The sequence below is a fragment of the Capricornis sumatraensis genome, chromosome 20 (assembly GCF_032405125.1).
Source record: "Capricornis sumatraensis isolate serow.1 chromosome 20, serow.2, whole genome shotgun sequence".
In the NCBI taxonomy this organism is placed as follows: Eukaryota; Metazoa; Chordata; class Mammalia; order Artiodactyla; family Bovidae; genus Capricornis; species Capricornis sumatraensis.
The window spans coordinates 24,953,839-25,098,017 of record NC_091088.1 but is presented as its reverse complement, the minus strand read 5'-3'; the positions used below and the strand labels follow the sequence as shown (position 1 = coordinate 25,098,017).

General features: G+C 41.6%; 1 protein-coding gene and 1 pseudogene across 3 annotated transcripts; one reads left to right on the top strand and one right to left on the bottom strand.

Annotated features, from left to right (window-relative positions):
- The first annotated feature begins 47,041 nt into the window (after positions 1 to 47,041).
- On the top strand, positions 47,042 to 48,420 carry LOC138096609 (protein ABHD18-like; annotated as a pseudogene).
- A 35,501-nt stretch (positions 48,421 to 83,921) lies between these two features.
- On the bottom strand, positions 83,922 to 139,510 carry CYLD (CYLD lysine 63 deubiquitinase). Of its 3 annotated transcripts, none has more exons than XM_068992008.1 (17): positions 138,961 to 139,510; positions 137,527 to 137,829; positions 135,244 to 135,353; positions 120,680 to 120,684; positions 110,302 to 110,400; positions 108,476 to 108,592; positions 104,744 to 105,123; positions 103,679 to 103,844; positions 102,531 to 102,672; positions 100,423 to 100,545; positions 97,918 to 98,009; positions 97,036 to 97,102; positions 88,791 to 88,923; positions 87,744 to 87,852; positions 86,548 to 86,666; positions 86,058 to 86,274; positions 83,922 to 84,416 (listed from the first exon to the last, which is right to left on the bottom strand). In XM_068992008.1, exons 1-17 carry the CDS (start codon positions 139,462 to 139,464, stop codon positions 84,232 to 84,234), a joined length of 2,871 nt encoding a protein of 956 aa, XP_068848109.1. In that variant the 5' UTR covers positions 139,465 to 139,510; the 3' UTR covers positions 83,922 to 84,231. The 3 variants fall into 3 exon arrangements, with proteins under 3 accessions (XP_068848109.1, XP_068848110.1, XP_068848108.1); XM_068992009.1 differs by lacking the exon at positions 120,680 to 120,684 and adding an exon at positions 107,457 to 107,458 and having other exon boundaries at positions 104,744 to 105,091; positions 135,248 to 135,353; XM_068992007.1 differs by lacking the exon at positions 120,680 to 120,684 and having other exon boundaries at positions 135,248 to 135,353.
- Positions 139,511 to 144,179: the final 4,669 nt, after the last annotated feature.

The following is a 144,179-nucleotide window of genomic DNA, read 5'->3' as shown; positions in this document are numbered from 1 at the left end:
GCAGACAGTGCCTCACCCCACCCCATCCCTGGGCACTAGCCTCTACACCTGAAGCTGCTTGCTTGCTACAAAGTCCTGTGACTCAGTGTGACGGATGGGGACTCAGCCCCTCACCCCTTGTGTCTCAGATGTGTGCCCCTGATTCCCCCTGACTCCCCAGCCAAAATAAGCTGAGGATCTACGGAGAGAGGAGCCTGGCAGGAGGTCCATGGGGTCACAAAGAGTCAGACATGACATCACAACTAAACAACAACAGCAAAGCCCACAGTGGTAATTTCTTGTTTCCGCATCTTTATTGGCTGTGTTCCCTTCTCAACTCAGCTCTCTCCCCGTGGGTGCTTCCTGGAAGCACTTCTCTAATAACTTCCTCGCTCTGGAATCCTGCTCTCAGGATCTCCTAACCCAGACTAAGACTGCCAGGATTCATCAATGGCCGTGCGTATTCTCTCTCACCCCACACCCAGATTGTCATCACATCAGTCCTTCAAAACATATGGAGAATCAAGCTGACCACTGCCACTGCTTTCCTCTTGGTCTGAGTCAGTCATCTCTGGGACCCTCACAGTCCGTTTTCCCCATACACAGCAACCAAATAAAACCAGTGTAAGGCTAATTCCCGCCTCTGCTCAAAACCCTCCTAGGGCTTCCCATACATTTAGAATAAAACGCCACGACCTTAACCTCATCTGTAAGACTTTATAGGATCTGACTTCTTACCGCTTCTCTGATCTTTCCTTGCAACTCTCTCCCTCTCACTCAGCCTAGTTCATACTCTGGCCTTCTTTTGAGTACGCTAATGTGCTCCTGCCTCAGGGCCTTTGCACTGGCCCTTGTGTTTACTTAAACCACTGTTCCCTGAAATATCTATGTGGCTTCTCCTCTCGCTACATTCAAGTCTCTTCTCAAATTTGACATGATTAATGAGGCCCTTGCTGTCTATCCTCCTTAAGATAGAACTCTTCCTGGGACTTCCCTAGGGGTCCAGTGGCTAAGACACTGTACTCCCAATACAGAGGCCTTGGTTTGTTCCCTGTCAGGGAACTAAATCCTATATGGCCTCAACTAAAGAGCCTGTGTGTGGCAACTAAGATTTGGTGCAACCAAATAAATAAATTTCAAAATAATAATAATAAATAAATATCAAGATAGAAGCTTTACCTATTCATCCTCTTGCCCTACTATCCTGAATATATCCTAAATATTATATATTTATTTGCTAATTTGATTTTGTTTTGTCTTTTTTTTTAACTTAAAAAAACTTTTTATTTTGTATTGATTAACAAACAACGCTGTGATAGTTTCAGGTGAACAGCTAAGGGACGCAGCCATACTTATACATGTATCCGTTCTCCCCTAAACTCCCCTCCCATCATCAGGCTGCCATATAACACTGGGCAGAGTTCCACATGCTATATACAGTACGTCCTCTGGCAGGTGGATTCTTACTCATTTTTAAAAACTTTGTTCAAATTGCACCTTTGTTCAAACTGTCACTGAAGCCTTGGTCCCTGTGGCCCCTTAGACAGGTGGAGGTTGACAGTTTTGTCTTTCCCAACTACAGTGTAATCTGCTTGGTCTGTGCCTGGCATGTTCTCATTATTTAAAACATGTTAGTTAAGGAAGAGAAAAAGACGTTAGGCTGCTTGGGTCCAAATCTCAGCTTTGACATGAACAGCTGTATGACCTTGGGAAAATCATTTTCCCTCCCCATGCCTCAGTTTCTCATCTGTATTATGGGAAGAAATGAGAAACGATGATAATAAAACATATATAATGGGATTATTGTGGAGATAAGGTGAGACAGGGATTCCCTGGTGGCTCAGATAGTAAAGAATCTTCCTGCAGTGTGGGAGACTTGGATTTGATCCCTGGGTTGGGTTGATGCCCTGGAGAAGGGAATGGCTACCCACTCCAGTATTCTGGCCTGGAAAATTCCATGGACTATATGGTCCATGGGGTCACAAAGAGTTGGACACAACTGAGCAACTTTGACTTTCATTTTCAAGGTGAGATAATCCAAGTATAGTGACTGCAGATATTACAGTGCTTAATAAATGGCAACTGTGTTTGCCATTGGGATGATCATAGGGCCTCAGTTTCCCAATCTGTGAAATGGGTCTGTTGCAAGACTTAAATGAGGTGAAGAATGGACATTGCTTGGCACACACTCTTCTATTAAAATTAGTGATTTTTTAAAATAAATACACACACACACACATCCAGTCAATGAAGTGTCATTCATGTCTGCCTTCCCTAAGCAGATTCCCTGAGGACTGGGAATTAGCATGACCATAAGACCGTGAATTCAGTGGCTGAAGAAGGGTGGCTTCTGTTCAGCCACATCCACGCTGGTTGCCTCTAAGCTGATGCCAGCACATTCTTTCTGGGAGTTTTCTCTTCGCGCACACTCTGCAACCCTGGTCTCCACCAGACAGGCAGCCCGGCATCCCTGTTAAAGCCCCACACAGGCACAGAACCCCAGCTGCTCCCCCTCCAGAGCCCAGACCACCAGGCTGAGCAGCCACCGCGCCTCTGTGTGGTGTTGCTCCTTATTAGGCATCATTAGGTACACAGTAATTATAATAATTATGTGCACTGCTTAGGCGACCATCCTCAGTAACAACCACTGCTATTCAGAAGTCATAATTGCTGCATCAAAACTTAAAATGAAGGCTAATTCGATGTCAGCTGCTCCCCCTACCCCAACTCATAGCCCTCAACATAATCTCTATACCCAAAGTGCCCCATGACCCCCGGCCATCCTTGATTAATCTGCAGAACCCCAAACAAAGAATCTGGCCCACAGGAGAGCATGACTCTGCCAGTGGGATTACAAGGAAGCATGAGGAGGCTTGAGGATGACTTTGTGGGGTGTTAAATCATTTCAAAAGAAAAGAATTTGAGGGCAAGAGGTGATTGCAAAGCCTGGGTGGTGGCAGCGGGGGGAAGGAGATGGGGTTTGAATTCAGGTTGTGTCAAAGGCTTCCATGAAGTTGAGCTGGTCACTCCTTCCCCATCAGTGAAGTGGGCAGGGTTGACTTGGGGAAGCACAATGAGGGCTTTCCCTCTAACGATATTTTATAGGGAGGCAACAAATAAAGATATGCAAGCAGAGCTACTTTGAGAAAGGAGAAACAAGAAGGTCTGAGGACCCCCCTGCCCTATGCCATCACACAGCACCTCTGAAATATCTCTGTGAACCCCTAGGTTTCAGGGCATGTCAATGCCCTCTGAAGCACAGGGGGTCACTGGGGAGATTTAAAAACTGCTAATGCCCAGGTCTTACCTGGACATTATACCTGGGCTTCCCTGGTGGCTCAAACAGTAAAGAATTTGCCCGCAATGTGGGAGACCCAGGTTAAATCCCTGGGTCAGGACGACCCCCTGGAGAAGGAAATGGCAACTCACTCCAGTATCCTTGCCTGGAGAATCCCATAGCCAGAGGAGCGTGGTGGGCTACAGTCCATGGGGCTGCAAAGAGTTGGACATGACCAAGTGACTAACACACACTCGGACATTCAAAGGGTCTCAATTCCGCCCAGCCTAGTACAAGCATCTCCTTCCTGGGCCTCAGTTTCCCCATTTTCCAAGTGAAAGTGTTGAATCCAATGGCTTCCACTGGCCTCCCAGTGCTCACTTCCCCGGGGAATCACTCCCAAGCTCAGCATAATGAGACTGCTTAAAGCAGGAGGTAAAGCGTGGCTGTTTGTGTCCCTTTTTTTCTGCCGAATGTTTGTATCCACTTCTGTTATGCAGGCCTGGCCTCAGTGCTATAGAACAAAAAATCCTACGAAGACTACTGAGTATTCCTTGCCCTCCAAGCACTTTAGGAACCAACAGAGAACCATTTACTGAAAATAAAAGGGCAAACAGGAATATACACATACGCATTAGTCATTAGCATTCCCCCAAGGTAAACTATGGTTCTTGTGACTCATATCCAGCATTTCTCCAAGTGGGCTGGGCAGGGCACTAATCCCACGAGAAGATGCTCACTGAAGATCTGGACACATGACAAAACACTACGGAAGAGTCACATACAAAAGAGTCACAATGCAAGTGAGCCGAGTAAGAAGAACCCTGCAATGAAGAACCCCGCAATAAAGAATCCCCTTTCGCTCTTTTTGGCCTATAGTTCTCAGACCTTCTTTGACTAGAGAACTCCACTCAAGGTCATTGGAACTAGTGGTCATCTGAACACAGACAGAAACAAAGATCCAGGCATGGACACCCAATTAATGCAGCCTAAGGAATGGAGGTCTAATTTTAGCAGCTTTGGGCAGAATGTTGGTAAAATTGCCACAAATTTGTCTGACTTTGGCTTCAGGAAAGACAATGTTCTCATGTGATTCTGAAAGAAATGGAGCCAAGCCATGGGTGCATTTCAGGAATTGAGGGGCTGCACAGGTCAGGCCTGTCCATACAAGCCTGGACATGGATCCAGAACATGAGTCAACAAGAAGCATCCAGAGGGGATTCAGACAGAAGCTCCTACGCTGTCCCTATTAGAAGAGATGGGTAGCTGACAGCCCTCACTGGGAGAGGTCAGTTATTCACAGGGAAACTTTCTGTTGCCTTTATAAAATTGCAGGTTTTAAAAAGCACGAATTTTCAGCAAGAAATGGATTAGACATCAGTAGTGGCACAGAGTCGGACACGACTGAAGCAACTTAGCAGCAGCAGCAGCAGCAGTATCTGAAGAGGAGGAATTTCTTGAGACTGCAGTGGTTGCCAAGTACCCCCAAAGTACCTAGATGCCTCAAGTAAACCCTGTAATTCCACCCTAAGTAATCCCTGAGTCTATAGAATCATAGCGGGTTTCACAGAGGCAGTGGCAATGAGGAAAGCTTTGGCAAATGGTGACTGCAAAAAAATCTAGCTGGTGCCTAGGAGGAATCTATTCTCTAGAGTGGAATCTTCTAGAGTGTGATTGCCTTCCTGATCTATGGATAATCCAAAGATCTCATGCAGTTCAGGAAAAGGGCCTAGAATATTCCTCTTTCATCATGAAGCCTTGAATTATAGGGGCTGCCACTGTGTCCTTGAGCCATAAAGGAGCTCTGTGGGGCCAGGAGGAAAAGAGCAGATAATTCTTACATAGTACCCACTACATGCTAAGCACTGCTCTAAGTACTTTACATGTATTATCTCATTTAATCCTCAATATAACCCTATCAGTTGTTACTGCTATCATTCCCATTTTGCAGATGAAACTGAAGCAAGGAGAAATTAGGCAAGTTGCCCCAAGGTCCTCATCATAGCTGGACATGGTAAGGAACACAAGGGTAACAGTGCTCTCTTTTTCTCAACTTTTTCCCTTGGGCACTTCATTAGCCTGAATTCCTCCGGGTTTTCCAGGCAAGGCACTGAGGTAGAGGGGCTGTTTACAAGCTAAGAACCAGAAACTTCTGTTGGGATTCCCTGAAGATCTTTGGCCAACAGAGGTGCTATGCATGTGCAGAACAAGACTCTGCAAGGCTAGTTGAGAGCTAGTGATGAAGGCTGATGGCTAGACATCAGAAGTTACACCATGTAGGGAGTTCTGGCCCAGGGAGAGTGAGAAGGCTCCCACTGAACACCTCAGGCATAAAACTGAGAAACTAGAAAGTCTATGCAATGGAAGAACCACATTCTAAAGTAAGGGCCACGTCCTAAGACTGAAGACAAAAATCAACATAGAAGCAGCATAACAAAATAAAATAAAATAAAATAAAATAAAACCTAACAAAATCAAGAGAATCCACCAGTAGTTTAACCAATTGCCAAAGCAAACATCAACACTACTTAAAAGAAGACAGCGAAATCCAAATTATCTGAAATATCAATGCAATAAGCAGTTCCTACATGTGCAAAAAGCAAAGCAAAACAAACAAAAAGGCACACAGGAAAGTAACCCCAAATTAAGTAGAAAATAGAAACAGATCTGAGCTATTCAGAATTTATAATTGACAGCCAAGAACATTTAAACAGGCATATAGTGTCAAAGAACTTAAAGGAAAAAAAAAACATGGAGAATTAAAAATGGGGACCTTCAAATACAAATCATAAAAGAGAGTCAAATGGAAAGTCTGGAGCTGAAAAGTTCCATAACTGAAATGAAATATTCTCTGGATGGTCTTAAAATCAGAATGGAAGTGGCAGAAGAAAGCCAGGAAACTTGAAGACAGATCAGCAGAAATTACCCAATTTGAAGAACAGAAGCAGCCAAAAAACTTTAAAAAATGAACTGAGCCTCAGCTACTGTAGAACAATATTAAGTAGTCTAAAACAGATGTTATTGGCACTCTAGAAGGATAAGAGAGGAGGAGAGAAATATTTGAAAGAATATTTTCCAAGTTTGAGCAAAAGTACCAGCTGAGAGATCCAAGAAGCTCAGGAGATCCCACCATAAATATAAATATAAAAAAGCCATACGCAGGCAGCTCATAGTCAAAACACTGACAAAGTAAAAGATGTATCTAAAAAGTAGAGAAAAATATAATACATGAAAATAATAATTATATAGCTGATAAGTAATCAGAAGACATGCAGATAAGAAAAAATAGAAGCTATGTCTTTAAGACCTTGAAAGATAAAAACTATCAATCCAGAGTTAATATCTGTCAATCTAGATATTAATATATCTGGCAAAAACATCCTTCAAAAATAAGAGTGCAATAAATATACTTTCAGATAAACAAAAGCATAGAAAATTAATTGTCAGGAGACCTACATTACAAAAAAAGAAATGCTTTAAAAAAGTTTTTTAGGCAGTTCAGTTCAGTTCAGTTCAGTTGCTCAGTCGTGTCCAACTCTTGGCGACCCCATGAATTGCAGCATGCCAGGCCTCCCTGTCCATCACCAACTCCCCGAGTTCACTCATACTCACATCCATCGAGTCAGTGATGCCATCCAGCCATCTCATCGGGGTAATTAAATCAGATGGCAACTCAGACTTTGGGGAAGAAATGAAAGAGTACTGGAAATGGTAAACATGTGAATATCTTTTAAAAGATTCCCTTTTCCTTCTCTTTGGCTTTGTAATAGACAACTGACTATTCAGAGCAAAAATAGTAGCCCTGCTTTGTGAAGTTTATAACTTATGTAGAAGAGAGAAAGGCAATGATGGTGATGATGGTGATGGAGATAGATAGATCTCAGACAGATGTACATAGACAGAGAAACAGGAAAAGAATAGCACAATGAATAGGGAAGAATAAATGAAAATGATAGCGTGTAAGCTTCTTATACTTTAGATGAAGTGGTAGAATATTAACTCTCAGTAGAGTTAAAAAGAAATATATCTGAAAAAAAGAATAGAAGGAAAAATGGAATCAAAAAGTTTCTATATTCCAAAATAGAGAAACACAAAACAGAAAGAAAAAGATCAAATAGAGAATAAATAGTAAGGTGACATGATTTAAACCCAACTGTATTAAGAACATGAAATGGCAATGTTCTAAACACTCCCATTAAAAAGAAAATATTATTATTCTGATTCAGACAAACAAGGTTAACTTTACTCCAACAAAAGAAATATTTAAAATAGTAAGACTAATTAAAAGGGGAGAAAATGTGTACCCTGTAAGCAGTAAAAGTTTGGTGTAGTTACATCAATATTAAAAGAAATAGACTTTGAGACAAAGAGTATTCCAGATAAAAGTAGGTATATTTTTTATTGAAGTATAGTTGATTTACAAAGTTGTGTTAATTGCTGTTGTACAGCAAAGTGATTCATATATGAATATATATGTATATCTTTTCATATTATTTTCCATTATGGTTTATCCATATATATATATGGTTAAATGGATCCGGATATATATAGGTTCCCTGTGCTGTACAATAGAACTTTGTTTTTTAATCCATCCTATTTATATTAAAAACTCACTTTATATCCAAAAGCACAAATAGGTTAAAAGTGAAAGGATGCAGGAAAAATTATGCATGAAAATAATCAAAAGAGAACTGAGGCAGCCTAACTAATATCAGACAAAATGGGCTTTAAGACAACAAATCTCCCAAGAGACAAAGAAGGAACTTACACATTGATAAAAGAGTCAACCCATCAAGAAGCTATTATATATAGCAATTATATACATATACATGCTTAACAGCAGAGTCCCAAAATATGTGAAGACAAACTTGACAAAACTGAAGAGAGAAATAGACAGTTCCACAGTAATAGTTGGAAACTTCAATACCAAACATTCAATAATAGGTAGAACAGCTAGATGGAAGATTGATTAAGAAAGTAGATTTGAACAACACTAAAAGTCAATTCAGTCTTATAGAAGCATACAGAACACTTCATCCAACAACAACAGAATATACATCTTTTAAAGTGTATGCAAAACATTCTCCAGTATAGACCATATGTGCAGCCACAAAAGCAGTCTCAACATATTTTAAAAGGTTTAAATCATACAAAGTAACTCCTTTGGTCACATGTAATTAAATAACAAATAAATAACAGAGGAAAAGTGGAAAATTCAGACATCTTAAAATTAAACAACACACTCTTAAATAACTAATGGATGAAAGAAGAAATAGCAAGGGTAGAAAATATTCTGAAACAAAAAATGAAAAAGTTATGCGATGCAGCAAAAGCAGTGTCAAGGAAAAACTGTAGCTTTAGATGCCTACATTTAAAAAGAAGAAAGATCTCAAATCAAAAACTTAACCTGACACATTCAAGAAGTAGAAAAAGATGAGGAAAATAAACCCAAAGCTAACAAAAGGAAGAAAATGATAAATATTAGAGTCAGTTAAGTAGAATCAAAAATAGAAAAATAGAGACTCAATAAAATCAAAAGTTGGTTCTTTTAGGAGATCAACAAAATTCACAAACTTTTTGCAAATATTCGGGTTTTTACAAATTGAAGGTTTTGGCATTGTCAGATGATGGTTGACATTTTTCAGCATAATTAAAGTATGTACATTGTATACAATATGGCTATTATATACTTAATAAATTACAATACAATGCAAACACAACTTTTAAATGTATTGAGAAACCAAAAAAAAAAAAATTGTGTGACTCACTTTATAGTGATATTCACTTTATTATGGTGATTTGGAACTGAGCCGACAATATCTCTGAGTTATACCTGCAAAGAGAGTTTATCAGTAATCAAAACTTCCCAACAAAGAAAAGTCCAGGACCAGATGGATTCACCGGTGAATTATACCAAACATTTAAAATTAACACCAATCTTCTCAACTCTTCCAAAAATTTGAAGAAGAAGAAACATTTCTGAATGCATTTTATGAGGTCAGCATGACCCTAATACCAAAGCCAATCAAAAATAATACAAGAAAACAACTGACTAATACAACTTATAAATACAGATATGAAAATCCACAACAAAATACTAGCAAACCAAACCCAGCAACATATTTAAAGGATTATGCACCATAACCATGTGAAATTTAACACAAAAACGCAAAGTTGGTTCAATCTTCAAAAAATGATATAATACATTACATTAATAGAATGAAAGAAAAGATATTCATAATAATTCTAATTGATGCAGAAAAAAAAATTGACATAAGCCCACACCCTTTAATGAAACAAACTAAGGGGAAGGGAACTCCCTCAACATGATAGAGACCATTTATGAAAAACCCACAGCCAACGTCATAATCAAAGGTGAAAGTCTGAAAGCTTTCCCACTAACGAACAAGACAAGGATTTTGCTTTCAGTATTTCTATTCAACATTGAAATAGTTCCAGCCAGAGTTACTAGGCAAGATAGCATTTAAAATTGGAAAGAAGACCTAAAACTATCTTTATCTGCAGGTAGAAAACCCAAAGGACTCCACAACAATACAAGAAAATTTTATCCATCAAAGAACACCATCAAAAGAATTTTTTAAAAAAACCTACAAAATGGAAGAAAATATTTATAAATCATATCTCTGATAAGGGTTTGGTAATCCAGTAAGTATTATCTTGTAACTCACTGACCAAAAGATAAACAATCCAATGAAAGTGTGGGCAAAAGACTTGAATAGATATTTTTGTAAAGATATATAAATTACCAATAAGCATATAAAATGAAGCTCAATGTCATTAGTCATCAAGGAAGCTCAAGTCAAAATCACAATTAAATAGTACTTCACACCCACTAGCTTGGTTATAATTAACAACAACAACAAAGGAAACTGGGAAACAAGCGATGGTGATGATCTGGCGGCATCTTCATACATTGCTGGTGGGACTATAAAATGATATAATCACTTCAGAAATCAGTGTGGCAGCTCCTCAGTAAGTTAAACATATTATTAAACCATGTGACCCATAATTTCCATTCCTAAGTATGTGCCTAAAAGAACTGAAAACGAACGTTCAAACAAAAACTCGTCCACAAATGTTCATGGCAGCACTATTTGTGATGGCCTAAAGGTGGAAATGGCCAAATATCTATAAGCTAATGGATGCATAAACCAAACATAGTATATCCACACCATGAGATATTATTTAGCCAAGAAAAATGAAGTACACACTACAATTTAGATGGATTTTTAAAACATTATGCTAAATGAGAGAAGCCCAACACACACACACACACACACACACACACACACACAGTTTTACTGTGTAATTCATTCATATGAAATATCCAGAACAAACAAATCCACAGAGACACAAAACAGATTACCAGTTGCGAGGGCCAGGGAGCAGGAGGGGGTGGGATGTTAAGCTGCTGCAGTCATGTCCAGCTCTTTGCAGCCCATGGACTATAGCCCATCAGGCTCCTCTTCCCATGAAATCTTCCAGGCAAGAATACTGAAGTGGGTTGCCATTTCCTTCTCCAGGGGATCTTCCTCACTCAGGGATCCAGCCTGGGTCTCTTAAAATCTCCCGCATTGGCAAGTGGGTTCTTTACTAGATGCTTAACGTGTAAGAAATTTGAGCACTGAAGAATTGATGTTTCTGAACTGTGGTGTTGGAGAAGATTCTTGAGAGTCCCTTGGACTGCAAAGAGATCAAACCAGTCAATCCTAAAGGAAATCAGTCCTGAATATTCATTGGAAGGATGGATGCTGAAGCTGAAACTCCAATACTTTGGCCACCTGATGCAAAGAACTGACTCACTGGAAAAGACCCTGATGCTGTCAAAGATTGAAAGCAAGAGAAGGGGATGAACGAGGATGAGATGGTTGGAAATTCACACATGACCCCAGGGACAGAGACGCACAGTGGCAGTACTATTCACACTGACACAGGCCACACTAGACATACACCACACCAGGCATCCCAGACATACACCCATCAGACACCCTGATGAGATGAGATGGATAGCATCACCGACTTGATGGACGTGAGTTTGAGAAAGCTCTGGGAGTTGGTGACGTGCAAGGAAGCCTGGCATGCTGCAGTCCATAGAGTCGCAAAGAGTTGGACATGACTGAGCAACTGAATTGAACTGTATATGGGGTTTTCTCAAGGGCGATGAAATGTTCTGAAACTCCGTAGTAGTAATGGTCACAGGACATTGAGTATGTACTCAATGCCACTGAATTATACACTTTAAAATTTAAAATGTTGAATTTTATGCTACGTGTATTTTAACACAATAAAAACAAGATACCACCAAAAAACCCAGACTCAAATGTTACAATAGAAGTGTGCAATGTGTACAATCTCCCTCTTCTAAACTAAAATAATTCACAAAATATTAGCAAATAGAACCCAGCAATATGTAAAAAGATAATACATCATGGCAACAAAGCGCAATTTATCTTTATATGCAGGACTGATTTAATATTTGAAAGGTATACAATATAACTTATCACAGTAACAAAGGAGAAAAATCATTGGACCATCTTAATAGATTCATCAAACACATTTGAAAAAATTCAACACTCATTCAAAAACTTGCTAAATGTCTCTCCCACTCTCATCTCCTGGCTGGGAAAACTGGAGCCCAGGAGGATCCCATGGGGGTCAGCAAATGGAACAAAGGTTGCTCATGATGGTTCACCCTTAGCTTCATTTCGACCCACCCTGGGTGTGGCATCTTCCAGCCAGCCACCATTCCCAGGCCACTGGGCTTCCCAGGAAAGCCGGATGTTCATAGGCACATGGTCAGACTTATATATGCACAAGTCTGTAATGTTCACACACATCTAGACAGTCCCAGAAATTCACACATGACACAGGGACAGAGACGCACAGTGGCAGTACTATTCACACTGACCCAGGCCACACTAGACATACACCACACCAGGCACCCCAGACATACACCCATCAGACACCCTGCCCCACGCACAAATATACTTATGTCTACAGCACAGGCTCACACACAGTGCCCCAGGCAGAGAGAGCTGTTGAGGTTCCTGCTCAGATATGTACACCCACAAACAAAGACATACACACATCAGAGACACACACTGTCCACCACGGCCAGGAGACTCACGCGGGCAACGCAATCACAAGCGCGTGCACTCTCACACAAGCAGACAGACCTGCAGAGACAGCACACCCCCCCCACAGGGTCACACCCATTCTGCCGCAAGAGCACAGATGTATTTACACACTCCGACACCAGCACACGTTGCACGTGTGCTGAGAAACAGCGTGCTCTCCCACGCACGTGCACACACACACACGCAGACGCAGGCGCGCGCCCAGCACACAGGCAGCGTCTCCAGCCCGCGGTTCCCGGGCGGGTGCTGCCACATAGTGGAGACGCGGCAGCCTCCCCGGGGGCCCCCGCCCCCCTCCCCCGCTCCCGGGCAGTCACGTGGATGAAAAGACAAAAATATGGATGGGGCGGGGGAGGCGGGTAGTGAGGAAGGGAAGGGGCAGAAGATGAAATAATAATACTGCTGGGTTTGTTCATTTCGGTGATAATTAGCGGTGCATTCACGCCGCCTCACCGGCCGCTCCCGGCTGATCCCGCGTGATGGATGCCTGGTGGTGCTGAATGCAAATTAGCATAATTTCATTACCGAGGGACCCGTGAAAAGGTTCAATTATAGAGCAATCTCATTAATACCAGGGCTTGTTAAACTAATAGAAAGAGACAGGCCCCGCAGCTCCAAGAGGTAGGCATGTGCTCGGAATGCAATTAATGCTGGAACCCCTAGTACCTGGGCCACGCCTCACCCCCTAGAACCGACCCCTAGTGCCCTGCAGACTTGGGCTCCCAGGGAGACAAGGGGCCCCCGAACTTGGTGGCCCAGAGCTTGATAAATAGACATCCATCGGAGAAGTAAAGCATCCAGGCTGGGTCAGCCTTTCCAAATCTAGCCTGAGCCTACAGATGGGGAGACTGAGGTCCACAGAGTGGTGACCCAAGGTCAGGGACATGGGAGGCAGCATGGCAACAGAGGGGAACATTCAGGAGAGAGAAGGTGACGCTCATCCCCGTTTTAGGCACTGGTCTACATAACAGAGGCTCCCACTCTGACTCAGTTTCTCCATCAGCACTTGGAAACAGAAATGAAGGTCTCCAGAAGGCTTTCTCTTATGAAATTACCTGGCTTCATTATGTCATGAGAAAAAGAGAGGGTTGCTTGGCGTTCCTTCCTGTCCTCATGAATCTTATCAAAGCAAAAGGACCAGCTTCAGCCCTTCCCCCACCAGAGCCAGCCACTTGAGCCCCCAGCATCTCAAGAAGAGGTGTCAGAGCACCACAGACTGAAGCCTCGGACCATTGGAGGAAGCAAAACTCCAGCACCGCTTCCTCCATCCCCACTTCCATCCAACCCCTCCCACCTGCACACCCAGCCTAAAGACCAGAAGGCACAGCTCTCTTTGAGGGAGGAACCACCACTTTCTTCCCCAACACTCAGGACTTGGGGCTAGCACATTCTGCCTTCGGCATCAGAAAGTTTCTAAGGGATGTCATCTTTGCCCCTTTCTTCAATTTCAGCAAAAAGGGGTCATGCTTGACATTCAACTTTGCCCACACTCCCCACCCCCTGCACCCTCAAAAACCCTTCACAGTGACCTCAGGCACAACTAGCTCCCTTCCCAGCCCTGGCATTGTGAACACACCAAGTTGGGTCATATGAATTTGCTGTATTTTTTATCACCTCCGTAATATTTGATTTTTTTTTTCCTGTGATTGTAAGTAAAACAGCACAAGTCCCAAAATACCCCCAAGCTGGAGAATGACTCACACTGTATATTACTGAACACATAAAAATATGCAGTGACTCAGAAGGGCCCAGCAGAAGCGACAACCCCCACAAAAGGCCCCATTGTTCAGATTCTAAAGGTAGAGGAGGGGGGCTCCCCAATCACCAACCCTGGCTCTGGCTGCTGACACTTGTCAAATGCCTGGCAGTCTGCGGTGTGTTTGGATTCTCTCTTTTTCTCATGACATAATGAAGCCAGATAATTTCATAAGAGAAAGCCCCCCTGGAGACCTTCGTTTCTGTTTCAAAATGCTGATTGGGAAAGATGAGGAGGCAACCTCAGAGGCCATCTGGCCATGGGACCCCAAGAAGCTGAATGTCCAAAGGAGGGACTCCTGGTCACGCTGATATCCACCCCCTCTTAGGGGCCCCTAGCAGAGCCTGGGATGGAGGACTGAACGCAAGAGGAAGGACAGAGTGATGGGAAGAGGAACACAGACCCAGGAGCCCAGGTCAGCCGTGAGCGCTGGTCCCCACAGGCACGTGATTGGGCCTTGGAAGGGGCCTGTGGGGCTGCAGGCAAGGCCGGGTCCTGGAGCCTCCTCTGACCAACAAGGGCTTCGGAACTACAGGAGGGGCAGCCAGCCCTGCAGAACCAAGAAACAGAAGGGGAGATAGCATCTTCAAAGTTAGGAAGGTAAGCACTGGAAGCGCTGGAAATTAACACTGGGATGCTGTGTGAGTGGAGTAGGCGTGAGTGTGAGCGTCGTCCTCCCGTGAGCACAGTCCTCATCCATCATAGCAGAAAGTCGATAGATAATGTCTAAAACTGATGAATCAGGAAATAGTGGCAGACGTGCATTATTGAGAGATATGGGCAGTGCTCAGGAGGCCAGGCTGGGAGTGAGCGTGGAGGCTCTGGGAAGAAGGCCTGTGCCACCAGGAAAGGAAGGAGACTAGGCTTTGCATAGGAAGCCGGCCAGCACTGTTTCATTGTTTGAAATATTGTCTTAAATGTCTGTTGTTTATGCTCCTGGCAGTGGCTCTGCTTCATCACCATCTCCCTGAATGGTTTCAGTCACTCCCTGAGCACGTAAGTGAGAGGGGCTGTTGTCTGTGTGTGTGTACGTGTGTGTGCGCACACACGTACACGTTCACACCTGTAAATCACCACTCTACTAGGCAGACATCCACCCAGTCTCTTTCTTATCTGCATCTCAGTCTCTCTTATCTACATATTTGGAAGCCTTTCCTTTCTGATGGTCTGAGGTTTTGTAAGGATGAAGTTTAAAGCCGGAAGACCCAGTTTCATCCCGGTTCTGCCACTTTCTACCTGTGTGACCTTGAACAAGACACTCACCCTCTCTGTGTCAGGTTTTCCTCCTCTCTAAAATAAGCAGGCTAGGGACTTCCCTGGTAGTCCAGTGGTTAAAAAAGAATTCATCTTCCAGTGCGGGGGACACAGATTCCATCCCTAGTCAGGGAACTATGATCTCATATGCCATAGGGCAACTAAGCCCAAGCACTGCAACTAGGGAGCGCAAGCACAGCTAGAGAATCCTGCGCACTGCAGCGAAGAGCCGGCACCCCACAGTGAAGAGCCAGTGAGGCCAAAAATAAATGAATAAGCAGGGTAACTGCAGAGCCGCCACAGGGATCCAGTGAAGGACAGTAGGTATCAAAGTGGCTTGTCAGCTTCACAAATCCAAGGGATTGTGGAAATCTGTGGGGTTGCCGCAGGTGGATCCTCATTCCTTAGGCTCCCTTGACTCAAATGGTATATTGCTGCCTCTGTTCCATTTCCTCCTTCCACTGTGTCTTCCTTTCTCTCATCTCACCCCCTACTTTGAGGGATCATTGGAAAGAAGTAGGCTAAAAGCTTCAACTAGAGTGAAAGACCAGGGGATGGAGAGAAGCAGGATTAGGGAGGGAGATGACCCCGGAGGATGACTGGCGTATGGATGGAGGAGGAAGGGGCACCAAGTGTGACTCTGTGCTAATCGGGACTCTTTGGGCTGAGTCGCAGAATCTAATCCAGTCTGGCTCAGATGAAAAAGATAAGCTGATTGGCTTATTGAACTGGGAGCCTGATGCCATCTTCAGGCATGGCTGGATCCAGAGGTTCTATCCTTTAGAACCTGTGTCTCTCTCCAGGTGTTAGTTCTGTCTCCTCTGTGGCAGTTAAAATAACAAGAAGGCTTGTTCCAAGTGATGGGGAGGATGGTCTTTGTTGAACTAGTTAGTTAGTTCAGTCGCTCAGTCGTGTTTGACTCTTTGCGACCACATGGATCACAGCACGCCAGGCCTCCCTGTCCATCACCATCTCCCGGAGTTCACTCAAACTCATGTCCATCGAGTCGGTGATGCCATCCAGCCGTCTCATCCTCCGTCGTCCACTCTTCCTCCTGCCCCCAATCCCTCCCAGTATCAGAGTCTTTTCCAATGAGTCAGCTCTTCGCATGAGGTGGCCAAAGTACTGGAGCTTCAGTTTCAGCATCATTCCTTCCAAAGAAATCCCAGGGCTGATCTCCTTCAGAATGGACTGGTTGGATCTCCTTGCAGTCCAAGGGACTCTCAAGAGTCTTTTCCAACACCACAGTTCAAAAGCATCAATTCTTCAGCGCTCAGCCTTCTTCACAGTCCAACTCTCGCATCCATACATGACCACTGGAAAAACCATAGCCTTGACTAGACAGACCTTAGTCGGCAAAGTAATGTCTCTGCTTTTCAATATGCTATCTAGGTTGGTCATAACTTTTCTTTCAAGGAGTAAGCGTCTTTTAATTTCATGGCTGCAATCACCATCTGCAGTGATTTTGGAGCCCAAAAATATAAAGTCTGACACTGTTTCCACTGTTTCCCCATCTATTTCCCATGAAGTGATGGGACCAGATGCCATGATCTTCATTTTCTGAATGTTGAGGTTTAAGCCAACTTTTTCACTCTCCTCTTTCACTTTCATTAAGAGGCTCTTTAGTTCTTCTTCACTTTCTGCCATAAGAGTGGTGTCATCTGCATATCTGAGGTTATTGATATTTCTCCCGGCAATCTTGATTCCAGCTCATGCTTCTTCCAGTCCAGCGTTCCTCATGATGTACTCTGCATATAAGTTAAATAAGCAGGGTAACAATATACAGCCTTGACAGACTCCTTTTCCTATTTGGAACCAGTCTGTTGTTCCATGTCCAGTTCTAACTGTTGCTTCCTGACCTGCATACAGGTTTCTCAAGAGGCAGGTCAGGTGGTTTGGTATTCCCGTCTCTTTCATTATTTTCCACAGTTTATTGTGATCCACACAGTCAATGGCTTTGGCATAGTCAGTAAAGCAGAAATAGACGTTTTTCTGGAACTCTCTTGCTTTTTCGATGATCCACAGCTTCTAATTTCACAAGAGCCTTCCTCTCCCAGCACCACTAGCACTTTCCCCCAGAGGAACTCTGATTGGCCCTTCCTGAATCACGTGCCCAGTTCCGGGCCAATTATTATTTCCAGGCAGATGAGATTTCCTGATTAGCTGGCTGGAATCACATGGTCTGCCCTGGGGCAGAAAGGCAGGGCCCTTGATTGGCAGTCCTACCAGAATCACCTGGAAACGGAGAAAGCAGTCCCCGGAAGAGACAAAAGGGGAGAGGGCCATGAGGGACAGATACCTGAAGGCCACTTCCAATGTCAGGGTTCTTAGCCTGGGAATGAGGTGAGGGGAAGACAGGCAAAGGGGTCCCTGATGCTCCAATGGGACTCCTCCCACCAACACCTGATTCTCTGCTGACAAGGGCTGCAGCTCTTGCTGCCCTTGGCCCAGCGGACCGATCATTGGGTGCTCACTATCTGCTGGGCATTTCAGCTACACAATGTCTTTTTTAAATTCTCTTCTTTTATCAGAATATAATTGCTTTACAATGTTGTGTTCATTTGTGCTGTACCGTGAAGTGAATCAACCATATGTGTATATATATATATATCCCCTCCCTCTTGGAGCTCCCATGCACCCCACCCCATCCCACCCATCTAGATCATCACAGAGGGGCCAGTTGAGCTCCCTGTGCTTTATAGCAGGTTCCCACTCATTCCAAATCTCACTTAACACTATTTTGGGGAAATCAAACTTCAGAGAGGCGAAATGACACACCTGGGAGCACACAGTTAAGGAAACAGTGAGTGTGCGTCAAACTCTAAACCCTATGCTTTAACCAACAGGCCCAACTGTGTGTAAGATGTTATATGTATTTACAATTACCTATGTAGTTCGTGGTTGGGGCCAGGAACTCTCCAGAATACTCACTCTACAGGCACCATCCCATTTAATCCTCACGTAATTCCATAAAGTGGATACTTTTGTTACTCCCATTTTACAGATGAAGAAACAGAGGCACAGAGGAATTAAGCAATGTATCCCAATGCCCAGCCAGACTCCTTAGGGGATGCACCTAATTGCCCTCCAAGCCAGTGCTAGCCCAGGCAAGTATTGTGAGTTTTTGCTGAATGGCATTCCCTCTGGCAGCAGAAAGCCCTACTGGATTCAGTACACCAACTGCCCCCAGAGCCCTGACATCAAGTTTTCTGAAGAAATCTCTCTCAGTGCCTCAGCTTCTTCATCCGTAAAGGGGCTCAGACTTGGGGCAAAGACATGTTAATGCATGAGGGTAGGGAAAGGGAGATGAGAGCCATAAAGGAAAATAGAGACACAGTCCCAAAGAAAAACTTACAAAAAGGAGAGAGAACCATGCGGAACCTGGGTGGTTGCACACAGCCCTGCAGCCAACCCCAGGGCACAGTGAGTGGGGCTGGGGTCTCCCAGCTGAGAGGGGAAGGAGGAAACCCCCGGTGGGGTCCCTGCAGCCCAGCTCACTGTGTTTTCCCTGCTAGCCCGCTGCCCAGCTGGCCTTCAGAAGTGGGTCACTGAGGGTATAGATCTCTCCCTAGGACCAAGAAGGGGTGAAGTGGGGGAGGGGTTGCTTGGAAAGAAAGAGACTTCAGCCAGGGGTCTGGAACAGAAAAGCCCACCTTGCCATCCTGCTTACTCTCACAGCTGCCCTAGCTTCCCAGTCCCCACGCCCCAGCCAACCTTGTGGCCCTCCACCACTTCTCCCCAACATTCCACCCCTCCCTGTACCCCTGGACATCTGTCTACTCATCACAGGACGTCTGACCTCCAGGCCTTTGATTCAGCCTGTGCTCTTAAACATAGATCACCCTTCTGACCACCACTGCTGCCCCTAATCCAGTCCATCCCTCAAAGCCTGGCCCAAACTGGAACGCCAGGGACGTACCCATCACTCTTATCCCAGACCCCGCCCAGCAGGCTTTCTCTCCTCCACCTCCCCAAGCCTAGCATCCATCACCGAGTCTGCTTCCTCAGAGATCTGTTCCCCCAAACCCAGTGATTATCTTAGCCTCAGTTTCCACCTAAGTTTCATTTCTGTGTCTATATGCAAATGTAAATAACGATAGTAACTGTATCCTAGGGTGAGTGTGAGGGTTCAAATAAGATGATGCCCTTGAATTGGTTAGAACAGAGCAAGACACTTCATAAGAACTCAAAGAATACCCCTACTATTGCTATTGCTGTTATTTTGACTGTGGTTACGACTACTACTATCTAGGAGGAGACGGTTGGCTATATTTTTCAAAATAGTTGTAGTCCCATGGGCTCCTGAAGAACCTGTCACTTCCTATCAAGGGTTGGAGGGACGAAAGTGATGCTACATGACTGCTAAGTCTAGGATGTAAAAATGATATCGCTTCTGTCTCTTTTAGTCTTTGTCTCTCTTATCTCTGTCCCTTTCTCTGTTTCTCTGTCTATCTCTCTCGTTTCTCATTCCACTCACCCTTGTGGTGCTGTGAGGATGCCCAGGCCATGTGAAGAGACCATATGGGAATGTCCCAGCTGAATGCCCCAGTTACATCTCAGCCAACAGGCAGCATCAACAAGCAGCCATGAGTGTAAATGAGCCTTCAGTTGAGACCAAATCCTAGCAGGAGAATGACTCCCCAAAGATTTCTATGTGCTAGTCCCCAAAGCTTGTGAATATTCTCCATCTCACAGCAAAAGAACTACACATGGAATTAGGGTTGTGGACTTTGGGAGGGAGAGGGAGCAGCCCGGGTTACACAGGTACGCCCCCCATCTAATCACACAGGTCTGTATAAGCAAAGATTCTTTCCCCAGAGGCTGGAGGGACCAACAAGGAGAGACTGGCAGAGGGGGCGCAGCAGAGGAAGAGGGAGGAGCGATTTAAGCAAGGCAAGGATTTAAGCAAGGCCTGCTGTTGCTACCTTTGGAAATGGAGAAAAGGACTACCCTCTAGGAATAGCAGAAGGGAAAGGCTACCCACTCCAGTATTCTGGCCTAGAGAATTCCATGGACTGTATATAGTCCATAGGGTCACAAAGAGTCAGACAGGACTGAACGACTTTCACTGCACTTCACCAGGATTTCAGGCTGCCTCTAGAAGCTGAAACATCCATCCCAGTAAAGAAACGGGGACTTAAGTCCAACAATCACAAGGAACTGAATTCTGCCAACCACATGTATGAGCAAGAAGATGGATTCTCCCCTAGAGGCTCTTAAGGAGCACAGACAGCCCTGTCGTCCCCTTGATTTCAGCCTTGGGACACTCTAATCAGAGACTTTGCTGTCCCCACCAGAATTCTGACTGATAAGGTAAGAAAATCAGTTGGTGTGGTTTTAAGCCTCTGCATTTGGGATAATTTGTTGTGGCAGCAGCAGAAAATAAAGCAACTTTGAAGATCTCCTTCTGAGGCTGGAGCAGAGGCAAACATCCCCATTCCTATGAGCGAAGGCTCGTTCTGCGCCAGTGTTGGAGGACAGGCTGTTACCACCCAGCCCCAGTAACTGACACAGCGTCTGCCCCCCACCCTCCCCAGAGGAGGAGTCTGCTCTCTTCTTCGAACTCCCCAAGCCGTGGTTTCTTCATCTGAATCATGAGAATAGTAATAATAAAGAGGCAACTGGCATATGCTGCCATAAAAATGTACCATGCTGTGTTTCTAAGTGCACGTTTGGTAACCAATTTACATTGTATAACACCATTGTTGCGAAATTAAAACCTATGGACGTCACAATGAGATGTCTCATCACACCCAGTAGAATAGCTATTATCCAAAAAACAAAACCAGAAGATGGGTGAGCAAGGATGTGGAGAAATTGGAACCCTTGGGCATCACTGGTGAGGATGTAAAATGGTGTAGACACTGTGGGAAATGATATGGCAGCTCCTCAAAAAAATTAAACATAGAACCACCAACTGATTCACCAATTCCACCTCTAGGTATATACCCAAGAGAACTGAAAGAGGAATTTGAATAGATGTTTGTAGACCTATGTTCATAGCAGCATTATTTAGAATAGCTAAAACCTGGAAGCAGCCCAAGCGTCCATTGGTAAATGAATAGATAAGCAGGATGTGGTCTGTGCATACAGTGGAATATTACCCAACCTTAAAAAGAAGGAAACTCTGACACATGTTACAATGCGACTGAACTTCAGACAGTATGTTAAGTGAACTAAGCTAGTCACAAAACTACAAATACTGTATGATTCCATGTAAATGAATCACGAACTCCCTGTAATAAATATAATATAGTAGGAATGTGTGTGCATGCATGCTAAGTCGCTTCACTTGTGTCTGACTCTTTGCAACCCCATGGACCGTAGCCTGCCAGGCTCCTCCGTCCATGGGATTCTCCAGGCAATAATGGAATGGGTTGCCATGCCCTGTTCCAGGGGATCTTCCCAACCCAGGGATCGAACCCAAAGAATAATATTAGTCAAATTCATAGAGACAGGAAGTAGGATGGTGGTTGCCAGGGGGGAGAGCAAAGGGGCATGTGGCATTACTATGTAATGGAATGGATACAAGAGTTTCTGTTTGGGATGATGAAAAAGTTCTGGAAATGGAATGATGGTGATAGTTACACCACAGTGTAAAAGGATTTAATGTTACTGAACTGTACACTCAAATTTGGTTAAAACAGCAAATTTTATGTTAGATATATTCTACCAAAAATTTTTTTTAAACTTTATGTGTGTATGTTTGTACCTGTATTATCTGTGGATGTTCAGTCGTGTCCAGCTCTTTGCAATCCCATGGACTGTAGCCCACCAGGCTCCTCTGTCTGTGGAATTTTCCCGGTAAGAATACGGGAGTGGGTTGCCATTTCCTTCTCCAGGGGATCTTCCTGACCCAGGGATCGAACCCATGTCTCTTACATTGGCAGGTAGATTCTTTACTGTCTAAGCCACAAGGGAAGCCCCACCTGTATTATGGAACGCCTAAAAGGATACATTCTATATCATCAAGGACGGGAGCAAACTGTGGGAGCATAGGATGGGAAGCATGTATTTCATCTTTTACTTAATACACCTACATAGTGCTTAACCAAATTATATAAGGAATGAGTTAAGCCTGCAATAATAATACAAACAAATATGCATTTTTATTTTTAAAAAATGTTTATTTATTTATTTGGCTGTGTTGGGTCTTAGTTGCAGCATGCAGGATCTTAGTTCCTGAACCAAGAATGGAACTCTGGGCCCCCTGAATTATATACATTTTTTTAATGGTGCCAGCAACACCCACTTAAAAGGCATGATGTGAGGATTAATATCCTTGCTGTAGGAAAGGCATCTACCTACCCGGGGCCTGCTTTGGAGTTCTCGCTAGAGGAACATAAAACCCTCTCCCTTCCTTTTCCCAGTCCTGAGCCTTTTCTCATTTCTAGGGTTGGGCCTAGAATTGAAGGATCCGAGCCCAGAACAGCTTTGTGCCCTAGAATTGAAGGACCCGAGCCCAGAGCAGCCAAGACTAAGGAAGGGTCCACCCCAAGAGGCTTACCCACAGCCTGGTGAGCTGCCCAATCGTGAGGCTGGGAAACTGTCTCCACCTCGGGAATGAGCAGGAGGGTTGAGTCTTGAACACTGGGAGGAAAAACATGATCCTTTATGGGTGGCCATATCATTAAGTGCAACAATTGCTGCCTTCTGGATCATTCTCAGGGACCACCCTCTGGGTACCTGTTTTCTGTTAGAGTCAGAATCTCCTTCTAGGCCTGCACAGACTCAAGCTTGCTACATAGCTGTGTGCCCAGCAGTTGTGAGCATAGGCTCCAGAGCAGGGTAGTGGGGGAGGCAAAGGGGTGAGGATTTGGAAGCCAGCTCTGCCACTTTCCCGTAGTATCTTAAGATACTACTTGACCACACTGTACCTCTGATTCCTTACCTATAAATTGGAAATAACGATGGTACCACATCACAGAATGTTTCAGAGTCAGTGAATAATTTATGTATGGTTCTATGGAAACTGATAAATAGCAAGTCCTGAATAAATACTTACAGAATGAATTATACTATCTTTGAATTGGTCCCAACAGGCTGAAATGGTTTGGTGGCTCCTGACAGTTTTACGTAACAAACCCAGAAGTACACTATTGCACTGGTCTTTTGAGCCACTCCAAAAATAAATATTGGTGATTTTCTGAAGTCTAAAACCCCAAAGCGCTTAAAGAAAAGTAATTTTTGTCATCAAAATATTCTGAAGATATAAAAATTAAAACTTTGCTTTTTGGCATCAGATAACAAATAGATGGGGAAACAGTGGAAACAGTGACAGACTTTATTTTGGGGGGCTCTAAAATCACTGCAGATGGTGACTGCAGCCATGAAATTAAAAGACACTTCTTGGAAGAAAAGTTATGACCAACCTAGAGAGCATATTAAAAAGCAGAGACATTACTTTGCCAACAAAGGTCCGTTTAGTCCAAGCTATGGTTTTTCCAGTAGTCATGTATGGGGAGTTGGACTATAAAGAAAGCTGAGCACCAAAGAATTGATGCTTTGAACTGTGGTGCTGGAGAAGACTCTTGAGAGTCCCTTGGACTGCAAGGAGATCAAATCAGTCAATCCTAAAGGCAATCAACCTTGAATATTCATTGGAAGGACTGATGTTGAAGCTGAAACTCCAATACTTTGGCCACCTGATGGGAAGAACTGAGTCATTGGAAAAGACCCTGATACTGGGAAAGATTGAAGGTGGGAGAAGAAGGGGAGGACAGAGGATGAGATGGTTGGATGGCATCACCGCCTCAATGGACATGAGTTTGAGTAAACTCCAGGAGTTGGTGATAGACAGGGAAGCCTGGCATGCTGCAGTCCATAGGGTGGCAAAGAGTCAGACATGACTGAGCAACTGAACTGAATTGAACTGAACAGAACAAACAAAATCAACTTACACAAGTAATAGATTTGGGGAAATACTTGCAACATAGAAAATTGAAGGTTAATATTTATAATATGCCAATGAGGTGTTAAAAATAGAAGGAATTAAATTTTAAATTGGGATAAGTACATGAATAAGCAAATCAGAACAAGCAGAACAAGTCCAAAATGTCAATAAACAACATATGTGATATGAATCACCAGTCCAGGTTCGATGTATGAGACAGGGTGCTCAGGGCTGGTGCACTGGGATGACCCAGAGGGATGGGATGGGGAGGGAGGTGGGAGGCGGGCTCAGGACAGGGAACACGTGTACACCCATGGCGGATTCAAGTCAATGTATGGCAAAACCAATACAATATTGTAAAGTAAAATAAATAAACAGAAAAAAATGTAAAGATTCAAACTCTGGGCTATGTAAATTGAAATAATAAGAGGATACTATTTTTAAACCAATAGTTTGGATTATATATTTTAAGTTATATGACATCTACTGCCAGGAAGTTGTGATAAACTGGGTTCTCTAGTTCAAATCTAGAAAATGAGAATTATTTCAGCTTTATGAGAATTATTTCCAGAAACAGTCATTAACATGTAAAAATACATATATTCTTTGACCTGGCACTCTCTTTCTAAGAAATATATCTTACAAAATAAAAACATTGATACCTAATACATGTGCCTGTCACACAGCTCTTCACCATGACGAGATGCAAGCCGCTCATCAAATCATTCATGGATAGATATATTCATATTACACAGCCACAAAAAAGAATGGATTAGAGCAATGGCAAAATTCGAAGGATTTCTTGAAGACGCTGAAGAGTAAGAAAAACAAAAAGCAGGAAAATATGTATAAAAATAATCCCATTTCTGGTAAAAATAAACAAAAACTCCAAATTGATGCAGTTATGTAAATATTTGGGCTTATGAAATAAAAATTATTAAAAACATAGCTGCAAAAAAGTATGTGCTATTATTGGATACATATTTACACATGGGAAAGTACAAAAATGCTCTGTCTAGAAGATTAACCATGAAAATAGTGAGGATCATGGTCTCTGGGGAGGAGGGAGGGGGTGGTTAACTGATAAATAGTTTTATTTGTAATACCTTGTTTCTTTAATGAAAAGCACACTGTCAGCAAATATGAGAAATGGTTAATAGCTGAGTCGTAGGAGTAGGGATGTTTGTCACATTATTCTTTAAAATAAAAATAAGAAAGGGAAATAAATCTAATTATACATTCTGTCTCAGTTGATTCAGTTTGGTGTGACAGAATACCATGAACTGGGTGACTTATAAACAGTACGAATTTATTTCTTACAGTTTGGGAAGCTGGAAGTCCAAGCTCAAAGCACCAGCAGATTCAGTCTGGTAAAAGCCCACTTCCTAGTCCACTGACCGCTGTGCTTTCACTGTGATCCCACGTGGCAGAAGGGCAGGAGAGTTCTCTGGGGCCTCTTTTATGGGGCACGATTTGCATTTATAGGGGCTCCACTCTCATGACCTCATCACTTCCCAAAGGCCTCACCTCCTAAACTCAGTACCTTGGAAGCTAAGCTTTCCGTATATAAATTTGCAGGGGGGCATAAACATTCAGCTCATTCCACATTCGTTATATAACGAGAAAGGATCAAAAGCATCTGTTACGGAGTCTACAGATTTACCCCATATCGTGTCCCCATCCATACAATGAGTAATAATACTCGTAATAGGGTGCTGAGAAGTTCAAATGAAAGAATACTCACAAAAGGGCCCAGCACTCAGCCAGCGTCAGTGAGCCCTATCTCCTTGGGCACTTGTGTACAGATTGGCAAAATACTTTGGTGCCCCTCCCGGGGGCTGATAATCTGGCCCAGGCATGGGCCCCTTGATGGCCAATCTGAACTCTTGGGCATTTCCAGAAGCCAGGGGCAGAAGGAACACCACAAGAAAGGAAAACTACAGATAATATATCTTATGAACATAAATCTGAAAGTCTTCAAGAAAAACACTGGCAAACTAAATATTGCAACATATAAAAAGAGTTATATGTTGGAGTTATCACAGGAATGCAAGTTTGGTTCAGCATCTGAAAATTAACTAATGTAATAAATCATATCAATAAAATAAAAAACAAAAATCACATGATCATCTCAATTGACATAAAATATGCTTTTGCCCATCTGAATAGAGAGTTCCAAAGAATAGCAAGGAGAGATAAAAAAGCCTTCCTAAGTGAACAGTGCAAAGAAATAGAGGAAAACAAGGAATGGGAAAGACTAGAGAGCTCTTCAAGAAAATTAGAAATACCAAGGGAACATTTCATGCAAAGATGGGCACAATAAAGGACAGAAATGGTATGGACCTAACAGAAGCAGAAGAGATTAAGAAGAAGTGGCAAGAATACACAGAAAAACTATATAAAAAAGATCTTCATGACCCAGATAACCACGATGGTGTGGTCACTCACCTAGAGCCAGACATCTTGGAGTGCAAAGTCAAGTGGGCCTTAGGAAGCATCACTATGAGCAAAGCTAGTGGAGGTGATGAAATTCCAGCTAAGCTCTTTCAAATCCTAAAAGATGATGCTGTGAAAGTGCTGCACTCAATATGCCAGCAAATTTGGGAAACTCAGCAGTGGCCACAGGACTTGAAAAGGTCAGTTTTCATTCCAATCCCAAAGAAAGGCAATGCCAAAGAATGCTCAAACTACCGCACAATCGCACTCATCTCACACTCTAGTCAAGTAATGCTCAAAATTCTCCAAGCCAGTACATGAACTGAGAACTCCCAGATGTTCAAGTTGGATTTGAAAAGGCAGAGGAACCAGAGATCAAATTGCCAACATCCCCTGGATCATAGAAAAAGCAAGAGAGTTCCAGAAAAACATCTACTTCTGCTTCATTGGCTATGCTAAAGCCTTTAACTGTGTGGATTACAACAAACTATGAAAAATTCTTTAAGAGATGGGAATACCAGATCACCTTACCTGCCTCCTGAGAAACCTGAATGCAGGTCAAGAAGCAACAGTTAGAACTGGACATGGAACAATGGACTGGTTCCAAATTGGGAAAGGAGTACCTCAAGCCTATATATTGTCACCCTGCTTATATAATTTATATGCAGAGTATATCATGTAAAATGCCAAGCTGGATGAAACACAAGCCAGAACCAAGATTGTGAGGGGAAATATCAATGATCTTATCAGATAGGCAGATGATACCACCCTTATGGCAGAAAATAAAGAGGAACTAAAGAGCCTCTCGATGAAGGTGAATGAGAATGAAAAAGCTGGCTTAAAGCTCAACATTCAAAAAACTAAGATCTGGTCACATCATTTCATGGCAAACAGAGGGGAAAGAATGGAAACAATGACAGACTTTATTTTTTTGGGTTCCAAAATCACTGCAAATGATGACTGCAGCCATGAAATTAAAAGACGCTTGCTCCTTGAAAGAAAAGCTATGACAAACCTAGACAGCGTATTAAAAAAGCAGAGACATTACTTTGCTGACAAAGGTCCATCTAGCCAAAGTTATGGTTTTTCTAATAGTCATGTGCGGGTGTGAGAGTTGGATCATAAAGAAGGCTGAGCACCAAAGAACTGAAGCTTTTTAACTATGGTATTAAAGAAAACTCTTGAGAGTCCCTTGGACTGCTTTGACTAGACTCAAACTCAATCGTAAAGGAAATCAATCCTGAATATTCATTGGAAGGACTGATGTTGAAGCTGAAATTCCAATACTTTGGCCACCTGATGCGAAGAGCTGACTCATTAGAAAAGACCCTAATGCTGGGAAAGATTGAAGGCAAGAGGAGAAGGGGATGACATAGGACGAGATAGTTGGATGGCATCACTGACTCAGACATGAGTTTGAGCAAGATCCAGGAGATGATGAAGGACAGGGATGCCTGGCGTGCTACAGTCTGTGGGGTTGCAAAGAGTCAGACACGACTGAGCGACTGAACAGCATGCTTTTGACAAACTCCCACAGCTTTTCATGGTAGAAAGACCCAACAAACAGGTAATAGACGGGAACTTCCTCAACCTGTTTAAGGGCATCTACAAAAGGCCCACTGTTTAACATCATATTTAACTGTAAAAGATTGGATGCATTGTAAGATCAAGAATAAGGTAAGGATGTGTGTTCTCACTACTTCTATTCAATGTTGTACTACAGGCTCTAGCAAAGGCAACTAGGCAAGTAAAAGAAATAAAAGGCATTCAGATTGAAAAGGAAGAAGTAAAAACTATCTCTATTCACTGATGACATCATCTCATACTTAAAAAATCCTAAGGAATCCACTAAAAACTACTAGAAATAATAAAAGAGTTCATTAGGTTGCAGGACATAAGATCAACGTATAAATATCAATTGTCTTACCATATACTTGCAATAAAAAATCCAAAGTGAAAATTCTTAACAAACCATATTAACAATTGCATTAAAATGAGTAAAATCATTAGGAATAAGTTAACCAAAGAAGTGCAAGACTTGGACACTGAAAGCTGTAAAACGTTGTTGAAAGACATTTTAAAAGATCTAAATAATTGGGAAAACAGCCTATGTTTATGGTTTGCAAGACTTAACATTGTTAAGACAGCAGTCTGTCAACCTGATCTGCAGATTGAGTACAATCCCCATCAGAATCCCAGATGACTTCTTTATGGAAATTAACAAACTGATTCTAAAATGTATAGAGAATTTCAAAGGACCTTGGTGGATAGTAAAAAAAAAAAATCTTGAGCCAAGAAGAACAAAATGGGAAGACTCATATCCCCTGATTTCAAAACCTAGTACAAAGCTACAGTAATCAAGACCATCATGGTACTGGCACACAGATAGACATGTAAGTCAATGGGCTAGAACTGGGAGTCCAGAAATAAACCATCACATCTACAATCAACTGATATTTAACATGGGTGCCAAGACCACCCACCATCTTTTCAACAGATAGACACGTAAGTCAATGGGCTAGAACTGAGAGTCCAGAAATAAACCATCACATCTACAATCAACTGATATTTAACATGGGTGCCAAGACCATCCACCATCTTTTCAACAGATAGACACGTAAGTCAATGGGCTAGAACTGAGAGTCCAGAAATAAACCAACACATCTACAATCAACTGATATTTAACATGGGTGCCAAGACCATCCACCATCTTTTCAACAAATGGTGCTAGAACAACTGGACAGTCACAGGAAAAAAGAATGAAGTTAGACCCTTACCTATCACTATATATAATAATTAGTTCAAAATGGATCAAAATCTTAATGTAAGGGCAAAACTATCAATACAAAATTCAGAAGAAAACCAGGGGTAAATACTCACGACCTTGAATTTGGCGATTCCTGCTCTTTTTCACTCTTTCCTCTCTTGTGCCTCTGTACAATGCATGGCATGGGGTAAGTACCAAGAGAATTATCATTGAATGAATAGCATGTCTCCTCCATGAGCAAGAGGAATAAATAGAATCCATAGTGTGCACACCTTGCCTTACATGCAACTTGCATGTCTGATTTCAGACAGTCTTCACAAAAGCCCCTAAGATAGAGGCTCCCATTAGACCCATTTTACAGATAAGAATGCTGAGGATCAGAGGAGTTCAGCAGCTTGCCCTGAGTCACACAGCTTTGACAGCTGGAATTTAACTCCAGGCTATCTGGCTCTAGAGCCCGTGCTCACCATCATCATACTCTAGCACCCCTCACAAAAATATGAGTCTGCACAGCCTGTGTAGATGCTTGTCCTCTGAGCAAAGAGAGGAGATTGGGGTTCTGATCCCAGGCTGAATGTACAAGGAAGTACATTCTCTTCTGTAAGAGGAAGTCCTATCTCTTCCTTGGACCTCAGTTTCCCCATCCCAACAGGGAGCAGGATGGACTGGGCGGTCTCAGGAGGCCTTTCCAACTCAGACCTTCTGTGAAGTGGACATGAGCCCACATGAGCCTTCAGGGCCACAAAGATATCTGTTAGCAGCACTGTTTCTGGTGGCTCAGTGGTAAAGAATCTGTCTGGCAAGCAGGAGACGTGAGCTCAATCCCTGGGTCAGGAAGATCCTCTGGAGAAAGAAATAGCAACCCACTCCAGTATCCTTGCCTGAGAAACCCCATGGACAAAGGAGTTTGGCAGGCTGCAGTCCAGGGAGTCCTAAGAGGAGCAAAGATTAGTGGCAGGAGGGCCCATGGGGAAGGAAGAGGTACAGACTGGGTGGGGGTTTGGGCAAACAGACCCTCTGGGCACAGGAGGAAATTAAGGCAGTCTGTTTGGAGTACAGTTTTGCAGCGTGTATCAAAAATGCAATTCCCCTTCTCGAATCTAGTGATTCCCCTTCTAAGTCTCCATCCTACCAGAATGCTCTCACCCACCCACCAAGACACACCCAAGCATCCGTGATCTCAACAGGCTGAAAACAGATGGAAGGTCCCTCCATGCAGAAAGTGGTTGAATCCATCACAGACGTCGCTCCTCTGAAACCCTCTGCAGCACTTCACAAGACGGGGTGGGTGGTATGTTCTGACATGAAAAGAAGATCCTCGAAATATTGCTGAGGGGAAAAAAAGCAAGAGCAATATATTTAATATAATCACACGAGTGCTGGAAGAAAAACCAAGATGTGAATGGGTATTGATATAAATGCAGAGAGAAAGATCTGGAAGAATGGATCCTCTGGTGCAGAGAGCAGGCTGGGACAGGGTGTTGGCAAACACTTTCCCTTGATGCCCTCCATACTATCCCTGTACTGTATGAATTTCTTACTGTGAGGATGTATTCATATTTTCCTGCATCACTTTTAAAACAAACTAAATGATGTGAAGAAGGCTGAGTGCTGAAGAATTGATGCTTTTGAGCTGTGGTGTTGGAGAAGACTCTTGAGGGTCCCTTGGACTGCAAGGAGATCCAACCAGTCCATTCTAAAGGAGATCAGCCCTGGGATTTCTTTGGAAGGAATGATGCTAAAGCTGAAACTCCAGTACTCTGGCCACCTCATGCGAAGAGTTGACTCATTGGAAAAGACTCTGATGCTGGGAGGGATTGGGGGCAGGAGGAGAAGGGGACGACAGAGGATGAGATGGCTGGATGGCATCACTGACTCAATGGATGTGTCTGAGTGAACTCCGGGAGATGGTGACGGACAGGGAGGCCTGGCGTGCTGCGATTCATGGGGTCGCAAAGAGTCGGACACGACTGAGCGACTGAACTGAACTGAACTGAAATTGCCAAAGAGAAAACAAAGCAAGAAGTGGGAGCATGGCTGGTGCCGCTTCTTTTTCTCCATGGCATTTTTTCTCACTTAGAACGTGCTGTGTGGAACTTTTTCTTGCCTTAGTTACTGTCTGTCCCCCCAGGAGAATGTCAGCCTCCTGTGGGCTGGAACTTCTGCCTAGGATAAATCCAGGTATATATCAGGCACTTAAATAGTATTTGATGAATGAATGAATGGTCTTTCTATTCAATCTTCAATAGAACTGAAACCAAGAAACCCAGCCGCACACCCAGCAGTGATGTGGACTGAACAAGGTCCCTTCTGAAAATAGCTTTCTCTCTTCATCCTCCCTTTTCCCTTTCCCCAGACTCCAAGACCCAGTGCAGATGCTCCTTCCAGAAGCCTTGTCCTCTCATCCAATGATTTATTCCACAATCAGTCACTGAGCATCTGCTCCAGGCCAGGCCCTGAGCTGAGTGTTGGGGACACAGCCGTTTGCCTGGGACACAAAGAGACCTCCTGGGTCACCCAGCACAGAGCAGGAGGTAACAGCCCAGCACCCCCAAGACACATATCCTGGTTGCAGCTACTCATTTTTATCCATATGGGGTAATTCTAGTGAAAAGATAAAAGTCCATTTCTCCATAATAACAAGTCCCAAGCTAAAAAGCCAGCTGCTAATGCTGGGGTGGAAACGAAGACCAAGAAGCAGTTTAAGAAAGCGAAGCATGGGGTAAGTCAACAGGCACAAAGTTACATGAATCTAGGCAGGAAGCAGTGCTGAGTCCACCCTTGCTTCAAGTGAAAACAGGAAATAGCCAATCGCAAGACTCTTTGGGTGAAGGGCTCCGAAGATGGGGAAACAGCTCATCAAATGAGAAAGAAAACGAGGCAGTTTAAAGTGGCAGCACTTATTTTAGTACCATTATTCAATCATTTGGTGGCTGAGCAGTCATTGAAATGACTCTGTGATATTTCTTTTTTTGGGGGGGGGCATGCCTAATGTTGTGCTCATATGATGCACCCTTCCTGAAGACATAGGGGGTGAGAGGGAAGAGCCCACAGAACAGATGTTCATAGCAGTGCTGGCTGAAACGGCAAAGAATTGGAGAATGTTTAAATGTCAAAAAAGCAAAAGCCCCTCTAAACCATTGGAGGTTCATCCACTCCATGGAATATATGCAAGCTCTAGAATATAGGTCTTATAAACTTGTGGAAAGTGCCCTCCTGATAGTACTCTATATGGAGCAAAAAGCAGGAGGCTTTTTTCCTATCTGGAAAAAAAGGCTGTCTGGCTGAAAGAGTAACTTTAAAAACCATACATTCACAAGGACAAATGAGAGCACTTAAAATGTGAGAGACTGTAAATGAATTTTGTCCTTTATTTTTTGGCTGATGTGACATTATTGTTTTGCGATTAGAAATGCTGAAATCAAAACAAAGCCAGTTAAAGGCTACTTATAACTCAGATTTAAACACTCACACACATAACACTGAGTGGAACGTGTCTGACTGGTCCTGAGCTGAGATTTTTGGACCTTGGAGACGGAAGGATATGGAGCCAGTGCTTGAGAAACTCCCAGTTGGAGATGGGAAGGGAGAGCATCGTAACATAGCAGCAAGGCTCTGAGTGAGATGGGCACAAGAAACAATAATGTCAGTATTAAGAATAATGATGGGGATGACATCTAACATCCATGTCGTACTGTATTAGTCAGGATAAACTAGCGTATGCTGCAGTAACGAACAAGCCCACAATCTCAGTGGCCAAGGTCTATTGCTTATTCATGCTTGTTCATTGCAAGTTGGCTTGTTCATTGCAGAAGGAAGAGATGCTGCTTATTCTAGTTTGTAAAAGACCTGGGCAAGTGAAGCAGCTTCCATCCATTCAAAATTTGCCAGTCACTGTGCCAGAGAGAAAGAGTTCAGGGGAGTCTTGCACCAGCAGTTGAATACTCTGGCCCAGGAAGTGACACCCATCTTTCCTGCAAATAGTTCATTGGCCGCAGCTACTTCTGTGCACCCAACTTCAAGGGGACAAGAAGTATAATTCTACCAAGCTTCCACAAGGCAAGGGCCAGAAATCTTTGCTAAACTATTTTTAACTGCCATCAACATGATTTCAGGTGCTGTCCAAATGCATGACATGTTTTGGCACTTTTAATTCAGATAACAAGCATAAGAGATAGGGACTGTTATCTCCATTATGAAATAGAGGAAAGTGAAGCCCAAGAGAGGTGAAGTAATGTACTCAAGGTCACAGTGGACGTGTTCGAACTGGACTTTGAGCCCAGGACCCTGGCTCCGGAACTGGGCCTCTTAGCTACATTACTCTACTGACTGAACTCTAAGGAAGAATAGCTCTTGGGGGCCTGGGGCCAGAAGGTGGTCTGGGGGAGTGATGTTTGAGCTGATGATCAAAAAGCCTGACCATTGCCAGCACGCCACAGCCTTGAAGGATGCTCTCACACGATATCAGGTATCCAGCTTCTTGCCCAAAGTGCATAACCTGAATAGAATCAGGAGGAAACAATCAGACCCAAATGGAGGGGTGTTCTACAAAGCAGCTGTCCCGAAAGCCTCAGCCTCACTGTTGTGAAAGACAAAAGGGGCAGGGAGGGTGGGGGCAGAGGCGCTGTCTGGATTCAGGGAGACACACACGTGAATGCAAGCCTTGCTTCTCGGCTGGATATTATCTATGGACACAGTGAACGTTGAATAGGGGACAGTGCCAGATAACACTATGGTGTCAGTGTTAACTTTCCTAAATGTGATTATTATACTTGGACATGTAAAGAAAGTGCCTGTGTTCAGATATCCCCTGAAATATGGAGTCGCGTGAAGGGTCCTAACCTGTACTTTCTCTCACAGGAGGCAGCAATAATCATAAGGGTGTTGCAGGCAGGGGCACCCCTTCCAGGGCCAGAGCGTGGGCTCTTGTCTACTTGAAAACGAATTGTCCGAGGAGACCCATGCGCTGACCAAGCAAGAGACTTGATTGGGAAGGCGCGCCAGGCAGAGAGCAGGAGGGTAAGGGAAACCAGGAGGACTGCTCTACCAAGTGGCTCCCAGTCTTGGGTCTTATGGTGATGGGATTAGTTTCCGGGGTGTCTCTGGACAATCATTCTGACTCAGCGTCCTTCCTGGAGACACACCCATCACTCAGCCAAGATGGCTGCCAGCGAGGAGGATTCTGGGAGGCTCATAGGACATGTGCACTGGTGTCTCCTGTCTCCTTTTGAGCTTTCCGGAATTCTTGGGGCTTGTTAGTTCTGTGCTCCTTACCAGGACCTCCTGTTATAAAATAACTCACACAAACGGCTACTGTGGTACCTGGTCAGGGTGGGAGTTTCAATCAGAACTTCCTCTAACAAGAATACTATACACCGATAGAAGGAGAGAGAAAGCAAAGGTAGCAACATGTTAGCAACCGGTAAACACAGGTGGCAGTAAACAGGCATTCACTGGACATTCTTGCAGCTTTATACGGAAATTTCCACTTCAAAAGAACCCCAGTGCCATCTGCCTTCTGTCCTATTCTTGCTCTATGTGTGCGTGTGCGTGTGTGTGTGCTATTCACCCTCTGGTTGGTGACACGGGCCCTCCTTACCCACTGGTTGCCCCTTTGAGGACTGACTCAGTCTGTCCCAGTCTGTCTGAGCAGGTGCTGAGGGGTGTGGCCACCAAGCTCTGACCTTGTGACTTGTCACAGTGAAAGGAGGAGTTGCAAAAATCACATGGCCAGGATGGTGGAGAAAGGGGGCCAGTGTTGCAAGTAATTGATCCAAAAGTGTGCAAGCCCTGCCTCTGTCCTTATGTGTGTGTGAAGCAGTGGGCTTGTATGAAGTACACGTGCATGAGAACTGCACAAAGTGTTTGTGCTGTATGGCAGGCTTCCCACACTCTGAGACCGTTCATGCCACCCTTCTGTCTTCCCAAACCCCTCTTGGAGACAGAGCCCGTGACTGGTGGCAGCTCTACCCGGAAACTCCTTGCAAAGTCCCTGCCCAGACCCAGCGCTTAGCCTGGTTGTACAATGATTAACCTCCTGTTACCCTGCTTGTCCTGGTGGCTCAGTGGTAAAGAACCCTCCCGCAATGCAGAAGACATAGGTTTGATCCCTGGGTCAGGAAGATCCCCTAGAGAAGGAAATGGCTACCCACTCCAGTATTCTTGCCTGTGAAATCCTGTGGACAGAGGAACCTGGTGGGCTATGGCCCATGGGATCACAGAAGAGTCGGATACAACTTAGCAACTAAACAACAACAGCCCTGCCTGCAGGATTGGCTCCATAATTTCTGGGGCCTGAGAAAAATGCAAACACAGAGTCCCTTACCCCAAGATTATTAAAAAAATTTAAGACAGCAACAGCAGAGCATTAAAACCGAGCATGGAGCCCTGCTAAGCGTGGGTCCTGCACAGGTCACACGTTTGTGATCCTGGCCCTGCCTGCCAAGCCTCCTCTTCTGATCTGACCCTGGCTATCCCACCAGGTAGCCTCTGCTGGGTCCACCTCCATCCATTCATGCAATACAAGTTTCTTGAGTGTCCACTACACCCCCAGGGACTGTTCTACGTGCTGAGGATGCAGCAGTGAACAGACTGGTCCATGCCTTTATGGAGCTTACATTCTAGAGCAAGAGACAAACAAATAAGATAAATAAATATGTTCTACATTAGACATTGAGCAGGGCTATGGTGAGAAGGGCTTCCCATGGGGCTCAATGGTAAGGTATGCACCTGCCAAGCAGGAGACATGGGTTCTATCCCTGGGTCAGGAAGATCCCCTGGAGGAGGGAATGGCAACCCACTCCAGTATTTTTGCCTGGAGAATTCCATGGACAGAGGAGCCTGGCGAGTTACAGTCCATGGGGTCGCTAAAAGTCTGACATGAACTAACGCACCTTCCTTCCCTACCATTTCTTCCTGGATCACCTCCCAAAGAATCACTTGCCCCCAAACCCTTCCCTGAGATATGCCTCTGGGAGGCCCTTCACTAAGAGGGAAGGACCACAGGACCCGGGTGAGAGCAGAAGGTGGTTGGGAAAGCCAGGACATCACAGATGGTGAGAAGGGGTCAGACAAACGGGCTGTGGGTCTGTAGACTCAAAGCACCTGTCTTCATTCACCCCTGCTTGTGTGTCTTGGTGGTGGTGGTTTAGTCGCTGAGTTGTGTCCTACTCTTGCCTCCCCGTGGACTGCAGCCCGCCAGGCTCCTCTGTCCATGGGAGTCTCCAGGCAAGAATACAGGAGTGGGTTGCCATTTCCTTCTCTAAAGGATCTTCCAGACCCAGGAATCGAACCTGGGTCTCCCGCACTGCAGGCCTGACGCGGGAGTTGGGAGGGTCTCCGCCTCCTGGACCAGGAAGCAGGACGAGGGCCTGGACACAGGCCCTCGGTGCCCAGCCGCCAGTCCGTGTCCTGAGGGGCGGAGGGGCTGCGGCTGGGGGAGTTAATGAGGTCCCAGGCTGCAGCGCACCCCGCTGAAAATGACAAACGAACAGCATTAGAGGCCGTTCCCACAATTACTATCAGTTGGCTGTAATATAAATATGCAAATTCCCTGGGCTTGAACTTTAACACCCTCTGTAGAGACCATTCATCTCTTTAAAGTATTAATTTAAGTTGTAAAAGGGCCCATACATCACCGCGTGTCATTTTGAAAACAAATATTAATCAATTTTACCCTCGGAATTGCGGGCGGTGGAGGCGGCCCCCCGTTACTGCGGCACCAGGCGGCGGCGGGGAGAGATTTACATATTCATCCGAGCTTAAGGAAGCCGGCGATAATGCAAGAACAACCCCCGAAACTTGGGCTTCCAGACCTTATCTGCGCGCCCCGCCGCCCGGCGCTGCTTGGGCATTCGCGGCACCGCCCCGCCATGCAAATGAGCCCCGAGCTATCTGATAACCTTGAACGCCGGACCGCAAGCACGCGGGGCCGCTCCCGCTTCTCTCCTCCCAGAAACGACAAAGTATTGGGAAAAGGTTGGGTTCGCCCGCCCTCCCCAAGCAGTGGAGGAACTACTCTGGCTTGTGCGGTGCTGATTAGAACTGGTAAGGGCGCGAAGTTTTCCCTTCCGGCAGTCTTAGAACTAGAAACAGTAGGAGGGGCTGTTTCTAGTTCTAAGAAACAGAACTTCGGCACTGCCTTCAGCAGTGGGCAGTATCTCATGGGTGGGCTTCTTCTGGGGACAGAAAAGGCCTGTGGAATCCTGGAGTCCTGGGTTTCAGCACTGATTCTGTGTGTCCACGCTGTAGAAACTTGCATGGGTTGATTTGGCATCTCTGAGCCGCAGTTACATCATCTGAAAATTGAACCCGGATGGCTGCTAAAGATACCAACTCACAGAGTGGCTGTCAAGATTAGAAATTATCTCTCAGAAGCACCTAGCACAGGAATGGATATATAGTCAGCGCTCAAATTGCATTATCAACAAGTATTATTATCCTCAATTATTGTCACCTCCCCATCAGCCCCTGCTTCCACTTGCCTTGGAAGTGGGTGTAGAGGGACAGGAGCCCCCTCATCCCCAACTTCCACAGTCTAAGATCTCCGGCCACCTGCCTGAATATCAGCCACTTCTTTATCAAAAAAGACAGGGCCTCCACAAACTCCCTTGAGTGAAATGCCGGGCCTGGTGAAAAGATACCGACCCCTACCTCCCCCAAGGCTCTGACCCACCTCGGCTTCCCCAAGGAGATAGCGCTGTTCCTCCAGGCAACCTCCTGAGGCGGGGGCTTGCGGGCACGTAAGGACCCCCATCAGCTCGAGGCTGCCGCTGTTCCCCGGCCCAGCCAGAAGAGGGCGCATCACACCTGGACAGGTGTAGGAAAGGGAACCTACACTTGTCCCCTCTTCCCTTTCCAAGGTGTCCCTCAGTGGCCTGCACACGTGTGTGGGCACCGACTGCATCGCGTGAGTTTACACGCACATTCTGGCACAAGGGACATCCAATGTGTGATCCACCTCCATATCACACCCCAGAAAATCCCACCTCCCTTCACCCGCCCACCTACAAGGCTCGAACTCACTGGGTGGAACTCTGCACAGCCCAAGTATTCTCTAGGGAATGTTATATTGACCAGTAAGTATTTTCCACCGCCCTCTGGGAATGTTGCTTATCAGCCAACATCAGACATTCTCTGGGGGAGCTGAAGATGCTGGCTCAGGTAAGGAAGAGGACAAGCTCCCTACCCTCTCCCCTCTGCAACAGATGCTTATTGCATCACTTCTAAGCCAGGGCAGGATTCGGGCTCACTCAGGGATTCAATGAAACTCCCACCTCACAGGTGTATCTGAACCACTCCAAGCATGTAACACACATGGATGTTGAGTCACACGTAAGCACGTGCACATTTACACGCTGAGCCATGCGTGTGCATGTGTATATTGAACCACACACACATATGTGCATTTGCACATGTATGTGTTGGCCCACATGTAAGTGTGCCCACATTTGTGTTGGAGGCTTCCCTGGTGGCTCAAACACTAAAGGATCTGCCTGCAATGCAGGAGACCCAGGTTCAATCCCTGGTTCGGGAAGATCCCCTGGAGAAGGAAACGGCAGCCCACTCCAGTGTTCTTGCCTGGAGAATCCCATGGACAGAGGAGCCTGGCACGTGCCAGTCCATGGCGTCACCTAGAGTTGGACACGCCTGAGACCGAGTCTCAGTCTCACGACTTTCACATGTAAGCACTGAGTCTGCATGTTCTTGGGTGTGTGTTGAAGCACAGGGATGTGAATGGACATGGGCACATTGGTCTGTGAGAGTAGGTCCAAAGAATGACAATCAGAGATAATGACAGGAAAAAATTAAGCACAGTCAGAAGCCAAAAAATAAAAAGAAATTCTTGTTCAAAACACTCTACATTCAAATTTTGAATTCACCACCCATCCATCCCACAAATATTTATAAGGATCTAGTAAATTTCAGGTAAACATCCACTCAGGATTTCCAAGGCTGTGTTATGAGGAGCAGAGCAGGGAGCTGGAGTTTTCATCAAACCTGAGGAGGAGTTCTAGGCTAGAAACAAAAGTATGTTTTGATAAAGTCAGGAAATCACAAGCACATCCTTTAACCTCTGCCCTGAAACTTCGAAATTAACCTGGTTATTCCCTGTTACTTAAGGAAATCTCAGGATTTTGGAAGACAGTGATAATACTGAGGTGGAAAATTCCAGAAAAGAGGTTTTGTTTTATTGTTTAAGGACAACATAGGTTTTTTTGTTTTTGTTTCTCTAAATGCAACATTGAAATAAGTCGTCCTCTGCCAGGAAATCTATCTTCAGACACAAGCCATATTTCCACCCAGGCCCAGCGTCCCTTGTCAGTAGACCTCCAAGTTCCTGGGAGTGAATTACCTGATAAGCTGGACAGCAGGGATAGTGACCTTGGACAAGTTACTTATGGAGCTTCCACTTCCTCACCTGTAAAACAGGGATAGCATCAGTACCTGTCTCACAGCATTGTTGTAAGGATAAAACCTGCCTCAAACAGATCCTGGTACGTGACAAGGACTCAACAATATTAATGTCAACTGTCATTCATCACCATCATCATCCTTAATCAGAACCAGCAGATATTTTATTTAATCAATGGAGTGGGGTTTCTCAATTTATTTCAATTCAGCACCAACACTAAAAGTTAAAACGGTTGACCTAAAAATTCAGAATTCCAGGGATTTCTCTGGTGGCCCAGTGGTTAAGACTCAATGCTTCCACTGACTGCAGGGGGCACTTACTTGTTCAGTCCCTGGTCAGAGAACTAAGGTCCTGCATGCCACAGGTTGTGGCCAAAAAATGAATTCAGAATTCCAGTTCCTCTGTAAAAATCTAAACCTCTAGGTCTGACAGGCTAGCATTCACCCCGGCAATATACAAGCTGCTGGTGACTGAGTTGTGGCAGTGCCCTCCAGCCTGCCACAGTCCCCTCCCGGCCCACTTGCTCATCTCCACTGCTGCCTGGCACCAGTGTGAACCAGAGTATAAGAGCCCCAACGTCCTGCTCACTTCCCATGTACTGAAGATGGGAAGACCAAGGCCACAGCAGGGCCCCAGAAGGCAAGGGCACCCACCCAACCCCTGGCCAAGAACCCTTTCCACCCTCCCCTCCTAAATTTCCTGGACCACAAAACCAGAGGGAGACTGAAATCTCAGCTCGGGTTTTTCCAAGCTCTAAGAGACAGATTCCCTCCATTCCTCAGAATAATGAGATTTCCAAAGATGGATGGGGCCATGAGTTTAGGGTGGAGCTGGGGTTGTTACAGGAGTATGTGGCTTGTCTGGACTTTAATGTTTTTGCCTGTCTTGCGCATTCTTTTGCATCTAACGTATTACCAATATTAAGGCAAAGTCAATCTATTAGACAATTACACGAGGGACCCCAGCTGCTACCATGAAACCAATGAAGTTATGACAGCAGGGCCCGGGAGGAATCAAAGCTGAGTAAAACCTGTCGAGGTTGCTGACAAATGATGATAAAGTGATCGCTCGTGCCAGCGCTCAATGGAAATTGACAAGGTGAACCTCCTCACCTAATGAACAGATGCAACCCTTGCTTTCGAGGAAATGCACGGCAAGTTTAATCTCCATGAGCATCAAAAGAAATTTGCTCCCACGTTTAGAAAGGACACAGACACGTGGGTGGGAGGCATGGCCTTCGTAGAAGGGACCCCAGTGTGTGATGTCGGGGTAGCAGCAGAGATGCTGGGGGCTTCCCCGTATGCAGTATCCCCCATGCACCTGCCTAAAAATTAGGCCACTGCCCACCTGTCCTGCTCCCAGAACAGACACTCGGGCTCAGATGGCACCTACGTCACAGGGACCCGAACTGCTCAGAGAGCGATTGTCTCCATGACTCCTATTAAATGTACTCAGTTCTGGATTCTTATAAAGTAATGTCAGTTACAGAACAATACCAGCCTGCCAGACAAGACACATTAGAGGAACAAGGCGGATGGTGAGGGGGTGGGGGGAGACACCCCCCACCACCAACCCTCGGAATACAATGCACCAGCTGCACATTAATAAATATGTAATGTTTGATTAGAAATATGTATAGTATTTTTCCCTCCCCAAATGCCGGTTCGCCCTCAGGCGGAAGACGGGATCTGGCCCACTCTGACGGGTTTCTTTCTTGCTTGCTTTGAAAATACAAACTCAAATGTTTTCCTGTCCCAGCTGTTTCCCATTGTTGCTGTTTATCAGCTTGAAGGATGAACAGTGGAATAAAAAAAACAGGCTTGCATTTCAAATGTGCCAGTCAGTCACTCCATTGTTCAAAGAAGAAAGCTTAATTGTCTGTGCTGGCAAACTTATTTTTGGTGAATGTCCAGGTTTTAAGAAAAGCTATTCAGCTGTGCAATTTGTTTAATACATGCAGAGAAAAGCATATAAAATCACACGTTTTCTGGAAAAAAAATGAAATACGGGGAAAAGAGGAATTTTGGGGAAAGAACAAGTCATACATTGAAGTTTTCCAACTTGCCTGCACTGGGCACAGTTTCGTTCTTCTAGGGAAGTCTTAGTGACCTAAACCCCACCTTCCCCGCCAATTACACCAACTTCTGTTTGAACACTTTCTGCTTTCTAGGAGTGAATGAGGTACAGACACAGCCCGCAAGCTCCTGACTCATCTAGAAAGTTGATTCTGGAGCCCTCTCCAGATAAAACTTCGGTGAGAAAAGATTTCTATGGATAAGGTTGCGTGCGTGCATGCTAAGTCACTTCAGTTGTGTCCAACTCTTTGAGACCCTATGGACTGTAGCCTGCCAGGCTCTTCTGTGCATGGGGAGTCTCCAGGCAAGAATACTAGAGCGAGTTGCCATGCCCTCCTTCAAGGGATCTTCCCAACTGAGGGATCAAACCTGTGTCTCCTGTAGTTCCTGCACGCAGGCAGATTGTTTACCACTGAGCCACCAGGGAAGCCCATGGATAAGGTCACTTATGCCCAAAGCAGATGAAGCCCTGTCACTACAGCTCAGCCAGACCCTGTCCAGCGGGCACACAGGCACCCCCTCTACCGGCTGGCAGAATCTATAGCTGCCTGTGGAGAGAACCCACCCTGTCTCAAACAGAAATGCCATTTACAAGCAGCACGGTCTTCTGCTTGGGTGGAAATTTCTCAGCTTATCTTCCAGAGGAACCTGGCCCTGAGAGGCTTTCACATTAAAGATGGATGCCAGGGATAGGAGAGTGATTAGAGCATCAGAATCGGCAGGAAGACCTTCTGCGTCCCTTCCAGACCCAGTGTCTAAGAAACTGCTTCAAAGGTGTAGATGACTGATGTGTGAATGGAGGATGGAAGACTTGATGGAGTTGAGGGGGTACCAAGGAATTGGGGGAAAGGGCCTCAAAGTAGGCGGAAATAAGAGCCAGTGTCACAACTTAGCCAGAGGGTGGCAGTATTACCCATCTCACTCTTTCTCTTCCCAAATTTGACCTCAGCAATGTTTTTTTTATTCTAGAAAGGTATGTGCCAAACCAGAAGAGGTAAGAGATGCAGGTTCAATCCCTGGCTGTGGAAGATTCCCTGGAGGAGGGCATGGCAACCCACTCCAGTATTCTTGCCTGGAGAATATCATGGACAGAGGAGCCTGGTGGGCTACAGTCCATGGGTCACAAAGAGCTGGACATGACTGAAGCAGCTTAGCACACTTGCATAGTATAGACATAAGTATCATTACAGCCCAATTCAGTACAATGTCCCCAGAATTTCTGAACATGCCATTTTTATGCCCGGTGTCACTCACAGCCACCCCATGAGGTCAGTGTCACCATGACCTCTGAAGAAAAAGAAGGGCTCCAAAGGGAGGCAGTGTTCCCAGGGTCTCACAGCTTACAAGAAGTCACAGGAGGATTTGAACCCAGATCTTCTGGGTCCTGGACCTCCTGGGTCTGCAAAGAAAGTCACAGGTGGAAAAGATCAACCAGATCCCACTCAAGTTCTCCTGCCCTGCCTCCTGAGAAACCTGTACGCAGGTCAGGAAGCAACAGTTAGAACTGGACATGGACCAACAGACTGGTTCCAAATAGGAAAAGGAGTACCTCAAGGCTGTATATTGTCACCCTGCTTATTTAACTCATATGCAGAGTACATCACAAGAAACACTGGGCTGGAGGAAACACAAGCTGGAATCAAGATTGCCGGGAGAAATATCAGTAACCTCAGATATGTAGATGACACCACCCTTATTGCAGAAAGTGAAGAAGAACTAAAGAGCCTCTTGATGAAAGTGAAAGAGGAGAGTGAAAAAGTTGGCTTAAAGCTCAACATTCAGAAAATGAAGATCATGGCATCTGGTCCCATCACTTCATGGGAAATAGATGAGGAAACAGTGGAAACAGTGTCAGACTTTATTTTTCTGGGCTCCAAAATCACTGCAGATGGTGATTGCAGCCATGAAATTAAAAGACACTTGCTCCTTGGAAGAAAAGTTATGACCAACCTAGACAGCATATTAAAAAGCAGAGACATTACTTTGTCAACAAAGGTCCATCTAGTCAAGGCTATGGTTTTTCCAGTGCTCAGGTATGGATGTGAGAGTTGGACTATAAAGAAAGCTGAGTGCTGAAGAATTGCTGCTTTTGAACTGTGGTGTTTTAGAATACTCTTGGGAGTCCCTTGAACTGCAAAGAGATCCAACCAGTCCATCCTAAAGGAGATCAGTCCTGGGTGTTCATTGGAAGGACTGATGTTGAAGCTGAAACTCCAATATTTTGGCCACCTGATGGGAAGAGCTGACTCATTTGAAAAGACCCTGATGCTGGGAAAGATTGAGGGCAGGAGGAGAAGGGGACGACAGAGGATGAGATGGTTGGATGGCATCACCGACTCAATGGACATGAGTTTGGGAAAACTCTGGGAGTTGGTGATGGACAGCGAGGCCTGGCATGCTGCAGTTCATGGGGTCACAAAGAGTCAGACACAACTGACCAACTGAACTGAACTGAACCCAAGTTCTCCAGCTTCCAAACCAGCACCCCATTCAGAGTGGCTAAGGACTGGCTGGGGGCAGTGCCTGTGGGCTGCCCCTCTTATCCAAGGGCTGGCTTCCAGTGCAACACAGGAAGCCTATTTCCCTGTCTGGCCCCCTCTTATGCTCCCCACAGTGATGATTCATTTCTCTCCAGAAACCCTTGGCTCCTCTCTGCAACCATCTCTCTCTCCCCGTGATAACCTCACATCTTGGCTCTTACAAAATACAGAAGGAGTCAACGAGAATACGGCTCATCTTCTACCATCAAACCTGCAGGCACACCTACACCTCTGCCTGCCCTTGACCCATGCTGCCTGTCTGAAATCAACCCCGACCTTTGAGTTCAGCCCCTCAAGGTGCCCAGGGGACTGCACTGCATCAGTCATCACTGCTTCCCTGCATCTTCACCTTTCCCTGCTCTGTTGCCACCATGAAAGCATATCTCAGGGTCTTCTGAGTTAAGAAAAATGAGCACACGAAACAACAAGATCCGGGAGACACATCAAGCTTTCCTGTCTCCCTGCCCTCCTGCCTCTAATCCCTGAAAAGTCATATTTTAGAAAGATGGTGATGATAACCCTGTAGGCAAGACAGCAAAAGAGACACAGATGTATAGAACAGTCTTTTGGACTCTGTGGGAGAGGGAGAGGGTGGGATGATTTGGGGGAATGACATGGAAACATGTATAATATCATATAAGAAACGAATCGCCAGTCCAGGTTCGATACAGGATCCTTGGGGCTGGTGCACAGGGATGACCCTGAGGGATGGTAGGGGGAGGGAGGTGGGAGGGGGGTTCAGGATGGGGAACACGTGTACTCCTGTGGCAGATTCATGTTGATGTGTGGCAGAACCAATACAATATTGTAAAGTAATTAGCCTCCAATTAAAATAAATAAATTTAAATTAAAATAAAAAAATAGAATAAAATAATAAAAAGAAAGAGTGGGGCTTCCCTGGTGGCTCATTGGTAAAGAATCTACCTGACGATGCAGGAGACACTGGTTCGATCCCTGATCCAGGAGGACCCCACATGACGCCAAGCAGCTAAGCCCCAGTGCCACAACCATAGAGCCCGCGCTCTAGAGCCTGGGATCCGCAACCACTGAAGCTCGAGTGCTCTCGAGCTGGTGCCCTGCCGTGGAAGAAGCCTCCGCAATGAGAAGCTCTCACACCACAGCTAGAGAGCAGCCTCCACTTGCCTCAGCCAGAGAAATACCTGTGCAACAAAGACCCAGCTCAGCCAATAATTGCCTAATTAATTAAACTATAAAAAAGAAAAAGGAAGAGCGAGTCCATCACTAGGTTGGACAAACGAGAACATGTCTACAATTCCAGAAGACGAGAGGCAGAGCGTGTAGGAGTGGGCAAATCCGCAGTGAAAAGCACCATAGCCAGAGCCGCTGAGGCAGGGGACGAGAGACCCAAAGGAGCCTCGGGTTCAGAGGAGACAAGCGCCGAAAGCCAGGGGCGGAGAGATCAGGAGAGAAGTTAGTAGACTTAGCACGCTCGGAACCTGCATTGGAGCCAGTGGAGCCCACCTGTCCCTGTACAGTATCAGGGACTGCACGCGCAGAAGGTGAACCGACTTCCACAGCCAGTCTCACCCTCTGATCTGCCCAGGGGAGGTACAGTCACCTTCACTCAGGAGCTAGAGACGTTTCACCAAACCTAAAGCATCTTGTCCTGACAAAAGTGCAATCCCAGAAACCCTCCAGTTCATTCACAATGAAAACCAAAAGATAAAATAGCTGAGACTAAACCTACCAAGAAATGTTCAGGACCTATGAGAAGAAAACTATAAAAATTTACTGTGGGACGTAAAAGGAGACCTAAATAAGTGGAAAGGCACAACCATGGACTGGATGGGAACACTCAATACTGTAAAGATGTCAGGCCTCCTCCATTTAAACTGTAAATTCACTACCATCCCAATCACTACCCCTACAGGAATTTTTATGGAACTGGATGAGCCCAAACTGAACTTCATTTGAAAGAGAAAACGCAAGAGAATAACCAGGAAAAGCCTGAAAAGGAAACCAAATTGTTTGGGCATTTGTTCTACCAAATATGAAAACAGACCATGAAGTATTCAAAAGAGCATGAAGCAGATGGGATTAGACAAACCAAAGAAAGAGAATAGAAAGTCTAGAAATGTACACATGAATATAGAGAAAATCAGAAAGATGATGGAGTTTTCAAATGAATGAGATATGATATCTGGTTCTTCATTTGAAGGAGGAAAAAAGTCAGATCCCTACCTCACATCATGTATAAAAGTAAACTCCTACCAGATTAAGACACGAAAGACAAATACAGAAAAGCATTAGGCAATACCACGTGTTGTATTTGATGTGAATTAGAATGACCCAATTCTAATTCAAAACTGAGTACCTCTCACTTCTCAGTTCCTGGGGAGACTGTTGTCACTGCCTTTGGGGCTCAGGAGGACGGCGAGTCCCAGGAGCCTAGGGAGCCGCGGGGCTGGGAGTCTCAGCCAGCTGGACGGCAGGCGTCCGCCAAGCGGCCACTGAATGTTTGTTTGCTACTGATGGGTGTGAGCAAGTTAGATTTTCTATACCAGAGACTACTCCTTACAAAACTTTTTATCAGAAGATGGGGAAGGCCAGAGGATCTCAGAAGACTCTTTGAATTCAGAAAGATTATTGGAAGTCGAGAAAGATGTCAGAATCTGGTTTCGAGAGATTATCCAGTGTACATTGATAAGATTGAAGAGCAACCAGATTGTAAGATCCTAGATGGAGACTTTGTTTCCCCCATGGCCCATTATGTGCCTGATATCATGCCAACTGAATCTGTTACTGCTAGGTTCCAATTTATTGTGCCTAAAGAGTGGAACAGCAAATACAGACTTGTATGCATTCATCTTGCTGGAACAGGAGATCATCATTACTGGAGACGACAAACACTAATGGCTCGTCCTATGATTAAAGAAGCCCGAATGGCCTCTTTGCTGTTAGAAAACTCTTATTATGGCTGCAGGAAACCCAAGGACCAGATAAGGTCCAGCTTAAAAAACGTGTCTGACCTTTTTGTGATGGGAGGAGCTCTTGTTTTAGACTCTGCAGCGCTCTTGCACTGGCTAGAGAGGGAGGGTTGTGGACCTCTAGGAATGACCAGAATATCCATGGGAGGACTCATGGCTTCCTTAGCAGTATCCAACTGGCCTAAGCCCATGCCATTGATTCCATGTCTGTCTTGGTCCACAGCATCTGGGGTCTTCACTACAGGCGTGCTAAGTAAATCAATTAATTGGAGGGAACTAGAAAAGCAATATTATACACAGACAGTTTATGAAGAAGAAATTATTCACATGCTTGAATACTGTGGAAACGGTTCTTTTAAAATGGGACAAGAGTTCGAGAAATGCTTCCCTAGCAGTGCAGACAAACTAACTAACCTTGATCTGGTTTCTAGAACTTTAAATTTAGATGTGATGGACCAAGTTGTGTCCCCCAAACCCACTGAGTGCCATAAATCTGGTAAAACATCTATCAGTGCCATATCAGAAGGACTCTTGTTACAAGATGCCTCCAAGATGGACTGCTTCAGTCACACACTTTCAACCAACAAAAGTAGCTACACAAGCTGCAGTCCTCAGTTATGCCACCTACTCAGTAAAGAACAAAGGAGAAACAATCTTCAGAAAGAATCTTTAATATTTATGAAAGAAGTTACGGATGAATGTACTCATGTAGCAAATTTCTCAGTTCCAGTTGACCCAAGCCTCATCATAGAAGATCCCTATATTCCACAACAGGAGTTCAAAGTCTACAAGAAATTTGGCCTGGTTGTGAAATCCGATATCTAGAAGGGGCTCATATCCGTGCTTATCTTTTTAAACAAGGACTCTTCAGGTGAGCCATCTATGATGCATTTGAACGCTTCCTCCATAAATACACCAACTAATGGGATCACTGTATGTAGCCAGTGGAGCCATCATGTTTCTTACGAAAGGAGCTTCATCCTTTGACGATGTGAAGAACAAGCAGACAGCACTAGACACTCTGCTGCTGCTGCTGCTAAGTCCCTTCAGTCCTGTCCGACTCTGTGCGACCCCATAGATAGCAGCCCACCAAGCTCCCCTGTCCCTGGGATTCTCCAGGCAAGAACACTGGAGTGGGTTGCCATTTCCTTCTCCAATACGATACACTCTACCTGCTGTCAACTGAGCCTGGGATTCAGTATTACGAATCAGTCAACTATTATCTTTAAATACATTTGAATACAGACACAACTGAGCGACTTCAATTTCACTTTCATGCATGGGAGAAGGAAATGGCAACCCACTCCAGTGTTCTTGCCTGGAAAACCCTAGGGTCAGGGGAGCCTGGTGGGCTGCCGTCTCTGGGGTCACACAGAGTCTGACATGACTGAAGTGACTTAGCAGCAGTAGCAGCAGAATGACCCAATGGACTGTAGCCCGTCAGGCTCCTCTGTCCATGGGATTCTCCAGGCAAGAATACTGGGAGTGGGTTGCCATGCCCTCCTACAGAGCATCTTCCTGACCCAGGGATCAAACCCGTGTCTCTTACGTCTCCTGCATTGGCAGGCAGGCTCTTTACCACATTGTTTACCACAGAATGATGTCATTTTGAAATCGTGTAATATAAAAAATTCTACACACAAAATTTGAAATTGCCCTCATGTGAAACAATTGTATGGTCAGGCCACTCAAGATGTCTGTTCTCTTGCTCTCTGTATACCCCCTGCTCGGCCAGGCCCTGCTTCACTCACAGAATTCTCTAATCCTCTTAATTATAGGGCTTCATCAGTAACTGCCTATGTGCTTGCCCCTGCCCCAGCCTCTAGTTTCCATGGTAACTGATGAGCCAACCTGACGTCAGATCCCCCTATAAATGGGGAATATAAATACTACCCCTTCTCCCCAGGGGTAGTAAAGATTGCTGCCACGTTCTGCCTGCTGTCTGCTGTGCATGGTAGGGCGTGGCTCTAGGACAGGAGTCCTGCTTCAGACACCCTGTTAAATAAACTTTTGCTGCCTCTGTCCCTGTTTCTGGACTCTCTTTGGTCTACAGACTGGGCATTTACAAACCCTGCAGGTCTGTGGGGTGCAGCCCAAAAACTAATCAGAAATGGTGGAATCTCAAAACTAGGGCAAAGTAAACTGAAACTACACTTACATGAGTACAACGTGGTGCAGCCTCTTCAGCAAGTGGAAAAAAGGACCCGCTGTCCTTTGTCATTACTGTTGCAACCTGAGCAGTGGTTCTCCAGTCACAACTTCCAACAGTAAGTTTGATGACTAATGCCACATGCCTTATGGCCACCCCCTCCCAAAAAACCAGAACCAATATAATAGCAAATCTGATAAAGATTTTTTTTAATTACTGCAAAAAATTATATAGTTTAATCTCTTAACGAAATCCTTCAAGCATTTATTAGGGTGGTAGCGCTATGTTTGTAGCTAAAATACCCCCAACATACATACACATAAACATAGAAAACTCCGGCGTAGAGAACAGAGGCAATAAAAGTATTCTGAGGACCAAACAATTACTATGATGTGCTAGTAACTTAGGAGTGTGTGCTCTGTAAACTATGGGAAATATTGCTGGAAAAAAATTCACTATCGTGATAGAGTTGCACTCCAGAAGACAGTACATCCACCTCACAAAACAATTCATCTTGAATGATGCTAACTCTGAATTAGCTGAGCTCTCTGGGATGCTTTGGTGTTCTCCCAGAGCCCCTTTCTGGACCCCAGCTGTTATGAAGTAGGCTGGGAATGGCCCCCAGCAGCCCATTTTCTGGAGAATTGTCCTCAGCTGATGGCGGGTCCTTTGCCCCGGAAGTTAAACCGCAGCATGCAGCAAAGGCAGCCCATAGCCCTGAGGAGGGACAGCTGCAGTGTGGTTTATTCCCACCATCACCGTGTCTCAGACAAGGCTGAGTGTTCTGAGGGTACCTCCTCGTGCAGCTCTTTCTCTCAGCTTCTCCTACTTGATCCCCTCCCCTACAGGATTTTCCAGAAGAGAACCCTCTCTGTTAATCCTGTGCTCCTGAGTTCTCATCTCAGGCTCTGCTTCTAGGGAACCTGAACTAACAGAATTGGGACTGAGTCGTCCTTGGAAACAGACTTAGAGAATGCAATTCTAAATTTGCTAGCCAACTAGCATGACAACCCCACTGGGAGTCTTCAATCGTCTGGGACATGTAGTATCAGCAGTTACCAAGGCGCCCACCTGCGGGGCTTCTGGGGCCTGGGATCCATGTGGATGGCGTGTGCACTGCCTCATGCGAGAGTTCTGAGGTTGGAGTGGTATGGGGGTAAAATGGACTTAGACTGCGGGACTGGGAGCTAATTGATGAACACCATCAATGCCTTCCAGGAAAAACCAGGCTCAGGGGGACCAGTCGCAAGGTGGAGCACACCATGAGAGACCGAGAGCCCTCGTGACAGCATCACAGGCAGAAGGAGCTGACCACCAGTAACCAAACCGCAGAGAAATCTCAACTGCCGACCTAAGCAAGATTTCTGCACCGAGTCGGGACCCTGATGAGGACGGCGTAGGACTCTGAAACTTGGGCGCGCGTCATCGGGATACATGCACCAGAAAACTCTGAAGCCTCTGAGTCTGCAGAAATGGCCCACTCCCTGGATAGCGATGAGGAGATTATGGGAAAAGCCTCTCTTAAATGGGGCTTGTAAGACAGTGCTGGTCCTCTTCACAGTCTGCTACCACCTCCTTCACTGACCACCAGAAAACTTCTAGAGTCGGATCTGAGCATGAGTCAACTGCGCCAAGCCTGCAAAGGGCCCGTGGGGTTGAAAAGCTAAAGGAGCTGCAGGAGCCCATGAACAGGTCCCTGCAGGACTGGCAGAGGGTGCCCAGGAATGGGTCCGGGGGATGCTGGTCACAATGCTGGGAGGAACACACAGAAGATAAAGCTGGATATAGAGGGAATGTTTGTTGATAAGTGAACTCTCTCCTTTGACACAGGAAATGGGACTTACCATTAAAGTATCAGAAAGCTCAGCAAGAGACTTCCCTGGTGGTCCAGTGGTTAAGAATCTGCCTGCCAATGCAGAGGACGCAGGTTCGATCCCTGGTCTGGGAAGATCCCACATGCCTGGGAGCCACTAAAGCCCGGGGGTCACAACTGCTAGAGCTCTAGCGCCCACAAGCCGCAGCTGCTGAAAGCCCGTGCCCCTAGAACCAGTGCTTCGCAGCAAGAGAAGCCACCACAAAGAGAAGCCTGCAGCGACAAAGAGTAGCCCCAGCTTCTGCCCACGGCATCTAGAGAAAGCTGGCAGGCAGCAACAAAGACCCAGCACAGCCAATAAATAAATAAATACAAATTTAAAATTTTCTTAAAAGCTCAGAAAAACTGATGGCTCGCACTAAATGAAGTAGAGATGCCAGAACTCTCTTTCCAGATGGTGGGAGAAAAACTCAACCAAGGCATAGCTGAAATGCAGTTCCTGGGTCAAACGGGGTGTATTTACCAGGGCAGCTTACCACAGTGTCACGCACATGGCTTGCACTCTCTGCTCTAGCAGAATATCTCCTTCATCATCACCCTTTCCACAGGACGTTAGTTTCCTGGGGCTGCCCTAACAATCTGTCACAAAGTTGGTGGCTTGAAAGGATAGAACCTTGTTCACTCACAGTCCTGGGGGAGAGAGGTCTGAAATCGAGGTGTTAGCAGGGCTGTGCTCACTTTGAGAGCTTCAGGGAGGAAGCCTTCCTCGCCTCTTCCAGTTTCTGGTAGCTGCCAGCAATCCTTGGCTTGCAGGCACATCACCTCAGCCGCTGCCACCACCTTCACATCACCTTCTCCCTAATGTGTCTTCCCTTCTTATCTCAGGACACTTATCTTTGGATTTAGGGCCCACCCTAAACCAAAATGATCCTATCTTGAAACTTTAATTGTATCTGCAAAGATCCTTATTCCAAGTGAGGTCATGTACCTAGGTTCCAAGTGAATGTATCTTTTGGGCAGGGGCAGAAAGGGACCACCATTCAACCCATGACACCTACCTATCACAAATGAGGATGCCTATACATCCAGTGGAAAACAGCACATATTTTGATTCTGGCCCTGGAAAATGGTAGCTCTGATTTCTGTCATCAGTTCAGTTCAGTTCAGTCACTTATTCATGTCCGATCTTTGCAACCCCATGGACTGCAGCATGCCAGGACTCCCTGTCCATCACCAACTCCCAGAGTTCACTCAAACTCATGTCCACTGAGTCGGTGATGCCATCCAACCATCTCATCCTCTGTCATCCCCTTCTCCTCCTGCCTTCAATCTTTCCCAGCATCAAGGTCTTTTCAAATGAAATCAGCTCTTTGCATCAGGTGGCCAAAGTATTGGAGTTTCAGCTTCAACATCAGTCCTTCCAGTGACTATTTAGGACTGATTTCCTTTAGGATGTACTGGCTGGATCTCTTGCAGTCTAAGGGACTCTCAAGGGTTTTCTCCAATACCACAGTTCAAAAGCATCAATTCTTCAGTGCTCAGCATTCTTTATAGTCCAACTCTCACATCCATACATTACCACTGGAAAAACCATAGCCGTGACTAGATGGACCTTTGTTGACAAAGGAATGTCTCTGCTTTTTTATATGCTGTCTAGGTTGGTCATAACTTTTCTTCCAAGGAGTAAGCATCTTTTAATTTCATGGCTGCAGTCACCATCTGCAGTGATTTTGGAGCCCCCCCCAAAATAAATTCTGCCACTGTTTCATTGTTTCCCCATCTATTTGCCATGAAGTAATGGGACCAGATGCCATGATCCTCGTTTTCTGAATGTTGAGCTTTAAGCCAACTTTTTCATGCTCCTCTTTCACTTTCATCAAGAGATATAAAATGAAGGACCTAGAATCACCAAAACAGCCTTGAAAAAGAAAAGCAAGCCTGGAGGAATCATGGTCATTTCAGACTTACTACAAAGCTATCTACTATAATCAAGATGACATAGTATTTGCATAATGATATCAGATAGATCAGTGGAACAGAATTAAGAGTCCAGAAATAGACCCACACAAAATAATCAATTTACTTTTGACAAAGGATCAGAGGTAATGAAATAGGGAAATAATAGTATTTTCAAATTTCACGCTTGTGTGCTAAGTTGCTTTAGTCAGGTCCAACTTTTTGTGACCCTATGGACTGTAGCCTGCCAGGCTTCTCTGTCCATGGGGCTTCTCCAGGCAAGAATACTGGAGTGGGTTGCCATGCCCTCCTCCAGGGGATCTTCCCGACCCAGGGATTGAACCCACATCTCTGCATTAGCACGTAGGTTCTTTACCACTAGTGCCATCTGGGAAGCCCATTTTCAACATATGATACCTGAAACGTAGACATCCATCTCAAAAGCAAAGATCCTTGACTATTATGTTGTACCATATACAAAAATGTAACTTGAAATGGATCATAAACCTAGATGTAAAAGATGAACACATAAGAATTCTGGAAGAAAATATAGGAGAAACATTTTTGACCTGGGTTAAGACAAATACTTTTTAGATAGAAAAGAAAAAGCTCAAACTGTAAAAGAAACAGATTTCATCAAAATTTAAAACTCTGCTCTACAAAAGATAGTGCTAAGAAAATGTAAAGTCATGCCACAAATGGAGAGCAAATAATTGTAAAATACTTATTTGATTAAAGTATACAATCTCAGTGAGGCTGCTGCTGCTGCTGCTGCTGCTGCTAAGTCACTTCAGTTGTGTCCGACTCTGTGCGACCTGATAGACGGCAGCCCACCAGGCTCCCCTGTCCCCGGGATTCTCCAGGCAAGAACCCTGGAGTGGGTTGCCATTTCGTTCTCCAATGCATGAAGGTGAAAAGTGAAAGTGAAGTCGCTCAGTCATGTCCAACCCTCAGCGACCCCATGGACTGCAGCCTTCCAGGCTCCTCCATCCATGGGATTTTCCAGGCAAGAGTACTGGAGTGGGGTGCCATTGCCTTCTCCGCGGTGAAGGCTATATCACCCTAAAGGGGGCAAAATTTGTTCTCAGGGGACTAAAAACCTTTTAAATATCATAATGTTGTCCCTCCAAAGAGCAATGGGGCATAAACAGATATGCAGTATATCCTTGGCATTAAATTTCATGGGGTCGGGGTGCAGGCGTGAGGGGAAAATGTCCAAAAAGACTCCAGGGTTGGGAGAAGGGTAATATTCAAAAATATATATTGAAAAATGCTGGATAAAATGTTTCTATCTAGAATACATAAAAAGTCTCTTCCAAATCAGTTATAAGATATATAATCCATTTTTTTAATTGGGCAAAAATCAGAACTACGTCAAGAAGGTATATGGATAGCAAATAAGCCATGAAAAGATGTTCAACATAATTACTCATTGTACACATGCATGGGAAAGTCATGTCTGACTCTTTACCACCAGGCTCCTTTGTTCCTGAAATTTTCCAGGCAAGAATACTGGAGTGGGTTGTCATTTACTCCTCAAGGGGATCTTCCCGACTCAGGGATTGAACCTGTGTGTGCTGTGGCCCCTGATTTGGCAGGGGGATTCTTTACCCCAAGTCACCCGGGAAGCCTTATTAGTCATTAAAGAAATTCAAATTAAAACCACAACGAGATACTAATACATCAGCATAAGAATAACTAAATTTTTTAAAAAAGATTAAAAATCCAAGTGATGGTGAAAATGGGACACAGCCAGAATTCTCTTGGAAGACATTTTGCCAGTCTTTGATAAAATCATAACATATACTCACCTTAGGATCCAGCAGTTCCACTTCTAGGTGGAAATAATTTATTTGAGCACAAGGCCCTACATTCCAGTGTTGTGGCTGCATTATTTATGTGAGACTAAACTAGAAACAACCAAATATCTATTAGCCAGTGAATAGATGTGATGCAATACTGCTTATCAAGAAAAAGAATGAATCACTAATACGGGCAACAATACAAATGAATCTCAAAAGCATCATGGTAGGTGAAAGAAGCCAGACCCATTTTCATTTATCTGATATTCAAGAAAAGGCAAAACTATAAGAACAGAAATAACTCAGTGATTGCCAGCGACTAGGGGGTCAGAAGGAAAATGACTAAAAGGAACATAAAGGAAGTTTTTTGATCCAGAAAACATTCTATATCCTGATTGTGCCTATGGCATGACTGTGTATATTGTCAAAACTCATCGAACTGTGCACTTTTTAAAGTGATTTTTTACTCTATGTAAATTACACCTCAATAAAACTGACAAAAATAAAACATTTAAGGAGTTCCAACTGCTTGCCAAGCATTGAGCAGACACTCTTCTCACAAAGCTTATGGTCACTTAGCGATTTACTCTGCAGGGTCCCAAGCCCAGCACTGGACTCAGCAGCTGGGAGAGGGCGAGGAATGCAGAAACCAGCTCAGCGCAGCTGTCCCTCCAGGCACCTCTCCTAAGCCTCCCTCCACACTGTACAATTTAGCGACTGTTGGCCACAGCTGAAAGGCTGCTCTGTCTGCCTGGTTCCCCAGCGTGTGGTCCCCAGACCAGCAGGCTCAGCATTGCCTGTTGGGGACCAAGGGGGGCTGGGGGGAGCGATGTTAGAAATGCAGGATCTCACACCCCAGCCTGGACTTCCTGATGGCTCAGCAGATAAAGAATCTGCCTGCAAAGCAGGAGACGCAGGTTCAATCCCTGGGTCAGGAAGATCCCTGCAGGAGGAAAATGGCCACCCATTCCAGTATTCTTGCCTGGAAAATCCCATGGACAGGGGAGCCTGGTAGGCTACAGTAGTCACAAATAGACATGACTGAGCCACAGACGTACACACATACCTGCACATACCCCAGCTCAGGGCTGCAGAGTCAGAACCTGCATTTCCACCAGACTCCAGATCATTCCTGTGCCTATAAACACTTGAGAAGCCTCAAGTCTGATCACAGATTGAGTTGGATGGTGACGACTGTGTATATTCTCCCACACATGTATGCCCAAGTTGCTGTAATAAGCATTAAATATTATTCAACCCATGAAATTTGAGCAGGAAAAATTTTTTCAAGTAATGTGAATGTATCTAATTTGAAGATTCCACGACAGTAGTTTGCTTTAAACATTGTTGTAGAAATAGGTGTGTAGGTAAGGCAATTGTAAAAAATGAAGATAAGATATCAGAGAAATCTAGGTTTTCATATTCAGATCGCTCCACAAGTGTCTTTAAGCCTCTCTGCACTGACTGTTCATGATAACCAAGACAAGGGAGCAGCCTAAATGTTCATTAACAGATGAATGGATAAAGAAGACATGGCACACATCCAATGGAATATTACTCAGTCGTAAAAAGGAATGAATAATAACACTTGCAGCCACAGAGATGCAACTAGAGACTATAACAATAAGCGAAAAATCAAAGACAAATATCGTATGGTATCACTTATACGTGGAACCTAAAGTGAAAGTGAAGTCGCTCAGTCGTGTCCGACTCTTTGCGACCCGTGGACTGTAGCCCGCTGAGCTCCTCCGTCCGTGGGATTCTCCAGGCAAGAATACTAGAGTGGGTTGCCATTTCCTTCTCCAGTGGAATCTAAAACATGACACAAATGAGCATATTTACAAGACAACAGTCTCACAGAAATAGAGAGCAGACTTAACGCTTGCCAAAGGGGAGGGCACTGGGGGAGGGATGGAGTGGGAGGTTGGGATTAGCAGATGTAAGCAATTGTCTATAGGGCAGATAAACGACGAGGTCCGACTGCATGGCACAGGGAATGATATTCAATATTCTGTGATAAACTACAACGGAAAAGGTATGAAAAAGAATACAGACGTACGTGTGACCGAATCACTTTGCTGTACAGCAGAAGTTAACGCAACATTGTAAGTCAACTATACTTCAATTTTTAAAAAGTCTCTCTGCACCTTTAGAAACTGAAATCGAAAATAGCCAATTCATCACGAATGCCATTTACAAAAGACAGTGCTGAGCTGTAACCACTGTAGGATTTACCGCTCCCAGCCCTTCCTAAAGGATTTTATAGTAGAATTTCAGGGTCTGTGGTGACTCAGAGGAACTATCTATCTGTGGTCAGGTACATTCCAAGCAAAGGGAACAAAATTGAACCAAGCAGAATGAAGGCCTAAGTCAGAAATGATACTTTGTATGGCTGCTCCTGCTGCTGCTAAGTTGCTTCAGTCGTGTCCAACTCTGTGAGGCCCCATAGACGGCAGCCCACCAGGCTCCCCCGTCCCTGGGATTCTCCAGGCAAGAACACTGGAGTGGGTTGCCATTTCCTTCTCCAATGCATGAAAGTGAAATGTGAAAGTGAAGTCTCTCAGTCATGCCCAACTCTTCACGACCCCCATGGACTGCAGCCCACCAGGCTCCTCCGTCCACGGGATTTTCCCGGCAAGAGTGCTGGAGTGGGGGGCCATCACAGCCCAAGCTAATTAACATACTCAGGCTCCATGCTCAAGTCGCTTAGTCTTATCCCACTCTTTGTGAACCCATGGACTGTAGCCTTCCAGGCTCCTCTGTCCATGGGATTTCCCAGTTAAGAATACTGGAGTGGGTTGCCATTTCCCTTCTCCAGGGCATCTTCCAACCCAGGGATTGAACCCAGGTCACCTTCATTGGCCAGCTCATTCTTTACCACTGAGTCACCAGGAACGCCCTGACTAACACACTACCTATCCTTAAAAAAAGGGAAAATAATCTTCCATCTTTCAGGGTCCTGCTGCTGCTGCTGCTAAGTCGCTTCAGTCATGTCCAACTCTGTGTGACCCCAGAGACAGCAGCCCACCAGCCTCCCCATCCCTGGGATTCTCCAGGAAAGAACACCGGAGTGGGTTGCCATTGCCATCTCCTTCGTGCCATCTCCATCTCCACACCCTTATTAGCAAAATGATTAACAATATTAACTATGGGGTCAAATACATCTTGTTATGAGGTTTCTGCTCCAATCTTACTAATTACAAATGTGAACAAGAGACAGTCAAGTAGTTAATTTCTGGGACCCAGTTTCCTCAACTGTAAAATGATATTAATCATACCTGGCTCATAGAATGATGACGTATACAAAATGAGAATTATGTGTAAAGCATTATTAATAGGGCAAAGACTTACCCAGTTACTGCTTCTTCACTGGACAGGAATCGGAGTTTCCCCTTGTCTGAAATGCCCAACCCTTTAAACTTGAACTGTGGGAGTCAGAAGCCATCACCATCTTCTTTATCCATTTAGCTGCTGATGGACATTTAGGCTGCTTACGTGTCTTGGTTATCATGAACAGGTGTGGTGAGACTTAAAGACACCTGTGGAACAATCTGAATACACAAACCTAGATTTCTATGATATTTTCTCCTCATTTTTTATAGTTGTCTAACCTACAACTATTTCCACAACAATGTTTAAAGCAAAGGCAAATCCTTCAGCTGGCAGAGGACCCAAGGAGCCAGAATCACCATTAACACCTCAACAACATCGGATTACCTGGCAACCCACCAAAGCCCAAGGAGGGTGGGAAACCAGTGTGGGGAGAGGGCTATTTAGGCTGGAAGAGTTCTGGTTAAGACTCAAGAGCAAACTTGCCCACTCCACACAGCATACCCCCTCCCCACTCACAGAGTTTGATAGTCATGTGTTCAACCGTCACACAATTGACACTCAGTCACTCAGGAATTCATTCATTCATTCATTTACTCATGCATTCATCCTGAAAAATATCTATTAAGGAGCCAGACCCTGTCCCAGATATCAGGTATACTGTCTTGATCTGTCTGAGCCTCTGTTTTCCCATCTGTAAAATGGGCTGTTGGCAAAATTCGTTGTGTGTCCATGAAGGGTCCTGTATGGTGATTGGCTCAGAAAATGCCACTTCTGTGCTCCCTTCTCTTCCTGTTAAGTACTTTAGTACACTAGGCTCTGAGATTTCCTTTTCCTTAAAATGAGACTGGTGTTCGTCTTTCCTGGGAGATAGGACAGGCGTGTGGACCCTGGCAACCACTCTCTTTATGCCAAGGGTTGCAAACTCAATTATCTCTGGTGACCAGGCCTTGGGGAATGTGACCAGTTTGGGGCAGAGCACAGAGCTTGTCCTAGGTGCTCAGCTCCAGCCCTTGGTTGCCCTTCCACTTAAATATGCCAGAGTTCCCAGTTTTTCAAGAAAAGCTGGAGGTCCAGATAACATGCGAAAGTTTCCATTTTTTTGGAACACAGGCAGCTTTTCACATTCATTTTCAAACACGCAGACTTTGAGTTTACCACCTCTACACAGCAAAGAAAAGGCTACAGTTCATGGTTGCCATCAAATCCTTTCGCCAGGGGAGTTTCCCGAGACACAGACCAACTTCATCCTTAAAGACCAGCCCATCCCCACCCCACCTGGGCCCACAGTCCACGCCCAGCAGAGCCTCCTCAGTTCTCAGATACATGCTCGTATATCCACTGCCGCTGCCCAGACCCTCTCTCCCAGTAAGGAGATGTCAGAGCCCACTCTTTCTGCCTCTGGAGAATGTCGACCAAAGAGCCCTTTCTCTGTTGGAGACACAGATCAGTACAGGGCTGTGGGTGCTGCCGTGGGCAGGGGCCACCGTAACAAGCGGGATTCTCTCCCCTGTGGCCCCGCTGCCCTGCCAGCTGCCCACCGGCCTGGCAGCTGCTCTCCCAGCTATGCTCGCACCCACCTCGGCCACCTCTGCTCAGAGCGACACACGTGTCCCTCCGATGACAGAGGTGAGCGGCGTGGAAGGACTCGGAGTTCATAAAGAAAAGCTTTTCCCCTTGACGACCACTTGGCAACTGGCCAGGCTTTCCAGACTGCCTGGAAGGAGTGTATTACATTATCAAACACTAGAAAGTGGTTTCTTTCTTGCCATATTCCAATCTCTAAAAACAGAAAGAGAGTGGGGTTGGCGGGGGAGGGAAATTCCTTCTTGGTCCAGTGGCTGAGACTCCAAGCTCCCAATTCAGGGGGCCCAGATCGATCCCTGGTCAGGGAACTAGCTCCTACATGCCACAACAAAATATCCCACGTGCCGCAACTAAGAACAGATGCAGCCAAATAAATAAATATTTAAAATAACTAAATAATGTTTTTTTAAAAAGGAAGAAGAAAAAGCTACAGACTGGAAACCACCCTAATGCTAGCTAATGATGGCACAGACAGACAGCAGAGCACTCTGCAGCTGTGTGGGAAAATCAGGAGGCCCATTAGGTAGTTCCACGAAGAAGGGAACGCAAGGGACCACGTTCAGAGTGTGTCCCATTTACGACCCCAAAGTGGTGATGTTTGCTGATGCATGTGCTGCCCGTGTTGACGCATGACAAGATACTTCTGGAAGGAGATAAGAAACTGGCAAAAATGCTCAACTCTGGGGAAGGGGATTGGCAGCAAGGAGGCACAGGAGAAGGGAAGCTTGTCTTTCACTTTTATACTGTTTGGCATCTTTTTAGCATTATGGTGGGCTTCCCAGGTGGCTCACTGATAAGGAATCTGTCTGCCAGTGCAGGAGATGCAGGAGACATGGGTTAGATCCCTGGGTCGGGAAGGTCCCCTGGAGGAGGAAATGGCAACCCACTCCAGTATTCTTGCTGGGAAAATCTCATGGATAGAGGCGCCTGGAAAGCTATAGTCCATAGGGTCACAAAGAGTCAGACATGACTGAACATGCATGAAGCTTAACCTTATGGTTATATTAGTGATTCTTTTAAACAAAGTTTTCATTTGAAAATATTTTTAGATTGACAGATTTGCAAAGAAGACACAGTTCCCCTTAAGGTCCACGTAACTATGGTACATTCGTCCAAGCTAAAAGACTGCCAGTGGGACCATCTCATAGACTTTATTTAGATTCCACTGATCTTTAGAGAAATGTCCTCTTTCTGATCCAGGCTCCCATCCAAGGTCCCTGTCACATTAGGCATCACGTCTCCTTAGATTCAGTGTGTGACAATTTCTCAGACTTACCTTGTCTTCATGAATGGGAGCGTTTTTGAAGAATTGTGGTCGGCTATCCTGTCCAGCGGTCCTCAGTTTGGGTTTCCTCTGTTTCCTCATGGTCAGTCTGGGTTGTCGGTATGCGGGACAAATGGCCTGGAGGTGACATGCCCTACTTGTCACACTGCATCAGGTTCCGTGATACGACGTTTACCCCTGGTGAGGTCAGCCTTGGTCAGCTGGTCAGTCTGTCTGCCAGTGCCCCCGCTAGCACGGTTGTTCTTTCCTATTCATACTCTGTTCTTCTGATGGGAGTCCCGGAGTCCAGCACACATGCAGGGAGAGGAGACGCTCCACTCCAGAGCTGCCAGCAGCCACACATGTTATTTGGCATTTTCTCAGAGACTTGTCCCTTTACCCCATGTTTTAATGTAGTCAGTCATTTATTTGTATCACTGTGGATTCATGTATATTTATTTCATTTGGGGGATTATAATACAATACTGCAGCTATTTATTTTGTCATCCAAATTATTCCAGTTTGGGTTACATTTGTTTTTTAATGGTTTTTGATGATAAAAACTCATAGTCATTTTAAGAGTCTGTGATCAAGGATAAGGTTGCGTGAGATCATGAGAAATTATTCCCAGGTCTCAATCTTCCTTGGCAGAGGGGGAAGTCCTGGGCAAGCATGACGAGTTCGGGCCCCAGAGTGAGACCAGGGTTCAAATCCCAGCTCTGACACTTAGGAGCTGTGCAGCTTCTGGCAGGGGGTTAACCTCTCTGTGCCTTAGGTGAAATACCCCAAGACTGGGATGATTGTGCTATATAATGTTTCCTAATTTTGTGAAGATCAATTACAACAGGGTCTGGGAAGCATTCAGAATGTTGCTTGACACCAGTGAAGCAGGCAATAACCATCAGCTGTGGTTGCCATTGGCTCAGTGTGGGGTGCTGGAGGGGTCAGGGTTGGGGTCCCTGTGTACTCCCCCCACCGCCACACCAGGAGTCCAGGTCATCAACAGCAGTGGGCAGAGGGCCAACCAGATGCAGTGGGAGGGGAAAGGCCTGGCAGAGAAGGAAGGGTCAGAGGCAGGAGACCTGACTTCCAGTGTAGCCCACCTCCGGCTCTGCTGCTGGGGACAAGCTGTGTCGCCCCTCTAGGCCTGAGTTTTCTCATCTTTGGGGAAGGACCTCGTGAAGCTGGACTGCCTTTCTCAGTGGAAGATACCCAACAGCTTTAGAAACTGCCGAGTTCAGGGGACCTGATGAACTTGCATGCTGTTGAATCTCCAAGCTGTCTCCCCAGGCAGGGATCCAATTGATGCTTTTCCTAGCCTGGGCACCTTAGCCTTTTCAAAGCAGTCCTCTTTCAGGCTTCAGCAGGCTTGAAAGACCCCAGTTTGCCTGCCTCCTCTGCCCTGCCCCCAGGGTCCCAAGCAGCAGCTAAAGTGCAAGATCTCCATTGCCCACACTGAATTCCCTTGACCTGCCTGACCAGGGTGACAGAGGCAGGGCTGCCTTCCAGGCCCTTCCTCTGAGTGCTGCGTGGCTGGAAACCCATTTCACAGCCCTGGAAACTGAGGCCAGAGTGAACTGCCCGCATCAGCATGATGAATACATTTCCAACCAAGGACCTGCCGCAGGTCTAGACCTTCCCCAGGAATTCTGCCCTGCCCATCATCTCACCACCGTCATCATCACTCTGGGCTTGGAAAGTAGCAGGAGGCCACTGGAATGAACCACCACTTTTCTCCACATCTGTTCCTGTCTTGATCTTGTTCCCTCGGGAGTTAGCCTAGAGCATCCGCCCAGCCCCCTCCAGGAGTCCAAACCCTTCTTCAAGGCCCTCCACACTCCCTCCTACAGGAAGCCCTCCTGACCAGATGAAAATTCCAGCAAGGACCCTGGATACTCTTGGACTTGAGTTTGAATTCTGGTTCCATATTGCTTAGCTGAGACACCTTGGGTGAATTACCTGCTTTGTGAAACGGAGGTACCACTGCCCACCTTGTGGGAATATCCCCAAAACTAGCTGAATGTATATAAAGCATTTGGCTTTGGTAAGTGTTCAGAAAGTGGTAGACAGTACTCCCCTCTCCTTCCAGCAGAACTTACAGGCTAGTGCGACCTCGTCCTGCATCATCCATCCCTCCATTCATTCAGCAAGTCCTCCTGGAGTTCCTGTTCTGGGTGAGAATCTGGGAACCCACTGCAAAATAATACTATGGTTCCCACAGAGCTTGCAAGGAATCTTGCTACCATCAGTGTCATGTGATATAAAATGACAGCTGGGGCAGGTACCTTGTTGTCCCAAGAACCCATACTTGGGGGACTTGGTGGAGCCTGGTGGCTGGGGGGGGACGGGGCAGGATCAAGTGAAGTCTCTCCCACTTAAGTGAAACCTGAGGGGTGAGTAGGTGAAGAGCAGGCCAAGGGCCAGCCTCCCAGCTCCTGGAGGAAGTCCAAGGGCCTGAGAGAGGGAGCTGGAGGGGCCCAAGTGCCAGTGAGCCAGGTGAATTCCCAGAGTGGGTGACTGAGGCAGCTGGGGAGCCCTGTGCTCAGGCTGGGGAAAGGGAAGCCGTGAGGTGGTGAGTCGCCGCTTACCGTCCAGAACATTCTACCCCTGTCCACCCCAGCTGCCAGAGGGGCGTCCCCCTGCTCCCTATTCATTACCTGACATAACTAATTGCCTGGTGACATTTCCCATATTATAGACAAGTGTGAATTATGGGCCCAGCTGTTCCCCTGCTCGTCACCGAGAATCGGTTGATAAATATGTTTATTCGAGGTCAGCCCGGCCTCATCCATTAGAAATATTGTTTTTCTAAACATTACATTGATTTAATTTAACTCTAATCAATTTAAAATGGTTCTGACAATTAACAAAAGCTTCAAATATGACCTTAAAGTAATAGGATTCATTAGCTATGTTTAGGATTAAACTTACCCTAATAGAGCAATTTTTCTTCCGAGGGTATTTGGTGAGCGACTAGTGGTCAGTCAAAATGAAATCAATTATTATAAATTATACAGTTAAACTTGATTATGTATCCGCTGCTAATTTGTATAAATAAGGGTCTCTGACAATGGGAGTAATTTATTAATAACTATCTCTACCCCAACCCGGTATCACACTTCATGTAACAGCTGCCGGGGCATCTGTAACCCATGAAGTATTATTTTCCAGGCTGCTCTCGATGTATGCTAATTAAACCCATAATTAATTGGAACAGTTATAGTTAAGACACAATGCTGGTGCCCTTTGCCCTACTATTCATGACAGTCAACTCGTTCAAAAGACAATCTGATCAAAAATTCATATGCTAGCTTGGGCGCCCCAAAGGAAGGCGATCTTCCTACAAAGGGTGCTTGTGATATGACAGCTGGTGTGCTGGGGAGGGGAGAGACGCAGGCAGTCAGAAACTCGGTCCCCAGAGCTTGGGCTTCCCACCCCGCTACCGCCAGCCAACGCCCCGCGCAGAGGGAATGGAGACTCGGAGTGGCAGAATAGAGGGTCTGGAGTAGGCTGTCTTAGCCAGAGCTAACGAATTGGTGGCCAGATTTTTAACAAATTTGGGAAATCTCACTTCTCTTGGAAATTCCCAACTTTGAGAAAAATCGGAATTCTCCGGGCCTGCTTCTCCGATCCCCTTTATCACCTCAACACTTCTTTCACTACCTGTCTGGTCCCTGTAGGCAGTGCACTTGACTGCCAAGGTCTGGGAGAGCTCCCCCATTCTACAGGTGAAAAAACTGAAGCCCAGAGGGATAGGTCATCACGGAGCACGTGGTGGCCAGGCTCCCAGCAGGCTGGGTGTGGCTGGTTTCACACGCATCTAGGCGGGCCCGGGGCCCGAGGTCAGGTGGACCTGTCCCTGAGTGGGCCCTCTCCCTGCTATAGACTAGATGCGCCAACACCGCCATGTTGGATATTTGCAATGGGAAACCACAGGACAAGTCCCGCTAATCCCAGATTCTTCTGGTGGAGCTGGGGAAGGGTGGGGGAAATTCTTCCTAACCCTGACATTTGAGGGGACCAGAAGAGAAAAGTTCTGACAACTAAAACAGCATGTGTACAAAAGAACAGTCAGCTTGGAGATGCCTGTGAAAATAACCTCACGTGAACCATCCAACCCTCCAGGGGACGTAACGTGCTTCCCATTGGGTCCTCCTGGGAGGGACAATGAGAGGGCAGGGACAAGAAGCCTGTCGCCCTCTGGTCACCCGCCTACTGGAGCCAACAGATGAGAACAAAGCTGGCTAAGTCCCAGGATTCTTGGGTGTGCCTGAGGAGGGGGCCCCTTGACAATAAGAGAGGAAAAAGCTCTGAGGCCCAGCCTTCCTCTGCACTCAGGCAGGTGAGAAGAGCATTCCCGTAGGGAAAGTCTTGAATTCTTCCTGCGCCAACCTGAGGCAGGCAGTGGTAGGTGGGTGAGGAGTGAGAGGAAGCAATAAGGCAGGTCTCAGGCCTCAGAGGCCTTGTTGGTGGGGAAACTGAGAAGCCTCACACAACAACCCAGGAGCTAGAGGTGAGCATCTGAGGCCGCTCCTGTCAGAAGGTCAGCCTTCGGACCAACCCACTCCCTGAGCAGAGCTTTCCTGGTGGTTTAGATGGTAAAGAACCTGCCTGCAATGCAGGAGACCCAGGTTCAATCCCTGGGTTGGGAAGATCCTCTGGAGAAGGAAACGGCCATCCACTCCAGTATTCTTACCTAGATAATTTCATAGACAGGTCATGGTGTCACAAAGAGTCGGACATGACTGAGTGACTCACACACACACACACACACACACACACACTCCCTGCAAGTTGGGGAAGGCCCAGCATGCATGGCAGGAACGAGCCCACATCCCCCAAGGTCTGCAGGGCTGGGGACCCAGCACAACCCCCACTCAGCTGCTCCCCACAACTCAGCTCAGCTCAGCAGACAGTGGGCAGACAGTGGCCTACCCAGGGGGTAGGAGGAGGACTGGCCCAGACCTGGGGTCCAACCCAGCTCTGTCCTAATTCATCACATGACCCTGGGCATGCCCTTTCTTTGAAGGCTTCAGGGCATCCAGCTACAAAATGAAGGGTCTGATCCATTCTTCATCACACCAGTGACCCAGGTGGTCCCTGTGTCCAGCAGACTGCAGGAAAGGCCTGCTTGCAGACTTGACCCTGTGACTACTGCTGCTAAGTTGCTTCAGTCGTGTCCAACTCTGTGCGGCTCCATTGATGGCAGCCCACCAGGCTCCCCCGTCCCTGGGATTCTCCAGGCAAGAACACTGGACTGGGTTGCCATTTCCTTCTCTAGTGCATGAAAGTGAAAAGTGAAAGTGAAGTCACTCGGTCGTGTCTGACTCTTAGTGACCCCATGGACTGCAGTCTTCCAAGTTCCTCCATCCATGGGATTTCCCAGGCAAGAGCACTGGAGTGGGGTGCCATCGCCTTCTCCCTGAACTTGTGGAGGGTTTTCTTATTCTACATTAGGCCTGAGTTTCAAAAAGAAGCACAGTGCACATACACACACACACACACACACACTTCTTTTGAGCTGGAGGTGACTATTAAAGTTACTGAACTTTAATGAAAAAATGTTTGTCAAAACTCATCCAAGTGTTTACTGAAAGTTTTGTATGTAAATTAGACTTCGGTGAAAGTGATTTTAAGAGCAAACTAAGGCACGTAAAAAAAATTTTCAGCTTATTTGAGCATTGGAATCAGCATCAAACCAAAAGGGGTTAGAAGCTGAGAACAGGATTCTACAGAGAAGCCAAGGAAGCAAAGAAAAGATTTGATTGGTGACAGCATCACAGGTGCCTTGTTTGGGAAAGCCAAGCTCATTGGCTATTTTTGATTGGTTGTCCTTGTTGACTGTTTGTGATTGGTGGTCCTTGTTGGTTGTTTGTGATTGGTCGTCCTTGGTGTTCATCTTCTGACTTAGAGCTCACCACTCTGGTTTAGATTTGTTTAGGTGCCAAGGCAGAAGAGCCGCCCCAGACCAATGGCCCCCTTGTTTAATTACATTTACTCTGGTTTTATAAATAAAACAAGGAGGGAGTAGAAATCAAAACTGCTTTGGAAACAGTCTGAAGTTCAGCTCGCACCTCTCTTATAAACCAGCAGGCCTGTTCCTAGGTGTTCCCAGGAGAAGGGCTTGGCACACACCAAAAACATGCTCAAGAGGCTCACAGAAGCATTATTCACAACTTCCCCAAATTGGAAGCAACCCAAACATCCCTGAGCAAGAGAACCAATAAACAAATTATGGTGTATTTACACAAAGAGCCCTACAGGGCCATGACAGAACCACGGATACATGGAAATGGGTGAAAATCACAGGCGCTACACTGAGTGTACAGGATCCTGCCTCCCTTTAGGTGGAGCCCCAAACCCGGCAAAACGAATCAGGGTGACAGAAGTTAAAACAGTGATTGTTGCTGGGCAAGTGGGCAGGAACTTCCTGGGAGGAGCAAAGGGGCCGAACGCTAGAAAACCCGGGAGGTTGACCCGACGCCTGTAGGGACACTTGAAATCCATGGAACCCTGCACAGAAGACATGTGCTTAAACAAGATGCATCTCAATAAGAAAGAAGAAAAAAGGCCACAGCCAGATGCGGTCATCCCCATGGTGGGCAGGGTATCCTCAGCCTCCCTCCATCATCAGATCCTCGAATAAATCCTATATCTCAGCGCCGTGCCCCCAAGCACCCCTCTGTGGCGGGGACGATGGTATCCTCTCTGCAGGCAGGCCAGAGCAGGACTCCAGACACTGGGCCACACCTGCCTCCGAAGCCAGGCAGCCCTGAATTCAAGTCCCACTGGCTCTGTCTGGGCCTCAGTTTCCTCATTTGGGAACTAGGGGTAAGATTCTTGTAAGAATGGCAGAGTACCGATAGGAAGCACCTAACCCAGGACCTGATGCCCACCAGATGGGGAAACTGAGACTCAGGGAGCAGACAGACTCGTCTCGATGGGGGTGTCCAGACTCCGTGGCTGCAGAGCTCTGTGGCGGCTCCACCTCCAGCCCCAACTGCCCCCAGCCTGTTCTGCCACCAACAAGGACACGTCCAGTCCTTGTGGTTCTTTCCCGCCCACCACTGCCCTTTGTGTTGGCCCAAACGACCCTATCTCAGCCTCCCCCAGCCTCCCCAGCCTTACTGGTCCAAACCCCCTGTTCAGGAGGCTGGAAGGGGCGTGGCTTTGGGGGGCGGGGCTCCCTTGTTCCCTCCCCCTTCTCCAACTTGAGCAGGCAGCAGGCTCTGCGGAGGGACCCAGCCCGCTGGCACTTGCTCCTGCAGGCCCTGGGAGAAGCCAGCTTATATTTTCAGGAGCACCACAGTAGACGTCTGCTTTAACCTGTTGCTGCTAAGTTGCGTCAGTCGTTTCCGACTCTGTGCGAACCCCTAGATAGCAGCCCACCAGGCTCCACCGTCCCTGGAATTCTCCAGGCAAGAACACTGGAGTGGGTTGCCATTTCCTTCTCCAATGCATGAAAGTGAAAAGTGAAAGTGAAGTCGTTCAGTCGTGTCCGACTCTTAGCGACCCCATGGACTGTAGCCCACCAGGCTCCTCCATCCATGTGATTTTCCAGGCAAGAGTACTGGAGTGGGTTGCCGTTGCCTTCTCCACTCCTACCAAATCCCCAGCTCCTCGGGCCTCAGATTCTCCACGGATGAAGCGAACCTCTCCATCCTATGCGTTTAGGGAATGAAGATGAAGGCTGTGAGTGTCCTGGCAACAGCACGAAGGACAACACCAAGCGGAGAATGGAGTGAAAAGGGCGGGGCCCGGTTTCAGCCAAGCCTGCTTATGCCAAGCCAACCTGAACACTGTTTTCTTCCTTGGCCACCTAATGCCTGAGTGGCTGCCTCGGTGTCCCCATTGTGATCCTCCCAGTTCCTTGTCTTCCCTTTAAGATCCCCTCGCCCAGAATGGTCCTCCTGGTCTGGGAATAGCTTCTGTTTTGATCCGGTCATTGGCCTGTTGCTGCCTCACACTCTGTGGGGTCCTAATGCCTTCGGACTTCCATGGCCCCTCCAGCCTCCCTTCCCATTCCCCAAGAGCAGTCTTTTCTCTCCAGGACTGCCAGAAGAGAACTTGAAAACTGGTGGACACACAAGTATCTTCATCACGCTACATGCGTGTTCTCAGTCATGTCCAACTTTTTGCAACCCTATGGACTGTATGTAGCCCACCAGCCTCCTCTGTCCGTAGAATTTTACAGGCAAGAATACAGAAGCTGGTTGCCATTTCCTACTCCAGAGGATCTTCCCAACCCAGAAATCAAACTCATGTCTCCTGCATGTCTCTGGCATTGCAGGCAGATTCTTTACCACTGAGCCAATAACTTCCATAATCACCACCCAAGCTCCCAAATGCCCCAGCAGTATCTGATTGACAGCTCACAGACCTTCTCACTCCTATATCTCCTGATATGTGGCCCTTCCCAGCCACCTCCCTGCGTATCCTGTCATTCAGTCAAACACGGGTTTTGATGTGTATGATACTTATAGAAAGAAAAAGATGAAAATGTCAGAATCTTTTGTGGTCACAGTAATCTCTGCAGTCAGTATATTCACTGCTAACAAACTTTTCAGTACATTTATACAGACTTTTGTATGAACAAAATTAGATCTATTACAAAACATGTTTCATCATCTACTTTTTTCTCCTATTACATTGTGGAATTTGGCTCATGTCATTAAAATAAAATGTTCCAGAAGTATCATCAACGACTGCCAAATACTCCAAACATCTATACCAGAAATTGATCAGAGCCCTACACACTTAAGCGTCTCAAGTGAAGCCACGCTATAAGCAGAGCATTTGTGGTCTTACAGCGAATCTTGGGCATCCTGGTGATCACATCCTGAGAAAAATGGCAGAGCAATAACATTGCCAGGTAGAAGGAAAACATTCAGGCTTTTGAAAAATTGCGCACGTGGATGGACCCCCCACATGACTCACAACCTGTGTGTAACTGTTCAGAGCCAGGGAACTGAAGAGGAAATAAAGCAAGAGAAGTCACTGGGCTGAGGAGAGATTTGTGCGTGCAGCAGGCCTAGACATCCTTAGATGTGAGTGTGGGGGTGGGGCATGGAAAGTGGCGGAGCCCCTGAGTGCCAGAGGACAGCAGAGACTATGTTGAGGAATGGAGAAGCAGGCCAGAGAAAGGCAACCAGGGAGGGGGCGAGCCTCGGGTCTGGAATCTTTCCAACACAGCCCTGGGCTTTCTGTGAAGTGACCCCGCTGGGGAACAGCAGGCCCAGGTTGTAGGCCTGCACCTGAGTGAGGGAGTGTGGACCGGTCTTATCCCACCTGGCAAGCAGAGCTGGGGAGAAGGTGGGTGCGAGCTGGGGAGACGGGACTTGCGGCAGCATGCCGCGAGTTGGTCCAGGCCTTTGGGTCTGTGCCCACTAAACCCACACGACAAACTGAGTGAAGGAAGGAGCCGCAATTTTGCAAGCGATTCCCCCTCTCGCTCACACAAAAAGCAGTTTATGCAAGACGTCACCTAAATGCAAACCCTTTCTGGATTTTGCTGGGAAAAAAAGGTCTTTTCCACAGAGGCAGGATCTAGGGTGGCGTTTCTCAAACACACACAAAGCGAGTGCAAGACTCATTTAGTGGGGCGGAGGGGGAGGTGTTCAGAGTGCGCTGCCAGGGCTGCCCGCTGAGACGTGATCCTGTAGTTCTGTGCCGGCCCTCTGCACCTGCATTCTTAAGGCCCCGGATGACTCCGATGCAGTGGTCCACAAACCACTCTTGGGAAACACCGATGAGAGTGTGGTTGATTTTCATGCTGAGACCCTGACAACTTCCACTGTCGCAAAGTTAGTTCAGTAGCTGTGCAGCTCACCCTGAGAGTCTTTCCTCTGCACTCCGGACCCCCTGAGAAGAATGTTTCTAACACAGAGACGGAGAAGGCAATGGCACCCCACTCCAGTACACTTGCGGGGGAAATCCCATGCGCGGAGGAGCCTGGTAGGCTGCGGTCCGTGGGGTCGCTAAGAATCGGACACGACCGAGCGACTTCCCTTTCACTTTTCACTTTCATGCATTGGAGAAGGAAATGGCAACCCACTCCAGTGTTCTTGCCTAGAGAATTCCAGGGACGGGGGAGCCTGGTGGGCTGCTGTCTATGGGGTCGCACAGAGTCGGATACAACTGAAGCGACGCAGCAGCAGCAGCAGCAGCGGCAACAACAAAAAGAGAAACACACATACCAGTCTAGGGGCTGGACATCAGGACCCTATGATTTACTTACTTTCTTCCCATTAAGCTAGGGATTGATTGGTAGGCTATTTCTTGGCAGGTCCCCTAGAGAAGCGCTCACACCAGACCTTACGTCGTTCCCCCAGCAGATGGCACTAACTCATTTAACTCGTTTGTAAAAGGAGACTGAACGCTCAACACAGATGGAGAGGCAGAGTAAAGGAAAGACCGAGACAGAGGACAGTCACAAGAAGAAACATCACAGAGAGCTTAGACCTGCCTGGGTGTAATTTGTAGCCTTGACTAACTGACACATTTGTTTAAACAAACAAATAAAAAATCACCTGCTGCTTCCCAAACCTGGAAGCTGGCTGCGGGGTTTTCAGTTCAGTCGCTCAGTCGTGTCCGACTCTTTGCGACCCCATGAATTGCAGCACGCCAGGCCTCCCTGTCCATCACCAACTCCCGGAGTTCACCCAAACTCTTGTTAGCTGGGAGTTAAGACCTAGGACGGTCACATAACCTACTATGACCACAAGATGGCGGTGCTGCGCCAGGAGGACCAGAGGCATAGGAACAGTTAAATCTTAAAAGGCAGTAAAGAGACTGGAGAATATGTCGTGAAAATAAGATCGTGGAGGGCAAAGAGAGGAAGAGACATGTTGGTTAGATTGCAACTTGTCTCTCAAGTTCTCTATTATGATAATCATCACTACAGCTGCTGCTACCAGCGGCTGCCGTTTACTGAGGGGTTACTGCGTACCAGGCTGTGATAGGCAGTCTGAATGTATACAGTTTCGAGTTCATCAAGCCTTATGAGGGAAGTTTCACGATGTCTCCACTTCTGAGAGGAAGCATTATGTGGGGAACCAGAAGCCGAGACCTCTTGTATTTTCTCAAAAGAGACGAAGACACTGATCTGATTCTGGCCACATCAACAATAGTGAATGACATGGCTTCTATACATAAAAAGCTGTAGAAAGTTCCTTCTTTCATTGAGCAAATAGCTGAGTACCTACTCGTGCCATGCCCTGTTCAAGGTGCTAAGGAAAGAGAACTGAAGGAACTGAAGGAAAAACCCTGCTTCTAGTGCAAAAACAGACCTTGATAAACCACTAGGTCCCAGGAGAGGTGCCTCAGGGGCAAAAAGTGCCTGCAAGGGCATTTTAGAGGATGTTGGTGCTGAGCTGGACCTGGGTTCCACTGGCCCACAGAACCAGTCCTTCAATTTTCAGGAATTCCATGAGTCAATTCTTTTTTTTTTTTTTAATTTATTTTTTAATTGAAGGATAGTTGATTTACAGAATTTTATTTCCTGTCAAACATCAAGATGAATCAGCCATAGGGATATAAATATCCCCTCTCTCTTGAACTTCCCTCCCATTTCGCTCCCCATACCACCTCTCTAGGTTGATACAGAGCCCCTGTTTGAGTTCCCTGAGTCATACAGCAAATTCCCATTGGCTATGTGTTTTACATATGGTATTGTAAGTTTCCATGTTACTCTCCGCATACATATCACCCTCTCCTAAAACACCCATTATTAGTGTTAAATTATATAAACTTACAATTAAGTTATATTTTAAAGTTACCATTAAGTCTTATTTAAAACTCATTCCTTCCTAATTATTTTGCATGTAACAGTTATCTATTGATAAACACACTTCTTCCCTAAAGGACCAGATAGTAAATATTTCAGACTCTACAAGGCATACAGGGCCTATCATAACTACTGAACTCTGCCACTGGAGCATGAACACAGCCATAAGTATGTCATATGAATGGGCATGACTGTCTTGAAATAAAATGTTATCAGAAAAAGGCGATGGGAACTTCCCTGGTGGCTCAGCGGTGAGAGTCTGCCTGCCAATGCAGGAGACATGGGTCCGATCCTTCATCCAGGAAGATCCCACCTGCAGCTAACCACCTGAGCCACAACTATTGAGCCTGTTCTCTGGAGCCTGGAAGCCACAACTACTGAGTCCATATGCTGCAACTGCTGACGTCCAAGTACCCTAGAGACCCTGCTCCGCAACAAGAGAAGCCACAGCATTGAGAAGCCAGCACACCACACAGCTAGGGAGCAGCCTCCACTTGTAGCAACTAGAGAACAGCCCGAGCAGCCACAGAGACCTAGCACAGCCAGGAAAAAGTACAGGCAAGGAGCTGGGTTTGGTCGCCCCCACCATACTCAGCGGTATGAACTGAGGTCTGCGCTCAGCTATTTCTGTCTACACGGTGGAAGCGCTATGTACTTGGGTGCTAATCCCAGCTGCATCTCTTCTAAGCACCACCTTCAGGGATGTCACTGGCAGCTTGCAGTCAGCCACACTGAGAGTATTTACACCTCAAAATTGGCAAACACTACAGATCCAGGCTTTCTTTCTCCCTAGAGAGCTGGCTGTTAAACACTTACCAGCACACCAGAGGCCAATGTGGTCTGAGGAGGCCTCTCTGGGGACGTGACCTCTTGCACAGGAACCTGAAACGGGACTTAAGTCTTTCCTGCGGCTGCCTATCCCACCCCCCAGGGGTAACATACAGGGCGTAGCTTGGAAGTAGATCTCAGCAAAACAGTCTACATTTCACAGAGGCCAGAAAGAATAAAACACACACTTGTTTAAAATACAGAGATTCCATTACTCAACTATAAAAAAGAACACATTTGAATCAGTTCTGGTGGATGAACCTAGAGCCTATTATACAGACTGAAGTAAGTCAGAAAGAGAATGCAAATACTGTATATTAATACATATACATGGAATCTAGAAAGAAAGTACTGATAATTCTATTTGCGGGGCAGCAAGGAGGCACAGATATAAAGAACAGGTGAGGGAGGGAGAGGGTGGGATAGTTTGAGGGAGTAGTATTGAGCGTATACATTACCATATGTAAAATAGATGGCCCGTGGGAATTTGCTGTATGATGCAGGGAACCCTGAGGTGTTCTCTGTGACAACCTAGAGGGATGGGATGGGGAGGGAGGTGGGAAGGAGGTTTAACGGGGAAATGACATATATACCTACGGCTGCTTCATGTTAGTGTATGGCAGAAACTCCCACACATCGTAAAGTTCAGTTCAGTTCAGCCGCTCAGTCGTGTCTGACTCTTTGCCACCCTATGGACTGCAGCACACCAGGCCTCCCAACTCCTGGAGTTTACTCAAACTCAAGTCCATTGAGTTGGTGATGTCATCGAACCATCTCATCCTCTGTTGTCCCCTTCTCCTCCCACCTTCAATCCCTACCAGCATCCGGGTCTTTTCAAATGAGTCAGTTCTTTGTATCAGGTGACCAAAGTACTGGAGTTCCAGATTAAGCATCAGTGCTTCCAATGAACACCCAGGGCTGATCTCCTTCAGGATGGACTGGTTGGATCTCCTTGCAGTCCAAGGGACTCTCAAGAGTCTTCTCCAACACCACAGTTCAAAACCATCAATTCTTCAGTGCTCAGCTTTCTTTATAGTCCAACTCTCACATCCATACATGACTACTGGAAAAACCATAGCCTTGACTAGATGGACCTTTGCTGACAAAGTAACATCTCTGCTTTTGAATATGCTATCTAGGTTGGCCATAACTTTCCTTCCAAGGAGTAAGCATCTTTTAATTTCATGGCTGTAATCACCATCTGCAGTGATTTTGGAGCCCCCAAAAAGAAAGTCTGCCACTGTTTCCACTGTTTCCCCATCTATTTGCCATAAAGTGATGGGACTGGATGCCATGATCTTAGTTTTCTAAATGTTGAGCTTTAAGCCAACTTTTTCACTTTCATCAAGAGGCTCTCTATTTCCTCTTCACTTTCTGCCATAAGGGTGGTGTCATCTGCATATCTGAGATTATTGATATTTCTCCCAGAAATCTTGATTCTAGCTTGTGCTTCCTCCAGCCCAGTGTTTCTCATGATGTACTCTGCATATAAGTTAAATAAGCAGGGTGACAATATATAGCATTGACATACTCCTTTTCCTATTTGGAACCAGTCTGTTGTTCCATGTCCAGTTTTACCTGTTGCTTCTTGACCTACACACAGATTTTTCAGGAGGCAGGTCAGCTGGTCTGGTATTTCCATTTCTTTAAGAATTTTCTACAGTTTGTTGTGATCTACACAGAAAAAGGCTTTAGCGTAGTCAATCATGCAGAAGTAGATGATTTTCTGGAACTCTCTTGCTTTTTCGGAGATCCAGCGGATGTTGGCAATTTGATATCTGGTTCCTCTGCCTTTTCTAAATCCAGCTTGAACATTTGGAAGTTCACAGTTCACGTACTGTTGAAGTGTGGCTTGGAGAATTTTGAGCATTACTTTGCTAGCATGTGCTGCTGCCGCCGCTGCTGCTGCTAAGTCACTTCAATCATGTCTGATTCTGTGTGACCCCATAGACGGCAGCCCACCAGGCTCTCCCATTCCTGGGATTCTTCAGGCAAGAACACTGGAGTGAGTTGCCATTTCCTTCTCCAATGCATGAAAGGGAAAAGTGAAAGTGAAGTCACTCAGTCATGTCTGACTCTTAGCGACCCCATAAACTGCAGCCTACCAGGTTCCTCCATCCATGGGATTTTCCAGGCAAGAGTACTGGAGTGGGGTGCCATTGCTTTCTCCGTGCTAGCATGTGAGATGAGTGCAATTGTGTGGTAGTTTAAGCATTCTTTGGCATTGCCTTTCTTTGGGATTGTAAAGTTATTATCCTCCAATTAAAAATTATATTTAAACAAATGAAATATAGAAATTCCAATATCAATAACCCCATCAAGGCACACTTTATGGAGCAGCCTCGCCTGTCTGTCTTCAAGTGTGTAGGACACACAGCCAAGAAGCCATACATCATGGCCCAAGGCCTGGCCTCATTTATTCCACAGGCTGGGGAGACTGTGCCTGCCTCAAATGGGACCTGCAAGGTTTGACCTCGGAGGTCACATTCAGTGTCTCACAAGTAGGGTGGATGGCAGAGAGGAACTCGGGAGTCCTCCCTGGGGAAGTCAGTTTCCATCCAACTCTTAAAACCTGAGTTCAACCTCAAATTGCTTTGGAAAATGCAGTATTTGAAACAAACCTGAGACCTATTTCTAAGGGAGTAGTTTGATGCATAGAATTGAGGGTTTTCATAAACTCCTAGGCAAGGGGTAAAGCAGTTGGACCCACCCTGCAAATTTCAGTGGCGCTTTTGAGATGGAGGTCACTGCTGGGTGAATTACTCCATGTTTATGATGTCCAGTTCAATATTCACACACTGAATTACTTCAGTTAGATCTCAGACTACTCCCCCTTCCAATAAAATCCATCCGTTCAAAAGTGGCAACTCACACAGACCTGACTGTCCACAGTGTGAAGGCAGTACCCACCCCAGTTCAGTTCAGTTACTCAGTCGTGTCCGACTCTTGCGACCCCGTGAATCGCAGCACACCAGGCCTCCCTGTCCATCACCAACTCCTGGAGTTCACTCAGACTCACGTCCATCGAGTCAGTGATGCCATCCAGCCATCTCATCCTCTGTCGTCCCCTTCTCCTCCTGCCCCAATCCCTCCCAGCTTCAGAGTCTTTTCCAATGAGTCAACTCCTCACATGAGGTGGCCAAAGTACTGAAGTTTCAGCTTTAGCATCATTTCTTCCAAAGATATCCCAGGGCTGATCTCCTTCAGAATGGACTGGTTGGATCTCCTTGCAGTCCAAGGGACTCTCAAGAGTCTTCTCCAACACCACAGTTCAAACGCATCAATTCTTTGGCGCTCAGCCTTCTTCACAGTCCAACTCTCACATCCATACATGACTACTGGAAAATAGTACCCACCCCACCCCCCCAAAAAAAACTGATTCCCTTTCCAAGAACTCAGCCTCCTACCTAATCAGACTGGTGGGTTTTCTTTTTTATGACATTTACACTTATAGACACCTTGGAATACTTCCTGAGCAGAACGGCATCTTCCTTATGCCTCTTGAAGGATATCTTCGTTCAAGCCCTCTTCAGGTATAGTGAGGTTCACCCTGTTTCCAAATCCTTTCTCTGGCCTCCAGAATATGTCCCACGTAGAGTCCCAAGGCTCTCCCTCAACAGTCTAGGTCAGGAGCTTTGGAACAGATTTCCTCCTTCCTCTTTGGAGCTTTTCCACGTCCATAATCCCCTTTATCAGAGCAGAGGTTTCATTGGAGAATGACAAGTGGGTTATGTTTCCTCAGAAACCTCCACTGGCCCTGACAAGTGGCTGCAGGTCCCAGCGGCATGTTGGACTAACATAAGGAGCTGTGAGAAAGACCATGTGCCTGGTGGTGGTGTCACTGACTAGGACCCTGTGGAAACTTCCTGGGACAGCCCCCTCCCCATTTCCTCTGCTTTAGCTCCTCTATGAAGTACTCAGATAACAGTATCTGATGCAGACTTTGAGTTTTTCAGATGCTAAAACCACTGCCAAGTGAAAAAAATTCACTGCTTGATGCTCATGAGCACATAGCCCCCAGACCTTCTGGTGCCTAAGGACTGATGATTGTAATCCTCCCTGTCACCCAATCAGAGAATTGTACATGAACTGATCGCACACCCTGTGACCTGCCCCTACCTTACATGGCTTTTTAAACTGCTTTGCTGAAACACTTCCAGGAGTTTGGGGTTTTGTGGGAGCACCTGCCACCCATTCTCCTTGCATGGCCCTGCAATGAACTTTTTTCTGCTCCAAACTCCTGTGTTTCGGTTTGTTTGGCCTCACTGTGCATCAGGCACAGGAACTTGGGTTCAGGAGCACCATCTGCAGATCCTAATGGCTTGGGTGGGCACATGCTTGAGGCATCTGAAAAGCCTCGATCCATGAATGAATTCAGTGTGCAGCCAGAACCGAGAAATGCTGCTGTAGGCCACGCATCTCCTCCTCAGGAAGATGAGGGACAATTGGCCTCAGCAAGTCAGGAAAGGAGCAGGGACCAGGTCCCAGGAGAAGAGGCCTAGAGAGGCAATGGTCCTCTGCCAGCCTGTCAGCCCGCCTCCAACAAGGTCTGGTCTTGATTGCCCACACCCACAGGTGGGCACAAGTATATGAACGATCACTGTGGCACTAACACACCCACAGAGAATTAGAAAGGATGGGATCTATGAAAAAGCATGCCAACCCTTGAGTATGAACAAAGGAAAATCAGAATGATGTTCAAATGGCCAAGTTTCATTATCACCAATACGTCATTTGGCTGTGGGTTTCTAAGTAGGAAAGTTCTTGAATGTATTGTATTAATACAAATATTGCCAGCTGGGACCATTCTAGCTTTCCTGCCTTGGCATAACAAGGGACTGAAACTCTACAAGCAGTAATTCCTGAAGAAAACTTATTATATCAGTTACTTAATATAGCATCATGTAATCATCTCTCTGGATTATACAGAAAAGTAGTGTTTTTAATTGTCTCCTTGGCAGCTGTGAGGGATCAAGACATACTATTCTATAGTCAACAGCTTTGGCCCAGTTTAAGAGATGAACAACTCTTGGTTGGATTAGAGACTGGCAGAACTGAGCTTTAATTAGGATCAGAGCTTGGTGGTGCCAAGTTATTTCAAGAAACTACACAAAATCATGATGCCAGGAGGGAACCCAGAGACCACTGGCACATCTCCCAGGAAAAGTCTGTTTTCTAAAACAAGCACAATGATGACAGAGATTTGATGAAGACACAGGTGTGCCTGGTACTGCATTTTCCTAAAGCAATGTTCCTCTATTCCAGTCTTCCCATAACCCAAAACCCTTCCCCAAAGAAATCAAGGAGAAACAACCATAAAAATTTAATTTTAATGATACAGAAATAGTATATAGTACATTTCTTTCCACAGCAGCACTTCAATCATCTCTAAAAAATTTAACAAAATTAAGGCTAAATCAGAGCAATCTGATAATAAAGGGATATTTTATGTGGTTTTACTTTTAAAGAATGTCTTCATAAATATAGAATGTTCATCAGGCAAAAAAAAAAAAAATGAACAAGATACCAAATATGGGAAATGCAGTATAAAATGTGCTCCTTTATACCAGTTTCCTAACCACCATGACTCCCCCGGGAAGTTCCAAACAGGACTTTTTTCTTTTAATGAATGTTTATGACAGGATACTAATACTTTCTGGAGTACTACAGGCCATTTTAAAAAATGAAACCAAGAACAGTTGAGTCTCCCACACAATCTCTTGAAAAAATAAAAAGCGGAAGTGGACAGGGTTTTAAAGTGCAAGAGAATCACATCTGAGTCTGTGCAGCTCCAAAGGAGGATGCCTCTGGACCTGGCCTTTCCCCGCAACCTGTGTTAGAAGACTTTCAAACACAGTAAACAAAAATGGCATCACTGACAAGACAGCAGGAAAGCAAATGGATTTCTTGAATGACCTGCTCCAAATACTGACATTTATTGTGAGCAGGAAGAAGGAATGTCTTTCTTTTCCCTCTTTTCATTATCCTTGGCCATATGTGCTGGTTAGTTTTTTACCACCACTTTCAAACTCAAGAGAGACCCTTCAGCTGTTTCAGGATTTAGACTAAGATGAAGAGTCTTTTTTTCCCCCTCTTCTTCCTCCAATAAAGCTTCTGAAAGGAAACTAGACAATGCAACGCTGACTTGCTGCAAGAAGCCTGGCTCTATGAAGTCCCAGTCTCCGAGCAGTGACACAGCCTGCGAGGCAGAGAACCCACCTTTACAGCCCCCAGCGGGTACCACACCTGCTCTCAGGATGGCCTTCCATCCTCCACCCTCTCTCTCTTGCATCTTAGTATTCACATGAATATTTCCATCTTAATATGCTCTCCTCCTTCTCCACCCTCACCTGCCTTGGGGAATTCAAGTATTATTTTCATCGAAGAATTGTGGGTGTGTTAACATCACCATCCCCCTAGAAAAGGCAGTCTTATTCTTCACTATGAACCCACAGTCCCCCTACTTGAACAAGGACATTTTACTTTATGACAAAAAAAATCTTCCCATATTAGGGTTAAAATTTTCATCATAAAGTAGCAGCTAGTTAAGTCTACTTTTTTTTTCTTTAACTTTGCATAACAATTTAATTTTTCCATTTCTTTGGTTTCCAGAGCCTCAATTTCCCCTACAGAAATTAAATAAAGGGTAAATGTCCAGGTAAGTAACATCCTCTTCAGTCTCAAGAGGGTTCCTAAGATGGCTAAAACCTCTAGGAAACAGTAGGCTGAGGCATTCATTGATCCTAAAATGCATTTCTTATATGAATTCACATGTAAAAACAGAGAAACAATATGACAAATATACAATTACCCACATGTATGTGGAGTAATTAATACAACATTCTATGACCACACAACCACATAAAGAAAAGGTATTTTCAAGATCTTTCAGTTCAGTGTTTTCCAAATCTGGCTGATGATCACTCTCAGGGTCACCTGTGGTGGGGCGGGTGGGGGGGGATGGACATTTTGGGTCTAGGAAATAGGGTCTACCGTTTGTGAAGTCAGATCCAGCAGGCATGGCCAAGGATCCAGAAATTTGTCTTTCTTTCCTGTAAGATTCAATAGTCCCACCCCCTTGCCATACAGAGGAAGACACTGAGGCCCAGAGAAGTCAAGACGTTGCCCAAGACTAATAAAGCAAGAAACAGAGAAAGGGCTGGACCAGTTCTTGTCCCCTCGTCCACCACTTCTGTCACACCTCACTGCCTCCCAGAGCCCCCCAACTCGGCGCCCTTACACTTAGGCTAAGAAGCCTTTAGGAGACATTCTGTTGTTGGAAGCAGGTGGTAATCTGCTCGAGGACAGGTGCCATGTCTCATGTTCCTTTTGACACAATCTTAGGTAACAAGCGTCTAAGAAATACTTGTTGGCAGGCAGTCCCCTCAGCTAAGGCCTAATTCTGTCTTCTCTCACACCTCTGTCTATAATCATCGACACAGATGCAAGGTCATCTAGCTGGATATCGAGATCCATCAGAAGACAACAGTAACATCTCTGAATTTATGAAGGTGCCATGTTCACACAACAGGAATTTGAATGACAATGCATAAGATAATTACGTCTTTCCCTTGTTCCTGAATTATGTGAATTAGGTGAAAAGAAAAAAAAAAGTGAATCCATGGGATAGAAAGAAGCTATTTACCTACAACTTTTGGCAAATATGAATTACAAAAATCCTAAACTACTCTAAGGAAATTATCCTCAGCAATTGTAACAATTTTACGTTATTGAGTTTTGTTTCTGTCTCTCTTGGTTTGCAATGTGTATTTCCAGTTTTACAAAACATTCTTTTGTGGTTGGAGTCAAACTCCTTCATAAAGCTGATAGCAATGAGCTGAACACATTATGAAATGGGTGCCCTCCCTCCCCCCCCCCATATATATAAATTCTCACACACAAACACACACGTGTGTATTCAATGGAGGTGGGGGAACATGACTTGTTTTATAAATAAGATGATTTTACTATATTGCCATCTTGATTGTACATAGGATATGGAAGAAAGGATAACAGAAACATTTAAAAGACCAATAGAAAAATATGAAACAAAATTTAAGGCTAAAAATTAAGTAAGTCGACAGGCACATGAGTCACTGGTGCCACACAGCCCAGCCCTGCCTGTGCCCGCCTGACACACAGGGCTCTGCGGGAGCAGCAACAAGAAAGGACTGCTGATGGGGTGTTGGGGGCGGTGCTGGAGAGGGGACACCAGGGCCTGGAAGGACCCTTACCTCTAGAGGAACCATCATAGTGGGCCCTGCATCCCTTTACTGGGTGCTCCCTCCCCAGCTAATATTAAAAGAACAGGAAGCTCTACTTGAGAAACTGTCCTAGAAATGGTTTATGGAAGAGGTCCCTCCCACTAGAAAGTGCCTCCACACCCTACCCACGGGAAATAAGCGTACAACCCCACAAGTCCTCTTCAAGTCTTCTGCCACGAGAAGCTGAGCAGAACTAACCTTCAACTTGTGTTTTAATTTTTACAGGAAAGGAACTGTCTTCTCTTAATTTTAACTGTTAAATCCAGTCTTACCTAGATATAGAGTCCTAATCATTTCTCTAGAGAGCCTTTTAAAATCACATTGATAAGCTCCTACATCCATGTATTCATCCAACACATACTGATTAAGGGGTGACTGGACTTGTGGAAAGTCAGGGCTAGAGGAACCTTAGGCATCTTGCCCCCCAGGCTCCTCACTAACCCCAGGGTGATGGGGTGGGGCTGATCCCAATCTCTCTGGACCTAGTATCCAGATCACCAGTCACCCAGGTACTGAGCAAAACTTCATGCAAAAGTTAAGTACTTTTTTCATTAAAAGTGAAAAAAAGTATGACAAAATTTTCTGTACATTATGATTCATAACAATGAATCCTAGCTAATAAATACTAGGAAAATGGAATGACAAAACCAAAGGGTAAATGAGACTTTAAAAAGAAATAATTGCAGGGTTTGCAAAGATTCTTTCCCTTCTTTTGGACATTCAGTGTTTTATGAAGTCATATGCTAGACACACATGACAACCTCTGCCTTTCCATGCAATTAGGAAGTCATTCCACAAAGACACCATCGCCACACAACACGTCCCACAGCACTGACACGGACAACCTATGCTGCTAGTGTACAACAGATACACACTACAGGTATTAGCTACGAAAACATCCATTTTCTACTTATTGAATCAGGAGGAAGGCAAAGCTGCTGCTAACATTTCAATAAAATATCTGGTTCGTAACTGTCATTATCTCAAGGGATATCAGGCTGAACTTAATGCGGGGACTGATCTAAGTTCTAGACGGTCTTATCTAAGATAGTAGAGGTTGAGACAGCCAATACATCTCTTCAGAGAAATTTCAATGAGTGATTCTATATGACCAATTCATTTTCCTATTAACCTTATATTTGTATAGGAATATATTTATCACCCAAACTCTTTAATAAAATTTACTGTACCCCACTGCATAATAGAGTCTTTAAAAAAGAAAAGAAAGCTGTTAGCTGACAGTTCCTACTATGAATGGAGAGCTTCAATTGCTGTATATGTGAATACCCCAGGAAAACTACATCAAAAATGGACATTTCATGACAAAAATCACTCATTTATCTCAAAACCAGAACAAATAGAAAACACCATTGAGGAAATTTAAATACTTTTGTGACCACTACCACAGAAACACAGAAACTCAGATTGCAGACATGCAGGAATCGGCACTAGAAAGAGAAGAATTAACAAATCAAACTCAAAACAACTTTAATCACTGGATTGAAAGTAGACTCAATAAAACCAAAGTATATCCTCCTCAAGGCAACAATTAGCTACAAAGGAAAAATGATTTCATAATCTTGGTCCATAAAGAAGACACATTTATTTACATTCTCAATGGACTAAAAGAGGTTTTAAACTGTCACAATTAAAATTTTATGCTTCCAAAAATATCTTATGATCAATGCACTTAACTTAAAGCTTCAGGTATTAATAACTTCATTTAGACTTCTTAAAAAACCAACACAAACATACTTTCTAGAGTGCAAAATGCTTATTAAATACTTTAGTAACACAAAAGCAATTTATTTTTAAACGCAGGAATCCTGCGTTGAAGGATCATCACCACAAAGACATCCATTGCCGGCAATGGACGCTGAACAGAACTGCCAGCTCAAGTGAGATGCAACGTGAAAACTGGGTGTCTGATTTCTGCACCCGTCCAGATGACCCTGTTTATTTGTACAGACTCATGGTTGGACTCTGGTACATGCACATATATGCATCACAGAGAAGTCTTCGTGCACAGCCTTGGATTCTTCTGGAGTCCAAGGAATGCAGATCATCGAGAGACATTTTCAAGTACTCTCCTACTTCTGGGCATGGGGTAACTTGAGGAATGTTGAAGCCATTCTGACCACCTAGAGAGAAAAGGAAGAGCCGTATTGAGGGCAGTGAAGTTATAAACACTTTCGCTGCCCTGCCCCACCAAAGTAACTTTAAAATCCTGTAATTTAGTTAACGCTAATTTCCAGGATCAGAAAAACCTCATTTTACTTCTGATTTCTAGAAGTCCTCTGTTTAATTCTTGACAGTCTCACTTCTTGATTTCTGAAAGGATTCTGGGACCAACAGTGAATATAATTGGTCAAAAGATATATATCCTGAGCAAAGTCCAAAATCTACTTCCCAGGTTTCTCGGTGCATTCAGTCAAGCAATAATGTCACCTACACATGTGCACACACATTCAACTCTTCACATTCCCAAACCCCTTCCTGGACACAAGCACCCCTGTTTGCTTTACCATAAGCCTGGCCAGTTTAGAGCAGATCTAGTAGCTTAAAGTACATCTAGTAAAATGAATACTATTTTATTCCCCTAAGTTTAAAAAACCTATTTGTGTAACTCTATCAAGGTTCTGTTTCACGTTTCATTAGACAGCATGAGGATATAAGGCATGGTTTTAGGGACCCCAGGAAAGGTTCTTCTGCTTTAGCCTCCCAATGGCTTTTCTAAAAATATCTGAACACCTGTGCTTTTGAATTTCATGCTTAAATGCAAATTTTAACTGGGCTAGGGACATATTTACAGATGGAGCTGTGCTATATCAAATGTCTGAATGCTGAGAAAATGTTGAGAACCCATGAGGCAGAGCTTGGGCATCTGATCAAGAGGCAGCCACAAGGGGATGTCCTAGGTCACTAGGGGACCACACCAGAAGACTTGGGTCCTGGAGTGTGAGAGTGGCTAAAGGAAAAACGGGGTATGGAAGAACTGGAGGGATATGGAAGTCATATTCCCACAACTTTGCCTAGGGCTGATCCTAATCTGTAAACTCCATACAGGCAGGAGTACAGCTGTTTTGACAACTGCTTCATTTTTGAAACCTACTAGAGCCCTGGGCACTTCACATGCACTCATTAGGTATTTGTTAAATAATGACTAAACATCCTAGAAAGCAGCCTAGAAGGTGCAGTATATTCCCCAGTTCAGGAAGAAAGACATTATACATAGAATAAGCTTATTTTTCCAAAGAAGACATTTACTTCTATTCTTAGCTTTGTCATTTAGAAGACACATGGTTTAGTATATAAAAGAACATAAGCACTGAATTTAGAAAGACTGAATTAAATACATGCTCTGAGACCTTAGGCACCTTAAATCTCAGCTTTAGTAAGACAAAAACAGGAACCACTCCCATTTTGCAAGGATTTAGGTAAATGACCTAAAGTCCCTTCCAGAGAGCTTGGCACAGAAGTACTTAAGAAATGATGACTACAGTACAGAAAATGAGAGGAGCTCAAAAGTCAAGGACAACAAAGTAGAAATAAAAACTCTCAGCCTTAAAGGAAAAAAATCTGATTCTTTTTTTTTTTTTAAAGACTCTATGCATGTCAAACTATCACAACAATACTATTCCTTAGTTTCGTAGCAAGGCTGCTAATGCATCACCAAGATAATCCTGAACACTGTTTTGTTACTCAGAACAGGCTAGCCCACTACAACTATCCCACTACAAACTCAAATATAGCCACATGTGGAAGAAAGGTCTGTAAAGTACCATCCCGATCAGCCATGCTGTCGAAGAATAGCCAGGCAGAGTCGTCTTTCCCGTACTTCACAAAAGCGACATAGTGGCTTGTTTCTATGCAGAGGACAGCAAATAACTCCATCTTCTGGCAGGGGATGCAGCCGTGTCTCCAGTCCCAGTCAGGCAGATCTTTAGGAAGTGACACTGGGTTGTATTTATGATTCAGCCTCTTGGGATGAAGGTGGACCTATAGCAGAACATGAAAAGAAAGCCATTAAGGAGCCAAACTCAATGTTTGAAGGGAATGGACTTCACTTACTCTAATGGAATATGTCCCTATAAATGGCAACTGAGTACCCCATGGAAATCCATCAAATAAAGAGAAGAAGCATACCCCTTAATTATGAATTTTTTTAAGTTAATTATGATTTTGAAAACTTTTCAAAACCTGAAATCTGGTTCAACTACAAATGATTTATTATTTATTAAGAGAATATCCATTAAGTGAAGTCAAACTTACTTGAGCATTGCAGGTTTTACAAAACTGCTTGATTTTGCCAGCTGAGATGTCAGGGTCATCATAGCATTCTCTACACTCATACATCGCAAGCCCTCCACATATCCGGCACTGCCTGGGGGCTGGAAAGGGTGGGGTGTGGGGGAGTTAAGGGGTCTTTTACAATGCATTCTTTTATTTTAAAAGATTAAAAAGAAAAATTAAGTTTTAAAAAGGATAATGCTCATGGACTAAATAAAGTCTATCCCTCCCCATAAAGTATAAATTGGATTTCCTAGGATTCAGAACATTTTTAAAGACATTTTCTCTGACCAAATGACTTAAAAAAAAAAACACTCTAGAGTGTTCCTCCTGATTATAAAACTTCTACTGATGAATGTGCTAAGACACAAGAGAACATACAGAAGAAAAGTGAAAGCATCTACAATTTCAGTTAGCAAGAGATAACCACTCTTGTAATTTCTCTTATAACTTTATATCTGCATACTTAACATAACTCAGTGTGTGTGTGTGTGTGTGTGTGTGTGTGTGTAGCTCCTCTTGTAGACAATATCAACATACTTTTTCACTTAACATTACATCATGACCACTTTCATATAAAACTGGTCTTCAAAAACATGAATTTGAATAGCAGTACTTATGCTGTACAGATACACTGTAATTCACTTAACTACTCTCCTTTAGTTAACATATAGAGTGCTTCTAATTTCTTATTCATAAATATATTTGCATATGAAATCTTGATTTACATGTCTGATTTTTTTCAGAACAAATTTCTAGTGTAATATTTCCAAGCTCTTCAGACAGCAAACTGTCTTTAAGAAAACTTGTATCCTGTTAGACTCATTCCGGAGAAGACAATGGCACCCCACTCCAGTACTCTTGCCTGGAAAATCCCATGGACGGAGGAGCCTGGTAGGCTGCAGTCCAAGGAGTCGCTAAGAGTCGGACACAGCTAAGTGACTTCACTTTCACTTTTCACCTTCATGCATTGGAAAAGGAAATGGAAACCCACTCCAGTGTTCTTGCCTGGAGAATCCCAGGGACGGGAGAGCCTGGTGAGCTGCCGTCTATGGGGTCGCACAGAGTCAGACACGAGTGAAGCAACTTAGCAGCAGTTAGCAGACTCATATTCACAATTAATGTGAATGACCTGATAGACTATTGTTGAAAAACAAACTAAAAAATCTTATACTTACTGTCTTCAAGTAAATCTGTTATATTTAGTTCCAGAGAAGGAAAAATTTTTTTAAATAGTTTAAAGTCTTTTCCAAATCGAGGCATCTGAATAATCAGACATGATGGTGCCTTAAAAAAAAAAAAAGGATATATATAATTTTAGAATCAAACCACTGATAAATTTCCCTGAAATTCCCCCAAAACAGTCATGGTTGTCAAACCAAGAAGTGGTTCCACCATAACATGGATGGCCTGTAAAATGGGATCAGCATGTGAACACAGTATGAAGGCAGAGCACCAAACAGCCACAAGCCTCAAGTAGTCCAAGATGTATGGACACGTGGACACACAGGTCCGGCAGTTCAACCACCTGGGGTCTCAAAGAATATGATGACTGTGCAGAGTAACATTCTACTTTGGGTTTATATTTTTCAAAAGGTTTCAGAAAAATTGTTTTTGCAAGTATAATTAAGAAATTCATCACTGAAGGACACTATTCCTTATATTTCAACAAATAAATAATGGTAGCTATTAAGGTTTTATCAGAACAACCCTTTAAAAATGGATACAATGAAAATGAGCCACAGTGTGTGCTACTAAGATCATGAAGATGGTCAGTAAAAGAAAAGTAAATTATATTACTTATTCATTTACAGTAAGTGAGTTTGTCTTTCATTGACAGAGGAAAAGTAAACCTTCCTTTGGATGATATGCTTGAGCAAACTATTAAACTGGATAAAATGTGAAATTGGGTGAAATGACAACAGAAACCCTCACAATCTTTTTTGCTCTACGCTACTTAAATGTTTTCAAGTTACAAATCAGATTGATATTTTCTTTGGCACCAAAAATCTAAAAAGTTCAATCTTAGTATTGTCTACTAAGTTCAATTTAAAATATTTTCTACAAGGACAAAGTTGAAGCATGGCATAATTTTTAAATTTGTGTTAACAGTTTGTGTTTATAACTGTTCTCAGTGTGTTCAAAGTAAATAGTTATTGAAGTAATGGTTTTCTTAAGAAGCCTAAGGACTTGAATATAAAATATAGTAAGTAATTATCACATACCTCAGCAAATTTCAGGTTACTGTTGATAAAAGACCATTCTAATAACTGCTGAATTGTAGGAACTCCAACTTTCTCATTTTTTTCCATAAAAATTTGATAGAAGTAACAATCTTGTACTTTTTGACCTGCTGATCTAAAAATATGCAGGAAAAAGCCAGATAATTTACTTATGAAATGCATCAGAAAGTGAAGCGGTTCTAGGGGCATTTGAGAACACAAAAACTATTGAGAACAGAAATCTGCAACTCTGACAGTCAGAACAACAGGGATAAAGGCAATCATTTAGATAAAATAATTAAATGTACTTGTGCATAAGAACTTACAAATTATTTATTTTAGTTTTCATACTGAAAGTTTCCTTAGTGATTAGGAGAAAAATAATGTAATAACATCTGCAATCAAAAAGCACTTGTGAATAATGATAACCAGAAGCTAATATCATTGGTTCAACTTTACTGTTCAAAGCTAGAAAACAGTAAATTGCATTTAATGCCTTTAACAGGAAAGTCAGTTCATACATGGCTGAATGGGACAAACCCTTAGAGACCTTCCAGATGGTCTAAAGACCTTCTAGACCTTTAGAAATTTTTAATTTCTAAAATGAAGGCCCTGAGATCAGGTGAAGGATCATCCTTCCCAGCAAGTCAAAAGCAGAGCCAGGTGTAAAACCCAGGTAAAACAACTGCTCACTATTCTCTGCACTATTAGATGGTCACTCATTTATTCAACAAGCACCAAGTTAGGACCCACTGTATGCAAATCTCAGTGTTACCTTACATATTTTCCCTTCTAAATATTTTTACTAGAATGCATGAAAATTCAAGACTAACTGTACCAAAAGAATCAATAATCTTTAAATTTACTATTACCCTTTTTAGCAGAATTTCTGGCCATAGAATCAGGTAGTTTATAATCAGATTTATAAGTAGATTTCAAGATTTTTAGGGAAAAATATTAACATACACACTAATCTCAGAAACCCTGTTTCCCAAAGCAACTTATACCCTGAAATAAAGACAACTTATTTGGTAACAAAGTAGAAATTCTTGAGAAACCACGACAAAAAAAAAAAAAAAAAAAAGATAACCAAAAAATCTGAAGGTTATGCTGTACCAATATTTTAATCTATTATTGATGACAATAAAATGCCAGCATTTTTCTGTGAGAGTCAAAAAGCATTAAAAAGAATCAACAGGTAACAGAAAAAATAAGACTGGAAACAAAGAAAGCAGAAGTAGTAGAGGTGAGCAGTTACAAAACTCAGAAATATCAATAGTAATAAACGAGAGGGATGGTGGTTGGAGGGAGCACAGAGAGGCAAACATGAGATGGGAATCAAAAATGAGGATGTAATACCAACAGCTTTGTGATATTTGGACAGAAAACGAGAGGGGGAGGGGAGCGGCAACCACGCACACATCATAACTGAAGTTCTAGAAGATTAATAATATCCTAGGGTGATTAGCTCATCACTGAGAAACACATATATAAGAATTAGAGCAAAATTGATGGTATTGTACAAAACCACACACCTTACATTTCTGTTTATCACCACCCTCCCAAAAAAAACTAAGAGCAGAAGGATACAAACGTTGCATTAACTTTAAAAGAAAACAGATGTCTAGGGAGGAGATAAAAGTATTCACAGGTTTGTAGGTCTATCTTTGCAACACAGACCATAGTGGGTAGTTGACTCAAATTTTTTACAGATTCTGGATTATCTAGTAATATGGAATATAACATATTCATGTAATAAGAATTCCCAGTTCGGAAGTTGCTGTATAATACAGGGAGCTCAACCTGATGTTCTGTGATGACCAAGAGGGGTGGGTGGTGGTGGAGGGGAGTGGGAGGGAGGCTCAAGAAGAAGAGGATATATGTATACATATAGCTGATTATATAGGACGATCCCCTGGAGGAGGACATGGTAACCCACTCCAGTATTCTTGCCTGGAGAATCCCACGGACAGAGGAGCCTGGTGGGCTACAGTCCATAGGATCACAAAGAGTCAGACATGACTGAGCAACTTAGGGCACACACGCAGTTGATTCACGCTGTATGGCGGAAACCAACACAACACTGTAAAGCAATTATACTTCAATCAAACATTTAAAAAATAAAAGAAGAATCCCCAGTTCTATGGTCCTATAGTAAGAGGTATTCAATAGTACAACCTGAAGATTCCCTTATATCTGCTTCCTGATGCTGATTTTTTCCATTATTTTTCCTGGAGTGCTTCACCTCTATCCACTAGATTCTCCCCTTGGTGGCTATAACTTCAGTTTCACTCTAGCATCCCCCACACAATTAGTCATTGCTACTGTTTTTAAGTATGAAAGCTTGATATACCTACCTTTACCAATTTCTTGCTTGACTTCCTTGTTTCTTGCATAACATTCCCTTATTCTAAATTTGGTTTTATGTTACTAAAGTATACCTTGTAATAAGTCTCTGACTGGTAATTTAGTCCTGTTTCTTTCTGCTCAGGAATTTTGTGCATCTTTTTTCTTAGAATTTAAGTGTGTCAAAAGTTCTGTAAAATCTTCAGTTATTATCTCTCAAACTGTTGCTGCTTCCCTAATCTCTAGTGATTCCTCTGAGAACTACAATTGGAATTTGTCTTTCATGTCTCTTTTCTTTGTTTTTATCCTTTACTTGTTATAACTCTGTCCCTTTGGGCTACATTCTAGGTAAGTTCTTCAGATCTATCTTTAAATGAGCAATTCTCTCTTTAGTTGTGCACACTGCCTTCAGTGAGGTATCCTCTCCCAGCCATATCTATATGGCTATACTATTATTGTATTTAGTTCTTTCTATTCAGTTTCTAATTGTGTACCAGTATCACACTGCTTTAATGTCTGTTGTGCTATCTTTATAGCTTATAATAGAATTGTTTTTTAAAAACACTACAATGTTTTCACATCTTATAGAGATTTCTAAAATTGTTTTACAGCATTCCAAAGGGGGGGGAAAGTTAAGATCTTGATTATGTACAAATTATTTTATAAAAATGAACATGTTAAACTTATTTAATCTTTCTACTTAAATATAATCTTTCTCATTAATTAATCAAATCACTTTTTAGCTCTGGACAACTTTTTAAAAAATTTATCTCAATAAAATTGATTTCTTAGAATTTTATACTTTCATGAAGCATGGAATTATCCCTTCTTCATATTTGCTAGTGATAAACAAATACAATTGATTTCTCCATGATTTTATTCTACATGGCCAAATTACAAATTTTTGTATTAATACTACAATTTCTTCAATTCTCTAGGATTTTCTAGGTATACATATGTGCATGCTAAGTCACTTCAGTCATGTCCTACTCCTGTGACCTTATGGACTCTAGTCAGCCAGGCTCCTCTGTCCATGAGATTCTCCAGGCAAGAATACTGGAGTGGGTTGCCATGTCCCCCTCCAGGGAATCTTCCCAACCCAAGGATCAAATCTGCATCTCTTATATCTTCTGCATTGGCAGGCAAGTTCTTTACCACTAGTCCCACCTGGAAAGCCCAGGTATACATATAGTTATCACCATATTTGAAGAGATGATAAATATATTCTGTCTTATTTCATTAGCCAGAACTTCCAAAACATTATCAAATTATAACTGCAGTATTGTCCATCAATCCTTCCTTCCTTTCTTTTTACTCATTAACTCAACATTGGCATCAAAGAAAATCACTTGAGACACTGAGATGAGTAAGAATCCTTGTCTGTGTTAGCTTTTAAGGAAGTGCAACCTCAAAAATGAAAGAATGATCTCAGCTGTTTCCAAGGCAAACTATTTAACATCATCATTTTAATCCAAGTCTATGCCCTAAGCAGTAATGCCAAAGAAGCTGAAGTCAAACGGTTCTATGAAGACCTACAAGACCTTCTAGAACTAACGCCAAAAAAAGATGTCCTTTTCATCATAGGCAATTGGAATGCAAAAGGAGAAAGTCAAGAGATAGCTTAGAGTTAACAGGCGAGTTTGGCATTAGGGTACAAGATGAAGCAGGGCAAAGGCTAACAGAGTTTTGTCAAGAGAACACACTAGTTATAGCAAACACCCTTTGCCAACAACACAAGAGACGACTCTACACATGGATATCACCAGATGGTCAATACCGAAATCAGACTGATTAAATTCTTTGCAGCCGAAGATGGAGAAGCTCTATGCTGTCAGCAAAAACAAGACCTGGAGCTGACTATGGCTCCGATCACCAGCTCCTTATTGCAAAATTCAGGCTTAAACTGAAGAAAAGTAGGGTAAACCACTAGGCCATTCAAGTATGACCTAAGTCAAATCCATTATGACTATATAGTGGAGGTGATGATTCAAGGGATTAGATCTGGTAAACAGAGTGCCTGAAGACCTGTGGACAGAAGTTCGTAACACTGTACAAGAAGTGGTGACCAAAACCATCCTAAAGAACTATACAAAAAGGTCTTAATGACCTGGACAACCAAGATGGTGTGATGACTCACCTATAGCCAGACATCTGGAGTGTGGAATCATGTGGGTCTTAGGTAGTGTTTGTACAATCAAAGCTAATAGAGGTGATGGATTCCAGCTGAGCTATTTCAAATCCCAAAGGATGATGCTGTTAAAGCGCTGCACTCAATATGCCAGCAAATTTGGAAAATTCACCAGTGGCCACAGGACTGGAAAAGGTCAGTTTTCATTCCGGTCCCTGCTGGGAGCCAGCATGGGAGATCCCACCCATGACAAGGTCATGCGGACAGGCCTGATGGGCAAGGGGAGTCAGGCTTCAGGGGTTCCCCTGGGTTTTCCTGAGCATCTACCCCGAAACCAAAATCTGTCTGTTAACTGTCTGCTATACTATACTCTTCTGACATTACCACCTTTTCTCTGGAAAGAGTTAATTCAGAGCTCCAGTTAACAGTCTCCTGCATATAAAAAGAATGTCTCGGCTTAAAACCCCTTTGATGGCTTTCTAATCTATCTGACCGGTCTGCTTTAAACTTGTGGATTGTTTACAGCCCCCAACAATGAGAGGCACGAAGCTTAAAACATCTTAAAGATATAGAGCCTTTTGGAGCTAAGAATTAGTTTTGTGAAGAGTTTGTTGAGTTAATGTTTGCCACCAGGCCTCCATATCCTTTATCTTTTAGGCACCTGGGAGGATATTAATCAATGTAAACGGATGCAGAAATAGGAATACAGTAGTTTTGATATTAGCAATACTAGACTTTTGAGTTAATTTTCTCTTTGTTATAAATCACTGTACTCCTTTTACTTGTTATAAATTGTTGTATTCTTGCTATGTAATAATGTAACTTTATTTAGTGCTTTCTGAGAGTGGCACCAGACTTTGGGAAGAACAACAAAAATAAGTCTTCTGGTTGACAAACCCTTATCAGAAAAGGGCTGTAAAATGTTAATTGGCCTTTTGGCCAGAAGATGATGTAAATCACCTAAAACTTGTGTATACAACTAGGTATGCAGAGAGAAAGCCTGGTCTCGATAAGAGTGAGGGCTGCTGATGCTGCATAATTTTATATTATCCATTGATCTCTATGTACAAAAAAAGGTATAAAAGGCCTTTCCAGACAATAGAGGTGGGGCCAGTCATTGGAAAGACTGGTTTACCCCATGTCTTCTTTTCTTACTCTATTTTCTGGCTGAATTCCCATCTGGGGCGTGGAGGCTCGCCATGTCTACTTACTTGCCCCAGCTTCTAAGATCTCTGAGAGAGGGAGCCCAAGGCGGGGCACCCTCCGATATTCAAACGGGCGCCAGTGGCCTAACGTAGATGGTGCAAATCTCTTGTCCTGAGATTTTATTGGTTCTCCATGTAAACCAAATTATTCAGCCTCTTTTCTCCACTAAATTTTCCTACTACAGTATTTCTTCCTAATCTCTCTTTATATTTCTAATTAAATAAATAAGTTTTCCTCACCTACACCATCTCCCGTTCGAATTCCCTGGATCCACCAGGGCAGGACCCCAGGAAGTCCCAAAGAAAGGCAATGCCAAAAAACATTCAAACTACTGTACAACTGCACTCATTTCATATCTGGTAAGGTTATACTCAAAATCCTTCAAGCAGTTTCAACAGTATGTGAACCAAGAACTTCAACATGTACAAGCTGGATTTAGAAAAGGCAGAAGCATCAGAGATCAAAATGCCAACATTTGTCGGTTCATAGAGAAAGCAAGGGAATTCCAGAAAAACATTTATGTTTGCTCATTGACCATGCTAAAGCTTGTGACTATGTGGATCACAACAAACTGAAAAATTCTCAAACAGATGGATATTCCAGACCACTTTACCCATCTCCTGAGAAACTTGTATGCAGGTCAAGAAGCAATAGTTAGAACTGAATATGGAACAACTGACTGGTTCAAAATAGAGAAAGGAGTACGACAAGGCTGTATATTGTCCCCTACTTATTTAACTTATATGCAGAGTACATTATGTGAAATACTGAGCTGGATGAATCACAAGTTGGAATCAAGATTGTCAGGAGAAGTATCAACAACCTCAGTTCAGTTCAGTCGCTCAGTAGTGTCTGATTCTGCAACCCCAGGGACTGTAGCATGCCAGGCCTCCCTGTCCATCACCAACTCCTGGAGCTTACTCAAATTCATGTCCATTGAGTAGGTGATGCCATCCAACCATCTCATCCTCTGTTGCCCCCTTTTCCTCCTGCCTCCAATCTTTCCCAGCATCAAGGTATTTTTAAATGAATCAGTTCTCTTCATCAGGTGGCCAAAGTATTGGAGTTTCAGCTTCAGCGTAAGTCCTTCCAAAGAACAGTCAAGACTGATTTCCTTTAGGATGGACTGGTTGGATCTCCTTGCAGTCCAAGGGACTCTCAAGAGACTTCTCCAACACCACAGTTCAAAAGCATCAATCAACAACCTCAGATATGCAGGTAATACCAATCTATTGACAGAAAGTAATGAGGAACTAAAGACTCTTTTGATGAAGGTGAAACAGGAGAGTGAAAAAGCTGGCTTAAAACTCAATATTCAAAAAACTAAGATCATGGCATCTAATCCCATCACTTCATAGCAAACCGACGGGAAAATGTGGAAGCTGTTACAGATTTTCTTTTCTTGGGCTCTAAAACCACTGAAGATGGTGACTGCAACCATGAAATTAAAAGATACTTGTTCCCTGAAGGAAAGCTATGACAAACCTAGACAGTGTAATGAAAAGCAGAGACATCACTTTGCTGACAGTGGTCCAAATAAAGTTATGGTTTTTCCAATAGTCATGTACAGATGTGAAATCTGGACCACAAAGAAAGCTGAGTGCTGAGGAATTGATGCTTTTGAGATGATTTTGAACTGTGGTGCTGAGAAGACTCCTAAAGAGTCCCCTGGACAGCAAAGAGATCAAAACAGTCAATTCTAAAGGAAATCAACCCTGAATATTCACTGGAAGGACTGATGCTGAAGCTGAAACTCCAATATTTTGACCACCTGATGAGAAGAGCCGAGTCACTGGAAAAGACCCTGAGGCTGGGAAAGACTGAGGCAAAAGGAGAAGCGGGCAGCAGAGAGATGGTTAGACAGCACCACCAACTCAAAGGATGTGAATTTGAACATACTCCAGGAGATAGTGGGGGACAGGGAAGCCTAGTGTGCTGCAGTTATGGGGTTGCAGAGTCAGACATGACTTAGCAACTGAACAAGAACAACAAAATAGCATATTAGCAAGATTCTTCAACAAAATAACCCACACTAAAATGTAAAAAGGTCCAGCATTCAACCTGGAAAATTCATTCACTTAGACTATCTCATGAAGAACTTCACTGCATGAAATTCAAGACTTTCATTCAAGATGACAGGGAAAAGATCAAGCTATAAAATTGGAAATAAAAGAGCTAATTTAAAGCTAAATTAATTGAGTGGTGTAGCCAGAAACAGTGCTCCCATCATGTCTGACTGAATTCAAATAAGATTCTCTTTAAAGGATTCATTAATTTAAATTACAAATATATTTATATACAGTATTATAAGAAAATGACTTACAATAGTATTTATTACTGGGGTTAAAATTAAAAGCATAAATTTATATTGGATTTGATCTTCCAGTTAAGTATGATACTATGGAGAAGACTGATTTAAATTAATTTGCAGTGTAGGAACCTAAATATTAGGATCATTAAACAAACACAATATTAAGTAATCACTAAGAAAATCAATTCTACTGAATGATGGCAGTGGAAATGAGGATTGTCTTTTTTTCCAATGCTTATGTAACAATTTAAAATTACCTGATTTTTAACAGTGGTTCTACTCTTAAAATATGATGAAACAGGATATTCAGGAATTCTTCAGGATCTAGGAGAAGATAAAAAATCAAATAAATCACAGACAAAATTTTTAAACATTCTATTTTTATTTAAAACAGTCATATTCCTATATAGAATTCAATTTCATAATCAATATTATTTCAATGAAAAGAATAGTTCTCAAGTTTTCCTAACAAAAAAAAATACAAAGGATATTTAAATGTTATGAGAAAGTATTATGTGCCAAGTTTGTTATAACTTTATTGCATTTTAAATAATAATTCATATATAGGGAAATAATTTTAATTTGGGGGGAAAGAACTTAACCTTAAGTATGACCTTATTTTTTCTGTTATTTAAATAATTATCAAGACTGTAAATATTAAAGTTGGTTACAATATACTGTTAACACATTCAAAGTCAGGAGTTGAACCTCTGAGGAAATTCATTAGCTAATGAAGAGATTAAACATTGTCTCTGACCATAATCTTAAATCCTAATCAGTCATTTGTAGCTCACCTAATAACAAGGAAAGCAAAGTGGGAATTGTGGGAAATTCAGCGCAACTCTTCACCACAGTAAAGAAAACACCTCCGAGTATCATTGCTGGATGGAAATTCTCCTTATGTATTCATAATATACTAAAACCAGTCAGCTTCTTAAAGGGGTTCATTATTTCACATATCACTCATTTTAGAAGAGAGAAAGTATTTATAAAAAGGGAAGAAAATTGTACATCACAAAGGAAAAATTATATTTTAAAATAAAACCCCCAAAACTACACAGATATAACATTTCAGCCAATAATTTCGCATTTATGCCTTCAAGTTATTTTTAAAGCAAATCCTATAAATCAAAAGTCACCTTTTTCTTCAGAGGTAAATCCTGATGCAGCCTCAACTTTTTCAAGTATCTTCCTCAGTTTCATAATCTTTGTTGCACATACATATCCATATCTGTTAGTAAAAAACTATTAATTCTAGCATACATATTAAATTAATATAATATTTTACTGAAGTATATAGTTGGTTTACAATGAGCATAACACATTTCAATAATCATGTTATTTCTTATATAAATCTAGTGTCATAAATCAATATGCTTATAAGTATTTTTTAAAATACAATTATAAGCTGCTTCTTGAGGTTTAAAAATTTTGAAATAACTATTATACAGTAAAAAAAGAAAAAAATAATTTTAATTTATGATGACTGTTTTCTCTATGTCCTTAAGGAATTAAAACATTTACTTTACAAAATAGAATATACAATTTTGAGAGAAAGCCCTTTTAATACTAAAGGATGAAATAGCTACCAAGGGAAATGGAAAAGGGCAGTCATAAGAAAGTGAAATTCTAAAATCTGCAGTCAAACCAATTATCATAATTACATTTTCTCTCATCTTTGTCTGAATACAGGAAACTCAATCTTTGACAAAATTCTAATTCTAAAAATGGCTTCAGAAGACACCTTAGAGGCCACCATGGGCTTAATAAAGGCAAGTCAGTACCAGATAATCTTATAACCATTTTTCCTATCTACTATTTACTCACTCATTAGCTCTTTGCAGCCAACATATATTGAACAACCACCACTTACACAGTAATCTAAACTTCTGGTCACCAGGAATACAAATATGAGTAAGGTAAAAAAAAACAGGGTATCTGCCTGTGAGAAGCTTGCAATGGAGAAGGCACAGATTCAGTCCCATGTAAAACTAGTCAGCTATAACCTAGATATGACTGCTGTAGACAAAAAGAATCTTGATCAAGACAGGGCATTTGACAAGTTTCTTGCTGTGGACAGGGTGACAAAGTCTGATTAACCATGATTCTTAATGGGTTGGACAACAATATTCGAAGAATGTTTATTAATGGATTTATGGTGTTTTAGTGAGAGACTGAATTGAACTGAACTGAGAAGGAAATAAGGAAATAAGGAAGTGGTCACATGCCTTAGTTTTGTATTTAATTTGTCTTGTTCTAGTATCAATCACTGGGGGGAGGAATAGATAGTATTTTAAAAATTTGTATTTATACAAATATAATATAAAATAATTGATGTAAAAATCAAGACTCATAATTATCTTAAGTGAAAACTATAGTTTTTTCATCATTAATAGAATTTAAGGTAAAGAAAAGATACAAGTGGAAAAATTATTCACCTATAAATATACTTTCCTAGTCATGTTATATAATAGGTCTTTCTGAATGCTCATTATATTTCAGTGTTCTGCATTTTGCAATCTTATATCAAGATATTTATTAATTTCCACTGTTAAGAAAAATATGTCACAAAATTTAAGTTTAGTTTAATATGGACTTTACATAGCTTTCTCTCTGTGTTCCTGAAAGAATGGATTTATTTTGTGATCTACAGCCCTGACTCTTCATAGTTTAAATTTTATAATGTGACATCATCCCACATTCCTCCTACCACTTTCAAAAGCTCTTACCAGATGTCTTGTACTTCTACCACTACAAATTGCTCTCTGTGGCCAAAGAAAGACATATTTTAAATTCTTTAACTAGGAAATGACCAAAATCATCACCTTTTTAAGGGAGGTGGAGGGAGACCCAAATATCTTCCTTTAACCAAGAAATATGTCAGTAAAATATATCTCATCTATTTCTAATACAAAACTATTAAATATTCACTACTGCATAAATAAAAAATTTCCCTTGCTGCTATTCATTCAGATAAAATTAAGTTTAAGAAGCCAGATCATACCAAGTAGGCTAATAAGCATGATTGTGCTCAGTCATTCAGTTGTGTCTGACTCTGTGCAATCCCATGGACTATAGCCCACCAGGCTCCTCTGTCAGTGGAGATTCTCCAGACAAGAATACTGGAGTGGGTTGCCATGCCCTCCTTCAGGGGACCTTCCCAACCCAGAGATCAAACCCATGTCTCCTGCATTGCAGTCAGATTCTTTACCGTCTGAGCCACCAGGAAAGCCCAGGAATGCTGGAGTGGAAAGCCTATCCCTTCAGGGGATCTTCCCAACCCAGGAATTGAACCAGGGTCTCCTATATTACAGATAGATTCTTCACCAGCTGAGCTATCAGGGAACATTTTAGGAACTGCGTTGGAGAAGGTAGAAGTCCCAAGTACCTTATATCAGCTTTTCTGAGTGTATGCTACCAAATGGTTTCAACATTTCATGGCATGCCCTATGCCCCACTCTTTGGTCAGATGTTAAAGTAGTACAAGGGCCAAAAGTTTTCTTAAAAGTTAATACTTCACCAAGAGAAGTAATTCTCTCCCATTTCTCATTAAATGAAAGCAGAGAATAAGTTAATTACTGTACCAAGAAGCAGCCAATAAGACACCATCTAAAGGGAAAAATAATTACATATCTTTTACTTACATTCTCAGAGGATTAACGATTTCCGTCCTCAGGAGTTCTTGAGTTTCACTATAGTATTCTACATCATTCTTTTCTTTAGGTCTAAGTAACACAGTATCCAGAACGGAACTGAAAGCAAATAAGCTGAAAAATAAAAAAGAATACTTTCCCTCATGCTGGAAGTACACTCGTTTTTGAGAAACACATACTAAAAAGAATATGAAGAGAAAAATCACAAGAGAGAACACATAACATACAAATCAGTGTTTTTCATTAATACAGGCAACCAAAACCCCTGTCAGGTTTCCTATGGCTCACTCATTAGGGCCTAGAAATCCTCCCATGATAAGGAGAATACTAATATCAAGAAGGTAAACTACAGTGCTTCCCTGGTGGTCCAGTAGTTCAGAATCCACCTTGTGGTGCAGGGGATGCCGGTCTGACCCGTGGTCTAGGAGGATCCCATATGCGGTGGAATAACTAAGCCACTCTGCTAGAACTCTTGAGCCTGTATTCTAGAGCCCTCAAGCCAATGCTACTGAGCACACACACTGCAACTACAGAAGCCTGTGCATCTAGAGTCTGCACTCCACAACAAGAGAAGCCACCACAATGAGAAACCCATGCACTGCAATGAACCCCTGCTTGTCACAACTAGAGAAAGCCTGCATGCAGCAACAAAGACCCACTACAGCCAAAATACAAAATAAATAAGTAAATCTTTAATAAAGAAATACTGCTGCTTAGTTTATTTTAAAACAAGAGAGAGAGAAAAAGAAGGTAAACTGTTGATTGACAGTGTTAAAGGATAAAAATATACCTATTGGGAAAAAGTTCTTTGCAAAAACTGAAAGAAAGCCTACAGATCTGAGTTAACAAATAGACAACAGAGAAGAAAGTCTGGAAACTAACCTCCCAAGGTAAAAACATTGCCAATATGCAACCCATTCTAGATATACTTCTTTCTCATCACACCCTCTTGCAGAGACCTAAATTACTTTAAATGTCAAAATCAATTGGGACTAACAGCAGTTACATGCTAACATCAAAGAAAAAAGAAAATTTGGCTAACACAGTTTTATCAGAAAATCTGAAGAATATTACATCAATTCTTGCTTTTGTCAACACTTCAGAGAGACTGAAAATATTCTGCCCCCAAAATGGCCCTCCACTTATTCTTCTTCCTGCCTTTGAAATTTTAACATCTTATTAACTTCCTACTTCTTACAACATGGCTGTACCAAGCTGGCAGGTTATGCTCAATTTAACTAACACTATACTTGGTTCAATCTTCAGAGCATAAAAATTTTTGCCATGTTAAAATGTTCAACTTTGGAATAAACTACATATACAAGGGCAACCGCTTCTACTGAAAATAATTCTTTAAAGCAGATTTATGATTGCCTCTACCTAGTAAAACAAACACCCAAATCAGTCAATGACTTATGGCAAGTCCTGTTATTTGATTTGTGCACAAAGATCCTGTACTTATTCTCTTCAGTCCTTTGCTTTCCCACATACACTCAGAATATCTGTTCCACCTGTAACACCACCATCTCCTCTTATCCATCATTCAGTGCATGACTTCTTGTACTCATTTTTTGGATACAGGCACAGAAGACAATACTCAGTAGTTTCCCAGGAGCATATCAGTTCAGTTCAGTTCAGTTCAGTTCAGTTCAGTTCAGTTCAGTCGCTCAGTCATGTCCGACTCTTTGCGACCCCATGAATCGCAGCACGCCAGGCCTCCCTGTCCATTACCATCTCCCGGAGTTCACTCAAACTCACGTCCATCGAGTCGGTGATGCCATCCAGCCATCTCATCCTCTGTCGTCCCCTTTTCCTCCTGCCCCCAATCCCTCCCCACATCAGGGTCTTTTCCAATGACTCAACTCTTCACATGAGGTGGCCAAAGTACTGGAGTTTCGGCTTTAGCATCATCCCTTCCAAAGAACACACAGGGCTGATCTCCTCCTCCCTTTCTTTCCTGAACCCGAGCCCCCAGTTTCTCCATTCAGAGCCAGTTGGCAGTTCCTCCAGCCCTCTCCCTCCTTCTACCTCCCTCTCTCACACACACACATACCTGCCCCCATGGCATTACATTCCTAGCACATTAATTTTAAACTTACCAGAATAAGGTCGAGTCTAAGTAACAAGAATTGTAATGACCCTGGATACCTTTCTTCTTTCCAATCATTATCTCTAAACCTTCTTTTTCCATTTTTGGTGGAGTATTTTCTTCTACTACCTCACTTAAGTACCCTCCAAATGCTGCAAAGATAAAAATGAAAACAACTCTTTTAAGCTAATCTAGTATATATTCCCATACATATTTCCTCACTTAAAAATATCTTTTTGTATTTTGACACACAATTTATTACCCAATTTAAAACTAAGTTAAAGGTAGGTTTTGGTTAATTGTTATTCAGCCTGGCTTATAAAAAATGCTAACATTCATTTTCAACCTTACTTCTTCCACAATTTAAAAAACAGTTTATAGAGTATCGAGCAATGTAAAAAAGCATCTTTGTCAAGCAAACTATTTTGTTTCCCAAATATTTTGTCTGAAGATGTTTCATTTTTCAAGTTGGAAAAGAAAACAAAAAGTTTTAAAGCACTATTTCTACTGTAAGAAAAACATGTTTTTCATAAAAATAATTTTCCTATTTTTACCTGTTTAACCCTCAAGATGCTTCACCATGACGATACAAAACTGGAAAGGGTCAGTATCAGGAAACTGCCACCTACTATAAGTGATGAGAGGATCAGCCCTTCATCAAGCAATTAAAACTACTTCTTCTAATAATGCTGACTTCTTGATAAGATATGATTATTGAGGTACTTAGACAATACACTGAAAGTCATTCTTGATAAGATATGCTGACTAACGTACTTGAACAATACAAAGAGATGAAAATCAGTGCCATACAAAAAAGGCCACATTTCCATCTCTACCTCCTGAGTTGTTGAAAATTAAATGTTGTTGAAAATTAAATGTCTGTAAGAAACAGAAAGGGAAAAATAAATCCCACTATTTCTCAATTTTTAAGGTCTCAAGCACAGTTTCCTGGCTATTACTTTTTTTTTAAATGGCCCCTCTTAGAATAAATGTAACTTTCTTATGGACCAAATAATCATTTTTTTCCCCTGACTTAAAAGCCTGATGAACACTGGCAAGAAAGAAAGAAACACTGTTACTACTATCTACTGCAAAATGACATGAGATTAGAACTAGAGTCATTTCAGATTGGTAAATAAATGAAAGGCAGGCAAATACCTAAAGAATTACAGCGTTCGATCTGATTGGAAACTGGCTGCAGGGACGCAAACCTCGAGTCGGGTCTGCAGCTCTTCAGTTTAACAAACAGCGCCTTCTTAAGGGCACAGGTGAAATAGCGAGTGCCCCTGAATGTTCCATCTGTACAACCCGCACATTCATCTTCCTGAAAAAAAAAAAGCAGCTTAGACATGCATTATTCTGCATCTTGCAAAGACGTATACAAAGAACTAAGACCTGTTTACCTTAGGGTTAACTAAGTTAACCTTTTCTTAGAAGTCCCTTGTCACACCTGTCCTGAGAACTTCATCAGAAAAAGGGGGTTGACTAATTAGTGTTTCAGCCCACGACTAACAATTTGAGAAATTAATGCCTTATTCCAGCATAAAATCCTCAATGTATTTCCCTTTTGAATACATGCTTAAACCTTCCCTGGTTCACTGACTTTTCTGCACCATTTCCAAAAGCATTAAAACTAGTAGGGAGAGAAGGGCAAACAAAGCTATTTATTTTAACCACTCAAAAAGAAAAATCAGCATTCCCTAGCCTGCAAACCAACAAATTAAAAAATAAGAAACATTTTAAAATAAAACCTAAGTGTACTCAAATTCTCTTTCCTGATTATGAAACATCAAGCAATAGTCTAATTTCCAAAATCTTTCCCACAATGAAAGATTTCAAAATGTCACTTAAAATGGTGATTAATCTTAAAGTCAATGATATAAACATTGGAAATGATTGTAGAAGGAAGGTTAAGAAAAAAAAGAAAAAGAAAAACTGATAAAAATTTGCTTTCCTTACCGTATTCTGTTTAATATAATGAGCCTAAACACATTAGCCTTAACATCTATTTTCATTCCTTGAACATACATCAAACTAACATCATGAACAAGAGGATCATATGCTTAACTGGTGGCAAAGGAAGTCAGGCAATTCGTAATAAAATTTTTCTCTAGTGATGGCTTTTTGACAAATAAAATATTTCACCAAAAAAATAGAATAAGGAAAATTCTGTACAAAACCCCAGATGGAAAAGAAATATAATTTTTAGGTCAAATTAATTACCAGTTCCAGTCCAGCTAGTACTTCATTGAGGCCTGGTGGCTGACCAATCCAGCGGATTACCCCATAGAAAGGAGGATTCTCCTTGACCTCAGCCAACGAGCCCACTTCCAGGCCATGTGAGTTACCAGAAGATACGGCCAAGGGTGGACTCTCCTGCACAGGGGCATTGTTTAGCTCGCCCATCACAGATTGAACTGACAGAGAGAGTGGACTGTGGCTAATACTTCCATTGGTGTTGGGCATCTTTGTCAGACTAAACGGTAAAGAATGAAATCTGTTCTCGCTGGAGAGTGAGTTCATGGAAGGAGGCTGCAGTGGTGGTGAAGCGTGTCCAAAGTCTGGAGGAATCTCCGTAAGCGATTTTGCAGGGTCTTCAGCAACTATAAAAAATTATTCTTAATTAGATAAATGTATTCAAGAATAATGTACATACAAAAGTCCAACTGCCCACCAGACCTCTTCTAGTATGATTCTCATAAGCACTGCAAACTTACTGTCTCCAAGTCAGCACTCTTGATTCTCCTTCCCCACTTCCAAATTTTTCTGCCTCAGTGAATGGCTCCCAATTACTCAAACCAAAAAAATATAGCATTGATTGGAACTGTATAAGTTACATTCTTTGTTCAAAATACAATCAAGTTACAAAAAACTAATATAAAAAAGAGAGCAAAAAATTTAAGAAAGATGCTTCTAACTAATGAATCAAAGAAGAAATAATAAAGTAAGTTTTTAAAATAAAGGAAAAAAAGGAAGAGAAAAAATGAACACTGGTGGAATACAACTAAAGTAATACTTATAAATGAAATGTATAAACTTGGTAGTTTATTTCAGCAGAAAGGTAAGGTAATTTTAATAAACTCAGCATAGAACTTAAGAAGTTAGAAAAACAACAGAATAACCTCCCAAAAAGTAGTCAAGGAGAAAGAATAAACACAAAAACAGGAATCAGTGAATTAAAAGACCAAATTCAAAAGCTGCTTCATTAAAACAACTAACATAATTGCCAAGCAGGCACTGCCAATCAGTGTTGAAAGAACAAATGTCTCAATAAACAGTGCTGAGATAATCAGTTATCTATATTTTTTTAATTAAATTGAAACTCCTCTGTCATACTCTACAAAAAAACCATTTCCAAATGGCTTAAAGACATCAAATACAAAACTACAAATTTTGGAAGAGAATAAAGAAGAATGGTCTTTGTGACTTTAGGGTAGAGAAAAATATCTTAAACGTGAGTATACAAAATCATAAAGGAAAAGTCTGACAAGTATGACCACAATAATACTTGTGGCTACTTGTTCACTAAAAAGCATTGTAGCAAGAATAAAAATAAGAGCCACAAATAAGGAGAAAATATTTGTAATCCTTATTTCTGACAAAGGATTAGTATTTGAAAAGGGTCTATAAATCAAGTTTTTAAGAAAGACCAGAAAAAAATTTCTCTTTCCAAAAGAGACTCATAAAGGCAACTCATAGAAAAAGAAACATAAATCACCAACAAATCAATGAAAAGATTTTTGTCCTCATTAGGAAACACAATAAAAGAAAGTCAAAACCAACATGAGATATCACTTCAAAAGGCAAAGATCTTAGAACATTAACTTTGGTGAGAATGACAAGTAAATGATACCCTTACACAAAGCTGATGTGAGTGTGAACTGGCATAACTATGCTGGGAAACACTTTGGCACTATTTAGTAAAGGAGAGATGTGCATATTCCATGCACATATAGTAGGAACATGTTCCTACTCCTATGTTCCACTCCTAGGAACATACTCTAGACATGGATAACAATGTTAACAGCAGAGTTGTCAATAATAGCAAGAAAATAAAATTAATCCAAAAGTCCATCAATGGCTGAATAGATAATTACATTGTGGTATATTTAAATATTTCACAGCAATGAAATGGAATGGAATGATATACAACAATGAAAATTAATAAATCATAATCACATACTACAATTTGGATGACTCTTAAGAACATAATGTTGAGGAAGACAGTAACATGATATCCATGCAGTCTGATTCCTTGCATATAAAACTCAAAACCATGTAAAACTAACAGTATGCTATTTAGATAGACAAACTCATAAAGAGATCATGAAAACCAAGAGAACGATAAATACTAAATTAAAGATGATGGTAGCTCAGAGGAGAGTGCAGGGGGTGACACTAGGAAGAGATGCCAAGGGGATTTCAAAGGGAATGATAATGTGTTCTTTTTCTTAAAGTGAGTAGTGACTACAAGGGTATTTACTATACTTAACACTTTAACTCATTTAAGATTCTTTACTCATGATATTTGATCTATTTTAAAGTTATTCTTTTCTTTTCCAAACTCTCAACCCTCCAAGCCCAACACTCAGTTCCATAAAGCAAAGTCTTGTTTCTGTCTCCAAAATATATCCCCAATGTGTCCAACACTCTTACCCTCTACCATCATCCCATAGTCGAGGCCACCATCATCCCTCACACTGCAGCCAGTGACACCTGGTCTCTCCGCCCTCTATTTGCCAATCTAATTACCACACAACAACTAGTGAGATCTTTTTAAAATTTAAAGATCTTACGTGATCTTGTGTCATTCCCCTGTTTAAAACCTTCAATGGCTTTCCAGTATTCTTTCAATAAATACTAAGCTTCTCACCAATACTTATTAGGTTCTAGATGATCTGGCTCCTACCTGCCTCTCTAGATTCGTTTCATACACCTCTTCTTGCTTACCCTGCTGCAGTCACTCTGGCCTGCCCCTACTTCCTGTTCCGCAGATATAAAAATTTCTCACTTCAGGTTCTTTGCTATTTCCTCTGCCTAGAATGCTCTTCTCAAGCTCTTTCTCTGGTAGGTTCATTCATACCATCCAGATCTCACATAAGTATCATTTCCTCAAAGAACCTTTTCCAAACCACCCTCTGGGAGCCGGCTTCCTACCAGCTGCTATCACCTTGTGTGTCTCCTTCATGGCACATGTCACAGTTGATTATTATCTTATGTGTCTATACATTTATTGTCTATCATACCAACTAGAATATAAGCTGCCTATAGCCGGGAACTTTGTTAGTCTTTTCCATGGCTGGATTCACAGCCACTAAGAAAATACTCAGTATTTGTTTTTTTGTTTTTTTTTTAAATAAATGAATCAAATGTTGCAGAGAATAGCTTTTAAACTATATAAGCAAAACAATGATAGAAACAATGTTCTTTTACAACTAAATTATTTCTATTTTCTAATTTAAGGATGCATCATATGCTTTTATTATGCTCATCAAGATTGAAATTCTACATCTGTTTCTGGAACACGGAAAGCATTCAATAAATATTTGTTGAACAGATGCACAACAACAACAACAAAAAAAGAATAAACCAGAAGAAAGTGATGTCCTGGAACCAAGGGAAAGTAGGGTTTTTTAAAAGCAGTGTTTAAGGATATCAAGAGAGCAAGAAGTCTTTAAACAATTCAATTGATTTTAGAGATCTTCTACCTTAAACAGATGAATGAAGTGAAAAAAACAAGCTGCTGATACATTTTCTAAATATTGCAATAACCTTTATAGCAGTGTCATTCAAACTGTCTACAATATTTTAATTCAGCACTATCAATAAAGAAAGTTTTATGGTCTACTCATTTTGTTCCCGAAAACTACATATATTGATGAAAAGCTATTTTTTTCTCTGGTAAGTTAAAAGGACAGAATCATTATAAAAAAAAAAACTAAAATTACAGATTACCTTCATCAATGTACCATGAATTTTTTGATTTGGATTGTGGTTGTGAGTCAACAGAAGACCCATTTAAGGTATAAAATAATTCAGATCTGTTTCTAGTTCCAGGGTCTGAGGTAGATCCTATGGAACAAGAAAAATTTCTTTTAAAAATAGAGCCAATATGATGTGAAAGTTTTTCCATAAGAGAAATTAATATGCATATGGTGTCACAATTATAGAACCAACAGATATATGCAAACACAATATATTTTATTTGTGTCTTCAGCTTTGAAAAATTTGATAACCATTTTTGCAACATCAAAAAGATTGTTCAGTGCAAGAGACAATATAAGAGTAGACAATATAAAAGAAAAGCCTACCTTTAAAAAAAAAACCTACTTAAAAAAAATCACCTCATGTACTATGGCTTTTTTCCAAATGTCAAAAATCATGATTCCCCAGTTTCATCTGACAAATCTCTTCGTTCACAAATTTAACCTCTTACTCTAAAACAGCTGCCCTCAAAAGTTCTTCAAATGTATATAAATCAATTTTACTTATTAAGTTTAAAAGATTTAAAGTTTAACTATTTTGGAATTGTTAGTCAACAAATTCCTTGCTGGGTTTCTTCATGTCTCTGGAAAAGTGAAGCAGTATTATTTTTTATGCACTAGACTTATTAAATGTAAGAAAACATTAGCGTAGCTATATTACAGATAGAGCAAGACATTCCCCTGTCCTAGTACTAAGAGGACATGCTATAGTTGAGAGCAGTGGTGTCTTTAGAACCCATATACATCTGATTTCTTTTTCAATTTAAAGCAGATAACTCTATACTTCATTCCTATAACTAAAATCTGCGGCAACAAAAGTAGCACACATGTCTTAAAATCTTTAGGCTATTTATATTTAAGTGAGAGCAGCAAGTTGAACTACCTATCTAGATTCATAGGTTAACATAAAAAATACTACAGCCTATGTATTTTATTTAATTCAAAGTCTCTCAGGGTCCAATGCCACATAAAATATTTCTTACAGTACAATTTCTTTTTAATGAACTGAAACCAAGGGAAAAATAATCTTTTCCTAATCTATATCTGGGTTTAGAACAGTTCTTGCCACCTTTTAAATGAGCTGTTTGGCTTATATAACTATCACCTAATAAATCTATGACCTATGTGGAAGCGAAACGAAAAACAACTAAGAACTCTACATGTACTGTGAGGGAGTTTCTGGGAGAAAGACAAAAATTTTGCTTAGCAGTTTGGAATTTAACTTGTGCCACTTCTATTAGCAAAGTTCACATAATCTCTAGTATACTTTATCCTATATAACACTACCCATAAAAGATTATTTTGTACAGTGCAACTATAAACTATATATAGGGGCTTCCCTGGTGGCTCAAACAGTAAAGAACCACCTGCAATGCAGGAGACCGGGGTTTGATCCCTGGGTCAGAAAGATCCCCTGGAGAAGGGAATGTACTCTTGCCTGAAGAATTCCATGTACAGAGAAACCTGGAGGGCTACAGTCCATAAGGGCTGCAAAGAGTCAGACACGACTAAGTGACTGAGTCACACATAAGCTATATATACAAATGTTGCAAGTAGGAGATTCCAAAAATCAGCTTATATGGACCAGAAAAAGACACAGGTCCTCACAGGAAAATTTTCATTAATTAAAAAAGGTTGGGAAGTCTTGGCTTAAGCAACACCATCTATAAACTTGTTTAGTAAACTACTAAAAATATCTGAAAGAAGAAAATATAAGGAGTAATACTTTTCAACATTTTTTAATCTATGGCAAATCAAAAATCATATAAATAAGAACTGTATTTTATTAACCCGTACCTGTAGCCTTTGGTTTATTATGACTGAATGAACCTTTGTCCCCAACACCTCTTGACATAAATGCAAGTTTGGGAGGCCTCCTTTCCTGTGTCACGCTCTCTGAAACAGTAAACATATTTTTTTAAAAAGATAAAAGGAAATTCTTATAAAAGAGAAACAATCAAGCAAACAATGACAGTAATAACAACAATCCCTTTCCAACAAAAAAGTAGCACTTTCATAGTAGTCTTACAAATTCATTAAGGCTATAGAAAGTAGAAAGCCTCTTGATGAAAGTGAAAGAGAAGAGTGAAAAGCTGGCTTAAAACTCAACATTCAAAAAACTAAAATCATGGCATCCGGTCTCATCACTTCATGACAAACAGATGGGGAAACAATGGATACAGTTATTTTCCTTGGGCTCCAAAATCACTGCATATGGTGACTGAAGCCATGAAATTAAAAGATACTTGCTCCTTGGAAGAAAAGCTATGACAAACCTAGACAGTGTATTAAAAAGCAGAGACATCACTTTGTCAACAAAGGTCCATATGGTCAAAGCTATAGGTTCTTCTAGTCGTCATGTATGGATGTGAGAATTTGACCATAAAGAAGACTGCTGCTGCTGCTGCTAAGTCACTTCAGTCGTGTCCGACTCTGTGCGACCCCACAGACGGCAGCCCATCAGGCTCCCCCATCCCTGGGATTTTCCAGGCAAGAATACTGGAATGGGTTGCCACTTCCTTCTCCAAAAGAAGGCTGAGTGCTGAAGAATTGATGCCTTCGAACTGTGGTGTTGGAGAGGACTCTTGAGAGTCTCTTGGACAGCAAGGAGATCCAACCAGTCCATCCTAAAGGAAATCAACCCTGAATATTCACTGGAAGGTTTGATGCTGAAGCTCCAATACTTTGGCCACCTGATGTGAGGAGCTGACTCACTGAAAAAGACTCTGATGGCTGGAAGAGTGAACACCAGAGGAGAAGGGGGCAACAAGAGGATGAGATGGTTGGATGGCATCACCCACTCAGTGGACGTGAGTCTGAGCAAACTCTGAAGGATAGTGAAGCACAAGGAAGCCTGGCATGGTGCAGTCCACGAGGTCACAAAGAGTCAGACACAACTGAGCAAATGAACAACAAACAACAAATTCTGATTTGTCACATTTATATTAATGATCCAAAATAAAAGCCATTTACTTTAAATAAATTTTAAGAGATTATCATCTCAGAAAAAGGTAAGTATGAAAAGGTAAAGTGAGGAATAAATTTGGCAGACAATTTTGAGAGATTAATATAATCTTGATTAAAAGATATTAGAAGAGATAAAACAATATGTTCACAAAATGGCATGTATAAAATGTTCATAGGAGTCTTATTCATAATGACCTAAAACTGGAACAATGCATTCTGCAGAAGAATAGATAAACTAGTCTGTTCACACAGTGGGATGTTACACAGCAATAAAAAAGAATACACAACATGGACATTGCGTTGAGAAAAGAAATGAAGCCAAAAGTACCCATTTTATATATGTATGTATGTATGTGTGTGTGTGTGTGTATACATGCATGTATACACACATACACACAGTAGGACTGCATTCAGAGTGATAAAATTAGTAGCCTGCCTATCACTCTTGTTGATTTATCAGAAAAAGAAAAAATCCCTTGGGGGAAACTTGGGTTGAAAATCATAACAAATAACTAGTGAACAATAACAACCAAAGCACAAGAAATGTGTGCAAATTTGAATGACCCACTAAATTGAGAAAAACAGCTTAACTGATGTACTGCTTAACATCAGCAGCCACAAGAGCATAATTTAAACCCAAATGAGAATTTAATATAGACAGAAAAGTCTACTGAAGAAAATTTAAGTTTACTTGGGTAGAATGAAGAACTATAAAACCCAATTACCAAACATATTAACAAACACCATACACAGCAACTATATAAAAATTTTCTTAAGGTAAGATTACTTATCAAAATAAATATTTTCCTTATACTTTAAATAATTTTTTACAAAAAATGTTCTTGAAACCCTGGAAGGTCCATAAGATAACATCAGAGTTGCATGCTAGATCTAGTGCTTCAAAATAACCTTTCGGGCTCTATTTGTCTCATATGAGAGGAGTCCTGCCTGTGCAGACAATATTCAGGATGATTCAGACTGACAATTTCTACAGAAGGCCACTTAGCAATAACTATCAAATATAAAGTACATATACCCTTGGATCCAGACAAGTTTACTTCCAGGAAGTTTTCTTTTTTGAAGATTTTATGAATATTTTTATGTAAATCTAAATATAACATATCCCATTTAAATACTCAGATAAGCATATTGGCAGCACAGAAGTACTACAGATGACATGATACTGACAGACAAAACATGAAAGAACAGAATTAGTATCCGAAACAATCTGAAAATGTTGGAAGACTGGATAGCTGGATAGCTCTAATGACATGAAGTCAAACAGGGACAAATGTAAAGTCCTGTCATCTATCCCCCAAAGTAAAAAAACAAGTATAGAATCAGAAGCAAAAGTAAATCTGAAAAAAACTGGGGATTTAAGCTAAGCATAAGTTCAGGAATCATTAACTCATTAGTTTATAGGACATTCATTCAGTTAAGAAATACTACCAACTCCAGGCAAGGAAGGCACTATGGTTATGTCTGAAAATATAATTCAAACTATGACAGGGCTGTCCCCAAATCTTTCCTGCATAAGTTCTGTTCTATTGCAGCGATTAGTCCACATACAGATGATGATATTTTGTTCACCTCTAGCTGTCCAAGTGTGACGGAGGCTATCTTCAATTTAGGCTGGAGAACAGAAGATGTAGGTGTCAAAGACATTCATCTTTGAATATCTGAAGGTTGTTATAAGGAAAGAGAGCTGGATTTGTCCTAACTTCATCCCCAGTTAGAACTAGAATTCACCAGGGAAATTGTAGGAAGACAGATGTAGCATGTATCATACAAGGAGTGACTTTTTCACACTGAGACCTGTCTAAAATGAAAAACTCTAATTCCCTCTAGGACAAAGTGACTCTTCTATCAAGTGAACACATAGCTTCCTAAGATGATATGAATGATGAGTTGTCTTATAGCTATAGTGGATACATGCAATCTGATACATATATGTGATATACATACGACATTATTCACTGAAGCACTATTTATATAAGCAAAAGACTGAAAACAGCATTAAAGCCCATCAGGAGGGGACTGGTTAAAAAATTATGATACATTTATAAAATGAAATACAATGCAATAATTTAAGCAAAATATTAAGCATGCAATTGATACACTAATATGAAATCATCCCTAAATTCTACTGTTAGCTCTTTTTTCTTAAGGTGCAATTTGCTCTTCTGGAAAGATAAGTAGATGGACTTTTTTCTATTTCTCCTGATAAGTACAACTAAAAACTCTGGATGTAACATATAAAACAAAACTGAGAAGACTCTGAAAGGCGAAGAAGAGAAGGCAGATAGATCAGCTAGGCAGCACAGGACCTAAGAAATGACACGAGATTTCCTTGGGTTTTCTTATTGTCTCATACATCTCAGACTTAGAGCTGAAGAAGCCAGCAACCTGGAAATGCCAACAGGCACAGACCAAAAAAAAAAAAAAAAAAAACCAAAAACCAACAAAGATGTACTCCCATTAGTCAAAGAATAAGAAAAGACAAATCCTAGTAAGACAGAAACTTATAGACAGTAATCACTGCACTGCAGCCAAATACAGTGGCCCCACCCACTCCAACAAAGGCCAAGTGAGGAATCTGGACTTCTGCCTCTACCTGACTATAAGAAGAAGACATGTGTAACCTGAAACAGCAAAAACAAACATTAAATATGATCTGCTACTGCTACTGCTGCCAAGTCACTTCAGTCGTGTCCGACTCTGTGTGACCCCAGAGACAGCAGCCCACCAGGCTCCGCCTGGGATTCTCCAGACAAGAACACTGGAGTGGGCTGCCATTTCCTTCTCCAATGCATGAAAGTGAAAAGTGAAAGTAAAGTCGCTCAGTCATGCCCAATCTTAGCGACCCCATGGACTGCAGCCTACCAGGCTCCTCCGTTCATGGGATTTTCCAGGCAAGAGTACTGGAGTGGGGTGCCATTGCCTTCTCTGAAATATGATCTAGGCACTCAGAATATAATACCCAACTGTCCAAGTTTCGACTAAAAATCATTCAATATATCAAGAAACAGGAAGATGCCAAGAAGAATTTGAAAAGAGTGTCGATAAAACCCTACACTGAGATGACAGATGATCATCTGACAAAGATCTGTAAAGCAATCATGATATAAATGCTTCAATAAGAAATTACAAACACACTCGGGGGAAAAAATGAAAAACAGAAACCTCTTTATATAAAGACAAAGAGAAAGGAATATTACCATACCACTAAGCAAAGTCATCAAACCACAAAGGAAGAGAGCAAGAGAAGAAGGGAACAGGGAAGAAATTAAAATAACAGCCAGAAACATCAGACCTCACAGAAATCAAAATCTTTTGCTTTGTGAAAGACTCTACTAAGAGGATGAAGAGATAAGCTACAGACTGGGGAAAAATATAATTGCAAACCACATATCCAACAAAGAACTAGTATCTAGAATATATAAAGTAGTCTCAAAATTCAACAGTGAAAAAGCAAAAATCCAATGAAAACATGGACAAGAGATGAAAACACAATTCACTAAAGATACATAGATGGCAACTGATACAGGAAAGTAGATAATCAACAATCATAAGCCATTCAATTAAAACCACAGTGAGATATGATTACACACATCTCAGAATAGCTAAAATAAAAAATAGTGACAACACCAAACACTCATGAAAAACTGGATAACTCATAGATTGTTGGATGTGAAATGGTACAGGCATGCTGGGGAAAAAAAAAAAAACATGCAAATACCACACGACCAGTAGTTGCACACCTGGACATCATACAAGAGAAATGAAGACTTTATGTTTATTGTGTTCCCTCTATACAAGTATTTATAAGCATTATTTATAACTGCTAATAACTGGAAACAAATCAGATATTCTTCAATAGGAAAACTGTTAAACAAACAGTGGCATAGCCATAACATGGAATATAATTCAGCAATAAAAGTCGGTGATACCCACAACATGGCTGAATCTCTAGAAAATTATGCTGAGTGAAAAAAGCCAATCTCAAAAGGTTAATACTGTACAACTCTATTTATGTAATATTCTTGGAATTTACAGAACTGTAGAAATGAAGAACAAATTAGCGGATGCCAGAATTAAGGAGAGGATGGAGACGAGAGACAGAGTGACAATAAAATAGCAACATAAAGGATCCTTGTGGTAATGAGAATGCTCTGTATCTTGACTACATCAGTGTCAACACCCTGGTTGTGATCTCTAATTCTATAAAATGTTACCTTTGGGGAAAACTGGGTAAGGGGTACACAAGATCCTTCTGTATTATGTCTTAAAACTGCATGTAAATCTGTAATAATCTGAAATGCAAATCTATAATAATCTGAAATATTTTCAAATCATTTATCTGACAAAGGGCTTATATTCTGATGTATAAGAATTCTCAAAACCCCAAAATTAAATAAACAAGAAATTGGTCAAAGATTTGCACAGGTATTCTACCAAGGAAGATAAATGACAAACAAGTGCCACTACACGACTATTAGAATAGCTAAAATTTATAAAACTGGCCATACCAAGTGCTGGCAAGGACATACCAAAGCTGGAATTCTCATACACTGCTGCTAGGCATATAAAATAGTACAACCACTTCAGAAAGAAGGTTTGGCAGGTTGCTGTTGTTTCGTTTTATTTTTAAAGTTAAACAATCACCTAGGATAGTATCAGCCATTCCACATCTGGATATTTACCCAAGAAAAATGTATGCCTATGTCCATACAAAGACTTACATGTGAATTTTCATAGCAGCATTATTTACAATAGCCACAAACTATAAACAAGCCAAATATCCATCAACAAGTGAATGAAGAAACAAATTGGTATATCCTTATGCTATCAGGGAAAACATATCATCTTTCCTTTTGCTCTCACTCTCACAACAATTTTGACCCTTTTGGCCACCAAATATATGAGGAGTTTCCCCACACTAAGGTGTGACACCAGCTGGCTGTTCTACAATTCAATCTGGTTCTGACACGATCCACCTGCTGCTTACTCAGTTATGTCCAACTCTTTGCAACCCTATGAACTGTAGCCAGCCAGGTTCCTCTGTCCATAGGGATCCTTCAGGCAAGAATACTGGAGTGGGCTGCCATGCCCTCCTCCAGCATATCTTCCCAGGTCTCCCACATTGCAGGCAGATTCTTTATGTTAGTAGCAAATCCCACAAGTTAAGGACTAAATCCCAGAAGACTGCCCCCAATTCAGACACATTGCAAGTAACACATTGTCCCCAGTAATACTGACCCACTAGCTATAAATCAGGGTTCCCATAACCCCTTCCCTGAGTTCAACAATTTACTAGAATGGGTCACAGAACTCAGGAAAATACATTCACCAGTTTATTAAAAAGAATCTAATGAATGATATGGCTTCCCAGGTAGCTCAGCTGGTAAAGAATCCACCTGCAATGCAGGAGACCCCAGTTCAATTCCTGAGTCAGGAAGATCCCCTGGAGAAGGGATAGGTTATCCACTCGAGTAATCTTGGGCTTCCCTGGTGGCTCAGTCCACCAGGAAAGAATCCACCTACAATGTAGGAGACCTGGGTTCAATCCCTGGGTTGGGAAACACATTCATCAGTTTATTATAAAGGGTATAATAAATGATATAGGTAAACAGCCAGATGAAGATACACACAGACAAAAAATAGGGAAGAGGCAGAAAGCTGCCATGCCCTCTTTAGGCATGCCACCCTCCCAGACCTCTATGGGTTCAGTAACCGACAAGCTCTCAAAACCTCATAGTATGGGGATGCTTGCAGAGACTTCATCAGATAGGCACGCCTGATTGTTTACTCAGTTTCCAGCTCATCTCCCCTCTCCAGAGGATGGGGTTCCAGCTGAAAGTTCTAAACACAGCTTCATCTCTGCAGTGACCAGTCCCCCTTCTAGAAGCCCACCAAAAATCACTTCATAAGAACAAAAGACACTTCTATCACCCAGGAAATTCCAAAGGATTTTAGAAGCTCTGTGTCAGACACTCCTACCACTCAGGAAATTACAGGAGCTTTAGGAGCTCTGTGTAAGGAACCTGGGTCAAAGATCAAACATTAGCAAGAATCAGGGACCCAGAAAAATATATACATACTATTTTACATCATAGAATGGAATACTTCTCAGCAACAAGAAAGACATATGGATGAGTCAATAATTGCACTGAATGAAATAAGTCAGACCAAAAAAAAAAAAAAAGAGAGAGAGAGAGAGAACATCCTGAATTCTCCATCATATAAAATTCTAGGAAATGTGACAAATGCATACCAACAGAAAACAGATCCTATGATTACATGAATTTTGGAGGAGGGAACAGGCAGAGGAGGGAGGAAGCAAAGGGGTACCTTGGGGTGATGGACATGCTCACTATCTTGATTGTGGTAAAGGTCTCACAGGTCCAGACATAGAAAAAACATATCAAACTATATACTTAAAGTATGTGCACTTTATGTCAATTAAAACTCATTAAATTTGTTAAGATAATAAAAACAAGGTACCCAAAATGCATAAAATATGCAAATACTGAACAACAAAGAAACAAATTAACCAAGAAGGATACAGAAGAAAAATAGGTAGTTGGGGACCAATGTTAAGAGAAAAAAGTTTCATACACCCTTTGAAAATTCTGTGCAAATGTGAATGTACTACATAATCTAAAAAATAAAACTAGCTTTACATTCCCAACCCCCAAAACTAAAGAAGACAACACAGACTGGACTAAAAAAAGCGGAAATTTAGGGGAAGCTCTAATTGATATTGATTAGCACTAACTGACTGATACACTTAGAACCGGACATAGAAAAACAGACTGGTTCCAAACAGGGAAAAGAGTACATCAAGGCTGTATACTGTCACCCTGCTTATTTAACTTATATGCAGAGTGCATCATGCAAAATGCCGGACTGGATAAGCACAAGCTGGAATCAAGACTGTCAAGGGAAATATCAATAACCTCAGATACGCAGATGACACCACTGTTATGGCAGAAAGCAAAGAAGAACTAAAGAGCCTCTTGATGAAAGTAAAAGAGGAGAGTGAAAAAGCTGGCTTAAAACTCAACATTTAAAAAACTAAGATCATGGCATCTGATCCCATCACTTCATGGCAAACAATGGAAACAGTGACAGACTTCATTTTGGGGGGCTCCAAAATCACTGCAGATGGTGACTTCAGCCATGAAATTAAAAGACACTTGCTTGTTGGAAAAAAATACTATGACCAACCTAGACAGCATATTAAAAAGCAGTCATTACCTTGCCAACAAAGGTCAATCTAGTCAAAACTACTGATTTTCCCAGTAGTCATGTATGGATGTGAGAGTTGGACTATAAAGAAAGCTATAAAGAAAGACTATAAAGAGTACCAAAGAAATTGATGCTTTTGAACTGCAGTGTTGGAGAAGACTCTTGAGAGTCCCTTGGACTGCAAGGAGATTCAACCAGTCCATCCTAAATGAAATCAGTCCTGAATATTCACTGGAAGGACTGGTGTTGAAGCTGAAACTCCAATACTTTGGCCCCTGATGTGAAGAACTAACTCACTGGAAAAGACCCTGATGCTGGGAAAGACTGATGCCAAGAGGAGAAAGGGGATAACAGAGGATGAGATGGTTGGATGGCAGCACCAACTCTATGGACATGAGTTTGAGCAAGCTCTGGGAGTTGGTGAAGGACAGGGAAGCCTGGCATGCTGCAGTCCATGGAGTCGCAAAGAGTCGGACATGACTGAGCAGCTAGACTGAACTGAACTAATTGATATGCTTTATCACAACAGATTTAAGAACCTGAATATAAAGTCAAATTAGATATGTTAGAGGTTTTTAACATTTAAAACAATAACAGAGAGAGGAAAAGCTCTACAAGTTGAAGATGCCTGCATTTTTAGTCAAAGATATTTTTTCAGAAGCCTACTGTAACAAGCAATTGAATAGGATGAGTTCTTTCCCAATCTCATAAACTGTAAAACTGCTTCCAAAAACTTTTTTTAAGGCTGAAAATAACTTTGTCCTACAACTGAAGGTAATTGGACAAGAAAAAAATAAGGAACTAAATGAGACATTATAACTGTTTTTTTCTCTCTAAAGAAATGGGTGTTAACGATGACATGAAATACAGATGAAGACCTATTTAAATAAATGAAACTAATTCTCATTTAGCCAACTTTGCTTTTTAAAGTCTATTCGCAGGCTTTATTTTGTTGGCAAAAAAGTATAATTGGTGTATTATGTAATAAAAGCTGGTATCATTCTTAATTATCTTCTATTCAGGGTTCATGAAAACCAAGCTTTAAAAGGGGAAAAAAGCATTATTTGCCTTGCTTGTCACTGCTCTGAGAGCCAGTAACAATGACAATGATAGCCACTGATCTGTAAGATTAGAGTTTGCCTGACAAGTGATTTCCAAGAGATTTATGTAAGCAATTTTGATTATTTTAATCCTACATCACTAATTAAATAAAATATAATTGTAAATGCTTTTGAAGATAAATACTACTAAAGATTAGTTCTTTGTCAGCTTATACATAATTCCATCACATGAAAAATAGAAATGGTAGCTTTTTCTTTTCTTCTTAAGTGTTACTATAGAACCCAAGTTCATTTACATTTCAAACCAAATCGAGATATGGAAAAGGTATACAGAAAGAATGCTCTAGAGTTTAAAAAAAAGGGGGTGGGGGCATTTCTAATCTTTATTCTACAGCAAACAGAAAAACACAATCAATTATACATAAGGTAATGTCATATTTCAGGTACTTTTTCTTCCTTAAATTATAATACTAAACTAATGATTTCCCCAGCCTCCCAACTTACTTGATTTACTGGATTATATTTAGTTGTAAAACGTAAAATTCAAAGAAATTCAATAAAGTAGGTAAAAAGGATGGTTATACTAATATGATTTTGAGCTCTCAAATGTAATCTTTGGAAATTAAAAGAAAAAAAGGAAGAAAGAAAGAAAGAGAAAACCTATGGAGATATTGGATTTGGTAAGACAAGTTTAAATTACATTTATCCATGTGGTTCTGGAACAACAATATTAGCAGAGAATTGGTTATCCCTGTACGAATAAACAATGAAAGAAAATTGATTTTACAAGGGATTCCCCTTAGCTATTCAGAAAGCTAACATTATAAAATCAGCATCATTCAATGAATTTCTTTAGGACAGGGTTTCTCATCCTGAGCAAAGCTGACTTTTTGGACCAGACCTTTTTTGTGAGGATCAGAGGTGCTGCTCTCTGCATCGTAGGATGTTTGGCAGCGTCTCTGTCCCTGCCCTCTAGATTCAAGCAGCATTCCTACTCCAGATGTGACGACCATACATGCCTCCAGACAGAGCAAAATGTCTTCTGGAGGTGAAGGCTCTGTACTAACGCTAAAAGTAAAACAAAAATCTTTAAAAATTACTTAATATACTGGGGGTTGGGGGGAGGGGAAGAAGGAACCCATGACAGTCTAAAAAGAAAAAAACTGCAATGGATACTAATCCATAGATGATTCTGATGTTGGAACTGGCAGAAAGGAATCTTAAACAAGCTATTAAAACCATGAAAAATATGCTTACAGTGAAGGAGAAGACAGGACTATCTCATCAGAGAACTAAAACAAGGAACTGGATGGAAAAGCCTTAAAATACTTTTAAAAACTTAAAAATACAAGTGTCTCAATAAATAATGTATTGAATATGCTAGAAAACAATGGGGATAAAAGAAGGGGAACTGAATAAAACTGAAGGTAGAACAGAGGGACTAAAATTTGAAAAAAAATTAACAGAAACTCAAGCATAAGGGTCGGTATCAAAAATTATGACATATATCTAACTGAAGGTACAGAAAGGAAGAGGAGAGAAAGGAACAGAAAAAAACATTTGAAGGAAAAATGGCTAGATGTTTTCTACTTTGTTAAAAAATATAAATTTACAAATCTAAGAAGTTTAGCAAATGCCAACCAGATGCTAGGCACATCACAGTTAAATACTGTAAACCAAATATAAAGTCTTCAGAATACCCAGAGAAAAATAAAATACTATATTACATACAGAGGCACAATGATTCAAGCTATTGATGATTTTCATCAGAAACTGTGGAGGCTAGAAAATCAAATTTAAACCAGAATTCTATATATACCCAAAATATCCTTCAATATGAAGGCAAGATAAACAATTCTCAGACAAAAGAAAATTAAGAAAAATTCATTTCTAGAAAACTTCACTTCAACAAACACCACAAAGAAGTTCCTCAGGATGAATGAAAATGACAAACAGATACACATCTTTAACTCTTTAAAATATAAGTGATTATTTCAACAAAAACTGTTTCCTGAGCATTTTTTAAGTACATAGATATAATGTACATGATTAGTAACACAAAGAGTAAGAAGTAACTAGATTTACATTGTTACAAGGTTTCTACATCTTATATAAGTATATATAAGTGACACAATATTACCTGTAACTAGACTTAAACATTAAGAATATATATTATAATCCTTGGAGAAACCACTAAAAGCAATATGACAATGAAGTATAGCTTATAGGCCAATAGATTAAATCATATAATTCTTAAAATTTTTCAAATAATCTACTAAAAAGGTAGAAAATTACTATAAGAAGAATGAAAAATAGGGGGACAAATAGAAAACAGATAATAAAATATTACTGGGTTTTGAAACCCATAACAACAATAATTACTTTAAGTGTTAATAGAGTAACCACAACAATGAAAAGACAGAGATCATCAGACTGGATTTTTTAAAAAATGACAGGCATAAATACCAACCAAGTGGGATAGAGTGGGAAAATGAAGTAAAGAAGGTGGGGAGGGGGAACATCTTGATCCAAAAAAAACATGTTAGGGATAGGGCAGATAAAGTAGGACCAACACAAAACACACAAGACAGTAGAAATAAATCCAGTTGTCATGATGATAAATATTAATAGATTAAAATCTTCAGTTAAAATATAAAAACGGTCAAACTATATTAAGGAATCAACTATACGTGGTAATAAGAGACATATCAAAAAAAGAAACATATCTGGAAAATACTCACCAAAAGAAAACCTATCTATATCACACAAAACAGAATTTAAGTAAAAAAAAAAAAAAAAAACTTACTAGAGATGGAAATAGTCACCACATAATGAGAAATAGCTCAAATTACCTGGAAGGTATAAAAATTCTAAATTCTAGGTACCTACAAATCCTCAACTTGTATGCAGCTAATAACAATTTCAAAACTAAAGCAAACACTCAGAATTAAGAGGAAATTAACAAATCCATCATCATATTTAGACGTTTTAACACCCCTTGTTCTGTAACTGTTAGACTTCACAATTAAAAACTCAGTAATGAAACATAAAATTTGAATGGCATAATAAATTAGCTTGACCTAAGGGACACATAAAATATGCATGAAATACATTCAACTACAATTGAAGAAAACACATTCTTTTCAAGTACACAGAGAACATTTCTGAAGCTTGGGATCATGTACCAGTCCATAAAGTCAGCCTCAACAAATGCCAAAGTATTGGTATCATATTCTCTTACCATATGCAATCAAATTGAAAATGAATAACAATGAAAATAAAAAGCAAGACATTCGAAAATTTTTAAAGTACATTTTAAAAGAGTTCATGAATTACATTAAAAAATCATGAAGGAAATTACAAAATACTTCAAATTTAATGGTAACAAGATAACTACATATCAAATTTTATGGAATCTATCGCCTTAGATGCTTTATACTAAAAATTAATAAGCTAAGCATATGAATGTAATGGTTTAAAAAAATTGAAAAAATCCACGAAAAGTCAAAGAAAAAATAATTTTTAAACTACTAAAATGGAAAATTAATATATCTAGAAAGGACTGAAAGTGAAAGTGTCAGTCGCTCAGTCATGTCCAACTCTTTGTGACACCATGTACTGTGTAGCCCACCAGGCTCCTCTGTCCATGGAATTCTTTAGGCAAGAATACTGGAGTGGGTTGCCATTTTCTTCTCCAGAGGATCTTCTCAACCCAGGGATTGAACCCAGGTCTCCTGCATTGCTGGCAGAATATTTACCATGTGAGCCACCAGGGAAGCCCCCAAGGAGCCGCGCTTGGCCCCAGTGCAGGGTGGGTACACTCCCTCCTGCCAAGGAGAGGGAGAGGGGGTTCTGCCCACATGCTGTGGCAGTTGCCACAGTGGCCACTTGGGAGTGGCAGCAGCTGGGGGATCTGGCAAAACATGGCTTTTTGAGTAAATGCTAGTGAGAATCCTCCATTAAGACTTTTCTCTGACTTAATTCACTTAGCATAATGCCTTCAACAGTCCATTCGCATTGTCCTAAATGGCAGGATTTCCTTCCTTCTTCTGACCAAATAATATTCCACAACATCTTCTTCATCCATTTATCTGCTGATGAACATTTAGGTTGTTTGCAAATCTTGTCTACTGTGAATAATGTTGTTATGAATACAGAAGGGTAATTATTGTTTTGAGATTATGTTTCATTTCCTTCGGCTATACCTCTAGAAGTGGGCTTGCTGGATTGTATAGTAATTCTATTTTTAACTTTTTGAAGAGGATTTCATTTATATATGGAATCTGAAAAGGACAAACTAATGAAAACAGAGAGTAGAGCGGTAGTTACCACAGAGTGGGAGGGTGGAGTGACCAATCATTAAAAGACAAATGCTGTATGATTCCACTTAAATGAGGGGTACTTAAGAGAAGTCCAAATCATAGAGACAGAAAGAAGAAAAGCAGCTGCCAGAGGCTAAGGGTAGGGGAGAGATGGGGGTCTATTGTTTAATGGGCATAGTTTTACAAGATGAAAAAGGTTAAGGAGACAGATGGTGATAACTGTTACACAAAATTATGAATGCATTTAATACCACTGAACTGTACAGGTAAAAATGGTTAAGATGGCAATTTTATGTTATATGTATTTTATCAAACAAAAAATTATTTTAATTTAAACGTGCATTTTTAATTTTTTTTAAATTTTACCCCAACACTTTCCAAGGAACAGGTCCTTCTTGGCACAGGCCTATTCCATGGCACTGTGTAAAAAAAGTTTTAAACATGCAATGCAAATATTTTAAATATTTTAAAGCATATAAAAATTAACAAACTGGAAAGTAGCTGATTAAAAGAAAAGAAACATAGGACTATCTCAATAGATAAAGAAAAAAGTTTGATAAAATTCAGTATCCCCTCATCATAAAACTCTTGGGGAATCATGGGTAACTTCTATAACCTGATAAATGACAGTAACAACAATAAAATCCTGTGATAAGCATCATACTTCATAGTGAAATGCTGGAAGCATTCACTTTAAGATCAAGAGCAAGGTGAAGATGCCATTCAATACTGTATTGATAGGGATACTAGAATAACAAACCACATTTTAAAAATGAAAGATATAAGGATTAAAAGGAAGAGGTAAAACAGTATTTGCAGATGACTTACTACTAAAAAATTAATTTACAGATAAATTGTGAAAAAAAGATCTTGATAAGATTCTTTATAACAAAACTCTGCAAACAAAAGTCATCTGAGATACTACTTCACAACCAATGGGATGGCTAGAATCAAAAGGTCAAATAATAACAAAGACATGAAGAAATCAGAATCCTCCTGTGTGCTGTGCTTAGTCGCTCAATTGTGTCCGATTCTTTGCGACCCCACGGACTGCAGCCCACCAGGCTCCTCTGTCCATGGGGATTCTCCAGGCAAGAATACTGGAGAGGGTTGCATGCCCTCCACAAGGGGATCTTCCCAACACAGGGATCAAACCCAGGTCTCCCATACTGCAGGCAAATTCTTTAATGACTGAGCCACCAGGGAAGCCGTCATGTAGAATCTTCATACAACACTGTAAACTGTATAATGGTGTGGCCACTTTGGAAAACAGTCTGGCATGTACATACATGATTAAACATGAGCTACGCACGACCCAGCAATTTCATTCCTAGATATATACCTAGGAGAAATAAAAGCATACATCCACACAAAAACCTGTACAGGAATGTGTGTGGCAACATTATACCAATACATTATAGCCAAAACATGGAGGGAACCCAAATGTCCATTGACAGATAAATGGATAAACTGTGATATATTAATACAATGGAATATTACTCAGGCATTAAGAAGAATGAAATACTGATATATACTATAACATGGATGAACCCTGAAAATATTATGCTAAGTGAACAAAGTCACATCTTATGTTAACATAAGAGCACATCTTAACTTATTCTGTTTATATGAAATGTCTACAATAGGCAAACATACAAAGACAGACAGCAGACTGGCAGGTGCTTAGGACAGGGGAGGATGGAGAGATAAGGGAATTATAGCTAAAATGTACAAGGTTTCTTTGTAAGCTGATGAAAATGTTCCCTTATCGATTGCTATGATAACTGCACACATCTGTAAATACACTAAAATATGCTGAGTTGTATGGTTTAAACTAGTGAATTATATCTCAATACAACCGTTTTTATAACTAATTTCTACGTATCAGCAAAAAACTATTAGAAAATATGTTTTACTTGATAATGTATCAGAAATGGAGAAAATTTTTACCAGAAAGATTAAATAAATGAAAGGCTATACAATGTTCATCTATCAAGTTTCAATATAACAGAAATGTCAATTTTCCTCAAATTGTTCCACAGTTTAAGTGCAACTCCAATCAAAATCCCAATAGAACTCTCTTATAATATTTGAGAAGCTGATTGTTAAATTTACACTGAAGACTCAAGGACTAAAAAAATGAAGACACTCATTAAGAAAAGAAACAAAAAGAGAAATGTACTCTTACAGCTATTAGATTTCTTCTAAAGCTATGACACAGAAAGATCCATATATATACATGATAAACTTCATTTATACTCAGCAAGCATGGTAGAGAAAATTAGGAATACAAACTTCATATCCTACACAAGATCATATCTAGGTATATTATCAACTGAAATGTGAAAAGAAAAATTATTAAACTTTTAGGAGACAATCTAGAAAACTCTAAAGAGTAATGAAAATATAAAGAATCACTAAAACAATGTGGTGCTGAAGCATTAACAGACAGAATAGAAAGTACACCTCAGTGGTTAGACCAAGAAAAAGCCTCAAAACACTTTGCAAAGCCAAATTGCACCCCCAAAAAAGTCAAGGTCAATGTTTGGTGGTCTGCTATGGGTCTGATCCACTACAGCTTTCTGAATCCCAGCAAAACCATTATATCTGAGAAGTATGCTCAGCAAATCAATGAGATGCACCAAAAAATACAATGTCTGCAGCCAGCACTGGTCAACAGAAAGGGCCCAGTTCTTCTCCACAACACCACCTGACCGCATGTCACACAACCAATGCTTCAAAAGTTGAACCAACTGGGCTACGAAGTTTTGCCTCATCTGCCATATTCACTTCTCGCCAACTGACTACCACTTTTTCAATCATCTCGACAACTTTTTGCAGACAGAATGCTTCCAGAACCAGCAAGAGATAGAAAATGCTTTCCAAGAGTTCCTCAAATCCTGAAGCTCAGATTTTTATGCTACAGGAATAAAAAAACTTACTTCTTGTTGGCAAAAATGTGTTTATTGTAAAGGTTCCTACTTTGACTAATAGAGATGTGTTTAAGGCTAGTTATAATGACTTGAAATTCACAGTAGGAAACCTCAATTACTTTTGTATCAACCTAACAAATCAGAAAGAAAAAGAAACCTATGATATGGTATCACTGATACACAGAATCTAAAATATGACACAAATGAATTTACTTGCAAAACAGAAACAGACCCACAGACATACAAAACAAACTTACGGTTCCCAAAGGGGAAAGGTGGTGAGAAAGGGATAAATTAGGAGTTTGGGACATACTACTACATAAAACAGATAAACAACGAGGTCCTACTGTAGAGCACAGGGAACTATGTTTATTATCCTATAATAATACATAATGAAAAGAATATGAGTGTGTACATACACACACACACACACAAACACATGCAAAACTGAATCATTTGCTGTACTCCAGAAAGACAACACTGTAAATCAACTATTCAGTAAAAAATAAATAAATAAAAAGCAAAATAAAAAATAAATCACCCTTACACTCTGCTGGCAGAAATACAAACTGTTACATCGACTACCAAAAGCAATTTAGCAGTATCTAGAACAAAACAGACTGAGCGCCGAAGAACTGATGCTTTTGAACTGTGGTGTTGGAGAAGACTCTTGAGAGTCCCTTGGTCTGCAAGGAGATCCAACCAGTCCATTCTGAAGGAGATCAGCCCTGGGATTTCTTTGGAAGGAATGATGCTAAAGCTGAAACTCCAGTACTTTGGACACCTCATGTGAAGAGTTGACTCATTGGAAAAGACTCTGATGCTGGGAGGGATTGGGGGCAGGAGGAGAAGGGGACGACAGAGAATGAGATGGCTGGATGGCATCACTGACTCGATGGATGTGAGTCTGAGTGAACTCCGGGAGTTGGTGATGGACAGGGAGGCCTGGCGTGCTGTGATTCATGGGGTCGCAAAGAGTCGGATACGACTGAGCGACTGAACTGAACTGAGAACAAAACAAATGCATGCAGCTTTTCACCAAACAAACCCACTTCTGGGAATTTATCCTACAGGTAACCTAGCACATGTAGAAAATATATATGTATGAGGTTAGTGCAGCATTGTGCATAGTAAAAATTTAGAAACAATACAAATATCTATTAATAAGAATCAATAAATTAGGGAACCACAATACCAATGGAAAATATGTACTATAAATAATGAGAACCTCAGATATACAAAGACTTCCAAGATAAAAAGTAAAGAGAATAAAGCACATGCAGAATAAATATTATCCTTCACGCCTAAAAAGGGAAGAAAGAATATGTACTTATACTGTATGAAGAAACTCTAAAAAGATATACAAGAAACTAATAACTAACTAACTCAAGAAACTAATAACTCACCCACTGGTGGGTGGCAAGGAGTGGAGTGAGGGGGCAACTAGAGCAGAGGAGATAGAATGGAAACAAGACATCCTACTATACTGTTTCATTATTTTGATTTGAGATATGCAAATACATTTCTTATTAAAAACTATTTTAGTAACATGATAGTTACTAAACTCAAGGGTTTTTGCATTGGTCAAAATTCCAACAATACAACGTATATTTTATTACCATATGGTCTTTCATCTCAAAAGGAAGAAAACCTTAAATACTTATCTCTAGTTACTTATATGCATACTGAAGTATTTAGGATAAGTGTACTGAGGTCTGTAACTTATTTTGCAATGCATTACCAAAAAAAAGATGGAGACGTGCATGGATAGAGGGATGGATAAATACGATAAAGCAAGTATTATACAAAAATGTTAATTATAGAAACTAGGTGGTAGGAATAGGGATGTTCAGTATAAAATTCTTCCAACTTTTCTATGTTTGAAATTGCATAATAAAATGCTGAAAAATATTTTATTAAAATTTTAAAATAATTCACAAATCAATAAATAGACAAATCAACAAAAAACTGAGGAAAGACATAACCAGGTATTTATTAGAGGACATAAATTTTCCATAAACATATGAAAATTATTCAACCCTACTTGTGATGAGGGAACTACGATTAAAACCACCCTGAAATACCATTTCTCAAAGGTATCAGATTGGCAAAAATTTTAATGGGTACCAAGTGTTGACGAGGATATGGAAATACTCAAAACCTGAACAACCATTGACATTAGAATGAGTTATTAAATCATGAAGTATTCACACAATGAAATATACTATGAAGCAATAAGGTAAACAGCCTACTAATACCATTATTCACCACAAAGAATCTCAAAATATACTTTAAGTAAATAATGCAATCATTAGAGAATACAATCACTATGATTTTATTTATTATAAGTTTTAAAACAGGCTAAACTAAACAAGCTATTACACACCAATCCAATCCAAGCCACCATCTTCTGTCTCTCATATGGATAATTGCAACAGTCCCCCTCCTGATTTCCTTGTCTCTGCCTTCTAACTTGCACCCAGGGCCATCATTTTCAAATGGAAGTTACATAAGTTGTCCTCTGTGCAAAATCCACGTTAGCTCCCCAGCTCCCTAGAGTAAAGCCAAGAATCCATACACCAGCCCATTTGGCCCTGCATGGTCTAGCTTCACTACCTCTCCTATCACTGTCCCTCACTCAAGCTACAATGAACCCCTTGCTATTCCTCAAGCTGGCCAAGACCTCAAATCACCTTTATGTGAAGAGCTCAAATGTCAACATATTAGAGAAGCTCACTGGGACTTCCCTCAGTTCCGTTCAGTTCAGTTTCTCACTTGTGTCTGACTCTGCGACTCATGGACTAAAACACACCAGGCCTCTCTGTTCATCACCAACTCCCAGAGTTTACCCAAACTCATGTCCATTGTGTCGGTGATACCATCCAACCATCTCATCCTCTGTCATCCCCTTCTCCTCCTGCTCCCAATCCCTCCCAGCATCAGGGTCTTTTCCAATGAGTCAGCTCTCTGCATCAGGTGGCCAAAGTATTGGAGTTTCAGCTTCAACATCAGTCCCTCCAATGAACACCCAGGACTGATCTCCTTTAGGATGTTCTGGTTGGATCTCTTGCAGTCCAAGGGACTCTCAAGAGTCTTCTCCAACACCACAGTTCAGAAGCATCAATTCTTCGGTGCTCAGCTTTCTTTACAGTCCAACTCTCACATCCATACATGACTACTGGAAAAACCATAGCCTTGACTAGATGGACCTTTGTTGGCAAAGTAACATCTCTGCTTTTGAATATGCTGTCTAGGTTGGTCATAACTTTCCTTCCAAGGAGTAAGCGTCTTTTAATTTCATGGCTGCAATCACCATCTGCAGTGATTTTGGAGCCCAGAAAAATAAAGTCAGCCACTGTTTCCATTGTTTCCCCATCTATTTGCCATGAAGTGATGGGACCAGATGCCATGATCTTAGTTTTCTGAATGTTGATCTTTAAGCCAGCTTTTTCACTCTCCTCTTTCACTTTCATCAAGAGGCTCTTTAGTTCCTCTTCACTTTCTGCCATAAGGGTGGTGTCATTTGCATATCTGATGTTATTGATATTTCTCCTGGCAATCTTGATTCCAGCTTGTGCTTCATCCAGTCCAGCATTTCTCATGATGTACTTTGCATATAAGTTAAATAAGCAGGGTGATAATATACAGCCTTGACGTACTCCTTTTCCTATTTGTAACCAGTCTGTTTTTCCATGTCCAGTTCTAACTGTTGCTTCCTGACCTGCATAAAGATTTCTCAAGAGGCAGGTGAGGTGGTCTGGTATTCCTATCTCTTTCAGAATCTTCCACAGTTTATTGTGATCCACACAGTCAAAAGCTTTGGCATAGTTTTTCTGGAACTCTCTTGCTTTTTCAATGATCCAGTGGATGTTGGCAATTTGTTCTCTGGTTCCTCTGCCTTTTCTAAAACCAGCTCAAACATCTGGAAGTTCACAGTTCATGTACTGCTGAAGCCAGGCGTGGAGAATTTTGAGCATTACTTTACTAGTGTGTGAGATGAGTGCAATTGTGTGATAGTTTGAGCATTCTTTGGCATTGCCTTTCTTTGAGATTGGAATGAAAACTGACTTTTTCCAGTCCTGTGGCTACTGCTGAGTTTTCCAAATTTGCTGGCATGTTGAGTGTGGCACTTTCACAGCATCATCTTTTAGGATTTGAAATAGCTCAACTGGAATTCTATCACCTCCACTAGCTTTGTTTGTAGTGATGCTTCCTAAAGCCCACTTGACTTCACATTCCAGGATGTCTGGCTCTAGGTGAGTGATCACACCATTGTGATTATCTGAATCATGAATATCTTTTTCGTACAGTTCTTCTGTGTATTTTTGCCACCTCTTCTTAATATCTTCTGCTTCTGCTAGGTCCATACCATTTCTGTCTTTTATTGAGCCCATCTTTGCATGAAATGTTCCTCTGGTATCTCTAATTTTCCTGAAGAGATCTCCAGTCTTTCCCATTCTATTATTTTCCTCTATTTCTTTGCACTGATCACTGAGGAAGGCTTTCTTATCTCTCCTTGCTTTTCTTTGGTCCACGGTCAGGAGCGAAGGCCATGAGGAGATATCCCACGTCCAAGGTAAGGAGCAGCGGCTGCCCTTTGCTGGAGCAGCCATAAAGAGATACCCCATGTCCAAGGGACTAGTCTACATGAAGTAAAAACAAAATCCCACCCTTCACATCCTAGCAGATCATTTCCCCTTAGGTTGCTTACCATTCTCCACTCAATCAGCATCTAATTGACCACTGCAATTATTTAGTCGCTAAGTCATGTCCGAAACTTTGTGACCCCATCGACCGTAGCCCACCAGGCTCCTCTGTCCATGGGATTTCCCAGGCAAGGATACTTGAGTGGGTTGCCATTTCCTTCTCCAGGGGATCTTCCTGACCCAGCCATGGAATCCACGTCTCCAGCATTTCCTGCATTTGCAGGTGGACTCTTTACCATTGAGCCACCTGGAAAGCTCCTAATGGACCATATATCTCATTCACTATCTGTCTTCACTCTCTAGAATAAAAGCTCCATTTCTCAACTTTTATCTGTTTTGTTTCCTACTATATCCTCAACACTCCCCCCCACAAAAAAACCCTAAGTAAGGGTTTAATAACATTTGATGAAAGAACAAGCCTTTGGAAAACTGCTTTTTAGACAATAAACATTTATTGTAACATCAAAAGGTATTTCAATTTATAATATCACAAACTATGTTCTTCCACAAGCAGGCATGAAAAAGTAAATTAAATATTACTAGATAAAATATCAAGCACATGTATGCTCCCCCTTGAATATAAAGCATTCATTTCCAAAGGGAAGCAAACAAATAGCTAAGAACCCAATATGTAAGAAATCAAAACCTGATTTTAAAGAAATCAAGGAAAATAAAGTATGTCAGACTTTTACAAAGCAAAATTGAAACAAATTTATCATTTGAATCTCATTTCTCCAACTAATTAATGTATTCTTGCTGCAAGGCTAAAAGCTAACGTAGAAAGCATTTCCTAACTCAGCAATACAAGCATTTATTACTTGCCAAGTCAACAAGGAATTAGGAATGGCAAAGAATACAGGCTAGAAGGAATCTCAAGAATCATCTAGTATTAATTAACCCTTTCATTTTTACAAAAAAAGAAACTGAGGACCTGAAATGACCTGTGGGGTACTCAAAAGTGTCCTATGTCAAAATCATCAATAACACTGATAGCAAAAAAACCCCAAACCATTTTGTTCAGTTCTGATTCTTGATATAGCAAAAGTCAGCTTTTAAAGACTCAGAGACAAAATACATCTCCATAGAAAAAATATTTGCAAGTATACATGTGAAGCTGACAAGTATGTTCTTCTATACAGGTCTTCATATCCCAAGTAAACACACAGGACTTGGGGTGAGGAGGTACTGAAAAGGGCCGAGCTTTATAATCAGACAAGCCTGGATTTGAATTCTGGCTCTACCAAAATCAAGTAAGATCTTAGTTGATCCTAGCAAATCTTATCCCTATCTAAGCCCCAGTTTTTTTTTTCATCAGCAAAATGGGGATAATTAAGACCTACCTTAGGGCTGGGTGGGGGAAGCACAAGCTGGAATCAAGATTGCCAGGAGAAATATCAATAACATCAGATATGCAGATGACACCACCCTTATGGCAGAAAGAGAAGAGGAACTAAAGAGCCTCTCGATGGAGGTAAAAGAGGAGAGTGAAAAAGTTGGCTTAAAGCTCGACATTCAGAAAACTAAGATCACGGCATCTGGTCCCATCACTTCATGGCAAATAGATGGGGAAACAATGGAAACAGTGGCTGACTTTATTTTTCTGGGCTCCAAAATCACTGCAGATGGTGATTGCAGCCATGAAATTAAAAGACGCTTACTCCTTGGAAGGAAAGTTATGACCAACCTAGACAGCATATTAGAAAGCAGAGACATTACTTTGCCAACAAAGGTCCATCTAGTCAAGGCTATGGTTTTTCCAGTAGTCATGCATGGATTTGAGTTGGACTATAAAGAAAGCTGAGCGCCAAAGAATTGATGCTTCTGAACTGTGACACTGAAGACAACTCTTGAGAGTCCTTTGGACTGCAAGGAGATCCAACCAGAACATCCTAAAGGAGATCAGTCCTGGGTGTTCATTGGAGGGACTGATGTTGAAGCTGAAACTCCAATACTTTGGCCACCTGATGCAGAGAGCTGACTCATTGGAAAAGACCCTGATGCTGGGAAAGATTGAGGGCAGGAGGAGAAGGGGACGACAGAGGATGAGATGGTTGGATGGCATGACCGACACAATGGACATGAGTTTGGGTGGACTCCGGGAGTCGCCAAGAGTTGGACACAACTGAGCGACTGAACTAAACTGAAGACTTACCTTAATAACTCTGTCAAGAATGTAGAAGTCATCTAAGAAATGCATAATTCGTGGCTATTGAATGCAGGCTTTCTGACAATTCATAGCTGCATAATGTTCAATGAGAATCGCCAACTTTGATTGCCTCTGTATGTTTCATGATTAACATACTACTAGTAGACTAGCTTCTAACTAGAATTCCACTAAGAGCAGGGAGAAGGTGATGCTGATGCTGCTAACTATAAGAATTTACTAATTAGTTGACATCAGCCATTAGGTGCTACTTCTTTGAGTTAACTTTATTTTGGGGGGCTCCAAAATCACTGCAGATGGTGACTGTAGCCATGAAATTAAAAGACACTTACTCCTTGGAAGAAAAGTTATGACCAACCTAGATAGCATATTCAAAAGCAGAGACATTACTTTGCCAACAAAGGTCCATCTAGTCAAGGCTATGGTTTTTCCAGTGGTCATGTCTGGATGTGAAAGTTGGATTATGAAGAAAGCTGAGCGCCGAACAACTGATGCTTTTGAACTGTGGTGTTGGAGAAGACTCTTGAGAGTCCCTTGGACTGCAAGGAGATCCAACCAGTCCATTCTGAAGGAGATCAGCCCTGGGATTTCTTTGGAAGGAATGATGCTAAAGCTGAAACTCCAGTACTTGGCCACCTCATGTGAAGAGTTGAGTCATTGAAAAAGACTCTGATGCTGGGAGGGATTGGGGGCAGGAGGAGAAGGGGACGACAGAGAATGAGATGGCTGGATGGCATCACCGACTCGATGAGTTTGAGTGAACTCCAGGAGTTGGTGACGGACAGGGAGGCCTGGCATGCTGCGGTTCATGGGGCTGCAAAGAGCTGGACACAAATGAGCGACTGAACTGAACTGAACATTATTTTTAAGATGTAAAAGCTGAGTGATCTGATTCTGATTACAGAGTCACAAAGTCAGATCAATTATACCACCTTGAAACTGGAAGAGATCTCATGAGGTATCCAGCAAGAATCCTCTCCACAATATATCAGATTATACTAAAATGACCAACTTCTACTAAAAGGCTTCTAGTTGAAACCAGGCTCTCACTCAAACAGGTAGCAGTTTATTATATTTTCTGACTCTTGCAATTATCAGAAAGGGTTAAAATAGACAAGGAATGAAAAAGTGAATGATAACAAATAAAAGGTACCCCATATTGACATACTTTCAGAAATGAAAATATTTAAGTATTTTTATCTGGGGGTAAGGAAAGATATCCTATGTAATAACAATTCCATAATATAAGGTCAAGTTCCAAAAATGCATCTTGAAGCTTATATTTATATCCTCTTAGAAGCTCTGCCTTAACAATATATAAAACACAGAGAAAACATACCTGGGATGATGTCATTGATATGCAAGAGAATTGTACTTTCAACACTTGCAAAACTACAAAGCTGCACTCCATCAAATCTTCCATCCCAATTGCCAATAGGATTATCCTAGAAATTAACAGAATAAACTTTAAAATCCTCCTCAATAAAACAAATATGAAAGCATATTTTCCACAAGAGGCTCCTCTAAAAAATGAGATCCAAGAATAGTCAAGCCACAGAAACCCACCTGGTGAGCAAAGGATCAAAAGTGTTCATCATACTTGACTAGACAATAGTCTATATGACATACATCTACACTGGCAGATGCACTAATCATACACCGTTTCACCCAGAAAGCTGCCCCTAATTAACCCTAGCTTGCTCTAATCACTCCTTCACATTCCCTGCGCACTTACATAAATGTTCAATTTGATTTCCTATATAGATAGGAATTTTTTTCTGTAGACACAAAGTCTATTTTTTCAATTGTTCTTTGTCATTTTATGAGTTTGCAAGAATTCCCTTCCAAATGGAGATCTTTATATTAATTACTTTATATTCCAGTGTAGCACCAACTTGTCCAGTGCTGTTCATGGAGCTAGATTAGGAAGACAGGCCAGTCAGACAACTGCCCTGAGCACCAATGTGGACAGCATTCTAAATAGCACTGGAAATAGAAGGAGATGAACACTATTGCATTAGCCAGAACTTTCCTTTCAAGGACTGCACTAGGGGGGTTTGGAACGAATGCTTGCACAAGCCAACTGGAAGACAGACAGAGGCAGGGAGAGAAGTTGGTGGTGCAATGGCTCAGCAGACGCCCCAAGTAAACAAGATGCTACCTACACTGCCATCTAAGGAGAGAAAGGCCTAAATGGCTTTTGCCAAGTTTGAGGCCTAAATGACCTAAAGCAAAAGGAAACTAACTCCAATGACCTATGGCCCTCTTTCTCCAAACTTCCCCCTGCTCAGCCCCCACTCTCTTTTCTAAACAAGTTCTGAATATTTAAAGATTAATGGTTTAAAATGTGTTATATTTCTAGCTATTCCGAGGGACCTATGTATTTAACTCTGGCTCTAACTTTTCACATAGTAAATGTTCAGTAAGCGTTTATCTAAACGACAGAGTGAGGTTTGTTTAACTAATGGGTATCAAATAGAATTTCCTTGGATTTCCAAGCAAAGTGTAAGAGAAACTTACACTAGAGCATTCATATCCTACCCAAAGTATAACTGAATAGATAAAAATAATCACTAAAAGCACCATGAGTACAAAAGTCTATTACTCACAACCTCTCCCAATTCTTGCTGGTGTTTAATAATTCCATATGAATTTTCTTCATTATACCTAACAAATTCTTGTCCATATTTTCAATCTATGATAAAAAATGTTCTCAAGCCTTTTTCTTCTCCTTCTCTTAATCCCACATGTACTGTCCAATTTGCCAAATTGAGATGTATTCATTATTAACAATTATGACTGTAAGGTAACATTAACAATGAGTGACACGAAAAGACAAATACTGTATGATTCCACTTATATGAGGCAAAGAGAATAAGCAAATACACAAAGACAGAAAGAATTCTAGTTGTCAGAAGAACACTGGCTGAGAGGAGTGAGTAATAGGGTGTTATTGTTTAATAGGTACAGAGTTTCATTTTGGGTGGAAGAAAATGTTCTGGAGATGAATAGCAGTGATGGGTGCACAACAATGTGAATGTACTTAATGTCACTTTAAAATGGCTAAATTGGTAAATTTTATGTTTCATAAATTTTACAATTAAAACAAAAAACTTTTTTGAGTGAAATACACCCTATGAAGGCACTGAATTGTGTTTTCCTCTAAAGCAATGTGCCTTTCCTCTATTCAGGCATTTTCCGTAAGTGACTTTTACACTAAATCATTAAAATCAGATCAGTCAGTAAAATTCAGCAAAATATTATAAAAAGAGAAACACAGATTACAAAAAAAAAAAAAAAACCCTTTTCAAAATAAAGAAAACTAAGACATAATGCAATATATTCTGGTGGGGTTTTTTTCTGTTTATTACACAGCAAATTTAAAGACTGAAAACATTATTTCCATTTATTCAGACTGGAAAAATGAGTAAGTATAATTCTACAACTAGACTCCTATCCCATATCAACATTCCTTTACTAAAGATAAATGAGAACATGCTCTTTTAATTACTACAAATTAGTCTATTTCAAGTATTCAAAGTGTTTAAGCTGTACCTAAATTGGTTATAAAACTAACAGATGTATACAACAAAGACAATATAATTCAAAATTTCTTACCATGTCCACACCAACAAAATATCCTAAGCTTTCTTTGCCTGGCAAAACATCACAGAATATAACCGTTCCAGATTCTATAGTTTCTCCAAGCTTCAAAGAAACTCTGGAGTTTATTTCCAGGGGGGGTAGTTCAACTTGCATTGTATCCACTGGACCTGCATAATCACTTTCCAATCCAGTGTCATCATCTTCTATGAGTTCTAGCTTGTCCAACGCAACAAATACTCCACAATCTTCATCACACTGAAAAAGCTGCTTCCCTTGATATACCCCATCAGTGAAACCTTGGCCACGACCTTCTTCCTAGTTTTTAAATGAGAGAGAGAGAAAAAAATGAGTGACTGATGGAGAAAGATGATCCCTAAGAAAAAAGATGCACTCTGTGGACTTCAGAGAAAGCACTGAACAAATTCTAAGTGACACATATAAGAAATATAATTATTAGCAGTTGCCATTGAATATAGGGTGTTCAAAAAATAAGGAAGAAACTGTATCGGATGCTGAAATAAAATTACATGATAATTTTAAATAATAACTCTACTGTGAGAGAGCTTGGGCTGGATTTTACATTGTAGTTTTAACAAAAATTTTGTCATAAAAAGAAAAACTTATTTTAACAGTAGTGTTATCTCCATTTATTGAGCACATACTATGTGCCAGTCACCATGTTAAATCCTGAATCAGTATATCACAAAAACACTGCAAGTTGTGTATTAATATCACTATTTCACAGATGAGGATGCAGATTTAGAAAGCAGTTTGGTTAAATAACCCGGTAACTCAGCTAGTAAATGGCATAGCTGGGATTCAATTCTCCAATTGTTTTACAATCTCTGCTTAAAAAACTTAAAAAGCAAACGAGGCATGAAATTGTATTTGCAAGAATGTCAAAATGTAACTAACACTTAAATTCTTGAGAATATTAATTTTGGAAACATTATCACAGAGTTCTTGGTTTTCTTTTCAGTGCAAACAAATGTCAACATGATTTTCACATATATTATCAGGGACAAATACAAGCCAGTTGCAATTGCTACAACTTATATATCCAAATTTTGTTAGTTAATAGTATACTTTAAGAAAAGCTAAGAAACCTACAGATAATGTCACAGGATAATTAACAATTTTAAGTAATTTGTTTACAATTGCTAAGAGTTCATTTTTAACATTCAAAGATATGAAAGTCTTCAATAACTACATGATCTATTTGTGTATTTCCTACTATATGTAGCTTTTCAAAGTTTTCAAAGCATCATCGTTGTATCATCTTACTCTACCATTAGAAAGTAAATCCTCAGGATTCCAAACATTAAAAAATATAGAATTCTGGGAAAACTTATTTTGTATTCAAAACAGGAAAAGGAAAAATGTATGTGCACACAGACACAGACACACATAAATACACAGCCCACTAAGATGACTTATCAAACTTACCAGTAATTCTACTCCAAAGAATATTCCCGATACTGTCCTCTCTGCTAATAAAGGTCCTCTGAAGCGCACAACTCCAGGAAATTTTTCTTCCCCAGATCTCAGCTGGACTTTCACAGGGCAGCCCACATCTATTTGGAGGCCTTTACTTAGTCTGTTTCTGTTTTTAAACAAGCTGAACCTTTCTTCACAATTGGTAATTGCCAAAAGTAACTCTGTGAATTTCTCATTTATTTCTACAACATCCTTTTCATCAACAAACAGAACTGCATGTGGTTGCTCTAGAATTTTTAATCCAATCTGATTTTTCTTGCCTTTGGCAGAAGGAATCCTCGACAGCCCCACAGAACGGTCTTGGATATACTGTCCTATACTTCCCTTTGGTACTTTAAGGAGTTTTTGTGTTTGTTTGTCTGTAACACTGCATTCTTGAAGAAGCAAATAAAAAATCCGCTCTTCCCAGTAGGGTGAAGTAACTTTTTCTTGGCTCCATAAGCCCGAACTCATTGTGATATTAACTCCAAAATATTAACTCAAAAAAAAGGGAATTACTAAGTGTGTAGTAAAACCACAAAAGATAAATTCATTGGCAGTCCCAAAGCATGTTTTTAGCAATTTGGTGTCCATGCTGTAAAAAGACAGCAAATCAAAATGCCTGGAGGACAAGCAAAGAGAAACTTTACACTTCACTCTACATGAGCTAAAATTAAGGTCAAAGACTTTTTAAATTCTTCATTCAGCTACTAAAAACACACACACATACACATAATGATATACTTTCAAAAATATCTTGAGAGGTTAAAAGACATACTATATTACTTGTATCTACTGTAATCTTGCATATTTAATAAAGGAGATTTTATTGTAAATTACCTCCAAAGGCAAGACAATAATATTTGTTTCCAAGGCACTGAAATTTATGAACTCAGATTCTAGTAAAATATAATCTTATATAAATATTCTGACATTTTTAAACTTTAAAAAGTAAAATTAATAGCCTCTGCCTAACTTAAATGAATAAGCTGCTGTATTTGGACAAAACACACAAATCAAAAAGGCTATTATTTCTATACAGGTAGTTTAAGTAAAAAGTTACCCATCTCAATTATGTTGAACACTTTTATCAATAAAAATATCATCAAATCACATTCTAAAACTTCAACCACAATTCATTTATCTGTGTGCCATATTTTGATAATGGAACATTCTATCTAACTCAGCTTCATTTTCTTATCTTACACATTTTGTCCTTAATAAGCAAATGTTAATCATATTAATCATAGCTATCATTTAATCTCTCTCAATCATTAAGATCAGATATTATAAATCTGTTTATATTAACAATGTCTTAAAAAAACAATTTTGTAGCCATCAAAACTTGGACTACTACATAAGGAAGAAATATAACTGCAGTATAGTATCAAGCATAAAATGTTTTTATATCACAAGTCTAACTATGTAGACAAGAAAGAAGATTGTTTTTTTCTCACTTTCAAATTTTCATTTGAAATTTTTACAAGGATACTCATCTTTCACAATTAAAATAGCCTTCTCAACCCTACTTGAATCACAGGTTTAAAACTATACAATTTCATCAATTCAAGTAAAGACTTTAATTCCTTATGTTAATTCATTATCTTACTGAAAACGATGGTCCTTAGGTATTCCCTGTCACATGCATGTGGCTATTTGGTTTCTAAATACAGTATTTATTCCATCCTCCTGTGAGGAGATGATATTCATTTCCATTATTCGGGATAAGAGCAGCAGGTGACAGCAATATCATATTCATCTATTTTATTCTTGGAGTTAAAAAATAAATATTCCTAAAACTAAAGAACCAAATTTTAAGTTTAGCCACTTAACTTAATAATTAAATACAAAACCTGGCAAATCTACACACAGAATAGTATTTCTTTTACAACACATTGGTAGTTAATGAGGTTTTTCTATAATGTAAAGTCTTAATTAACAAAAAGGCCGTCCACAAGCTAGAATGAGGCATGAAGACTGCCCGAGCCAGGGTAAAGGGCTTAGCTGTTCTTCAAATCAACATCACTGAAGTATATGCACATTTAGTGAGGGCAGGTAGCGTAAAGTGGTTTTCTCTTTTTCTATAACGTGTTTGTCTTAATTCCACTTGAGGGCACTACTTCAGCAGAAACAGGATCAATTTACATTTGCTACTTATATAAGACACCTGTGGAAACCCTTATCTTGGCACCATATAAACAAAACTCCTGCGGTGAGCTACCCAAACAGTGACCCAAACCTTAATTTGGCTCTATTCCTTAAAAGTTTCCAAATACAGTCTTTGTCATTGCAGACTAAAATTCTTCTTAAATGTCAGCATTTTTCAACAAGGAAATAGTCTCAATTTTATCTTGAGCACTGAGTTACTGACATAAATGTAAATCATTGTATGTGGCTGTCACTATGAAAAGATGTTTGTCTTTTAAGAGGTTTTATATTATGGTTTTTCTGAGTTCTTGCATCTTCCTTCTCTAGATTTACATTCTACCATATTCCCTTGCCATCAGCCATTTTCTGTGGTTTCCTGCAACATGCACTTGACTTCTTTTACAGCTTTCCAGCTTACTATTTCTAATCAGTTCTGAGAAGCCAGGTAATGAAATATGGTTGTGTGTTTAAAAAGATAAAACAATAACAAAAAGAGGAATACATAAATTCTGAACAGGTCTTTAGGAGTAAAGCGCATAGGCTTTATTTCACAGGCATTTTTTCTGTTGCTCCAGGTAGGATGAGATGGTCAAAAAGCAACTCCTAAAAAAGTGAAGTTGCATTGTTCTTTTTCAAATGTATTTAAATATTTTTGGTCAAAATTATTTTTAAAGTATGGCAATTCTGTTTTGAAAAGAATTTTTTTTTTAGTTCCAACAAATTATGCCTTCAAATATTAAAATTAAAAAATTCTTTGAATCTTAATAATTAGTATATGCCAACAATTCTTGCTGGATTGATTCTCCAGCTTCATAATCCATGTCACAATTTAAAACAAAAACTACCAGTGCTACTGGAATATTCCAAGACAAAACTAAACTACTATGTGGAAGGCATTAGGACACCCTATTTCAAATCAATTTGATTACAAAAGGTTTTTTGCAAATCATTTCAGAGCCAGTACACAGTTAAACCAACTACTTTGGTTTATAAGAAGGTTGTGGGCAATTTAACAACAGTTATTATGAACCATATTTTAAAGTGAACTACACAAGGAGCAGTAACTTTTTTCTGACTTGTATTAGCATAAATAAGAGTGAACAAACTCATTAATAGTAGTTGTCATGTTAGACAACCAGACCAGCCAAAGTGAAAGTTACAAAATATTTAAAAAGCATTATCCAAAAATAAAAACCACATTTTGTATAACCACATTACCCAAAAATGTGGTTTTTCCTCTTTTAAAGAATACATGAAAAAAGAATAGGTTTGGAACTATCATATTAAAAACTGATTCTCCTGATTTTAACTGATAAAGTTAAACAGGAAATTTTATGGCTCTACTAGAGATATATAAGACAAATTTAATGATCATTAATATCTCAGTAAACTGGCATTACTGAAGAAGGAAATGGCAACCCACTCCAGAATTCTTTCCTGGGAAATCCCATGGACAGAGGAGTCTGGCAGACTGCGGTCTATGGGATATCACAAAGAGTCAGACACAACTGAGCAGGACCATGATACTGGCATTACAGCAGAATATGCTAATAGAGACTGTTCTCCCACTGAAGAAATGAATATGATGCCAACATTCTTCTTTCACTGGGACAAGCACAACACTTCAAAGTCTTAAGAACCCCAAGCAGTAAAAACTGACTCAAGACCACATAAGATTTAAATCACATTGTCAGTGAGTTCTTTATCAATCAAGTTTTGTTAGCTTAGTATTTTTATGCACTCAGCACAGCGGTCGAAACTGAAAAATACAGAAGATATAAGATATGTCAGCTGCCCTCATTTTTGTTCTCTTATTACTTTTCAGGCCTAATTGTTTAAAAATTACCTCTAACAATATACTGTACTTTACTTTGAAACAATTCATCTTAATACCATTGTACTTATTTCAGGCTGGAAAACTGAGTAATACTATAAGTGCTGCATGAACATTCTCAAAGAGTTGTAATACAGTAATATTTTTAACCCTGAAGCCATGCTGAATAGGACTTTCTTTTGACATTTCAGAAGAGGTTCAGGTCACACAGACTTGAAAATATATGTGGTTACCTAAGCTTGTTGATGGGCCAGGATCCTGAGTAGAGGAGAATTTAATTGTATTACAATAAAGTCATTAAACCAAGATGATGGTGGAAAGGCACAAATATCAGTTTCCTATCAAAGGCAATGAAAAGAAGATGATCAAGAAATATGTTTTACATGAAAATACTAAAGGTCCAAATTAGTTCTAAAAGATAATATACAGCACAGATGAACAACATTAACTACATAAAACTGACAACAGCTAATTTAGCTAGAAGAAACAATATCATTTTGAGTCTCAAGTTATCAGGTTACTGTTCAAAGAACTCCACTAAAGAAAACAAAAACATACAATTCAATAACATTCTGTGTCTCCTGAGATACCTGGTCTTGTTTTAAAAACAAAGGGCTATATACATCAGAATAAAAATTATAATACCAAAAGCTGCCCATAATTATAAATGGCAAAGAAGTATGGAGGTTAGTGTGAATACCCTCCAAAAAAGAAGATGTACAGGACTTTTTCCAAATTCTTCTAGATAACTAGAATAATTATCATTTTAAAAGAGAATATTTCTCACTGAAAGAACAAGTTTGTACATTCCTAAACAGCAGAGATTCCAGAAAAGCGACCAGGCCAGAAAAGAGTCAGTTTTCCTCATAATAACTTGTGACCCAAGAACACACATATTCAGTCCCTAAAACAAGTGGGATTTATGAGGTTTAAAACAAAGTCTGGCTCCCACATCTACATATTCATGTCAAAAGAACCAGGAACACTCTGGTCTTACCAGAGTCAAACCTGGCCACTGCACTTCGAAACTGTGAATTCCCTAAGTCCTTCATCTTTATATTCCACTGCCCAAACAAGGGCCTGACAGTATGTTAGACATTCAGTATAGGAGAAATGAATGAATGATTGGTTAACTCAGGTGATAATAGTGAAAGTCAAATTTTCTATTTCCTCATCCTAATCATTTAAGTGATTAAAAGCTTCTTTT

Excerpts from the sequence above, each read along its gene's own strand:
- CYLD (XM_068992008.1), bottom strand. The coding sequence starts at position 139,464 with ATGAGTTCGGGCTTATGGAGCCAAGAAAAAGTTACTTCACCCTACTGG. Across the intron at positions 135,354-137,526 it reads ATTTTGTTGGTGTGGACATG|GATAATCCTATTGGCAATTG; the intron begins GTAAGAAATTTT and ends GTTAATTTCTAG. Across the intron at positions 100,546-102,530 it reads TTAGACTCGACCTTATTCTG|CTTATTTGCTTTCAGTTCCG; the intron begins GTAAGTTTAAAA and ends TTTATTTTTCAG.